This window comes from Garra rufa, chromosome 14 (genome assembly GCF_049309525.1).
Source record: "Garra rufa chromosome 14, GarRuf1.0, whole genome shotgun sequence".
Classification (NCBI taxonomy): domain Eukaryota; kingdom Metazoa; phylum Chordata; class Actinopteri; order Cypriniformes; family Cyprinidae; genus Garra; species Garra rufa.
The window spans coordinates 36,158,282-36,302,460 of record NC_133374.1 but is presented as its reverse complement, the minus strand read 5'-3'; the positions used below and the strand labels follow the sequence as shown (position 1 = coordinate 36,302,460).

At 40.6% G+C, this 144,179-nt stretch overlaps 3 protein-coding genes across 3 annotated transcripts in view; 2 read left to right on the top strand and 1 right to left on the bottom strand.

Annotated features, from left to right (window-relative positions):
* The first annotated feature begins 1,687 nt into the window (after positions 1-1,687).
* On the top strand, positions 1,688-2,641 carry LOC141284410 (olfactory receptor 11A1-like). The gene has a single exon (XM_073817395.1). The coding sequence runs from the start codon at positions 1,688-1,690 to the stop codon at positions 2,639-2,641; it is 954 nt and encodes a 317-aa protein (XP_073673496.1).
* A 29,199-nt stretch (positions 2,642-31,840) lies between these two features.
* On the top strand, positions 31,841-130,641 carry LOC141284409 (olfactory receptor 4B13-like). Its single transcript, XM_073817394.1, has 3 exons — positions 31,841-31,984; positions 32,124-32,224; positions 129,678-130,641. Exons 1-3 carry the CDS (start codon positions 31,841-31,843, stop codon positions 130,639-130,641), a joined length of 1,209 nt encoding a protein of 402 aa, XP_073673495.1.
* A 13,142-nt stretch (positions 130,642-143,783) lies between these two features.
* The window catches only part of or60a1 (odorant receptor, family 60, subfamily A, member 1), a 990-nt gene continuing 594 nt past the window's right edge, over positions 143,784-144,179 (bottom strand). Inside the window, exon 1 of the mRNA XM_073817287.1 lies at positions 143,784-144,179. This exon is cut by the window's right edge and continues 594 nt beyond it. Coding sequence (XP_073673388.1) covers positions 143,784-144,179 — 396 coding nt within the window.

The following is a 144,179-nucleotide window of genomic DNA, read 5'->3' as shown; positions in this document are numbered from 1 at the left end:
CTTGCTCAGAAGAAAGACTAGACTCAGAGTGATATTCATTCAAAATATTGTGAACTTCCCGCACAGACCATGCATCAATTGTGTTGGATCGAAAAGTGATGGCAAGCTCTTTACAAGGGCAGTGTCTGATGAACATGCTGGTTACCTCGGTTCCTGGACAGTCCAGTACTTTACCCTGTTCCTTCAAGCGCTCAGCAGCAATGTCAACTGCACGGTTTAACCTGAGCCAGTACTCTAAAGCATCCTCGTCTGGTCTGGGCAATGTGGTATAAAAATAAGCTAGTGGGAGAGGAGAGCAAGGAGCAGCTTCAAAATGTTTCCTGAGAATCCTAAAGATTGCATCGGGGTTATGCACAATGTCAATGTCACTGTTCCTTATACCAAACTTGACCACATCTCTTGCTTTGCCTCTTAGATGGACCATAATCTGCTCTGCTTGGTTTTCTTTTCTTAGATTATTACGTTTTATGTAATCTCTCATGATATCTATCCACTCATTTAAGTCAACAGTGTCAGAAACTTCCCCTCTGAAGCTAGGAGGTTCTTTCACATTTCTGGAAAACGACAACTGGCTTTGTATTAAGTCCAGCATTTGTGAAGCAGTACCATCTGTCGTCACATATTTTGAGGAATCACTCACTGACTGCGTGTCTACTGAATGTGTTTGGTTCAGTCTAGTGACTATGCTATCAGCAATCTGCTGACCGACTTGACTGATTATGTCAGACATTGCTGTGACTACATCTGGGGGTTGTGTGTTAAGAATTGGATTGAATTTGACTGCCATTCCAGTGCACTTTCACTGGTAGAAGTTCAGAAAAACATGGGTTACGGATTGCCTGGAATGCGGCATAACAACCATTTATTTGAACTCTGTTACATATATATATATATATATATATATATATATATATATATATATATATATATATATACACACACACACACACACACACACACTGTATATAGTTAAATATCATTATGTGTTCAGTATATATTGCATATTGCACCACAATTATATACAGTATCTTTAGATCCATCTTGTTTGGTTGATTATTTTAAATGTTAAAATATTCAGCACATTAGAAGGAGAAAAAAAAAGAAGGAAATATAATGTGGATGATGCAGTTAACATACAGTGACACTAATTTCTTCCAATGGTAAGTGAAGTTTGGAAACCTGAAACCAATTACGTCATTTAACATGCCATGTCAGCATTCCCTTGTGTGCTCGTCTTGTATTATAAATGCTGATGCTTCACCAGCACAACATAATAAAACTCATGAGTTTCCCTCATGATGGATTCCAAATAGTTATTTTATACCTGTTAGGTTGATAATCTTGATGGCAGGATTTTATTAGTGATTGTTTTTAAATCCACTAAATTTCTTATTATAGGTTTACATGACTGATTCAAAATAACTTTCACCTGGCAATTGACAATCCGTTCTCTTCAAGACATCTCTTTATCAGCGAAAGGTAGTTGTTTTTTGTTTTGTTTTTGTTTTTACCTATACATTGCTTTTGCAACTTACACGTATTGTTTTATTACAAATTGTACTTTTTCTTTGTTTACAGATGATAATTTGAAATGTTTCACCTTTGTGAATCAAACGGCTACAACATCTACCGTATATGCTGATTATATGATCAACTGTTTACTATTTAATGCTATTATCTGTCATTTATGGATAATTCAACACATTTTACGACCATTATATTGGCTGGATACATTGATATTGGGAATATTAAGTATTTATGTTTTATTGTTTTGATCCTGTTGTTTGTTGCAGTCATTATTGCAAATCAGGTAATTATTGGAATAATATGGAAGGAGAAGTCCTTGCATGAACCTATGTATGTTTTGTTATGCAGTTTGTGTGTAAATGAATTATATGGCAGCATTTCTTTATTTCCATCCCTTTTAAATAATATGTTACTGTCAAAGATTCCAGAAGTTTCACTAACCCTTTGTCATGCTCAAATATTTGTTTTGTATACGTATGCATCATTAGAATTCTGTAATTTAGCAGTCATGTCTTATGACAGATATGTGGCTATCTGTTACCCTTTGGAATATCATAGAATCATGTCTCCTGCAAAGACAGTTACACTGATTGCTCTGGGGTGGTCAGCATCACTGCTCAAATTCTCTATTAATTTTTCTTTGAGTGTACGGCTAAAGTTGTGTGGAAATGTAATTGACAAAGTATGGTGCGACAACTACATGCTCGTGAAACTGGCGTGCTCAGAAACCACAGCAAACAACATCTCTGGCTTAATCGGTATTATTGTGACCATTGTTGCTCCTCTAGCATTAATTTTGTTCTCATATGCAAAAATTTTAAGAGTTTGCCTAAAGTCAAGAGAAACAACCAAAAAGGCTTCAAGCACATGTACTTCACACATTTTCTCACTTTTGAATTTTTCTGTTGGTTGTTTATTTGAAATGATCGAAAGCAGATTTAATAAGGTGTCTATGCCCCCTGTACTACGTGTGATTCTCTCACTTTATTTTCCAATATGTACACCGCTTATCAATCCTATCATGTATGGTATGAGACTTTCTAAGATAAAAAGTGCACTCAAAAAATGTATTTACCCCTGGAACCATATAAAACCATATGACAATAGTCTGTAAGTCCATTATTCATTTACATTTACATTTATTCATTTAGCAGACGCTTTTATCCAAACCGACTAACAAGTGGGAATACAACAAGTGATTCATCCTAAGGAGGCAGATCAACATAGGAAGTGCTCAAAAATACCATATATCAGGCGTTGTTAGAAGAGTGCAGGCTAGAAGGGGAAGATCAAGAAAGAGAGGAGATTTTTTTTTATTTTTTTTTTTTATATAGAGTCACATAGTGTCGAAAAAGATGGGTTTTCAGCAGTCACTTGAAAGCTGTTAAGGAGACTGAATTCCGGATAGGGGTGGGAAGATCATTCCACCAGGCAGGAACGTTGAATGAGAATGTTCTGGAAAGTGATTTCATAACTCTCTGTAGTGGTACAATGAGGCGTCTTTCACTAGAGGATCTCAGACAACTGGAGGGAGTGTAGATTCATATTAGTGAATGGAGGTAAGCAGGTGATGAGCCGGTGACTGTCCTATATGCCAGCATCAGTGCCTTGAATTTGATGTGTGCTGTATCATTGTTCATTGTAACCTATAGGCTAGGAGAATATACTTACAATTAATATGCTTTTTCAGTGAATCTAACAAACGTATTATTAGGAATATGTGATAATGACTGATGATTACACAATGTAGAAATATTGTAATGTTTAATGTCTCTTAAAGGTCATTTTATTGTATTTTTTATTATTAGTATAATAGTGCTTTTGCATTATCTTCCTGTACTCGTCTTTAATAAAAATAAAAAGGGTACTACAAAATGTTCTTTTTAGTTTGAAATGTTTTAATAACATTTCTTATTTTGTTAGCCCTCTGGTTGTGTTTGAGTCAAATTGACCTGGAGAAGAATTTATTTTTTCCCTAAAACGCTAGTAAACATTATTGCATTGGACTCAAACTTACTGACTTTATTCACACAGGGTATAAATGCTTCTCAGAATTTTATTTAATCTTTTTTTTTTTTTTTTATCTAGTCTTTATTTCATCTAGGGCAGGAGTTCTCAACTCTGGCCCTTGAGGTCCATTTTCCTGCGTCCTGAGTTTAGCTCCAACCCTAATCAAACACACCTGAACAAGCTAATCAAGCTCTTCATCATTACTAGAAAGTTACAGGCAGGTGAGTTTGATCAAGGTTTGAGGTAAACTCTGCAGGAAAGTGGACCTCGAGGGCCAGAGTTGAGAACCTCTGATCTAGGGTTTTATTTCATCTAGTCACACTTGTGGTGTTCCCGGTCAAAAATGACTGGACTCCAAACAATTGCTTATTATTGTTATTATCTCTCATTATGATATATTATCACCAAATATTGGATTTGTTCTTGTTTTCTTTTATTTAGAACTGGTTTTGTGTTTCTATTTGCATCTGATTAATCGTAGGCCTCATTTATCGGAGAGTAGATGCCTCTGTAACAGTGGAGGACTGGGGGTCAAGGGGTCACATGACAGAAACAACCAATGGGGAACGGACACATGGATCAGGGGAACCAATGAAAACATGACACAGACAAGGGTGAAGCATGGTGGATTGAGACAACACATAGCATAAAGGGGCAACACTCCAGCTGGTGATTGTGACATTAAGGAGTGGCTTCCAGACACTCCAAAACGACAACGCGCAGACAGTCCTGGAGGGCGGTGGGGGGGAGCAGAGGAACGACGGAGGGCCAGGTTCATGAGGCAGTGGAGGAGCAGGCGCCCACCAGGGTGGCGCAGACGGAGCGGGAGCCCAACCGGGGCGGAGCTGACGGAGCGGGAGCCCACCAGGGCGGAGCAGACGGAGCGGGAGCCCACCAGGGCGGCGCAGATGGAGCGGGAGCCCACCAGGACGGAGCAGACGGAGCGGGAGCCCACTAGGGCGGCACAGACGGAGCAGGAGCCCACCAGGGCGGCGCAGACGGTTTACATACGGCCTCCATGGCCGTAACAAGGCAGACAGGAACTTCAGGAACGGCCTCCATAGCCGTGACAGGGCAGACAGGGACTTCAGGAACGGCCTCCCCCATACGGTAAAAAAATATATTTTGAAATATATTTTGAAATACATTTCAAAATATACAAAAATTGGCCAACAAATATATTTACAAAAATATATTTCAAAATATATTTACATAAATATATTTTCTACAAATACATTTTTTGGCCATTTTTTTGTATAGGTGGGTAGTCCAGGGGTCAGAAAGTAAAAGTCCGGGCCATATGTTTGTTCCCCCCATTAACTCAGTCAGCTGATCTCACCAGAGGTGGAACCAAGTCCTTCCTTTCATGTCACAAGGGGGTCTACAGTCAGATCCCAAGTCCTCAAAAAATTAAAGTTAATAAGATAATTAAGTGACTAATTAAATGATGATTGTGCATTAGTGATAAACACCTGCTGTTATTGAGAATTACAGAGGATCAGATGTTGATGTTTTATTGGTTAAAATGATGCTACCATCATGGAGATCAGTGTTTGCTTTAGTTGGACTCTAGACCCTTGACAAATTATGTAAGATCTCTCTATAATACTGAAATCAAAGGTATGTGATGTGATTATATGGAAAGTACCATTATTTGTGTTCAAATTAAAGTTTTGAAAATCAAACCCTGTGAAACTTGGCATAGAAATGCAGTTTTATTGTGATAATTCAAAATTAGAGTTGTTTTATATGGGGGGCATGTAAATATTTAAGCTTTTGTGCTGTTTAGACCCACACAGACATCAAGAACCAGCATTTGAATCTCAACAATGGTGACAATCACCTAAATTCTTCATGCTGCAATGCATGCTGGGTAACACCATAGTAAAAACTCCCATCATGCACTACAGCATGAATAACTATTGTCACCACTGTTGAGGATCGTATGATAAACGTTCAGGTCTAAAAGCTTGAGCTGCAACAATTTTTCCCCCAATATTTAAGCTTTATAATAGCATTTCCTAATTGGACTCATTATCTAGCTGTTTCATAATTTCTGTCAATCTACAAACCAAAGAATAACCATTACATTATGCTCACACAAATTCTTTAAAAGCTAAATATGTTATTTAACATGCTATTTCACAGACCTCAAGCTTCTGTTTCAATAATGTGCAAACACTTACTGTACCCACCTCTGCTTCCCTACCTCTTAAAGGTCCATTTTAGTACTTTGAAAGTACATATTGGTACTTTTCCACTTTTGTACCTTTTTTTCTAACAGTGCATCAGTCAAGCAAGGAACATACTTTATATTCATATATTTATATATTAACAGCTTTTTTCCCTTTCTAGCAGTCTCAGTTCCCCCAGCTTAGAATGCACTGCAATCCCCAAAGTTTTTGATGTTCTACATAAGATGCATGTCTGTTACTGCCATTTTTGTTATTATTATTTTAATTACATTTAATACATTTTAATTAATGGATTTGATCTCCATCCACATTTCTGTAAGGTTGGAAATGTATTTCTGAAATCTAAAATGAAATATATTTTCTACTTCAAAAATATATTTTATTGAGCATCACAGATACAACATATATTTAAAATATATTTTGGCTAGGAAAAATATATTTTTTTACCGTATGGGCCATAGCCATGACAGGGCAGACAGGGACTTCAGGAACGGCCCTCATAGCCGTGACAGGGCAGACAGGGACTTCAGGAACGGCCTTCATTGCCGTGACAAGGCAGACAGGAACTTCAGGAATGGCCTTCATAGCCGTGACAGGGTAGACAGGAACTTCAGGAACGGCCTTCATAGCCGTGACAGGGCAGACAAAGAGCCTAAGCGGTGCTGGCAGAGCAGGGAGCCTTGGTGGCACTGGCAGAGCAGGGAGTCTTGCGGTGCTGGCAGAGCAGATGGCCTTGGAAGTGCAGGCAGAGCAAGGAATTCCGCCATGAACGCCACCTCCAAAAGAGGTATAGGCGCAGCGGACACGTGGACAGATGATGCCTCTGAAGCAGACTCGTGAACAGACTCAGGGACAGACGAGGCCTCTGGAACGCAGTGTGCAGCCCACACACTCAAAATGGCAATTGCCATCACAGGTAATGCAGTGGTTAGTGGGAGGCCTATCGGGTTTGTGGGCATGTGGCTTGGGAGCATTGGCTCTGCGTGGCTTGGGAGCGTTGGCTCTGCGTGGCTTGGGAGCGTGGCTTGGGAGCGAAGGCTCTGCGTGGCTTGGGAGCGAGACGTGACTTGGCAGTGAAGGAGCAACTGTGACCTGACTCGACATGACAGGAACAGCTGTGACTTGACCTGGCTCTGAGGAAACAGCTGTGACTTGACTTGGCGTGACAGGAACAGCTGTGACTTGACTTGGCGTGGCTGGAACGGCTGTGACTTGGCTTGGCTCTGAGGGATTAGCTGTTTGACTTGAACTCAGGGAGTGCTGCTTGACTTAACTCGGGGAGTGCTGCTTGACTTGACTCAGGAGGAACAGCAGCTGTGATGTGACTTGACTTGACAGGAACAGCTGCAATGATATGATTTGACTTTGTAGAAACAGCAGCTGTGACATGACTTGACCTTGCAGGAACAGCAGCTGTAACTTGACTTGACTTAGCAGGAACAGCAGCTGTGACGTGACTTGACTTGACAGGAACAGCAGCTATAACTTGACTTGACGGGAGCAGTGACTGTGACGTGACTTGACTTGACAGGAACAGCAGCTGGAACTTGACTTGACAGGAGCAGTGACTGTGACGTGACTTGACAGGAACAGCGGCTGGAACTTGACTTGACAGGAACAGTAGCTGGAACGTGACTTGACTGTACAGGAGCAGCAGACATGACATGAACAGGCTGTGGCTTGGCTGATGTGACACTGGTGAACGCTGGCTTGGCAGACATGACGTTAGTAGTCACTGGCTTGGCTGACATGGTGTTAGCAGATGCTGGCTTGGCTGACGTAGCGTTAGCAGGTGCTGGCTTGGCTGACGCGGCTTTAGCAGATGCTGGCTTGGCTGACGTGGAGTTAGCAGACGCTGGCTTGGCTGATGTAGCATTAGCAGGCGCTGGCTTGGCTGATGCTGTGATGTATGGTGGCCGTGGCCACATAGCGTAATCTGGTTCTGGAGCAGCAGACTCGGTGTAGGCTGGTGCTGGCATCAGGATTATGGCTTGGCGTGGGTCCGGCATGGCGGCCATCTTTGCGACAGGCTCTGGTGTGGCGGCCATCTTGGCGACAGGCTCTGGCGTGGCGGCCATCTTGTGCAGTAGCTCTGGCGTGGCGGCCATCTTGGCCAGGAACTCAGGAACGGAGGCCATCTTGTGAACAGGCTTTGGGACGGTGGCCATCTTGTGAACAGACTCGGGAAGGGAGGCCCTCTTGTGAACAGGCTCTAGAAGGGCGGCCATCTTGTGAACAGACTCGGGAAGGGTGGCCATCTTGTGAACAGGCTCTGGAAGGGCGGCCATCTTGTTCAGTGGCTCTGGGCTGGCGGCCATCTTGTGAGCAGACTCGGGAAGGACGGCCATCTTGGCCGGGGATGCAGGAACGGCAGCCATCTTGTGAACTGTCTCTGGAAGGGCGGCCATTTTGTGAACAGGCTCTAGAACGGCAGCCATCTTGTGAACAGACTCAGGAAGGGTGGCCATCTTGGGAACTGTCTCTGGAAGGGCGGCCATCTTGTGAACAGGCTCTGGAAGGGTGGCGATCTTGTGAACGGGCTTTGGGATGGTAGCCATCTTGTGAGGGGGCTCTGGGCTGGCAGACATCTTGTGCTGTGGCTCAGGGCTAGCAGACATCTTGTGCTGTGGCTCTAGGCTGGCAGACATCTTGTGCTGTGGCTTTAGGCTGGCAGACATCTTGTGCTGAGGCTCTAAGCTAGCAGACATCTTGCACTGTGTCTCCTCTACAACACCCACAGTTAACGGTGAGCCACATAGCAACAACGCATACTGCATACAGTCCTGTAGCGAGCAGTTAAATTCCCCTTCCAGGCAGCATTGATTTGGCAGGTTCATTAAGTCCATAACGAAATAGGTCCTTAAGCCACGCTTCATCGTAAAATGGTAGTTGGTATGAAAACTTACGGAACTGGTGAACATATTCCTCAATGGGGAGATTTTTCTGTCGTAGGAGCAGAAGCTGGTCGATTGGGTCCATGTTGTGATGCTGGTGAATAAAGCTGCTGGATCCGGGTGTGACTGATCGTTCTGTAACAGTGGAGGACTGGAGACTGACGTGTGGATCCATATGCATAAGCTTTATTAACAGACGTAGTCAAAACAGGCAGGGGGTCGAACACCAGCAAACAAGAACAACAAGGGAAATCCGAAAGAGTAATCCAGTAAACAAGCGTGAAGGTCAGGGCGGGCGACGAGATTCAAAACCAGAAAACAGTCCAGGGTCCAAAAACACAAAAACACAGGAACAAGGAACTCGGAACTAGGAAGGATAAACACTAAACAACGATCAGTACAAACAGAGGGGGAAGGGAAGGCTTTATACCAAACACAAGGGGTCACATGACAGAAACAACCAATGGGGAACAGACACATGGATCAAGGGAACCAATGAAAACATGACACAGACCAGGGTGAAGCATGGTGGGTTGAGACAACACATAACATAAAGGGTAAACACTGGAGTGCCCTCTAGTGGGGTTGCCGGGCACTCCAGCTGGTGATTGTGACAGCCTCATTTTATGAATGAAAAAAGCATTTTTTATTAAATAATTATCACACTATTAAACAAAAAAAATATGAAATTTTGCACTGTTTATCACACTAGTATGATTTAATGTTTAATCAGGAAGTTTGCTTTTTAATGCATTTATTACAGTAAAAAATTGCACAAAGTCACACTTGTCAAAAATGGCCTCTCCATTTGCAACAGACTATGGATGTTTTCACATGTTTTAGGGCACAAAACATGCATCTCTGATTTATCTCTTAAAACCTATTGTCATAATGTTTTTAGTGCTGTTTCTCTTACTTTCATTTTTCCCAATTCACTTTCAATGTCTGGCCATTTTTGACAAGTGTGACTTGCCAATTTTGTACAAAATTAAAGCAATTAAAGGTCCCATATTGTCAAAATCGAAATTTCCTGTTTTTTTTTTTTGTTTTTTTTTTTCATGATAACTGAGATAGGCTATGTAACTACCATCTAAGTTTCAAAACAGTCTATCCACAGTAAACTGCACACAGCCTGCTTAAAGTTCCTTTTCACGAGCCGCTGTGACTTCCGTAAAAATGTGACGTCCGATCTACTCAGTCACCGCCTTTAGTCACCAACCCCAGCACCAACCACCGTTCCACCCTCCTTTTGTGAAACCCCAACAACATCATGTCCATTCCATTGCTAAGCAACAACAACACGGAAACAAGTCGAGAAAACCCTGTTTAGTCGAAACTACATCTTTGCACAGGCTTCCGAACAACGTTAATATAAGACAGTGGTTCCCAAACTGGGGGGCGCGGAGTTATGATAAGGGGGGCGCGGCAAGGCTAGTGTACAGTCAGACAATTTTTATAGATATTCGGCAGTATTCAGTGCGCACTGTTCAATGTGTAACACTCTGATCAGTATTCCGCTCTATGAATGTGCGTTCCGTTGAGTTGCTCACTGCCCATATGAATGTTCCACTTGCTTATGCTCAACGGAAAAGCAAAGTCCGCTCAAATAACACGCAGACAAAAAATATCTATGTATACTTGTTCTTGTTTGCAATAGCGTCACATACTGTGCTGTAACCATAGGCGGATTAACCATATGGGCAATTGGGCAAGTGCCCAGGAGCACCACGCAAATAAATTTTCTCTGGTAAAACGTCTGTTTAGCCATGACCTATATATACCCTTCATCAGAATGTACTAAGTCAGTGGATGCGCGATCTATCGCCAGATTCACACAAACTATGTGAACCCGTGCGCGATTTTGACGCCTATCCTGTTCTCATCATTTTGCGTATAAATACCACGACTTTGCAATAGCGTGCAATACATATGCCAAAGTCCAATTTTGCGTGCATATTATACGCCAATATATATATATATATATATATATATATATATATATATATATATATATATATATATATATACACACCAAAGTCCAATATTTATATATTGGTTGGCTGGTTTTAGCTGGTCAACCAGCCTGGTTTTAGCTGGTCATAGCTGGAAGGCAGGCTGGTTTTAGAGGGGTTTTGGCCACTTTTCCAGCCTGGCCAGGCTGGTCAGGCTGGTCTTAGCTGGTCAGGCTGGGAAACCACCAGCTAAAACCAGCCTGACAAGCCTGGCCAGGCTGGGAGACCAGCTAAAACCAGCTACTTCCAGCTTAAACCAGCTAAGACCAGCCTAGGCTGGTATTAGCTGGTCTTTTCAGCAGGGTATATATATATATATATATATGACCCTGGACCACAAAACCAGTCATAAGGTTAAATTTTACAAAACCGAGATGTATACATCACATGAAAGTTCAATAAATAAGCTTTCTATTGGTATATGGTTTGTTAGGATAGGACAATATTTGGCCGAGATACATCTATTTGAAAATCTGGAATCTGAGGGTGCAAAAAAATCAAAATACTGAGAAAATTACCTTTAAAGTTGTCCAAATTAAGTTCTTAACAATGCATATTACTAATCAAAAATGACATTTTGATATATTTATAGTAGGTATTTTACAAAAAATCTTTCTGGAACATGATCTTTACTGAATTCCCTAATGATTTTTGACATAAAAGAAAAATCAATCATTTTGACCCATACAATGTATTTTTGGCTATTGCTACAAATATACCCCAGCGACTTAAGACTGGTTTTGTGGTCCAGGGTCACATATATATATATATATATACACACACCAAAGTCCATTATTTATATATATATATATAGAAAAACGCGAACACATCTAATTTTTGAACATAAAAACAAGTCATTCTGTATGTATTTGTTCTATTTTATCCGGAAGAAATAGATCAGAGACAGAGAAACAGTTTATTGTGTTACTGTATGATTTATTGTGGCTGCCAGCTTGGAATGAATGAAATCGTTACTCGAGTTGTTGTGTAAAGAATTTAAACTGCAGTAAAGATTTAGAAATTGTCCCGCGGAGACAAAGAAAAGAAGAAAAGCGAGCGTGTTCCTTGTTTTTCCTCTCTGTTAATAGGCCTCTGCAGCTAGTGTTTTACCCTGCGTGTTCCAGAGTAAAAATCAACTAAGCTAATGGTCTTTTACCAAGTATTCACATAAAGATAGTGAATTTAGGATGCAGAGAATTGTGAAATCTTGATCAAGTAAAATTGTGTGGCTGAGTCAACATGTGCGGTAGTGTTGTTTAAACAGACTAGCACAGAATTAAGGTCCGTCCGTGTGAAATATGTTGTATTAATCGCAGTAAAGCTGTGGATAAATGTCCCTCACTCTAACGAGTTGAGACGGTTCTATAAGATAAGAATCTAAATAGTGCTTATTTGCTGTGCAATTCCGAAATGTGCTGTCATTTCATGCATTGTATTTAAAACTGCTGAACCACACGCTGGTGGTTGCCATAGAAACCCTGTGACCCGGAAATCCTAACATACCTTTTCCGGGGTAGAGTTTCGTTGCGCAGGCGCAGTCCGCCTGCTCATATTGTAAACAACAAGTGGTATAGCTAACCTAGCTAAAGCTAACGCGTGTGCATTGAAACCTATGTAAAACCATTAGCCTTGAAAAACAGCAGTTAGCACGCAGCGGTTAGGGTGATCCTTTGTGTTTGAACTCAGTGGGTGTAACGTGTTTGGGTGCAAAATCACAAGCTTTTGAACTTTAACGCTCATTCTGCAAACTTATTTACTTCATATCACTGTACACTATTTCTTTTATTTCTTCCCTCCTCCCATGTCACAGGAATATTGACAATTTGAAACTTAAGTGTCTTTTTGATGCGAGTGTAATCAACCATTAAAGCCCTATTATAAATATCAAAATTAATTTTTGTTTTGTTGTTTGTCTATTTCCATGTATTTAATTTAAAGCTCCCTTCTCCGCTTCTCGGCTGTTTGCGTGCTTGTCAAACGACTCCAAGCGGCGAGCTTTACAATCAAGTACTATTTTCAGGCTGATTAATTTTATTACTTTGATCAATCTTAAAGGTCCCATATTGTCAAAATCGAAATTTCCTGACTTTTTTCATGATAACTGAGGTCTAGGGGCTATGTAACTACCATTTGTGACCCTGGACCACAAAACCAGTCATAAGGTTAAATTTTACAAAACTGAGATATACACATCATAGTATTATAGTCCCTCACGTGTATTATAGTCCCTCACGTCCGCTGCGTTCTCAAAAATCTGGCAATTTGATAATACCTAGAATATCAAAATCAACTGCCGGCGGCAGATCATTTTCTTATCTAGCGCCTAAACTCTGGAACAATCTACCTAACACTGTTCGGGAGGCAGACACCATCTGTCAGTTTAAATCTAGATTAAAGACACATCTCTTTAACCTGGCTTACACATAAAATCATTAACACATTCCTATAATTCAAATCCGTTAAAGGATTGTTAGGCTGCATTAATCAGGTCAACCGGAAACGAAAACACCTCCCATAACACCTGATGCACTCGTTGCATCGTAAAAAGAATGGCATCTACACTAATATTAGTCTGTTTCATTCTTATTCCGAGGTCACCGTAGCCACCAGACCCAGCCTGTATCCAGATCAGATGGTCACTCCAGTCCCCCGGATCCAGTCCGTACCCAGCTTAGATCATGGATCACCACCTGGAGATGACTTCAATAGCCGTGGATGTCAACCAGATGAGCTCCAAAGGCGGATCATCAATAAAGACCTCGCCAACCTTGACGGCCATCGGTGCTACACCATGGGATCCTGATGAGTTCTCTACAATCGGACATTGGTACAAACTGTTGTTTGGTCTGGCCAGAGGAGAACTGGTCCCCCGACTGAGCCTGGTTTCTCCCAAGGTTTTTTTCTCCATCTCTGTCACCTGTGGAGTTTTGGTTCCTTGCCGCTGTCGCCTCTGGCTTGCTTAGTTGGGGACACTTTCCTGCGATATCGTATACTATTTGAACTGAACTGAATGATGATATCACTGAATTCATTGATGAACTGCCTTTAACTGAAAATTGATTGTTACAATAATGTGTTACTTACACACTATGGTGCTGTTTAAAAATTGTGCAGTTGCTTTGACACAATCTGTATTGTAAAAGGCGCTATATAAATAAAGGTGACTTGACTTGACTTGACATCATATGAAAGCTCAATACATAAGCTTTCTATTGATGTATAGTTTCTTAGGATAGGACAATATTTGGCCGAGATACAACTATTTGAAAATCTGGAATCTAAGGGTGCAAAAAAATCTAAATACTGAGAAATCACTTTTAAAGTTGTCCAAATTAAGTTCTTAACAATGCATATTACTAATCAAAAATTACATTTTGATAGGTTTACAGTAGGAATTTTACAAAAAATCTTAATGTAACATGATCTTTACTTAATTTCCTAATGATTTTTGACATAAAAGAAAAATCAATAATTTTGACCCATACAGTGTATTTTTGGCTATTGCTACAAATATACCCCAGCGACTTAAGACTGGTTTTGTGGTCCAGGGTCACATATGAGTTTCAAAACAGTCAATCCACAGTAAACTGCACACAGCCTGCTTAAAGTAGCTGTTCATTTTCACGAGCCACTGTGACTTCCGCAAAGATGTGACGTCCGATCTACTCAGTCACCGCCCCGAGCACCAATCACGTCCCACCCTCCCAGAAAATATTGTGTCCATAACATTGCTAAGCAACAACAACACAAAAACAAATCGAGAAAAAACCCTGTTCAGTCGATAGATGTCGAAACTACATCATTGCACAGGCTTCAGAACAACGTGAATATAAGAGACCACTGGCACGTCAACTTCAGCCTCTTTCACACAGTGATTCCGGTAAATACACGGATAATGTGTCCCATGATTTGTTCCGGAGTTGTTTGATTTGAATCATTCACAGTTGTTTTCCGGAATCTGTGCGTGGTTTACACACAACCCATAAAGACGTGACGTTTGGATGTGAGATGTAATGTGACCTGTACGTTTCACTAAACTGAAACTAACCTGAACAAACTGTGCTTCAGCGCTGATAGTGAGGAGCTGGCTCTGCCTGATCGCCGCTTCATTCCACTTTGCACGTATTTTTTCGTTGTGAAGAGTCGCATGATAACGTGCATCATCACTACAACACTGCCTTTATGGTTCTGGCTTTTGTTCACACAGCGCTCGTTCCCGTAATTTTCCAGAATCAGCGCGCATTGTGAAAGGGGCTTTACTAAAGCAACAGTTATGTAGCTTACTGCATTCGGTGTTTGAAAAAGAAAAAAAACATTAATGATCATTCTGAAATATCCTGTTGAGTATCAGCAGGCTAGGCTCTCTCTATGGCTCTGGGCTCGGCTAAAGCATACATGACCGTAGTTAACTGTGGTTGGCCTGGCTGTGCGTCACTCAGAAAACAACAGGCCAATCAGAAGAGAGGCTCATGAATATTAGTTAGATGGGCCAAAATCGACCTGTTTTTGACAGAGCTCCTAAAAAAGTAGTTGTAAAAATATATACTGAGATGGATTTTGGCACTTATACCGCAAATATATATTCTTAAGGACATCAACAACTAAAATAAACCTCCAGAAATGTGTACAATATGGGACCTTTAAAAAAATAATCACATCTCCTCGCCACACTGCAATCACAGTGATTGATTTAATATTGATTGTTTGTAATCAACTTTAATGAGATTTCATTAAAATTTGGTCACCAACTTTCATTGCCAAGTTGATTTTTTTTTTTTTTTGTTGAAATTCTAATTTTTAATCTCTAATTTAAATTTTTGATTTAAATTTTTAATTTAGTCATAATCACATTTCCCCTTTTCATACGGCAATGATACACGTTGAATAGAGAAATGATCATTTCCTTGAGCAATTTTGAATGAAATCTCCTAAATTATAACCAGGTAAATCCATTTTTGATTTGAAATAGCAATCCCTTTTTACAGTCTTTAGTTGTTCCTCCTCCCACACCTCAATGGTTTGTGCTGATTAATTTGATTACAACTGCTGACTAAAACTTTAACAAGGCGTTACGATTTTAGTTAGGCAACTATCATTACTGAATCGAAACATCAATTTTATTTGGTGTAACAAGGCTTTAATTGTCCGGTCAGGTCTTGTCATATTCCCTGACTTAGGAGCGAAACCTCATTTCCTTTTGGCTGTCTCTCTCCTCACTCTCTCTTTCCCCTAGCTGTTGTTTCCTCGATTGTGCCTGTGAGAATCATAAAAGCTGAGAATTTTGGTTGTTTAAAAGACATTTAATCAATGTTCATACAACTTGAAAACGTCAGTTAAACTTGTGCCTAACTCTCACTTCCCCCTCTCATCGTGGAATCTTACAGCCAAGGTCCCAATGAGTCCAGCAAGGACTGATAGGTGCCAGTCGTGAACCCGTTTCCAGAAACGCTCTGATTGGTGTATGGTGTCAATCCTACCAGCCGCAAAGCCAATACCTTCATTGTTATTGTATGTTCCCTCATCCCGGAGGAGATTATAATAACAATCATAGTCCTGGTGTTGAAATTCCCATTTCTGAGCACCGTATCGAGAGGCATACATCAAGTTGAAAAAAAAAAAAAAAGAGAAACGACTGTACTCATTCTGCGGCCAGAAAGGTGTATTTCTTTTCTTTTCTCCCTCTCTCTCAATCTCTCTCTCCTTCTACTATCCTCCCCCAAAGTGTTCCTTTTTGTTGTTGTCTCCCTTCTCTCTTCCCTTGTAGGAAAAGGGGGAAGCAGCCGACGACTACGCCATTCTTTGCTGTGTGTTCTGTTTTTTTTTTCTTTTCCTCTCTCCACTCTAGCTACACCGCCCGTGGTTACCCCTTAACCTCCTCCACAGCGACGCTAGCTGGAGGCGTGTGCACCAGAGCACCACAATCGGGGAGAACCACACTCACCTCACCACTACACACCCAAAATCACTTACACCTGACATCACCACACTGACACCCCTGTTTTGGCCTTATTTTGTTTGTTTGTTGTTCCCTTTTCCAGGTCTGTGTCAGTCACTGGTCTGTTCTCCCCTCACTGTGTCAAAACATGTCTCGCACAACAGACCCCGTTGGCCACTGGGAGGACTTGGAAATCTGGCTAAGCGCCGTGACGGACAGCCTCTTACCCAAAGCCGCCGAAGCTGTCAAACACCAGACACAAGACCAACTGGACAACAACATCACAAGCATCATGGAAAACGATCCGGGCCAGAGCTACGGACACAAAGAGCTAGCAAAGATCACTGGCTCCCTGAGTCACACCCTCATCGCCTCCCTCAAACTGAGCGACAGGCAAGCCGCCTATCTCCAGCAGGAGCTGAAACGCGCACAGCGACGCATCGAGCAGTTAGAGCTGGAGGCTCAAGATCGACGGGAAGGGTCCAACGAGACGGATCCCAGAGCAACTGAGGAGATCGCTAAACTACAAGAAACTCTAGCAAACAACACACGAGAAATGGAGCAAGCAAAGTCAGCCCACGCCGAACTCCGCGACGAGCTACAGTACGCCGAGCAGCTACTGGAAAAGGCAAGGCTGGACTTCAGAGACAAAAACAGCAGAATTAAAGCCCTCGAAATGCATCTGAATGAGGCAAGAACTGAGATAAGTTACCTCACGCGTCAACTAGACGACATAAAAGAGGAATCTGACAGTGTCAAAAATGAACTCAGACATGCTTATGAACTGCGCCCTGAGCCAACCAGGACGCGACGGGCCCTGGCCTCACCCCTGCTAAGCAGACCCGGGTCCCCTGTTCCTGGAACGTCACGTGAGCAAAAGGGGGAGGGAGCAACTTTGAAACCCTCACCAGCTCCCTCTGAAGAAACCTACCTCACACCCAAGCTACGAGAACTCCCCAAGGCCAGCCATAATCCATCACATGGCATGGTCCTCAAGGACCTTGACAAGCTGGCCCGAAACATCAGCAAATTCACCCCGAGTTTGCCAGATGGTCAAGACGTCCACTCTTACTTGAATGATGTCGATTTTCACTTAGAAATGAGACCTAACGTTACTGACAAAGACAGACTTTACCTGCTGCGAACAACATCCAGCCCTGAGGTGCGGCAAGAAATGACCCTAGAGGGCGCCCAATACCAAGAAAGCTTCAAGCCACCACCTAGAGAATGGAGACCATCCTCGTTCAACAGAGAGTGTGACTTTCACTTTGGCGCCCGACCTAAACAAAGAAACAACCGCTGGGATGGACCATGCGAATGGCAACACTCACCTGAACGCTACTGGGAAAAATCCTGGTACCATCCAAGCCCTCGTGAGAATCGATGGGAGAGATCATGGAGCCAGCCAACCTCATCAGGAAGCTCAGGAAACAGCTCGTGGGAATCTAATTCAACCAGTCCGATAAATCGACAAAGGAACTTACAAAGATTCCACACTGACCGAGCTCAAGCTGAATCTACACACAAACAAAAGACATTGCCGTGTTTTGATTCACAGGAACTGATGAAAATGATGATGCAAGAGTTCTTCAAATGCAAAGAGGAGGATCGGAAGTGGGAAAAGAAAGAAAAACCCACTGCGGCCTGACTAGCAGCCAGACAAGAAGGCAGCGACCACCTGGTCCAACAAACCACACAGAACAGCACCTCTTTTCCTTACCCCAAGAACACTGTAACTGCCATAACTTCAGATGGACAAGAAAGCTTCTTTAAACATCCAATGCAAGAGACAGAAACTGACTCAACACATGACACGTCAGATCACAGCAGCTTCCAACACCTGCTGAAAAACCACTCAATTACCTGAAAGTGCTGTCCTGGTCGTCTGCCACTCCCCCGAAGAACACCGAATCAGTCCTGAAATCCTACCTATCTCATCTCAAACTCCAGTCCCTCAACTCCTGGGCGATCTCACCGAGAAAGGTACAGCGAGTGTTTTACCTCCCTATCACCATCGAACATCATGTCAAAGTGGAAGCGCTTCTAGACACAGGAGCCGACATCACTCTAATGTCAACTGAACTCCTTGAGAAAATTCAAGAAAGAAGAACGAGAACTGATGGAACTTTCAAACTCCAAAGGTGCGAACTGAACCTGCAAGCATACTCCCACATGGGCCTACAGCTGAAACATGTGGCCCCAATTCACCTAACAGTGGGACCGATGAATCTCATCCACCCAGTCTACATCTCACCCCTAAACAACTATCCGCTCCTCATAGGAAAAGATCTGCTTAATCGCCTCAAACCCTTGATAGACTTTAAGCACCTGAAATTGTGGACGCAAGTCCGTGAGCCACTGCCCTCCCAGTCAGTAGTCCCCAATGAGTCGCAGTGTCAAGCCACAGACGTTGCCTTCAATTTGCTTAGTGACGATGCGGTGTCAAAGTCAAGGCCAAGCTCAAGTTCAACGCCAAGCAGCAAAGAACAAGGCCCTTTCCTCTGCTCACTGCAAGCGTGGGACTCAGACTCAGGTCCCCCTCAACTCAGAACTGCCATAAATGTCCAAGACACTTTAGGGTCTGATGCAGTGCTAGCCCCTGGGCAGGAAAACTCAGCCGGCAGCCTGAATCTTTTCAAAGCATCGAAGCACAAACACCAAAGCCTACCAAAGGACACCAGACTCAAGAAAGCAGATCGCCAAAGACTTAAAGAAATTCTACATGAGTACAGGGACTCTTTTGCAAAGGACGTCCCAGACTGTGACCAATGAAACTGATGCCCACAGTGTATGTCGATGGCGGCCCACACAATCACCAGGGCAATCTGAAAGCTGGCGTGGTCCAGCTCAACAGCGACCCTCGCCCATCACAACCATTCAGCACATTTCATGCCCTCCCACCCATCCCAATGGCTACAGCTTTTACCCACCGCCAACACGCCGTTGGCATGCAAAACCCCTCCTCCTCCCACATCGAACTGTCCCTCCAAGCCACATCAGCAGACCTGCCTATTTCTGCTCACATCTTCGATCATTCCTCTCCTCCGAGTTCTACACTTGACTAATCCACGTCTTCAGACCTCCGCACCCTCCAGTCCATCAAGCACATGCTGCATCTGCAAAATGGTGCCCTCACATATGTCTCTGAGCCCCTAACTGCGCCAAAGCTTGTAGTCCCTCAGAGCCAAAGGGGGACGATGCTTAGGCACGCACATGATGCACCATGCATAGTGCACTATGGTGCCAAAACCACCTACAACACATTCAAACGGGTGGCACAGTGGCCTGGCATGCAACAAGACATGGCAGATTACATGAAAGGATGCCTGTTTTGTTGCCAGTTTCAACCAAGAAACCCAAACCACCGAGCACAACTGAAATGGAAAGAAATTATGCAGAAAGTATGGAGATATTTGGGTGTAAAGCCCCATACTAGCCATCTCCTTCGCACAACCACCACTCCAGAGATGCGCAGAAGGCCTCAAAGCCTACTACGGCCAGAAGGCCCCCCACAAGGAACTCAATGTCGGAAACAAAGTGTGGTATTACGGTTTCGCCAACCTTGGCAGAACCCTCCCTATCGCCTGTCAGAGAAAGTCCTTACCCCACTGAAAGGAATCCCACAAGCTCTCGCCTCTTGCCCACCAAACCAAAATCGGGCAAGGGCGCAGTGAGTCAGTTCCTTGATAGGTTCGCCAAAAGCCGATAAAGAAACATTGGGACTCCAACCGACAGCAAAAGGGGGAAGACCAATCCCACTGACACAGACCGACAATTCCTGACTATGTCTCACACTAACATGATTTCTATCCTTCTAGGTAAACACACAGCTAACCTCCCAAACACAACACAAATCACATTCTCCTCCGCCACACTGCTAGGACCAACCTCCGCCCAGCAGAGAGGAGCTGTCCCACACATGTGACACTTATCCTTACTGTCTAACCTCAGTCAGTGTCATTGTGTCTCTTTGTGTTTTCCTTTCTCTCCCTTTCTCTGTGTCCCTTCCTTCTAGTCCTCATCAGAAACTTACCTAACTTTTCTTTTAAGTCTAGGCCCATGAAGATGGGATTGACTCAGTACACCAAATTATTTGCAAATCATTGCCAGAAACGTTAACGATATAGGCGACCCCGCCAAACCATGATCTTCGTGGCTAACTGTCCTGTTGTTGTTTCCTACCGCCAGGTAGATGGTAAGATTCACCGCCCTGTTTCTCTGCGTAATCAGGATTATCGATAACTAACCGCAAAATCTACCTCTAAAGTTGTATGGCCTATTTGACCCTATGATGTTTTCCAGAACACACTACACCCTATCAGCCCCCAGAAATCTTGGGCCGACACCCGTCAGACGCGGGAAGTCCTTGCCCACGCGCAGGCAGATGTGAACCACATGCTGCGCTAATTACAGAAAATGATCACAACCCAGGCTGAATTAAGCGGGTACAACTGGCGTCCCAAATGACTATTGGGCACCTGGCTGGGGCTGCTGCGGCTGTAGGCACTCTGTTTAACATTCTAAACCTAGTCATCTTAAAACGACATGTAAGCAAAATCCAGGCTGAATCATGATCCAGCACCATCACAGAGCTTGATAATCACCTCACCCTTTCAAACTAAATTATCAAGTTCATGAACAAATTGTTCGCGGTCGTACCAAAATGGTTACTCCCATGACCCATGCGCTACGAGAAAGAGGCTCCTCATGGATAGCCCTCCTTGAATACGATCCCATGCCCTGTCTGACGTAACACCTGATCAAGCACACATCTACACCGCCTCGTTGAACCCCCGATACGTCCGGCCAATCAAAACCGCCCAATTCACAATAATTCTCACCGATGCGGCCCTACGTCATTTCAAGTTCCTCTAACCCTACCAGGCCATATAACTAAATCCCTGCACCAGAATTCAGCTAGTGATGGAGATGTTGTTTGTGTCTTGTGTGTGCCTTGTTCTCTCTCTCTGCCTCTTGTTCCAGTGCCTGCCGATGTTCGCACCAGGAACATCACCAGCCAAACGGGGGAGATGTAGGATCTCAGTCGAACAGAGCACCACACAAACTGCAGAAATTACCACATTCCAGAGAATCAAGAAGATTCTCTTTCCCAGCCATAAAATTGATCAATGACCATCACATGATGATCACCAGACGCCAATTTGTCTGGACCGCTTCTGTCGAGATCTGCGCCTTATGCCTCAGGGGAATCAAACTGCAAAACTTAACGCAATTACCAGGAGAGAAGAAACTCCCCTTTCATAAAAAAAAAACAGATGTCCAGTTTTCTCCTGACATAAATTTCAATCATATAAACAGAAAAGGCAGATTTACACGAGCCTGTAGGTCACAGGATCCGTCCAGCGTGACTCTCTCTCGTGACCCCCTTTGGGACATCCTGTTCCCCCTTTCCTCTGACATTCCGAATGCACCGCGTGTCTCAATTGAGAGCACACTGCAGAGACAATCTTTAAGAAATGATCAGCTTATTATTATTGCTATTAGAGCAACAGTATCATATGTTTTCATGTTTTCTTTTATATACTTGATGTGTTTTATGTGATCATTGGAGTTTAATCTATGCATTATATGCCTGTAGGAAAGGAAGTGACAAACGTATATTCTATATGTAACATGTACCATGTTTAATGACGGATGAATGATCTTGACGAATGCAGTTCGTCTGAATGAATGAGAAATTGATATTGTGTATACTTTATGCATTGCAATATTTTATTGAAGTTAATAACAAAACTTGCAGAGATAGTGTCATCTTGAGTTATACCTCAGAAGTAACAGCCCAGTAGTTTGGCTCTGCCTGCAGCGATATTTGATTGGATCCCAGCATCATGGGGCGTGCCTAGGGGCCCGTTTAAAACTTCATGTTCATAACAGAACGATGCCTTTCGCCTTTCGCCTCGCTCAACGCCTTTTGTCCCTTGTGGTTTGAGTGTTTTTCATCTACACTCACCCGCTGGACCAAGCCTGCGATTGTGCCAGCAAACTCTTACAGAACCAGAAAGCTTGAATTGCCTTCTTGAACTGCCTGCTCGAGTTGCCGACTCGAACTGTTTGAACTGAGCGAGAAGAGCCCGAACATCCTGAAAAGACTTTAAGCTCTCCTCCGCAGAAGATCGCCTGCTCATTCCAACTACAAGGCATTCTTGCCCTCCAGAACCCTTCAGAAAACTGCAAAGACTTCGCAACCTGGTTTGAACCTGCAGACTCTGACTCTGAGCACAAAGACCCACGTAACCAGGCAACCGCGGTCTGGACACCGGTACAGCAACTCCCGTTGCCCCACCTCCGGAGGATTCCCAAAGACGTCATCCAATGACCGACCAGCCGAGACGAGCCCACAGAGGGAAACCCCCATTCCGGCACGAGCGCAAGTAAACAAGGTCTCACATCCTTACTGAATCTGGTGCGATATCATTTAAGTTAACTCTCTGCTTTTGTGGTTGCCTAAGGTTGCGATTTGAGAGCTAGTAGCAATACTAGGACGACGTTGGGGTTCTTAAAATCCATAACTTCCCATCTCTGAAACTGTAGGAGTATGCGTGTGAATGTGTGTGTGTGTGTGTGTGTGTGTTGTGAGCGGGCGAAGAAGCACGCGACAAGGAGGATTGCAGTGAGTACCCCGGAGGGTGGATTTTATTGAGAAATTACGGTGAGTGAAGAAGTGAAAGTGAAACTGGCGTGCGGTGCTCGAGGGAATGGTGCGATCTCCGAGTGCTGGCGGGTCCGTGCTTGCCGTGCAGCTGATCGGTCACACGCTGCTCTCTGGAGAAGAAACGGAGAACAAACATTAGCTTGTGATCCGCGGAGAGGTCTCACCAGTTGTGCGGCGCACACGGCTTATCTGGCCGCGGCCTGAGTGAAGACAGCTGTGGCTGATCAGCCGGCGATGAGGCACAGCTGATCCGTGTGTGTTTCCAGGGCGACGCTGATTGAGGTTCGGGACGCTCGTCACACTCCCCCCCCCCAAGCGTTGTCCTGGACCTGCGGGAGACATAAGAGGATAACAAGGGGGACATAGGGGGTGGGTGGGGAGTGACCCCTGCCAGACCTGCGAAAGCTGACCACGCTCTGGAGAGGCCGTCTGCGTTGGCGTTGGCTGCCCCGGCCCGGTGTTGCACAGTGAAGTGGAAATCCTGGAGTGCGAGGAACCAACGGGTCACCCTGGCGTTGGTCTCCTTTGCTTTTGCCATCCATTGGAGAGGTGCATGATCCGTCAGGAGGGTAGTAGCGCAACTCCAGGATTGCCCACTTCACGGCCAGAGCCTCCTTTTCGACGGCTGCATATTTCTTCTCGGAAGGGGTCAGCTTTCGACTAATGTACAAGACCGGATGCTCTTCACCCTCCTGGATCTGGGACAGGACGGCCCCGAGTCCTGTATCGGAGGCATCCGTCTGTAGCAGGAAGGGACAGCCAAAGTCGGGGGCGCGTAATACTGGCTCTGACGTCAGGGCGCGCTTGATCTCCGCAAACGCTGAATCTGCCTCCGGGCTCCAGGTCACCCGTTCTGGCTGTCCCTTCCTAGTCAGGTCTGACAGGGGGCAGCGAGGGAGGAGAAGTTGGGGATGAAGCAGCGGTAATATCCTGCCAACCCCAAAAATGCCCGTATCTGGGCTTTTGTAGTAGGCCGTGGTGCCGCCCGGACGGCCTGTACCTTCCTCTCCTGTGGTTTGATTAGCCCTCGTCCTACTTGGAACCCGAGGTATTTGGCTTCCAAGAGGGCTAGATGACACTTACGGGGGTTGGCAGTGAGTCCAGCCATTCGTAGCTCTGTCAGCACCCTCCGCAGACGGTCTAGATGGTCTTCCCAACGCTCAGAATGGATGACCACGTCGTCAAGGTAGGCAGCGGCGTAGGCATGATGGGGCCGAAGGAGGACGTCCATCATTCGTTGGAAAGTGGCTGGGGCCCCATGTAAACCGAAGGGGAGGGTCCGGTATTGCCAGTGACCAGTGGGGGTTGAGAAGGCGGTTTTGGGTTTGGCGTCTTCGGTGAGCGGTACTTGCCAGTAACCTTTGGTAAGGTCAAGGGTGGAGATGAACCGGGCCCTCCCCAGGCGGTCGAGTAGTTCATCCACCCTGGGCATCGGGTAGCCGTCAAATTCCGAGATGTCATTGAGCTTCCTGAAGTCATTGCAGAAGCGGAGGGTGCCGTCAGGCTTCGGGACCATGACGATAGGGCTGGACCATGGGCTGCGCGATGGTTCTATCACCCCCAACTTGAGCATCTGTTGGACTTCCTCCTCAACCGCTTGCCGACGAGCCTCAGGGATCCGGTAGGGGCGTTGCCGGACGATGACTCCAGGTGGTGTTCGAATGTCGTGGTGTATCACTTTAGTTTGTCCCGGGAGCGTAGAGAACACATCAGAGAACTGACTGACCAGGTGTTGGAGTTCGGTTTTCTGAGTAGGAGTCAGCAGGGGGTTCATATCAACAACCACGGGAGGGGAGGTGGTGAGGGCGGCCAGCTGGTCCCGATTTCCCTTCCACTTTTTCAGTAGATTTATGTGGTAGAGTTGTTCTTCTCTTCGTTTTCCTGGTTGACGAATCCGGTAAGTGACGGGGCCAATTTTTTCCAGGACCGTGTAAGGGCCTTGCCACGTAGCCAGGAACTTACATGCAGCGTTGGGGACCAGGACCAAGACGTGGTCGCCCGGTTGAAACTCCCGTGGTTGCACCTTCCGGTTGTATTGTCGCTGTTGCGCTTGTTGGGCTTTGGTAAGGTGTTCCCGGACTAATGGCATGACCTGTTCGATTCTCTCTCTCATGCCCCTGACGTGCTCGACCACGGAGCGTAGGGGTGCCGGTTGCCGCTCCCAGGCCTCCCTAGCAATGTCGAGGAGTCCCCGTGGTTGCCGGCCGAACAGTAGCTCAAACGGAGTAAAGCCGGTGGAAGCCTGAGGAACCTCCCGAATCCCAAACAGGACATACGGCAACATCAGGTCCCAGTCACGACGGTCCTCGGCTGCCACTCGTCTCAGCATCTGTTTCAGAGTCTGATTAAATCGTTCGACGAGGCCGTCGGTCTGCGGATGGTAGATGGAGGTCCTCAGTTGCTTTACCCGGAGCAGGCGGCACAGGTCAGCCATCAGCCGGGACATGAACGGGGTCCCCTGGTCAGTCAGGATCTCCGCTGGGATGCCGACTCGGCTGCACAGTGTGAACAACTCCTGAGCGATGGCCTTGGAGGTGGCTTTCCGTAGGGGTACTGCCTCTGGATACCGGGTGGCATAGTCGACAATCACCAGTATGTGTTCATGCCCCCGGGCAGACTTCGGCAACGGGCCTACCAGATCCATCCCGATGCGCTCGAAGGGCACCTCGATGATGGGTAGTGGAATTAGCGGACTGGGGGGAGGCATTTTGGGTGACGTCTTCTGGCAGGTGGGGCAGGCCTGGCAGAACTGCTTCACCTCCGCCTCGAGGCCAGGCCAGTGGAATCGATCCCGAATGCGTTGGACTGTATTGGCGACTCCGAGATGGCCTGCCATGGGGTGTGCGTGTGCCAGTTCCAGGACGGTGTCTGTTTTGGTGTGGGGAACTACTAACAACTGTTTTACCTCCCCCCTTCGCTGGGCGACGCAATAGAGCAGGCCATTTTGAACTATGAAGTGCGGGAGAGGGTGAGGGCCAGGTTGTACATCCTCGCCTTCGACTATTCGCACTTGACTCCAGCAGTATTTTAACCGATCATCCTCATGTTGCTCCTTAGCGAAGGCGCCCCCTCTCGTTACCTGCTGAAACACATCATAAAAGAGGTTAGAGTTTTGAGAGGGGGACTCACCGTCTCTCCCGCTGTCCGTGGCCACCAGGACGGGGCGTCTTGACGTCCTGTTGGCTGGCCTCCGTCGGGGGCGGCTCCTCTTTGGGCTGGCGGGCTGTGTGGCGGCGGCAAGGAGGCGGTCAAACCCCGGCCAGTCGCGACCAAGTAATACTGGGACTGGTAAATCCTTGAGGACTCCAACTTCCACCGGCCAAGTGCCGGTGCTGGCCGCGATGTTGACTCTTCGGGCAGGCACCTGGCGTGTGTCGCCGTGCACGCAGGTGATGGGGATGTAACTCTTTGTTTCTGAACGCGGGGCGAGGAGGCCGGACTGGACGAGGCTGACCGCGCTGCCGGAATCCAGCAAAGCTTGACATGGCCGGCCATTAATCTTTATCTCCGCCTGAGGGGCTCCTAAAGGTATGTCATGGTGGACGATCCAGCCCGCCAGCCAGGTCCGCGTGGGTGTTGCAGGGGACTCCGTTGGCATGGGCTCGTCCCGCGGACCTGGAGCCGCCGGCCTGCTCATTGCTCGCGGGGTGCCCTCCGGCGCGCGCCGCTCCTGGACCACCCTCCGGGGAAATGGCGGCGCTCGCTCCCCGAGATCGCGCAGATGGGTTGCATCCGCCAGCTCAATCGCCTCTACCAGCTCGGCTGTGCTGGTGGGGTTCCGCATTCCCACTGCCTGGCGGTGAGAACGTGGTAGGGCCCGGAGGAAGCGATCAACCACCACTCGTTCGGCGACCTGGGCGGCGGTGGGATCCCCGTCTAGCAGCCAGTGATGGGCGAGGCGGGTTAACTCAGCCGCTTGGGCGCGGGCCGGTTGGCGAGGTTTATACTCCCATTCTTGAAACATTTGCGCCGCTGTAATGGGAGACAATCCGACCCTGCCGAGAATTTCCTTCTTCAGTTCCTCGTATTGATCGACGTGGGCGGCCGGCAGGGAGAAATAGGCGCGTTGTGCCTCGCCAGTGAGGAGGGGTGCCAACAGCCGCGCCCAATCTTCACGGTCCCATCCCTCTCGCACAGCGGTGGTTTCGAACATCTGCAGATATGTTTCGACGTCATCGTGAGCGGTCATTTTTGGTAGCAGCTGAGTCACCTGAAGACGGGGATCCGGCAGTGGGATGCGGTGGGCGGCGGCGAGACGGACAGCCGCGATGTCTTGCTCGGCTTGCCCCTGCCGAGTGGCGAGATGTTCGATGATCTGTTGCTGGCGGATGCTCACTTCTGTGAGCCGCTGCAGAATCTCGTCCATCGTTATTAAGCCGGGATGGGGAGGAGCGCACGCCTGTAACAGAAAGAAAAAAAGTCTGTGAGCAGTGTTTCCTTGGCGGTGATTCTTCTTTCGATCTGCCCGCATTCTCCACCAGTGTGAGCGGGCGAAGAAGCACGCGACAAGGAGGATTGCAGTGAGTACCCCGGAGGGTGGATTTTATTGAGAAATTATGGTGAGTGAAGAAGTGAAAGTGAAACTGGCGTGCGGTGCTCGAGGGAATGGTGCGATCTCCGAGTGCTGGCGGGTCCGTGCTTGCCGTGCAGCTGATCGGTCACACGCTGCTCTCTGGAGAAGAAACGGAGAACAAACATTAGCTTGTGATCCGCGGAGAGGTCTCACCAGTTGTGCGGCGCACACGGCTTATCTGGCCGCGGCCTGAGTGAAGACAGCTGTGGCTGATCAGCCGGCGATGAGGCACAGCTGATCCGTGTGTGTTTCCAGGGCGACGCTGATTGAGGTTCGGGACGCTCGTCACACTGTGTGTTTGTGTCTTAGTAGATTAGTTTTGTGTCTTAGAGTAGTTCAATAAATCATTGTTTTATAAAAGGAAGTATCTTGAATTTTATGTTCACAAAGTTCTATCTGTGTTTAGATCAAGCTACCTCAGCTTTAAAATTTCCTAACGTAATATTTTGGTTTATTTGTGATCTTGGCCAGGAGCATAATATAAACCTAGAATTGATAAAGTATACTGAATTAACCACTTCGCTGGACGAATGGTTAAAAAGCTTAATCTATTAATTTTGAATCAATTTAATCAAGTTCCGAATCTTTCAATTCGATTTATTATTTGAATCATTATAAATTTGAGCTAAAATCCTACATTACGCATCCGGGCCAAGAAAACAAAAGGATTGTGATCTGTATACATGACAATTGGAAAGGAACTTCCACCTAAATACACCTCGAAATGTTAGAAAGTAAAGCAAGGGCCTTCTTTTCAATTGTACTATATCTGCGCTGACACGGTGTAAACTTCTTTGAAAAACAACAAACTGGGTGTTCAATTCCCAGCTCACTTTCTTGAATGAGAATGACACCGGCCCCAGTAGCAGAAGCATCCACTTCCAACTTAAAGGGACATCCAAAATCCGGCGCTAAAAGGATAGGGGCAATCCACAATAAATCCTTAGCTGCTCGGAAAGCATGCTCACAAGCTGAAGACCACACAAAAACCCTAACTTTGCTGAGAAGATCGGTTTGTGGTGACACAACACTGGCAAAGTTACGACAGAATCCTCTATAGTATCCTGTCATACCTAAAAATCTACGTAGTTCCCTTTTATTTTTCGGTACCAGAAATTCTAAAATAGCTTCAATCTTTGCGTCACCTGGGCATACATGACCCTGACCTACCTTCTTCCCCAAGTACACCACTGTGGCACTGTGGCCAAATTTAAAGTCAGAGAAGCATTAACAAGATGTGCAAACACCTCACGTAAAGAACACACATGTTCTTCCCAGCTAGAAGAATATATTACAATATCGTCCAAATAGGCCTCACATTTCTCAACTCCACTTAGTACAATACGCATTAATCTCTGGAATGTTGAGGGCGCATTACGCATTCCAAAGGGCATAACGGAGTACTGCATAAAATCATCAGGGGTTACAAAAGCAGAAATCTCTGAGGCCCGAGGTGTAAGGGGTACTTGCCAGTACCCCTTTAGAAGATCTAATTTCGTTACAAACTTTGCAGGACCAACGCGGTCAATGCAGTCTTCTATACGAGGGAGTGGAAAGGAATCAGGTTTAGTTACTGCATTGACTTTACGATAGTCAGTGCAAAAGCGAACCGATGAATCAGCATTGGGAACTAGTAAACACGGTGAACTCCACGCACTCTGACTGGGACTTGCAAAATTATTTTGATGCAAATAATCGACCTCTGCTTTCATCAACTCACGTTTCCTGGGATTAAGCCAGTATGGATGCTGTTTTAATGGGTTTGCATAACCTACATCGATATCATGTTGCAGTACCGTAGTCTGTGATGGAATGTCACAAAAGAGCGAAGGAGAACTTTCAATCAACTCAACGATATCTTTCTTCTGAGGTGGAGTTAAATGATGTAAGTGAAGGTCTAAATCGTTCAGTATTAGGGATTTCGATAAATGCCCTGCAGGTACAGAAAACTCCTGTTCAACAACATCATCAGTTGTAGACAATGATGTAACAACAACACTTGGCTTGACGGTAAGCGCACTTGGTGTCGAATCCTTCTTCACATAAGGCTTCAACATGTTAACATGAACCATTCTAGACTTCCTCCGGCGATCAGGCATACAAATCAAATAGTTTGAATCAGACAACTTCTTGGTCACAGTATAAGGACCTGACCATTTTTGTTGCAATGTAGAACCTGTCATAACCAGTAACACCAAAACTGAATCACCCGGCTGAAACGAATGAGTGACACTTTTACGGTCATAATACTCCTTCATCTCAGCCTGTGAATCAGCTAATTTTTTTTTCTCGCTCTCTCACATACCTTGTGAAGACGTTCATGAATGGAAGAAACATAATCTGCCACCAGTACAAGCGACATGTTATCAGCAACCAATTGTTCGCTTAATAACTTTAAAGGGCCACGAACCAAAGACAAGCTCTGCTGGACTGTAACCCAAGAACTCTTGAACGGTTTCTCTTATCGCAAACAAAAGCAAAGGAAGATCATCAGCCCAGTCTTTACCAGATTCCACACAGTGAGCATGCATCATTGATTTGAGAGTCTAGTGGAACCTCTCTAGTGCCCCCTGTGATTGTGGATGGTATGCACTTGACGCAGCATGACTCACAGAAATTACATTCAACACTTTGAATTTGTTCCTTGATCCGTCTGAATCACACGGGGTAAACCGAACGTTGAACAAAATTTAATCAAATCTTTCACAATGGTTTTTGCTTTAAGATTACGTAACGGTATTGCCTGAGGGAAACGCGTTGCTGCACACATCAGCGTCAAAATATACTGGTAACCCGCTTTCGACTTTGGCAATGGGCCAACACAGTCTAAAATGAGTCGCTCAAATGGCTCTTCCATCACTGGAATAGGCTGCAAAGGAGCCGGCCAAATGATTTGATTAGGTTTACCAGCAAGTTGACAAGTGTGACACGAATGACAATGCTTTGATACAGCAGATCTTAAACCAGGCCAATATACTTGGCAACTCGCATGAACGTTTTAGTACTACCTAAATGACCAGATAATGGATGATCATGAGCAAGTTTAAGAACTGCTGCTCGATAACCAAAAGGTAACACAATCTGATACTCTGGACTTAAACCAGCTTCTTTAGCCTTCTGAGACAGCCACTTACGCATCAGTACGCCTTTGTCCCAAAAGTATTGTAAATGCTGAAAATATCAAAGGGAATTGACTGTCAAGCTTCGGATCACAAACAGGACTCTCTGCTACAATTCGGTGAGGAAATACCTTGCCACCGGCCAGGTCATTTCCCAAAATTAAACTTACACCCTCTACAGGCAGTCTTGAATGTACTCCCACTTTCACAGGACCTGAAACTAAATCAGATTTTAGAAACACAGTGTGAAGAGGAACTCTTACGCAGCTCAACTCAATCCCACGAACCAAAACTTCGGTTCCGGTATAAGTCTCCTTAGCACATTTCCAAGGATAAACGATTGTGCCGAACCTGTGTCTCTCAAGATGGAAATAGATTTAACTGTAGAATCAGGAGAAATTGATACACCACCTTTGAAAACAAAAGGTGTAAAGTCAGAGACATCTGAACAACATTGGTTCTTAATAAGATCCACTGGTTCACAAACAACATTGCCCACACTTTTCGGTTTTAATATAGTGTTTTTTTTTTTCTTCCAAGCTTTACAGTCAGCAATTAGATGACCAGGATCTAAGCAATAAAAGCAAACCCTTTTGTTGTCAGAACTCTTTTTCTGCTCCTTACGCTGCTCTACAAAGCGTGCCATTGGATTCATTGAACGAGAAATCGAGGAAGGTTTTTCAGTATTAAAAAACACTGATGCACCATAATTTGGAACAGCAGCAGAAGAAAATGAAGTCTTATGAGTAAGCATATATTCATCTGCTAACACTGCAGCCGCTAAAATTGAATTCACCATTTGTTCATTAAGGTCATTAAGGTAAGTCGATGATCATCTCCACTGTTTTAAGAGTGTTTAGCTCCTTAACAACCTGGAGCTAAACACTCTTAAAACAGTGAAGATGAACATCGACTTCAGGAGGAACCCCCCTGCTCTCCCCCCACTCACCATCATGGACAGCACTGTGGCTACAGTAGAGTCATTCAGATTCCTGGGTACCAACATCTCTCAGGACCTGAAGTGGGACAATCACATTGACTCTATTGTGAAAAAGGCCCAGCAGAGGCTGTATTTCCTCCGCCAGCTGAGGAAGTTCAACCTGCCACAAGAGCTGCTAAAACAGTTCTACTCTGCTGTCATTGAGTCTGTCCTGTGTTCCTCTATAACTGTTTGGTTTGGTTCAGCTACCAAAACAGACATCAGAAGACTACAGCGGACAGTCAGGGCTGCTGAGAGGATTATTGGTATCCCTCTACCTAACCTCCACGATCTTTACACCTCCAGAGTCAGGAAAAGGGCTAAGAAAATCACTTTAGACCCCTCACACCCAGCCCACTCTGTATTTGAACTGTTGCCCTCCGGCCGACGTTACAGAGCGCTGTGCACCAAAACAGCCAGACACAAGAACAGTTTTTTCCCCCAAGCCATATCCCACCTGAACCACACTTAACACACCTCAGTACTGGTCATGTGTATCAACTCACAAACCTTTTGTATATATAGCACATATGCACATTCTAGTTCTGTCTATGGACATATTTTTCTGTATTTTTATTACCATTGTTATTTATAATTTATTGTATATTCTTTTTTAATATTATTGTTTTACTACCTTAACTTTATGTATGTCTGCTATGTTTGTACTTTCTATACTGGAAGCTCCTAACACCAAAACAAATTCCTTGTGTGTGTGAAGACACTTGGCAATAAGGCTCTTTCTGATTCTGATTCTGATTCTAAACCACTAAACTTTCTGGTAAGCAGTTCTTGAAGTCCTTTAACAAAATCAGCTCTTGTAACTGATCAAACGTAGTGGTTTTAGATGCAGCACACCACTTTTCCAACAAAACTTTTTTTGTCACGTGCAAATCCCACAAATGTTTATATTTAGTGTAACTACGAAACTTCTGTCTATATGCTTCAGGAACAAGTTCATATACCACAACACCGCAGCTTTTACCAAATCATAATTGAGAGACTCTTCGATGGGTAGCGCAGAACACACCTCCTGTGCTTTGCCTACCAAACTGCACTGTAGCATTAATGCCCACATATCCCTCGGCCAATTCAATTTGGCCACAATATGCTCAAACGCAATAAAATATGCGTCAACCTGTGATTCACGAAACGGAGGCACAAGCTTAATATGCTTACTAGGATCAAATGGAACAACAGCAGCAGGCATACTCATAACATTTTCTGCAGATTGATCAGTTGGAGGCACATTTACATGCACAGGAGTTACAACAGATGGAATTACAGTTCGCACATGCGCTCTCTCCCTCTCTTTTTCTTTATGAACATCTCAAGTTCGCGTAAATGTAACATACGATTATCATGCTCTTGTCGCCTGATTTGTAATTCTATCTCCTTCAACTTAAAAGTAAAGGGTCTGATTTAGATGATGGTAATTCAGCTATTTCAGCTGTCTCTAAACCCTCACTTTTTTCCATTTCACTATCTATATCACTTTCTACCGGCAACAAACCTTGCTCAACAAGTTTAGCGTACACTTCAGCTTTAATTACTTTTTTAGCTGCAGAAGTTAATATGGAAACATTCAAAATTTTAGCAATTTGCAAAAGATCCTTTTTATGAAATGTATTAAATTGTTGTATACTAGGTTTAGAAATAAACACTCCGATATCTACCTCCATAATTGAGTGCTTTACACGAATAGATTAATACAAATAAACTGTTGCTTACAAAAAAGCAAACAATGGTATCCTTTTGACATTTGTTAATAAAACTCTTTCAAAAATAAACAAGAAAACAGCGAGACAGGTGGACAACCTCCCACCAAAACAAAACAAACGGAAAAAGAAAAAACGAAAAAAAAAAAAAAAAAAAGTGGACGAGCCCCCATTTGTTACGAATAAAATTAAACCCCTAGTTTTAGTTTTTTTAGTTTTTTTTTTTTAGTTTTTATTTAAAGAATCCCCATTAGCTATAGCCGTGCTGCAGCTATTCTTCCTGGGGTCCTGAAAAAGTCATTAAAAATACAACAAGTAATTGGAAAAGGTAAATACACATACACATATACACCTACATATACACATGTAGGCCTATATACACAAATCAACGTACTTATGTATCCTCATACGGGCATGAAATATACACATATAAAAACACATTCATACACATACACCCATAAATATACCTACACATGTGCATGTACACACATATTCACACACATATATAAATAAATATAAACAGTCAGATGTATTATTTTGATAGATGCTGTTTTACATATAATTTAAATTTATTTACATTGTTAGTAAGTATGATATGCTTTGGCAATTTATTCCATTCCTTCATACCCCCACTGAAAAAAATGATTTTTTGGTGTGGTAAAATATATTAAATTAACCATCGTGATTTTTACATTGTAAAAGTACGTTTCGACTACAACTAGAATTTTCTAAGTAAAAGTTAAAATATGTACACATTTAATTCATGTAATTAATTAACTCAGTGGAAACAGTTAAATATTATTATGTATTTACTTGTAATATTTAAATGGTTTAGAGTCACTGCACATAAACCTAGTAATATTAAGTAAATTGTACTTTGAAAGTTCAAACTCAAAGTTCAAATTTCAAATAACGCGTTTGAAACCGCGCATGCGTGATTGAAGACTCGTTACCCGGGCTGTGGATCAATACGTTGGGGATCATCACAGGAGGTACTACGTGGTTTGGGCTGGAGTTTGTAAATGTTCCAGGTAAGTTTATCTTTCTGTTCGGATGTGATAAAACATGGATTCGTGTGAAAGTTTGATTGTCTGTTTCTCATTTTCCAGACTCCTGATTAATGTTCATCTTAATCGCTAAGCATAGCATCTTACATGCAATTAGCAATAGCCTATTTCAGTGTTGTTTCATAATTAGGGCCCGAGCACTACAGTGCGAGGACCCTATTGGAATTGCTCCGTTTATTAGGGCCCGAGCCCAAAAGGGCGAAGGCCCTATTGTTCTTCTAAGGATTCTTATTTGTTTTTTTTTTTTTATTTTTAGGGCCCGAGCACTACAGTGCGAGGACCCTATTGGAATTGCTCCGTTTATTATTAGGGCCCGAGCCCAGAATGGGCGAAGGCCCTCTTGTTTTCCTAAGGATTCTTATTTTTTTTTTTTTTATTTTTTGTTAACCTTCCGGGCACTTAAGGGGGTCTTAACATGCTCAAAAACTCTTGAAAATTTGCACACATGTCGGAATCTGCGGCCATCAGGACGTCACAGAGGCTGGTACCGGGGCGTGGCAAGGGGACTCTACAGCGCCCCCTGGAATTTTTAGGGCCATATAGCACACATACTTGAACGTACACATATGAAACTCGGTACACATATAGAACTCATTGAGCTGAACAACTTTTGTACTCTATGTCATTTTCTTAACGCAACAGGAAGTGAGATATTTAGGGCTGTTTAAAAAGCGCATGCTCTGGAATTTAACGTACTCCTCCCAGGATTTCCATACGATTGTCACCAAACTCGGTCAGCATGATCTCAAGACATTGGGGATGCTAAATTGCGAGGGGATTTTTGATATCTCGAACGGTTTGGCCGTGGCAAGGCGACAAAGTTATGGCGAGAAATGAGAAACAGGAAGTGTCTAATAACTGTTGCACACATTGCCTGATTCTGATGAAACTTCACCAGATTGTTCGTTGTATGATGCCGATTCCATAAATGTGACTATTATGAGTCAAAGTTATAGCGCCACCAACTGGTAGTAGGAAGCGTGTCATTTTCAAAATGCGTTGAAATCAGCCTCTTAATTTTACTTGATTTTCTTCAAACTTCATCAAAATAATGTCAAAACACGGCCGATAAGAATATGTAAAGGGTACGATGATAAATCAAATGCTGTTGCCATGGCAACGTGTTAAACTTTAAAATTAGATTCCTGTCTTTTCGAAGCAGATAACATGTTTAGAATTTCATGAAACTCAACACACACATCAATATTAATGATAGTTAGACACTGGCAAAAGGTCATAAATGGGCGTGGAGCAGGCACTCTATAGCGCCATCTTTTGACAAAAGTTGGGGGGTTAGTTTTTCCTACAGTCACCAAACTCTGTACATATATTGTTCTCATCAATCTGGACAACTTTCTAAATCAAACTCATTAGCTAAGACCAACAGGAAGCCGGCTATTTTGGTTTGAATGTGGATTTTTGGAAAAATCAGGCTGTAAACAAATTCACACTCCTTCTAAGAATAACAAGGTATTCACACCAAACTTTTTTAACATGAAGAGAAGATTCTGAAGATGTTAAATTGCGAGCGGATTTGGGATATCTTGAATGGTGTTGACGTGGTGATTTTTTAAAAAACATAACCCTAATTTTTTATATCTTTAAAGTGCAGCATCCAAACTCTTTAAAACTTTTTTCACACAGAGATCTAATCATTATGAGCAAGTGCTGGTAATATCATAGTTATTCAAGCTTCTATGAATTAAAGAAAATTAAAAAAAGAAATCAGTAAACTGTTGTCACTGGGCTGACAGTCTGTGTTGACACTAAGAGTGACTGAAGGGGGGAGGGGTGAAAGGGAGAGAGACCAGTGGAACATGCTGTTTTGCTTAAGACCATCTTTGAGGAAGATGCAATTTGCACATTGCACATTGCTGTAGTTTAATCTGCATAAATAAGTCTGAACTTTGAGAGTCTGATCTTTGAGAAAATATAAAGGGTCACGAACTCTTTCATTCTTTGTATATTGCAGTTGTTGTTTTTTATTTATTTTTTACTGAACTGTACCATGAACTTGTCCTATTCAGTCACATAGCAAAAGATTAAGAAAAATACAGCTTTTTAGCATGAGCGATTTATCTTCATTGATAGACATTTATTTTCATAATTAAAATTTTTGATTCAATAAAAAAAAAACACTAACAATTTCAAGACAAACTTTGACAACAAAACAAACTTTGCTGTTATCTGTTCAAAACATCTGAAAATTGTACCATTTTAAGATGAGTTATATTTATATATCGCCCCATTACAATACCCAACTTGATTTTTAAAGATATTTTGAAAGAATGAAGCGTTTATTGAGCACTTTATTGTTTATTGTTGTATACCCACATGAACTGTGTTCATGTTCATGTTAATTCACAGTACATACACTATGTTAAAAGATACTAATTTACCTTTAAACAATATATGAGCACTTTTTTAGGTTAATATTAATTAACATTAATAAATGCTATTTATTATTGTTCATGTTAACAATGTTAACAAATGAAACTGGATGGTAAAGTTGTATATTTAGTGTGTATTTGTCTGTGTGTTGATTTAAAAATGTAACCCTTTCATTTCTGTAAACTTTAAATCCAAACTGGCAGAGGGTTACTATGAATGCATGTGCCAACTGGGCACCGTTTTCCTAATTGATTCTTAGTTATGTAGTGCTTAAGAGTGATGTCTTATAACAGGAGTCACCTGCAAAGCAATGTCCACACACAAATGGAACAGATAGGTAACGATGACATTTAAACAGAAGTGGTGGACGTAAAGCAAGCAATAATAACATTTTGTTATCATCATGAATTACATGTTCTTATCATCATCCTCAGAATATAGGGAAAATGTTCCCTATATTGTGAACGGCTTTGGGATATCTTGAACGGTGTTGATGTGGTGATTTATGAAAGTAACAATAAAAAAGATGAAGAGTTATTTTCATATATCTTTAAATTGCATTATTCTTACTCATCAAAACTTTTTACATATAAAGAACAAGAAATTCTTAGGAAATACGTGTAGTTTCAAAATGTTATCATGCTCAGAGGCCCCAAAAACATTAAAAGTGTCACATAAATTCGTCAGATTAAAGCTCTAATACCAGGGATGAACACTAGAGGTCCTCATAAGATAAGGAATCGTTTGACCTCTAATGCTATTTAGCTCATTGTCAGTGTATAAGAATGACAATAATCCATAGAATCAGTTGATATGTACTGTACTGTCAGTGTAATTTTACATAATTATTTTGTATAGGTGCTTAAAGAGCATTAAAATATTTTTTTTTATCTTTTAAGGAAAAATTATGTGATTTAAATACATATATACACTCTCACTGATAGAACAAAGTATCTTATAAGTATGACACTATACTGCTCAGTTCACTTAATTAGAATGAGAAACAAATACAAAAAGGCCAAAAAGTCAACTAAGTTAATATGTATTTATTTTCAATATATTTGTTTATAATTATTTCACAGATGCTTATAGACTATTAAAATAATATTTAAAAATGCTTGTAGACCATAAAACATGGTAACTATTTAAAATAGGGTCCAATACCTACAAAAAAGCCTCTTGGAGCAAAATTTGACACCCAACAGGAAGTCGGTTATTTTTAATTTTCTCAGCAAATTTTGTCATTTTTGCCATTTTCAGGCCTCGTACTTGAACGAACTCCTCCTAGAGATTTATCCGGATTAACGCCAAATTTGCTGAGTGTAATCTAAAGCACTTTGTGACGTTAAATTGCAAAGATCTAGAGTTTTCATTGGAGGGCGTGTCCATAGCGGTCTCGCAAATTTCGATGTTTCGCCATGAAAAAGGAAGTTTCTATAACTCAGGCATACAATGTCCGATCTGTCCCAAACTTCACATGTGTGATAACACTCCTGACCTGAAGACATCTACATTCCCATATTCAGTTATAGTCATAGCGCCACCTGCTGGCAACAGGAAGTGTCATGCTGTACTCTACAACAAACTCCTCCAAGAGATTAATACAGATCAACACTAAAATCGGTCAGTCTAATAAAAAGGCTTTAGTGATGTTAAATTGCGAAGATCTTGAGTTTTCGTTGAAGGGCATGTCCGTGGTGGCCTGACAAAGTTTGATGTTTGGTCATGGACATAGAAGTTGTTATAACTCAGCCATAAAATGTCCAATCTGCCTCAAACTTCACATGTTTGATAAGAGTCCTGGCCTGAAGACATCTTAAGGCCAATATTCAGATATTATCATAGCGCCACCTATTGACAGCAGGATATATCATATCTTGCACTAACTTAAACATACCAAGGTCAATCTGCACCAGACTTCATATGTTTGATGAAAGTGCTGGCCTGAACACATCTACATGTCAATAATCAGTTACAGGCATAGCGCCACCAGCTGGCAGCAGGAGGTTTGGCACATTTAAGTGACTTTGATCTATTTTTCCTACATTTACTGTTTTAAAAGCATAATGCCCACCGTTTGCTGTTTTCCTAAAGCCACCGGTCGGCGGTGAGCCCGGGTGCGAGGGCCCGTTCATCGCTGCTTGCAGCTTTAATTATTAGGGCCCGAGCCCAAAGGGGCGAAGGCCCTATTGTTCTTCTAAGGGTTCTTATTTTTTTTTTTTTTTTTTTCTTTTTTTTCAACCGTTGGGGCACTTTTGGGGGCCTTAACATACTCAAAAACTCTTGAAAATTTGCACACATGTCGGAAGCTGCCGTCGTCCGGACGCCACAGAGGCTGGGACCCGGGCGTGGTTCAGGGCCTCTACAGCGCCCCCTGGAACACAGTTTGAAAACTTGATGTACTGTGCACACATACTTGCACGTATTGATATGAAACTCGGTACACATATAGAACTCATCGAGCTGAACAACTTTTGTACTCTATGTCATGGGCTCCACGCAACAGGAAGTGAGATATTTAGGGCTGTGTAAAAAGCACATGCTCTGGAATTTAACGTACTCCTCCCAGGAATTCCATGGGATTGTCACCAAACTCGGTCAGCATGATCTCAAGACATTGGGGACGCTAAATTGCGAGGAGATTTTTGATATCTCGAACGGTTTGGCCGTGGCAAGGCGACAAAGTTATGGCGAGAAATGAGAAACAGGAAGTGTCTAATAACTGTTGCACACATTACCTGATTCTGATGAAACTTCACCAGTTTGTTCCTTGTATGATGCCGATTCCATAAATGTGACTATTATGAGTCAAAGTTATAGCGCCACCAACTGGCAGCAGGAAACGTGTCATTTTCAAAATGCTTTGAAATCAGCCTCTTAATTTTACTCGATTTTCTTTAAACTTCATCAAAATCATGTCAAAACACGGCCGATAAGAATATGTAAAGGGGTCGATGATAAATCAAATGCTGTTGCCATGGCAACGTGTCAAACTTTAAAATTACATTCCTGTCTTTTCGAGGCAGATAACATGCTTAGAATTTCATGAAACTCAACACACACATCAATATTAATGATAGTTAGACACTGGCAAAAGGTCATAAATGGGCGTGGAGCAGGCACTCTATAGCGCCATCTTTTGACAAAAGTTGGGGGGTTAGTTTTTCCTACAGTCACCAAACTCTGTACATATATTGTTCTCATCAATCTGGACAACTTTCTAAATCAAACTCATTAGCTAAGACCAACAGAAAGCCGGCTATTTTGATTTGAAGGTGGATTTTTTGAAAAATCAGGTAGTAAACAAATTCACACTACTCCTAAGAACAACCAGCTGTTCACACCAAACTTTTTTAACATGAAGAGAAGACTCTGAAGATGTTAAATTGCGAGCGGATTTTGGATATCTCGAACGGTGTGGACGTGGTGATTTTTTAAAGATGTAGTAAAAAACATAACCCTAATTTTTTATATCTTTAAAGTGCAGCATCCAAACTCTTTAAAACCTTTTTCACACAGAGATCTAATCATTCTGAGCAAGTGCTGGAAATATAAATTTTATACAAGCTTCAATGAATTAAAGAAAATTAAAAAAATAACTCAGAAACCTGCTGTCACTCTGGGTGAATGTCTCTACAGTATGTGTGTGCGTTCAGTCAGGCACAGAGAAGCTCATTATTGCAGGGGGGAGGGGTGAGAGGCAGAGAGGGTGACAGAGTAGAGAGCCATCCTACAGACCATCTTTGAACAAAAAATGCACATATGTATTGTAATTACATAAATATGTCTGATCTTTGAGAGTCTGATATTTTGAGAAAATATAAAGGGTCACTTAGTCTTTCATTGTTCGTATTTTGCAGTTTTTGTTTTTTATTTATTTTTTACTTAACTGTACCATGAACTTGTCCTATTCAGTCACATAGCAAAAGATTTAAAAAAATACAACTTTTTAGCATGATCAATTTATCTTCATTGATAGACAATATTTACATAGTGTTATTTATTGAATATAAAATAATAATAATAAAAAATTAAGACAAACTTTGACAACAAAACAAACGTTACTGTTATCTCTTCAAAACATCTGAAAACCATAATTTTAAGATCAGTTATAAATATATATATCACCCTGTTAAAATACTCAACTTGATTTTTAAAGATATTTTGAAAGAATGAAGAGTTTATAGAGCACTTTATTGTGTATTGCTGTACACCCACATGAACTGTGTTCATGTTCATGTTAATTCACAGTACATAAACTATATATGAATACTTTTTTTAGCTTAATATTAATTAACATTAATAAATGCTATTTATTTATTGGTCATGTTAACTAATATAGTTAATGCTAACAAATAAAACTGAATGGCAACATTTTATATTTTGTGTGTATGTGTCTGTGTGTTGATTTTAAAGTCTAACCCTTTCAATTCTGTAAACTTTAAATCCAAACTAGCAGAGGGTTACTGTGAATGCATGTGCCAACTGGGCACCGTCTTCATTATTGATTCTTAGTAATGTAGCGCTTAAGAGTGATGTCTTATAACAGGAGTCACCAGCAAAGCAATATCCACACACAAATTGTACAGATAGGTAACTATGACATTTCAGCAGAAGTGGTGGACGTAAAGCAAGCAATAATAACATTTTGTTATCATCATGAATCTTGTTCTTATCATCATCATCAGAGTATAGGGAAAATTTAGCATATTGGTTCACAGTTGGCATTATCTGAAGTCCTTGCATTGATTGCATTTAATTAAATCAACATTATATTTGGTCAGTCTGATCTTGAGGCCTTAGAGATGTTAAATTGTGAAGATCTTGAGTTTTCATTGAGTTGTTATAACTTAGCCATAAAATGTCCGATCTGCCTCAAACTTCACAGGTTTTGTAAGAGTCCTGGCCTGAAGACACCTAAAGACCAATATTCAGATATTATCTTAGCGCCACTTGTTAGCAGCAGGATATATCATATCTTTCACTAACTCAAACATACCAAGGTCAATCTGCACCAAACTTCATATGTTTGATAATAGTGCTGGCCTGAACACATCTACATGCCAATAATTAGTTACAGGCATAGCGCCACCATCTGGCAGCGGCAAGTTTGGCACATTTAAATGACTTATGACTTTTTTCTATATTTACTGTATTAAAAGCATACTGCCCACCGTTTGCTGATTTCCTGAAGCCACCGGTCGGCGGTGAGCCCAGGTGCGAGGGCCCGTTCATCGCTGCTCGCAGCTTTAATTCTTCTTCTTCTCCAAAATGAAAAGTCTTTTTGAGGGCCTAAACATGCCCGAAAACTCACGAAACTTTGCACACTCATCAGACCTGGCGAAAATTTACATCTGATATGGTTTTCAAAAGTGGGTGTGGCAAAATGGCTCGATAGCGCCACCTATAAAATTTCAACGGAGTGCGCCTCGAGCTACGTTTCACGTACATGTACGAAACTCGGTACACATATGTAACACACCAATACCTACAAAAAAGTCTCCTGGTGCAACATCCGAAACCCAACAGGAAGTCCGTTATATTGAATTTCCTGTACGATTTTTGTGCAGTTTTTGCCATTTTCAGGCCTCGTACTTTAACGAACTCCTCCTACAGTTTTTATCCGATCATCTTCAAATTTGCTGAGTGTCATTATAAGGCCTTTGCGATGTTAAATTGCAAAGCTTTAGAGTTTTCGTCGATGGGCGTGTCCGTGGCGGCCTGACAAACTTTGATGTTTCGCCATGAAAAAGGAAGTTGCTATAACTCAGGCATACGATGTCCGATCTGCCTCAAACTTCACATGTTTGATGACAGTCCCGTCCTGAACACATGTCAGTGCCCAAATTCAGTTATAGTCATAGCGCCACCTGCTGACAACAGGAAATGACATGTTTAACACTGTTACGGACTCTTAGCAACATATTGAAAAGCGTTAACAAGTCGTAAATAGGCTAGCAACATGCTACAAACATGCTAAAACATGCTAGCAACACTTAGCTAAGACTAAAGCATGCTATTAATAAAAATACAAAAGGAAATTGCTGTAACTCATGTATATACTGTTGAATCTGACCCAAACTTAATATTCAACATGCTACAAAAATAATAAAGCATGCTAGCAACACTTAGCTAATATGCTAAAGCATGCTAATAATACAATAAAACAGGAAGTTACTCTAACTCAGGCATACCATGTCCAATCAGCCCCAAACTTAACATGTTTGATAAGAATCCTGGCCTAAACACACGCCCATGCCTGTATTCAGTTATAGTCATAGCGCCACCAGCTGGTAACAGGAAGCCATATGTTTAATACTGTTGTGGATGACTAGCAACATTTAAAAAAAAATCAACAACTGTTAAAAAGGGTAGAAACATGCTAGAAACATGCTATAACATGTTAGCAACATTTAGCTAAGTGCTAAAGCATGCTCTTAATGCAATGAAACAGGAAGTTACTGTAACTCAGGCATGCAATGTCCAATCAGCCCCAAACTTCACATGTTTGATAACAGTCGTGACCTGAAGATGTCTACATGCCAATATTCAGTTATAGTTATAGCGCCACCTACTGTCAACAGGAAGTGACATGTTTAACACTGTGACACACTATTAGCAACACACTAAAAAGCCATTGAGTGCTAAACTAGTTTAAAACGTACTCAAACATGCTAGCAACACTTACTTAGTGCTAAAGAATGTTGTTAAAGACATAAAACAGGAAGTTACTGTAACTCAGGCATGCAATGTCCAATCAGCCCCAAACTTCACATGTTTGATAAGACTCTTGGCCTGAAGATATATACATGCTCATATTCAGTTATAGTCACAGCGCCACCTGCTGACAACAGGAAGTGATGTTTAATGGTGTTACGGACTCCTAGCAACATATTAAAAAGCTTTAGCGAGTTTTAAATAGGCTAGCATCATGCTAGAATCATGTTAAAACATGCTAGCAACACTTAGCTAAGAGCTAAAGCATGATAATAATACAAAGAAAAATAAGTGTAACTCATGCATACAATGTCCAATCTGACCCAAGCTTAATATGTTTGATAAGAGTGCTGGTCTGAACACAAGCCAATGCCCATATTCAGTTATAGTCATAGTGCCACCTGCTGGCAACAGGAAGTCACATGTTTAATACTGTTGTGGATGCCAAGCAACATTTTAAAAATATCAACAAGTGTTAAATAGGGTAGCAACATGCTAGAAACATGTTAGCAACATTTAGCTAAGTGCTAAAGCATACTCTTAATGCAATGAAACAGGAAGTTACTGTAACTCAGGCATGCAATGTCCAATCAGCCCCAAACTTAATATGTTTGATAAGAGTCCTGGCCTGAATACATTTACATGCCAATATTTAGTTATAGGCATAGCGCCACCAGCTGGCAACAGCAAATTACTTGTTTTACACTAACATAAGCATGCAATGTACAATTTGCACCAAACTTGACATGTTTGCCAATAGTCCTGGCCTGAAGACATCTAAAAGCCAATATTTCGTAATAGCGCCACCTGTTGGCAGCAGGATATGTCATGACTTACACTCAAGCATGCCATGTTCAAGCTTCACCAAACTTCATATGTTTCATGAAAGCACTGGCCTGAACACATCTGCATGCCAATATTCAGTTATAGGCATAGCGCCACCAGCTGGCAGCAGGAAGATTGGCACATATCAATGACTTTGACATATTCCTCCTACATGTACTGTGTTAATAGCATAGTGCCCACCATTCGCCACCGATTGGCGGTGAGCCCGAGTGCGAGGGCCCTACCATCGCTGCTTGCAGCTTTAATTATTTTTGTTTTTTTTCAACCGTTGGGGCACTTTTGGGGGCCTTAACATACTCAAAAACTCTTGAAAATTTGCACACACGTTGGAATCTGCCGTCGTCCGGACGCCACAGAGGCTGGGACCCGGGCGTGGTTCAGGGCCTCTACAGCGCCCCCTGGAACACAGTTTGAAAACTTGATGTACTGCGCACACATACTTGCACTTATTGATATGAAACTCGGTACACATATAGAACTCATCGAGCTGAACAACTTTTGTACTCTATGTCATAGGCTCCACGCAACAGGAAGTGAGATATTTATGGCTGTTTAAAAAGCGCATGCTCTGGAATTTAACGTACTCCTCCCAGGATTTCTATAGGATTGTCACCAAACTTGGTCAGCATGATCTCAAGACATTGAGGACGCTAAATTGCGAGGGGATTTTTGATATCTCGAACGGTTTGGCCATGGCAAGGCGACAAATTTTTGGCGAGAAATGAGAAACAGGAAGTGTCTAATAACTGTTGCACACATTGCCTGATTCTAATGAAACTTCACCAGTTTGTTCGTTGTATGATGCCGATTCCATAAATGTGACTATTATGAGTCAAAGTTATAGCGCCACCAACTGGCAGCAGGAAACGTGTCATTTTCAAAATGCTTTGAAATCAGCCTCTTAATTTTACTCGATTTTCTTTAAACTTCATCAAAATCATGTCAAAACACGGCCGATAAAGAATATGTAAAGGGGTCGATGATAAATCAAATGCTGTTGCCATGGCAACGTGTCAAACTTTAAAATTAGATTCCTGTCTTTTCAAGGCAGATAACATGCTTAGAATTTCATGAAACTCAACACACACATCAATATTAATGATAGTTAGACACTGGCAAAAGGTCATAAATGGGCGTGGAGCAGGCACTCTATAGCGCCATCTTTTGACAAAAGTTGGGGGGTTAGTTTTTCCTACAGTCACCAAACTCTGTACTTATATTGTTCTCATCAATCTGGACAACTTTCTAAATCAAACTCATTAGCTAAGACCAACAGAAAGCCGGCTATTTTGATTTGAATGTGGATTTTTTGAAAAACCAGGTAGTAAACAAATTCACACTACTCCTAAGAACAACCAGCTGTTCACACCAAACTTTTTTAACATGAAGAGAAGATTCTGAAGATGTTAAATTGCGAGCGGATTTTGGATATCTTGAACGGTGTTGACGTGGTGATTTTTTAAAGATATAGTAAAAAAGATGAGCGTAGTTTTTTTACATCTTTAAAGTGCAGCATCCAAACTCTTTAAAACTTTTTTCACACAGAGATCTTATCATTCTGAGCAAGTTCTGTTAATATAAATTTTATACAAGCTTCTATGAATTAAAGACAATTAAAAAAAGAAATCAAAAACCTGCTTTCACTCTGCCTGAGTGTCTGTCTTAAGTGTGTGTGTGTTCAGTCACCACAGAATGACAGTCAGAGTGAGAGAGTGCAGGGGGGAGGGGTGAAAGGGAGAGAGGGAGAGAGAGTAAAACTGTTTTGCAATAGACCATCTTTGAGGAGGAAATACACATATGTAGTTTAATCGACATAAATATGTCTGATCTTTGAGAGTCGGATATTTTGAGAAAATATAAAGGGTCACTAAGTCTTTCATTGTTTGTATTTTGCAGTTGTTGCAGTTTTTTTACTGAACTGTACCATGAACTTGTCCTATTCAGTCACTTAGCAAAAGATTAAGAAACATACCACTTTTTAGCATGAGCAATTTATCTTTATTGATAGACATTTATTTTCATAGTTTTATTTATTGAATATAAAATTTAAATGAACAATTTCAAGACAAACTTTGACAACAAAACAAAGTTTGCTGTTATCTGTTCAAAACATCTGAAAATTGTACCATTTTAAGATGAGTTATATATATATAGAGCACTTTATTGTGTATTGCTGTACACCCACATGAACTGTGTTCATGTTCATGTTAATTCACAGTACATAAACTACTGTTGAAAGATACTAATTTACCTTTAAACAATATATGAATACTTGTTTTAGGTTAATATTAATTAACATTAATAAATGCTATTTAATTATTGTTCATGCCAATATAGTTAATATTAACAAATTAAACTGGATGGCAAAATTGTATATATTGTGTGTATGTGTCTGTGTGTTGATTTTAAAGTTTAACCCTTTCAATTCTGTAAAGTTTAAATCCAAACTGGCAGAGGGTTACTGTAAATGCATGTGCCAACTGGGCACCGTTTTCCTAATTGATTCTTAGTTATGTAGCGCTTAAGAGTGATGTCTTATAACAGGAGTCACCAGCAAAGCAATATCCCCACACAAATTGTACAAATAGGTACCGATGACATTTAAGCAGAAGTGGTGGACATAATGCAAGCAATAATAACATTTTGTTATCATCATGAATTACATGTTCTTATCATCATCATCAGAATATAGGGAAAATGTCGCATATTGGTTCACAGTTGGCATTTATCTGAAGTCTTTGCAGGGGGTTAGGTTTATAGCAAACTTCTAGAGATTTAATGATATCAACATTATATTTGGTCAGTCTAATCTACAGTCTAATGTTAAATTGTGAAGATCTTGAGTTTTCATTAAAGGGCGTGTCCGTGGCGGCCTGACAAAGTTTGTTGTTTCGCCATGGACATAGGTGTTGTAACTCAGCCATAAAATGTCTGATCTGCCTCAAAATTCACAGATTTGGTAAGAGCCCTGGCCTGAAGACACGTAAAGGCCAATATTCAGATATTATCATAGCGCCACCTGTTAGCAGCAGGATATATCATATCTTTCACTAACTCAAACATACCAAGGTCAATCTGCACCAAACTTCATATGTTTGATAAAAGTGCCGGCCTGAACATATTTACATGCCAATAATCAGTTATAGGCATAGCGCCACCAGCTGGCAGTGGCAAGTTTGGCACATTTAAATGACTTATGACATATTTCTCCTACATTTACTGTACTTAAAGCATACTGCCCACCGTTTGCTGTTTCGTAAAGCCACCAGTCGGCGGTGAGCCCGGGTGCGAGGGCCCGATCATCGCTGCTCGCAGCTTTAATTCTTCTTCTTCTTCTTCTTCTTCTTCTTCTCCAAAGTGAAAAGTCTTTTTGAGGGCCTAAACATGCCCGAAAACTCACGAAACTTTGCACACGCATCAGACCTGGCGAAAATTTACATCTGATATGGTTTTCAAAAGTGGGTGTGGCAAAATGGCTCGATAGCGCCACCTATAAAATTTCAACGGAGTGCCCCTCGAGCTACGTTTCATGTACATGTACGAAACTCGGTACACATATGTAACACACCAATACCTACAAAAAAGTCTCCTGGTGCAACATCCGAAACCCAACAGGAAGTCCGTTATATTGAATTTCCTGTACGATTTTTGTGCAGTTTTTGCCATTTTCAGGCCTCATACTTTAACGAACTCCTCCTACAGTTTTTATCCGATCATCTTCAAATTTGCTGAGTGTCATCATAAGGCCTTTGCGATGTTAAATTGCGAAGCTTTAGAGTTTTCGTCGAAGGGCGTGTCCGTGGCGGCCGGACAAACTTTGATGTTTCGCCATGAAAAAGGAAGTTGCTATAACTCAGGCACACGATGTCCGATCTGCCTCAAACTTCACATGTTTGATGACAGTCCGGTCCTGAACACACGTCAGTGCCCATATTCAGTTATAGTCATAGCGCCACCTGCTGACAACAGGAAATGACATGTTTAACATTGTTACGGACTCCTAGAAACATATTGAAAAGCGTTAACAAGTCTTAAATAGGCTAGCAACATGCTACAAACATGCTAAAACATGCTAGCAACACTTAGCTAAGAGCTAAAGCATGCTATTAATACAAATACAAAAGGAAATTGCTGTAACTCATGTATATAATGTTGAATCTGACCCAAACTTAATATTCAACATGCTACAAAAATAATAAAGCATGCTAGCAACACTTAGCTAATATGCTAAAGCATGCTAATAATACAATGAAACAGGAAGTTACTCTAACTCAGGCATACAATGTCCAATCAGCCCCAAACTTAACATGTTTGATAAGAATCCTGGCCTAAACACACGCCAATGCCCGTATTCAGTTATAGTCATAGCGCCACCAGCTGGTAACAGGAAGCCACATGTTTAATACTGTTGTGGATGCCTAGCAACATTTTTAAAAAATTCAACAACTGTTAAACAGGGTAGCAACATGCTAGAAACATGCTATAACATGTTAGCAACATTTAGCTAAGTGCTAAAGCATACTCTTAATGCAATGAAACAGGAAGTTACTCTAACTCAGGCATGCAATGTCCAATCAGCCCCAAACTTCACATGTTTGATAACAGTCCTGGCCTGAAGATATCTACATGCCAATATTCAGTTATAGTTATAGCGCCACCTACTGTCAACAGGAAGTGACATGTTTAACACTGTGACACACTATTAGCAACACACTAAAAAAGCCATTGAGTGCTAAACTAGTTTAAAACGTACTCAAACATGCTAGCAACACTTACTTAGTGCTAAAGCATGTTGTTAAAGACATAAAACAGGAAGTTACTGTAACTCAGACATGCAATGTCCAATCAGCCCCAAACTTCACGTTTGATAAGAGTCCTGGCCTGAAGATATATACATGCCCATATTCAGTTATAGTCACAGCGCCACCTGCTGACAACAGGAAGTGACGTTTAATGGTATTACGGACTCCTAGCAACATAATAAAAAGCGTCAGCAAGTTTTAAATAGGCTAGCATCATGCTAGAATCATGTTAAAACATGCTAGCAACACTTAGCTGAGAGCTAAAGCATGATACTAATACAAAGAAAAATAAGTGTAACTCATGCATACAATGTCCAATCTGACCCAAGCTTAATATGTTTGATAAGAGTCCTGGTCTGAACACAAGCCCATGCCCATATTCAGTTATAGTCATAGTGCCACCTGCTGGCAACAGGAAGTCACATGTTTAATACTGTTGTGGATGCCCAGCAACATTTTAAAAATATCAACAAGTGTTAAATAGGGTAGCAACATGCTAGAAACATGTTAGCAACATTTAGCTAAGTGCTAAAGCATACTCTTAATGCAATGAAACAGGAAGTTACTGTAACTCAGGCATGCAATGTCCAATCAGCCCCAAACTTAATATGTTTGATAAGAGTCTTGGCCTGAATACATTTACATGCCAATATTTAGTTATAGTCATAGCGCCACCAGCTGGCAACAGCAAATTACTTGTTTTACACTAACTTAAGCATGCAATGTACAATTTGCACCAAACTTGACATGTTTGCCAATAGTCCTGGCCTGAAGACATCTAAAAGCCAATATTTTGTAATAGCGCCACCTGTTGGCAGCAGGATATGTCATGACTTACACTCAAGCATGCCATGTTCAAGCTTCACCAAACTTCATATGTTTGATAAAAGCACTGGCCTGAACACATCTGCATGCCAATATTCAGTTATAGGCATAGCGCCACCAGCTGGCAGAAGGAAGATTGGCACATATCAATGACTTTGACATATTCCTCCTACATTTTCTGTGTTAATAGCATAGTGCCCACCATTCGCCACCGATCGGCGGTGAGCCCGAGTGCGAGGGCCCTACCATCGCTGCTTGCAGCTTTAATTCATTTCATGTTTGTATCGTTAATAGTGTAACTTAGAGATCCACAAAGCACCATTCATCGTGTAAAAAAAATGTTCCTTGTATGGAGAAAGGCAATCGCTTATCAAAATAAGTTGCATGTTCTAGACGCCATTTCGGGTATTTCCATTAGAATAATTAGGGCCCGAGCACTACAGTGCGAGGACCCTATTGGAATTGCTCCGTTTATTATTAGGGCCCGAGCACCGATGGTGTGAGGACCCTATTGAATCTGCTCCGTTTATTATTATTATTATTAGGGCCCGAGCACCGATGGTGTGAGGACCCTATTGGATCTGCTCCGTTTATTATTATTATTAGGGCCCGAGCCCAAAAGGGCGAAGGCCCTATTGTTCTTCTAAGGGTTCTTATTTTTTTTTTTTTTTTTATTTTTTCAACCGTTGGGGCACTTTTGGGGGCCTTAACATACTCAAAAACTCTTGAAAATTTGCACACACGTCGGAATCTATGGCCATCAGGACGCCACAGAGGCTGGGACCCGGGCGTGGTTCAGGGCCTCTACAGCGCCCCCTGGAACACAGTTTGAAAACTTGATGTACTGCGCACACATACTTGCACGTACTGATATGAAACTCGGTACACATATAGATCTCACTGAGCCAAACAACTTTTGTACTCTATGTCATAGGCTCCACGCAACAGGAAGTGAGATATTTAGGGCTGTTTAAAAAGCGCATGCTCTGGAATTTAACGTACTCCTCCCAGGGTTTCCATAGGATTGTCACCAAACTCGGTCAGCATGATCTCAAGACATTGGGGACGCTAAATTGCGAGGGGATTTTTGATATCTCGAACGGTTTGGCCGTGGCAAGGCGACAAAGTTATGGCGAGAAATGAGAAACAGGAAGTGTCTAATTACTGTTGCACACATTGCCTGATTCTGATGAAACTTCACCAGTTTGTTCGTTGTATGATGCCGATTCCATAAATGTGACTATTATGAGTCAAAGTTATAGCGCCACCAACTGGCAGCAGGAAGCGTGTCATTTTCAAAATCCTTTGAAATCAGCCTCTTAATTTTACTTGATTATCTTCAAACTTCATCAAAATAATGTCAAAACACGGCCGATAAGAATATGTAAAGGGTTCGATGATAAATCAAATGCTGTTGCCATGGCAACGTGTCAAACTTTAAAATTAGATTCCTGTCTTTTCGAGGCAGATAACATGCTAAGAATTTCATGAAACTCAACACACACATCAATATTAATGATAGTTAGACACTGGCAAAAGGTCATAAATGGGCGTGGAGCAGGCACTCTATAGCGCCATCTTTTGACAAAAGTTGGGGGGTTAGTTTTTCCTACAGTCACCAAACTCTGTACATATATTCTTTTCATCAATCTGGACAGCTTTCTAAATCAAACTCATTAGCTAAGACCAACAGGAAGCAGGCTATTTTGATTTGAATGTGGATTTTTGGAAAAATCAGGCTGTAAACAAATTCACACTCCTTTTAAGAACAACAAGGTATTCACACCAAACTTTTTTAACATGAAGAGAAGATTCTGAAGATGTTAAATTGCGAGCGGATTTGGGATATCTTGAACGGTGTTGACGTGGTAATTTTTTAAAGATTGTAGTAAAAAACATAACCGTAATTTTTTAATATCTTTAAAGTGCAGCATCCAAACTCTTTAAAACTTTTTTCACACAGAGATCTTATCATTCTGAGCAAGTGGTGTAAATATCAATTTTATACAAGCTTCTATGAATTAAAGAAAATTAAAAAAAGAAATTAGAAACCTGCTGTCACTCTGCCTGTGCCTGTCTGTGTTCAGTCACCATTGAGTCACTGAAGAGAGACTGAAGGGGGGAGGGGTGTAAGGGAGAGAGACCAGTGGAACATGCTGTTTTGCTTAAGACCATCTTTGAGGAAGATGCACATTGCTGTAGCGTAATCGACATAAATATGTCTGATATTTTGAGAAAATATAAAGGGTCATTAAATCTTTCATTGTTTGTATTTTGCAGTTGTTGTTTTTTATTTATTTTTACTGAACTGTACCATGAACTTGTCCTATTCAGTCACATAGCAAAAGATTAAGAAAAATACAACTTTTAAGCATGAGTGATTTATCTTCATTGTAGACAATATTTTCATAGTGTTATTTATTGAATATAAAATAATAATTAAAAATTTCAAGAAAAACTTTGACAACAAAACAAACTTTGCTGTTATCTGTTCAAAACATCCGAAAACCATCATTTGAAGATCAGTTATATATATATCGCCCCATTAAAACACTCAACTTGATTTTTAAAGATATTTTGAAAGAATTAAGCGTTTATAGAGCACTTTATTGTGTATTGCTGTACACCCACATGAACTGTGTTCATGTTCATGTTAATTCACAGTACATAAACTAAAAGATACTAATTTACCTTTAAACATTATATGAATACTTTTTTTTTAGCTTAATATTAATTAACATTAATAAATGCTATTTAATTATTGTTCATGTTAACTAATATAGTTAATGTTAACAAATGAAACTGGATGGCAACATTTTATATATTGTGTGTATGTGTCTCTGTGTTGATTTTAAAGTGTAACCCTTTCAATTCAGTAAACTTAAAATCCAAACTAGCAGAGGGTTACTGTGAATGCATTTGCCAACTGTGCACCGTTTTCCTAATTGATTCTTAGTTATGTAGCGCTTAAGAGTGATGTCTTATAACAGGAGTCACCAGCAAAGCAATATCCACATACAAATTGTACAGATAGGTAACGATTTAAGCAGAAGTGGTGAATGTAATGCAAGCAATAATAACATTTTGTTATCATCATGAATTACATGTTCTTATCATCATCATCAGAATATAGGGAAAATGTTCACATTTGGTTCACAGTTGGCATTATCTGAAGTCCTTGCAGGGGATTAGGTTTATAGCAAACTCCTCCTAGACATTTAATGAAATCAACATTATATTTGGTCAGTCTGATCTAGAGGCCTTAGAGATGTTAAATTGTGAAGATCTTGAGTTTCAGTAAAGGGCGTGTCCGTGGCGGCCTGACAAAGTTTGATGTTTCGTCATGGACATAGGTGTAATAACTCAGCCATAAAATGTCTGATCTGCCTCAAACTTCAGAGGTTTGGTAAGAGTCCTGGCCTGAAGACACCTAAAGGCCAATATTCAGATATTATCATAGCGCCACCTGTTGACACCAGGATATATCATATCTTTCACTAACTCAAACATACCAAGGTCAATCTGCACCAAACTTCATATGTTTGATAATAGTGCTGGCCTGAACACATCTACATGCCATTTATAGGCATAGCGCCACCAGCTGCCAATGGGAAGTTTGGCACATTTTGGACTTATGACATATTTCTCATATATTTACTGTATTAAAAGCATACTGCCCACCGTTTGCTGTTTTCCTAAAGCCACTGGTCGGCGGTGAGCCCGGGTGCGAGGGCCCGTTCATCGCTGCTTGCAGCTTTAATTATTAGGGCCCGAGCACCGATGGTGTGAGGACCCTATTGGATCTGCTTCGTTTATTATTATTATTAGGGCCCGAGCACCGATGGTGTGAGGACCCTATTGAATCTGCTCCGTTTATTATTATTATTATTATTATTATTATTCTTCTCCAAAATGAATCGCATTTTTGAGGGCTTAGACATACCCGAAAACTCATGAAACTTTGCACACACATCAAACCTGGCGAAAATTTACGTCTGATATGGGTTTCAGAAGTGGGTGTGGCAAAATGGCTCGACAGCGCCACCTTTAGACGTTCAGCGGTGTGCGCTTTCAGCTGTGATTCACGTACATGCACGGAAATCGGTACACACATGTAACACACCAATACCTACAAAAAAGCCTCTTGGAGCAAAATCCGGAACCCAACAGGAAGTCGGTTAATATTAATATTCTCAACAAAATTTGTGTCATTTTTGCCATTTTCAGGCGTCGTACTTGAACGAACTCCTCCTAGAGATTTATTCGGATCAACGCCAAATTTGCAGAGTCTAGTTTAAAGCCCTTTGTGACGTTAAATTGTGAAGATCTAGAGTTTTCATCGGAGGGCGTGTCCGTGGCGGCCTCGCAAATTTCGATGTTTCGCCATGAAAAAGGAAGTTGCTATAACTCAGGCATACAATGTCCGATCTGTCCCAAACTTCTCATGTGTGATAACACTCCTGACCTGATCACATCTACATGCCCATATTCAGTTTTACTCATAGCGCCACCTGCTGGCAACAGGAAGTGTCATGCTGTACTCTGCAACAAACTCCTCCAAGAGATTTAATCAGATCAACACCAAAATCGGTCAGTCTAATAAAAAGGCTTTAGTGATGTTAAATTGCGAAGATCTTGAGTTTTTGTTGAAGGGCGTGTCCGTGGCGGCCTGACAAATTTCGAGGTCTCGCCATGGATATAAAACTTGTTATAACTCAGCCATAAAATGTCCGATTTGCCTCAAACTTCACATGTTCGATAAGAGTCCTGGCCTGAAAACATCTGAAGGCCAATATTCTATTATAATTGCAGCGCCACCTGTTGGCAACAGGAAATGACTTGTAGCAAACTCCTCCTAGAGATTTAATGATATCAACATTATATTTGGTCAGTCTGATCTAGAGGCCTTAGAGATGTTAAATTGCGAAGATCTTGAGTTTTCGTTATAGGGCGTGTCTGTGGCGGCGTGACAAAGTTTGATGTTTCGCCATGGACATAGAAGTTGTTATAACTCAGCCATAAAATGTCCGATCTGCCTCAAACTTCACAGGTTTGGTGAGAGTCCTGGCCTGAAGATACCTAAAGGCCAATATTCAGATATTATCATAGCGCCACCTGTTGGCAGCAGGATATATCATATCTTTCACTAACTCAAACATACCAAAGCCAATCTGCACCAAACTTCATATGTTTGATAAAAGTGCTGGCCTGAACACATCTACATGCCAATGATCAGTTATAGGCATAGCGCCACCAGCTGGCAGCAGGAAATTTGGCACTTTTAAGTGACTTTCATATATTTGTCCTATTTTTACTGTATTAAAAGCATACTGCCCACCATTAGCTGTGTTCCTAAAGCCACCGGTCGGCGGTGTGCCCGTGTGCGAGGGCCCGTTCATCGCTGCTTGCAGCTTTAATTAGGGCCCGAGCACTACAGTGCGAGGACCCTATTGGAATTGCTCCGTTTATTATTATTCTTCTTCTTCTTCTTCTTCTTCTTCTCCAAAATGAAAAGTCTTTTTGAGGGCCTAAACATGCCCGAAAACTCACGAAACTTTGCACACGCATCAGACCTGGCGAAAATTTACATCTGATATGGTTTTCAAAAGTGGGTGTGGCAAAATGGCTCGATAGCGCCACCTATAAAATTTCAACGGAGTGCACCTCGAGCTACGTTTCACGTACATGTACGAAACTCGGTACACATATGTAACACACCAATACCTACAAAAAAGTCTCCTGGTGCAACATCCGAAACCCAACAGGAAGTCCGTTATATTGAATTTCCTGTACGATTTTTGTGCAGTTTTTGCCATTTTCAGGCCTCGTACTTTAACGAACTCCTCCTACAGTTTTTATCCGATCATCTTCAAATTTGCTGAGTGTCATCATAAGGCCTTTGCGATGTTAAATTGCGAAGCTTTAGAGTTTTCGTCGATGGGCGTGTCCGTGGCGGCCTGACAAACTTTGATGTTTCGCCATGAAAAAGGAAGTTGCTATAACTCAGGCATACGATGTCCGATCTGCCTCAAACTTCACATGTTTGATGACAGTCCGGTCCTGAACACATGTCAGTGCCCAAATTCAGTTATAATCATAGCGCCACCTGCTGACAACAGGAAATGACATGTTTAACACTGTTACGGACTCTTAGCAACATATTGAAAAGCGTTAACAAGTCGTAAATAGGCTAGCAACATGCTACAAACATGCTAAAACATGCTAGCAACACTTAGCTAAGAGCTAAAGCATGCTATTAATACAAATACAAAAGGAAATTGCTGTAACTCATGTATATACTGTTGAATCTGACCCAAACTTAATATTCAACATGCTACAAAAATAATAAAGCATGCTAGCAACACTTAGCTAATATGCTAAAGCATGCTAATAATACAATAAAACAGGAAGTTACTCTAACTCAGGCATACCATGTCCAATCAGCCCCAAACTTAACATGTTTGATAAGAATCCTGGCCTAAACACACGCCCATGCCTGTATTCAGTTATAGTCATAGCGCCACCAGCTGGTAACAGGAAGCCATATGTTTAATACTGTTGTGGATGACTAGCAACATTTAAAAAAAAATCAACAACTGTTAAAAAGGGTAGAAACATGCTAGAAACATGCTATAACATGTTAGCAACATTTAGCTAAGTGCTAAAGCATACTCTTAATGCAATGAAACAGGAAGTTACTGTAACTCAGGCATGCAATGTCCAATCAGCCCCAAACTTCACATGTTTGATAACAGTCATGACCTGAAGATGTCTACATGCCAATATTCAGTTATAGTTATAGCGCCACCTACTGTCAACAGGAAGTGACATGTTTAACACTGTGACACACTATTAGCAACACACTAAAAAAGCCATTGAGTGCTAAACTAGTTTAAAACGTACTCAAACATGCTAGCAACACTTACTTAGTGCTAAAGCATGTTGTTAAAGACATAAAACAGGAAGTTACTGTAACTCAGGCATGCAATGTCCAATCAGCCCCAAACTTCACATGTTTGATAAGACTCTTGGCCTGAAGATATATACATGCCCATATTCAGTTATAGTCACAGCGCCACCTGCTGACAACAGGAAGTGATGTTTAATGGTGTTACGGACTCCTAGCAACATATTAAAAAGCTTTAGCGAGTTTTAAATAGGCTAGCATCATGCTAGAATCATGTTAAAACATGCTAGCAACACTTAGCTAAGAGCTAAAGCATGATATTAATACAAAGAAAAATAAGTGTAACTCATGCATACAATGTCCAATCTGACCCAAGCTTAATATGTTTGATAAGAGTGCTGGTCTGAACACAAGCCAATGCCCATATTCAGTTATAGTCATAGTGCCACCTGCTGGCAACAGGAAGTCACATGTTTAATACTGTTGTGGATGCCAAGCAACATTTTAAAAATATCAACAAGTGTTAAATAGGGTAGCAACATGCTAGAAACATGTTAGCAACATTTAGCTGAGTGCTAAAGCATACTCTTAATGCAATGAAACAGGAAGTTACTGTAACTCAGGCATGCAATGTCCAATCAGCCCCAAACTTAATATGTTTGATAAGAGTCCTGGCCTGAATACATTTACATGCCAGTATTTAGTTATAGTCATAGCGCCACCAGCTGGCAACAGCAAATTACTTGTTTTACACTAACATAAGCATGCAATGTACAATTTGCACCAAACTTGACATGTTTGCCAATAGTCCTGGCCTGAAGACATCTAAAAGCCAATATTTCGTAATAGCGCCACCTGTTGGCAGCAGGATATGTCATGACTTACACTCAAGCATGCCATGTTCAAGCTTCACCAAACTTCATATGTTTCATGAAAGCACTGGCCTGAACACATCTGCATGCCAATATTCAGTTATAGGCATAGCGCCACCAGCTGGCAGCAGGAAGATTGGCACATATCAATGACTTTGACATATTCCTCCTACATTTACTGTGTTAATAGCATAGTGCCCACCATTCGCCACCGATTGGCGGTGAGCCCGAGTGCGAGGGCCCTACCATCGCTGCTTGCAGCTTTAATTAGGGCCCGAGCACCGATGGTGTGAGGACCCTATTGGATCTGCTCCGTTTCTTATTATTATTATTCTTCTTCTCCGGAATGAATCGCATTTTTGAGGGCCTAAACATACCCGAAAACTCATGAAACTTTGCACACACATCAAACCTGGCGAAAATGGACGTCTGATATGGGTTTCAGAGATGGGTGTGGCAAAATGGCTCGATAGCGCCACCTTTACACGTTCTGCGGTGTGCGCTTTCAGCTGTGATTCACGTACATGCACGGAAATCGGTACACACATGTAACTTACCAATACCTACAAAAAAGCCTCTTGGGATAAAATCCGAAACCCAACAGGAAGTCGGTTATTATTAATTTTCTCAGCAAAATTTGTGTCATTTTTGCCCTTTTCAGGCGTTATACTTGAACGAACTCCTCCTAGAGATTTATATGGATCAACGCCAAATTTGGTGAGTCTAATCTAAAGCCCTTTGTGACGTTAAATTGCGAAGATCTAGAGTTTTCATCGGAGGGCGTGTCCGTGGCGGCCTGGCAAATTTCGATGTTTCGCCATGAAAAAGGAAGTTGCTATAACTCAGGCATAAAATGTCCGAACTGCCCCAAACTTCACATGTGTGATAACACTCCTGACCTGATTACATCTACATGTCCATATTCAGTTATAGTCATAGCGCCACCTGCTGGCAACAGGAAGTGTCATGCTGTACTCTGCAACAAACTCCTCCTAGAGATTTATACAGATCAACACCAAAATCGGTCAGTCTAATATAAAGGCTTTAGTGATGTTAAATTGTGAAGATCTTGAGTTTTCGTTGAAGGGCGTGTCCGTGGCGGCCTGACAAATTTCGAGGTCTCGCCATGGATATAAAACTTGTTATAACTCAGCCATAAAATGTCCGATTTGCCTCAAACTTCACATGTATGATTAAAGTCCTGGCCTGAAAACATCTGAAAGCCAATATTCTGTTATAATCACAGCGCCACCTGTTGGTAACAGGAAATGACTTGTAGCAAACTCCTCCTACAGATTTAATGATATCAACATTAAATTTGGTCAGTCTGATCTAGAGGCCTTAGAGATGTTAAATTGTGAAGATCTTGAGTTTTCGTTAAAGGGCGTGTCTGTGGCGGCCTGACAAAGTTTGATGTTTCGCCATGGATATAAAAGTTGTCATAACTCAGCCATAAAATGTCCGATCTGCCTCAAACTTCACAGGTTTGGTAAGAGTCCTGGCCTGAAGACACCTAAAGGCCAATATTCAGATATTATCATAGCGCCACCTGTTGGCAGAGGGATATATCATATCTTTCACTAACTCAAACATAACAAGGTCAATCTGCACCAAACTTCATATGTTTGATGCAAGTGCTGGCCTGAACACATCTACATGCCAATAATCAGTTATAGGCATAGCGCCACCAGCTGGCAGCAGGAAATTTGGCACATTTAAGTGACTTTGACATATTTCTCCTATTTTTACTGTATTAAAAGTATACTACCCACCATTTGCTGTGTTCCTAAAGCCACCGGTCGGCTGTGAGCCCGTGTGCGAGGGCCCGTTCATCGCTGCTTGCAGCTTTAATTATTATTATTATTCTTCTCCAAAATGAATCGCATTTTTGAGGGCTTAGACATACCCGAAAACTCATGAAACTTCGCACACACATCAGACCTGGCGAAAATTTACGTCTGATATGGGTTGCAGAAGTGGGTGTGGCAAAATGGCTCGATAGCGCCACCTTTACACGTTCCGCGGTGTGCGCTTTCAGTTGTGATTCACGTACATGCACGAAAATCGGTACACACATCTAGCTCACCAATACCTACAAAAAAGCCTCTTGGAGCAAAATTTGACACCCAACAGGAAGTCGGTTATTTTTAATTTTCTTAGCAAAATTTGTGTAATTTTTGCCATTTTCAGGCGTAATACTTGAACGAACTCCTCCTAGAGATTTATTCGGATCAACGGCAAATTTGGTGAGTCTAATCTAAAGCCCTTTGTGACGTTAAATTGCGAAGATCTAGAGTTTTCATCGGAGGGCGTGTCCGTGGCGGCCTGGCAAATTTCGATGCTTCGCCATGAAAAAGGAAGTTGCTATAACTCAGGCATAAAATGCCCGATCTGCCCCAAACTTCACATGTGTGATAACACTCCTGACCTGATGACATCTACATGTCCATATTCAGTTTTACTCATAGCGCCACCTGCTGGCACCAGGAAGTGTCATGCTGTACTCTACAACAAACTCCTCCAAAAGATTTAATCAGATCAACACCAAAATCGGTCAGTCTAATATAAAGGCCTTAATGATGTTAAATTGCGAAGATCTTGAGTTTTCGTTGAAGGGTGTGTCCGTGGCGACCTGGCAAATTTCGTGGTCTCGCCATGGATATAAAACTTGTTATAACTCAGCCATAAAATGTCCGATTTGCCTCAAACTTCACATGTTTGGTAAAAGTCCTGGCCTGAAGACATCTAAAGGCCTATATTCTATTATAATCACAGCGCCACCTGTTGGCAATAGGAAATGACTTGTACCAAACTCCTCCTAGAGATTTAATGATATCAACATTATATTTGGTCAGTCTGATCTCGAGGCCTTAGAGATGTTAAATTGTGAAGATCTTGAGTTTTCGTTAAAGGGCGTGTCCATGGCGGCCTGACAAAGTTTGATGTTTCGCCATGGACATAAAAGTTGTTATAACTCAGCCATAAAATGTCCGATCTGCCTCAAACTTCACATGTTTGGTAAAAGTCCTGGCCTGAAGACATCTAAAGGCCAATATACAGATATTATTATAGCGCCACCTATTGGCAGCAGGATATATCATATCTTGCACTAACTCACACATACCAAGGTCAATCTGCACCAAACTTCATATGTTTGATCAAAGTGCTGGCCTGAACACATCTACATGCCAATAATCAGTTATAGGCATAGAGCCACCAGCTGGCAGCAGGACGTTTGGCACATTTAAGTGACTTTGATCTATTTTTCCTACATTTACTGTATTAAAAGCATACTGCCCACCGTTTGCTGTGTTCCTAAAGCCACCGGTCAGCGGTGAGCCCGTGTGCGAGGGCCCGTTCATCGCTGCTTGCAGCTTTAATTAGGGCCCGAGCACTGCAGTGCGAGGACCCTATTGGAATTGCTCCGTTTATTATTATTCTTCTTCTTCTCCAAAATGAAAAGTCTTTTTGAGGGCCTAAACATTCATGAAAACTCACGAAACTTTGCACACACTATCAGACCTGGCGAAAATTTACATCTGATACGGTTTTCAGAAGTGGGTGTGCCAAAATGGCTCCATAGCGCCACCTATAAAATTTCAATGGAGTGCGCCTCGAGCTGCGTTTCACATACATGTACGAAACTCGGTACACACATGTAACACACCAATACCTACAAAAAAGTCTCCTGGTGCAACATCCGAAACCCAACAGGAAGTCCGTTATATTGAATTTCCTGTATGATTTTTGTGCAGTTTTTGCCATTTTCAGGCCTCGTACTTTAACGAACTCCTCCTACATTTTTTATCCGATCATCTTCAAATTTGCTGAGTGTCATCATAAGGCCTTTGCGATGTTAAATTGCGAAGCTTTAGAGTTTTCGTCGAAGGGCGTGTCCGTGGAGGCCGGACAAACTTTGATGTTTCGCCATGAAAAAGGAAGTTGCTATAACTCAGGCATACGATGACCGATCTGCCTCAAACTTCACATGTTTGATAACAGTCCGGTCCTGAACACACGTCACTGCCAATATTCAGTTACAGTCATAGCGCCACCTGCTGACAACAGGAAGTGACATGTTTAACACTGTTACGGACTCCTAGCAACATATTAAAAAGCGTTAACAAGTCTTAAATAGGCTAGCAACATGCTAGACACATGCTAAAACATGCTAGCAACACTTAGCTAAGAGCTAAAGCATGCTATTTATACAAATACAAAAGTAATTTTCTGTAACTCTTGCATATAATGTCAAATCTGACCCAAACTTAATATTCAACATGCTACAAACATAGTAAAGCATGCTAGCAACACTTAGCTAATATGCTAATAATACAATAAAACAGGAAGTTACTCTAACTCAGGCATACAATGTCCAATCAGCCCCAAACTTAACATGTTTGATAAGAGTCCTGGTCTGAACCCAAGCCCATGCCCATATTCAGTTATAGTCATAGCGCCACCAGCTGGTAACAGGAAGCCACATGTTTAATACTGTTGTGGATGCCCAGCAACATTTTAAAAATATCAACAAGTGTTAAATAGGGTAGCAACATGCTATAAACATGTTAGCAACATTTAGCTAAGTGGTAAAGCATACTCTTAATGCAATGAAACAGGAAGTTACTGTAACTCAGGCATGCAATGTCCAATCAGCCCCAAACTTAATATGTTTGATAAGAGTCCTGGCCTGAATACATTTACATGCCAATATTCAGTTATAGTCATAGCGCCACCAGCTGGCAACAGCAAATTACTTGTTTCACAATAACTTAAACATGCAATGTACAATTTGCACCAAACTTGACATGTTTGGCAATAGTCCTGGCCTGAACACATCTAAAAGCCAATATTTCGTAATAGCGCCACCTGTTGGCAGCAGGATATGTCATGTATTACACTCAAGCATGCCATGTTCAATCTGGACCAAACTTCATATGTTTGATAAAATCGCTGGCCTGAAGACATCTGCATGCCAATATTCAGTTATACACATAGCGCCACCAGGTGGCAGCAAGAAATCTGGCACATCTAAATGACTTTGACATATTCCTCCTAAATTTACTATGTTTAAAGCATAGTGCCCACCATTCGCCACAGGTCAGCGGTGAGCCCGGTGCGAGGGCCCTCCCATCGCTGCTTGCAGCTTTAATTATTATTATTATTCTCCAAAATGAATCGCATTTTTGAGGGCTTAGACATACCCGAAAACTCATGAAACTTTGCACACACATCAAACCTGGCGAAAATTTACGTCTGATATGGGTTTCAGAAGTGGGTGTGGCAAAATGGCTCGACAGCACCACCTTTAGACGTTCAGCGGTGTGCGCTTTCAGCTGTGATTCACGTACATGCACGGAAATCGGTACACACATGTAACACACCAATACCTACAAAAAAGCCTCTTGGAGCAAAATCCGGAACCCAACAGGAAGTCGGTTAATATTAATATTCTCAACAAAATTTGTGTCATTTTTGCCATTTTCAGGCGTCGTACTTGAACGAACTCCTCCTAGAGATTTATTCGGATCAACGCCAAATTTGCAGAGTCTAGTTTAAAGCCCTTTGTGACGTTAAATTGTGAAGATCTAGAGTTTTCATCGGAGGGCGTGTCCGTGGCGGCCTCGCAAATTTCGATGTTTCGCCATGAAAAAGGAAGTTGCTATAACTCAGGCATACAATGTCCGATCTGTCCCAAACTTCTCATGTGTGATAACACTCCTGACCTGATGACATCTACATGCCCATATTCAGTTTTACTCATAGCGCCACCTGCTGGCAACAGGAAGTGTCATGCTGTACTCTGCAACAAACTCCTCCAAGAGATTTAATCAGATCAACACCAAAATCGGTCAGTCTAATAAAAAGGCTTTAGTGATGTTAAATTGCGAAGATCTTGAGTTTTTGTTGAAGGGCGTGTCCGTGGCGGCCTGACAAATTTCGAGGTCTCGCCATGGATATAAAACTTGTTATAACTCAGCCATAAACTGTCCGATTTGCCTCAAACTTCACATGTTCGATAAGAGTCCTGGCCTGAAAACATCTGAAGGCCAATATTCTATTATAATTACAGCGCCACCTGTTGGCAACAGGAAATGACTTGTAGCAAACTCCTCCTAGAGATTTAATGATATCAACATTATATTTGGTCAGTCTGATCTAGAGGCCTTAGAGATGTTAAATTGCGAAGATCTTGAGTTTTCGTTAAAGGGCGTGTCTGTGGCGGCGTGACAAAGTTTGATGTTTCGCCATGGACATAGAAGTTGTTATAACTCAGCCATAAAATGTCTGATCTGCCTCAAACTTCACAGGTTTGGTAAGAGTCCTGGCCTGAAGACACCTAAAGGCCAATATTCAGATATTATCATAGCGCCACCTGTTGGCAGCAGGATATATCATATCTTTCACTAACTCAAACATACCAAAGCCAATCTGCACCAAACTTCATATGTTTGATAAAAGTGCTGGCCTGAACACATCTACATGCCAATGATCAGTTATAGGCATAGCGCCACCAGCTGGCAGCAGGAAATTTGGCACTTTTAAGTGACTTTCATATATTTGTCCTATTTTTACTGTATTAAAAGCATACTGCCCACCATTAGCTGTGTTCCTAAAGCCACCGGTCGGCGGTGAGCCCGTGTGCGAGGGCCCGTTCATCGCTGCTTGCAGCTTTAATTATTATTATTCTTCTTACCCGGAATGAATCGCTTTTTTGAGGGCCTAAACATACCCGAAAACTAACGAAACTTTGCACACACATCAGACCTGGCGAAAATGGACGTCTGATATGGGTTGCAGAAGTGGGTGTGGCAAAATGGCTCGACAGCGCCACCTTTAGACGTTCAGCGGTGTGCGCTTTCAGCTGTGATTCACGTACATGCACCGAAATCGGTACACACATGTAACTCACCAATACCTACAAAAAAGCCTCTTGGAACAAAATCCGGAACCCAACAGGAAGTCAGTTAATATTAATATTCTCAGCAAAATTTGTGTCATTTTTGCCTTTTTCAGGCGTCGTACTTGAACGAACTCCTCCTACAGATTTATTCGGATCAACGCCAAATTTGCAGAGTCTAGTCTAAAGCCCTTTGTGACGTTAAATTGTGAAGATCTAGAGTTTTCATCGGAGGGCGTGTCCGTGGCGGCCTCGCAAATTTCGATGTTTCGCCATGAAAAAGGAAGTTGCTATAACTCAGGCATACAATGTCCGATCTGTCCCAAACTTCACATGTGTGATAACACTCCTGACCTGAAGATATCTAGATGCCCATATTCAGTTATAGTCATAGCGCCACCTGCAGGCAACAGGAAGTGTCATGCTGTACTCTACAACCAACTCCTCCTAGAGATTTATTCAGATCAACACCAACATCGGTCAGTCTAATATAAAGGCCGTAGCGATGTTAAATTGTGAAGATCTTGAGTTTTCGGTAAAGGGCGTGTCCGTGGCGGCCTGACAAATTTCGAGGTCTCGCCATGGATATAAAACTTGTTATAACTCAGCCATAAAATGTCCGATTTGCCTCAAACTTCACATATTCGATAAGAGTCCTGGCCTGAACACATCTGAAGGCCAATATTCTATTATAATCACAGCGCCACCTGTTGGCAACAGGAAATGACTTGTATCAAACTCCTCCTAGAGATTTAATGAAGTCAACATTATATTTGGCCATTCTGATCTAGAGGCCTTAGAGATGTTAAATTGTGAAGATCTTGAGTTTTCGTTAAAGGGCGTGTCTGTGGCGGCATGACAAAGTTTGATGTTTCGTCATAAACATATAAGTAGTTATAACTCAGCTATAAAATGTCCGATCTGCCTCAAACTTCACAGGTTTGGTAAGAGTCCTGGCCTGAAGACACCTAAAGGCCAATATTCAGATATTATCATAGTGCCACCTGTTGGCAGCAGGATATATCGTGTCTTTCACTAACTCAAACATACGAAGGTCAATCTGCACCAAACTTCATATGATTGATGAAAGTGGTGGCCTGAACACATCTACATGCCAATAATCAGTTATATGCATAGCGCCACCAGCTGGCAGCAGGTAATTTGGCACATTTAAGTGACTTTGATCTATTTTTCCTACATTTACTGTATTAAAAGCATACTGCCCACCGTTTGCTGTGTTCCTAAAGCCACTGGTCGGCGGTGAGCCCGTGTGCGAGGGCCCGTTCATCGCTGCTTGCAGCTTTAATTATTATTATTATTCTTCTCCAAAATGAATCGCATTTTTGAGGACTTAGACATACCCGAAAACTCATGAAACTTCGCACACACATCAGACCTGGCGAAAATTTACGTCTGATATGGGTTGTAGAAGTGGGTGTGGCAAAATGGCTCGACAGCGCCACCTTTACACGTTCCGCGGTGTGCGCATTCAGCTGTGATTCACGTACATGCACAAAAATCGGTACACACATGTAACACACCAATACCTACAAAAAAGCCTCTTGGAGCTAAATTTGACACCCAACAGGAAGTCATTTATTATTAATTTTCTCAGCAAAATTTGTGTCATTTTTGCCATTTTCAGGTGTCATACTTGAACGAACTCCTCCTAGAGATTTATTCGGATCAACACCAAATTTGGTGAGTCTAATCTAAAGCCCTTTGTGACGTTAAATTGCGAAGATCTAGAGTTTTCATCAGAGGGCGTGTCCGTGGCGGCCTCGCAAATTTCGATGTTTCGCCATGAAAAAGGAAGTTGCTATAACTCAGGCATAAAATGCCCGATCTGCCCCAAACTTCACATGTGTGATAACACTCCTGACCTGAAGACATCTACATGCCCATATTCAGTTTTACTCATAGCGCCACCTGCAGGCACCAGGAAGTGTCATGCTGTACTCTGCAACAAATTCCTCCTGGAGATTTAATCAGATCAACACCAAAATCGGTCAGTCTAATAAAAAGGCTTTAGCGATGTTAAATTGTGAAGATCTTGAGTTTTCGTTGAAGGGCGTGTCCGTGGCGGCCTGGCAAATTTCGTGGTCTCGCCATGGATATAAAACTTGTTATAACTCAGCCATAAAATGTCCGATTTGCCTCAAACTTCACATGTTCGATAAGAGTCCTGGCCTGAACCAATCTGAAGGCCTATATTCTATTATAATCACAGCGCCACCTGTTGGCAACAGGAAATGACTAGTACCAAACTCCTCCTAGAGATTTAATGATATCAACATTATATTTGGTCAGTCTGATCTCGAGGCCTTAGAGATGTTAAATTGTGAAGATCTTGAGTTTTCGTTAAAGGCCGTGTCCATGGCGGCCTGACAAAGTTTGATGTTTCGCCATGGACATAAAAGTTGTTATAACTCAGCCATAAAATGTCCGATCTGCCTCAAACTTCACATGTTTGGTAAGAGTCCTGGCCTGAAGACATCTAAAGGCCAATATACAGATATTATTATAGCGCCACCTATTGGCAGCAGGATATATCATATCTTGCACTAACTCACACATACCAAGGTCAATCTGCACCAAACTTCATATGTTTGATGAAAGTGCTGGCCTGAACACATCTACATGCCAATAATCAGTTATAGGCATAGCGCCACCAGCTGGCAGCAGGAAGTTTGGCACATTTAAGTGACTTTGATCTATTTTTCCTACATTTACTGTATTAAAAGCATACTGCCCACCGTTTGCTGTGTTCCTAAAGCCACCGGTCGGCGGTGAGCCCGTGTGCGAGGGCCCGTTCATCGCTGCTTGCAGCTTTAATTATTATTATTAGGGCCCGAGCACTACAGTGCGAGGACCCTATTGGAATTGCTCCGTTTATTATTCTTCTTCTTCTTCTTCTTCTTCTCCAAAATGAAAAGTCTTTTTGAGGGCCTAAACATGCCCGAAAACTCACGAAACTTTGCACACGCATCAGACCTGGCGAAAATTTACATCTGATATGGTTTTCAAAAGTGAGTGTGGGAAAATGGCTCGATAGCGCCACCTATAAAATTTCAACGGAGTGCGCCTCGAGCTGCGTTTCACGTACATGTACGAAACTCGGTACACATATGTAACACACCAATACCTACAAAAAAGTCTCCTGGTGCAACATCCAAAACCCAACAGGAAGTCCGTTATATTGAATTTCCTGTACGATTTTTGTGCAGTTTTTGCCATTTTCAGGCCTCGTACTTTAACCCCCTGGGGTCCAAACACGCGTATACGCGTTTTGTGGCAGTTTCCCAAAAGGAACTTCAATTACTCGGTCATTTCTGATTGTACAGATAAAAGCAGTACATCAATCGAATCTGTAAAGGGTCTACTTTTATTTGTATATACTCACAAAACCAAAAAAATATTGTGATTTTACAAAATAAAGAAAACAAAAAGGGTGTGCTGTCTGCCGCGTTGATCTCCGTGATCTTCATTCAGAAACGCGTCATTAAAATAGACTATAACTCAGCCAATACACAACACAGAGACATGAGCAATATGTCTAGAGAAAGCTTGATATCTATACTTTCAAATAAAGTCATGTTTATTGAAATCAAATATTCTGTGATAAAGTAATCCGTATGAAACCAACACGATGTCCAGTCTCTCTTGTCTGCTTCATTAGTTTTAATTAGATCACGCCCAGGAGCGATTCCAGTCTTTCATATTCAAATCGTCCACGTGAGGGCGCCGCGCCAAAAGTAGACGCCCACATCACAGTAAACAAAGGAGAAAGCAGTTTCTTTTCTTTCAAGTTAGTCCTTTCTGGAAGAAGACGGGCTGTCAGGAATAAAACTTACTTCAGAAGATGAACATTAAATGAGACATGGCGTGAACCAGCAGATGAGATATTTACACAAGTAAGTTTTTTTCTTTTATATTTGTAAGTTGTTACTGTGACAGAATGTGCACACATTTTACCAGTTAAGACTTTTTGCCAACTGTATTTCCTGACTACAGCAAGTGAAACATTATAAAGTATGTTTCATTTCACTGCATCTAAATGTCTCATGATGACAGGATGTTTCAACTTTGGTCGAAAAACGCGCTGGCGCATTTGAGGCATGCTTTTGTAATAACTCCGAAAAGAATGTAAAATTCTCCGTCAGTTTTGATCGTACAAATACAACCAATACATCATTCGAAACTGTAGAGGGTATATTTTTATTTGTATACACTGTGCTTTTATGAAAATAAGAAAACAGTCAGGGCACGCGCTCTGCCTTCACTGTCTGTTATATCTTTTCACAGACACATAAATGAAACTAACGTGCATGAAACCTAAATCTAAGTGATTACGTGCCTCACAGACATAATGCATTTACTTGTAGAAAGCTTGAAATGTTTACTTTTACATAAACCAATTCAAATAAAAAACTACTATTCTCTTTTTAAGTAATCTGTATGAAAGGTAGAAGATGTATGGTTTCTCCTGTATCACTTCATTACAAACCTTACACCTGTATTTATCTCACACTGTTTTATTTGCACCTAACTGTTATACGCCTATGCTATACACTACCAGTCAAAGGTACTTTTTTAAAGAAAAATAATTATCTAATTTTGTGAAATAGGTTTACTATGTAAAAAAAACTGCTCACTTAAAAAAAAAAAAAAAACTTTTAATAATAAAAAGTTTGGCTGGTAGTGTATGTGTTTTCTCCATGTTAGCTCTGTCTTTGTCAGATCATTGTGTTGCTCACATCTACTTGTTTTCTTTGCAGTTTCTGCTGTTCCCCGTTTTCCTGTGTTCAAGTTTCCTGCAAGTGATTTGGATATTGCACCCTCGACATCTTGACTTCTGTGTTTATTACTTTTGTTCCTAATAAAAAGTTTAACTGCACTCACAAGTGAAAGACAAGTTATTTTGTGTGATAGTTAAATATATTCAAAATACGCTTCAAACTAAATATATATGTATTTTGTCCTTTCATTTTTCCTTTATTCTTTCTGTTGTTTCCTCTCAGTCAACATCCGACTGAATGGCTCATTATGCGGCTCATTATGCAGGTCTTTGTCTTCTCAGGTGTAAATCACAGCATTATTCATGATGATTCACGCCTTCTCGCATACAGCCACTCTAAACAAAAAGTGTCTTCAAAAATTTAAATCTATATACTGTTTTGTGAAAACAAGTGAACTAGATGATTTTCACATCATTTGGTAGAAAAAAACCAAGCCTACCACATCCAATTCTCGAAAGTCCCGAGAATAAATATTCTGTATGTGTTAGATGACCTTATTTCAGTGACTTCAAAAATTTAGTTTTTCAAAATGCACGCATAAACATTGTTTTCTCAAAAACTTAAAAGTGTACATTCATGTTGCTTACATATTTTTGTAGTCCAATTTGTGCTAAATACAATGTATTTAGATTTAGGATATTAATATGTTTTTAACATACTGAAAAAAGCACAAATGTCAAGGCATGTCAAAACTTCTTCAGGGCCCCAAAACACCCCCGGGCCCCAGAGGGTTAACGAACTCCTCCTACAGTTTTTATCCGATCATCTTCAAATTTGCTGAGTGTTATCATAAGGCCTTTGCGATGTTAAATTGCGAAGCTTTAGAGTTTTCGTCGAAGGGCGTGTCCGTGGCGGCCTGACAAACTTTGATGTTTCGCCATGAAAAAGGAAGTTGCTATAACTCAGGCATACGATGTCCGATCTGCCTCAAACTTCACATGTTTGATGACAGTCCGGTCCTGAACACACGTCAGTGCCCAAATTCAGTTATAGTCATAGCGCCACCTGCTGACAACAGGAAATTACATGTTTAACACTGTTACGGACTCTTAGCAACATATTGAAAAGCGTTAACAATTCTTAAATAGGCTAGCAACATGCTACAAACATGCTAAAACATGCTAGCAACACTTAGCTAAGAGCTAAAGCATGCTATTAATACAAATACAAAAGGAAATTGCTGTAACTCATGTATATACTGTTGAATCTGACCCAAACTTAATATTCAACATGCTACAAAAATAATAAAGCATGCTAGCAACACTTAGCTAATATGCTAAAGCATGCTAATTATACAATAAAACAGGAAGTTACTCTAACTCAGGCATACCATGTCCAATCAGCACCAAACTTAACATGTTTGATAAGAATCCTGGCCTAAACACACGCCCATGCCTGTATTCAGTTATAGTCATAGCGCCACCAGCTGGTAACAGGAAGCCACATGTTTAATACTGTTGTGTATGATTAGCAACATTTAAAAAAATTCAACAACTGTTAAAAAGGGTAGCAACATGCTAGAAACATGCTATAACATGTTAGCAACATTTAGCTAAGTGCTAAAGCATGCTCTTAATGCAATGAAACAGGAAGTTACTGTAACTCAGGCATGCAATGTCCAATCAGCCCCAAACTTCACATGTTTGATAACTGTCCTGGCCTGAAGATGTCTACATGCCAATATTCAGTTATAGTTATAGCGCCACCTACTGTCAACAGGAAGTGACATGTTTAACACTGTGACACACTATTAGCAACACACTAAAAAAGCCATTGAGTGCTAAACTAGTTTTAAAAACGTACTCAAACATGCTAGCATCACTTACTTAGTGCTAAAGCATGTTGTTAAAGACATAAAACAGGAAGTTATTGTAACTCAGGCATGCAATGTCCAATCAGCCCCAAACTTCACATGTTTGATAAGACTCCTGGCCTGAAGATATAAACATGCCCATATTCAGTTATAGTCACAGCGCCACCTGCTAACAACAGGAAGTGTCGTTTAATGGTGTTACGGACTCCTAGCAACATATTAAAAAGCGTTAGCAAGTTTTAAATAGGCTAGCATCATGCTAGAATCATGTTAAAACATGCTAGCAACACTTAGCTAAGAGCTAAAGCATGATATTAATACAAAAAAATAAGTGTAACTCATGCATACAATGTCCAATCTGACCCAAGCTTAATATGTTTGATAAGAGTCCTGTTCTGAACACAAGCCCATGCCCATATTCAGTTATAGTCATAGTGCCACCTACTGGCAACAGGAAGTCACATGTTTAATACTGTTGTGGATGCCAAGCAACATCTTAAAAATATCAACAAGTGTTAAATAGGGTAGCAACATGCTAGAAACATGTTAGCAACATTTAGCTAAGTGCTAAAGCATACTCTTAATGCAAAGAAACAGGAAGTTACTGTAACTCAGGCATGCAATGTCCAATCAGCCCCAAACTTCACATGTTTGATAAGACTCCTGGCCTGAAGATATAAACATGCCCATATTCAGTTATAGTCACAGCACCACCTGCTGACAACAGGAAGTGTCGTTTAATGGTGTTACGGACTCCTAGCAACATTAAAAAGCGTTAGCAAGTTTTAAATAGGCTAGCATCATGCTAGAATCATGTTAAAACATGCTAGCAACACTTAGCTAAGAGCTAAAGCATGATATTAATACAAAGAAAAATAAGTGTAACTCATGCATACAATGTCCAATCTGACCCAAGCTTAATATGTTTGATAAGAGTCCTGGTCTGAACACAAGCCCATGCCCATATTCAGTTATAGTCATAGTGCCACCTACTGGCAACAGGAAGTCACATGTTTAATACTGTTGTGGATGTCAAGCAACATCTTAAAAATATCAACAAGTGTTAAATAGGGTAGCAACATGCTAGAAACATGTTAGCAACATTTAGCTAAGTGCTAAAGCATACTCTTAATGCAATGAAACAGGAAGTTACTGTAACTCAGGCATGCAATGTCCAATAAGCCCCAAACTTAATATGTTTGATAAGAGTCCTGGCCTGAATACATTTACATGCCAGTATTTAGTTATAGTCATAGCGCCACCAGCTGGCAACAGCAAATTACTTGTTTTACACTAACTTAAGCATGCAATGTACAATTTGCACCAAACTTGACATGTTTGCCAATAGTCCTGGCCTGAAGACATCTAAAAGCCAATATTTCGTAATAGCGCCACCTGTTGGCAGCAGGATATGTCATGATTTACACTCAAGCATGCCATGTTCAAGCTTCACCAAACTTCATATGTTTGATAAAAGCACTGGCCTGAACACATCTGCATGCCAATATTCAGTTATAGGCATAGCGCCACCAGCTGGTAGCAGGAAGATTGGCACATATCAATGACTTTGACATATTCCTCCTACATTTACTGTGTTAATAGCATAGTGCCCACCATTCGCCACCGATCGGCGGTGAGCCCGAGTGCGAGGGCCCTACCATCGCTGCTTGCAGCTTTAATTAGGGCCCGAGCACCGATGGTGTGAGGACCCTATTGGATCTGCTTCGTTTATTATTATTATTATTATTCTTCTTCTCCGGAATGAATCGCATTTTTGAGGGCCTAAACATACCCGAAAACTCATGAAACTTTGCACACACATCAAACCTGGCGAAAATGGATGTCTGATATGGGTTTCAGAGATGGGTGTGGCAAAACGGCTCGATAGCGCCACCTTTACACGTTCCGCGGTGTGCGCTTTCAGCTATGATTCACGTACATGCATGAAAATCGGTACACACATGTAGCTCACCAATACCTACAAAAAAGCCTCCTGGGACAAAATCCGAAACCCAACAGGAAGTCGGTTATTATTAATTTTCTTAGCAAAATTTGTGTCATTTTTGCCATTTTCAGGCGTGGTACTTGAACGAACTCCTCCTAGAGATTTACTCCGATCAACAGCAAATTTGGTGAGTCTAATCTAAAGCCCTTTGTGACGTTAAATTGTGAAGATCTAGAGTTTTCATCGAAGGGCGTGTCCGTGGCGGCCTCGCAAATTTCGATGTTTCGCCATGAAAAAGGAAGTTGCTATAACTTAGGCATAAAATGTCCGATCTGTCCCAAACTTCACATGTGTGATAACACTCCTGACCTGATGACATCTACATATCCATATTCAGTTATAGTCATAGCGCCACCTGCTGGCAACAGGAAGTGTCATGCTGTACTCTACAACCAACTCCTCCTAGAGATTTATACAGATCAACACCAAAATCGGTCAGTCTAATATAAAGGCCTTAGTGATGTTAAATTGTGAAGATCTTGAGTTTTCGGTAAAGAGCGTGTCCGTGGCGGCCTGACAAATTTCGAGGTCTCGCCATGGATATAAAACTTGTTATAACTCAGCCATAAAATGTCCGATTTGCCTCAAACTTCACATATTCGATAAGAGTCCTGGCCTGAACACATCTGAAGGCCAATATTCTATTATAATCACAGCGCCACCTGTTGGCAACAGGAAATGACTTGTATCAAACTCCTCCTAGAGATTTAATGATATCAACATTATATTTGGTCAGTCTGATCTAGAGGCCTTAGAGATGTTAAATTGCGAAGATCTTGAGTTTTCGTTAAAGGGCGTGTCCGTGGCGGCGTGACAAAGTTTGATGTTTCGCCATGGACATAGAAGTTGTTATAACTCAGCCATAAAATGTCCGATCTGCCTCAAACTTCACAGGTTTGGTAAGAGTCCTGGCCTGAAGACACCTAAAGGCCAATATTCAGATATTATCATAGCGCCACCTGTTGGCAGCAGGATATATCATATCTTTCACTAACTCAAACATACCAAGGTCAATCTGCACCAAACTTCATATGTTTGATGAAAGTGGTGGCCTGAACACATCTACATGCCAATAATCAGTTATAGGCATAGCGCCACCAGTTGGCAGCAGGAAATTTGGCACATTTAAGTGACTTTGACATATTTCTCCTATTTTTACTGTATTAAAAGCATACTACCCACCATTTGCTGTGTTCCTAAAGCCACCGGTCGGCGGTGAGCCCGTGTGCGAGGGCCCGTTCATCGCTGCTTGCAGCTTTAATTATTATTATTATTCTTCTCCAAAATGAATCGCATTTTTGAGGGCTTAGACATACCCGAAAACTCATGAAACTTTGCACACACATCAAACCTGGCGAAAATTTACGTCTGATATGGGTTTCAGAAGTGGGTGTGGCAAAATGGCTCGACAGCGCCACCTTTAGACGTTCAGCGGTGTGCGCTTTCAGCTGTGATTTACGTACATGCACGAAAATCAGTACACACATGTAACACAACAATACCTACAAAAAAGCCTCTTGGAGCAAAATCCGGAACCCAACAGGAAGTCGGTTAATATTAATATTCTCAACAAAATTTGTGTCATTTTTGCCATTTTCAGGCGTCGTACTTGAACGAACTCCGCCTACACATTTATTCGGATCAACGCCAAATTCACAGAGTCTAGTCTAAAGCCCTTTGTGACGTTAAATTGTGAAGATCTAGAGTTTTCATCGGAGGGCGTGTCCATGGCGGCCTCGCAAATTTCGATGTTTCGCCATGAAAAAGGAAGTTGCTATAACTCCGGCATACAATGTCCGATCTGTCCCAAACTTCACATGTGTGATAACACTCCTGACCTGATGATATCTACATGCCCATATTCAGTTTTACTCATAGCGCCACCTGCTGGCAACAGGAAGTGTCATGCTGTACTCTCCAACAAACTCCTCCAAGAGATTTGATCAGATCAACTCCAAAATCGGTCAGTCTAATAAAAAGGCTTTAGTGATGTTAAATTGCGAAGATCTTGAGTTTTCGTTGAAGGGCGTGTCCGTGGTGGCCTGACAAATTTCGAGGTCTCGCCATGGATATAAAACTTGTTATAACTCAGCCATAAAATGTCTGATTTGCCTCAAACTTCACATGTTCGATAAGAGTCCTGGCCTGAACACATCTGAAGGCCAATATTCTAATATAATCACAGCGCCACCTGTTGGCATCAGGAAATGACTTGTACCAAACTCCTCCTAGAGATTTAATGATATCAACATTATATTTGGTCAGTCTGATCTAGAGGCCTTAGAGATGTTAAATTGCGAAGATCTTGAGTTTTCGTTAAAGGGTGTGTCTGTGGCGGCGTGACAAAATTTGATGTTTCGCCATGGACATAGAAGTTGTTATAACTCAGCCATAAAATGTCCGATCTGCCTCAAACTTCACAGGTTTGGTAAGAGTCTTAGCCTGAAGACACCTAAAGGCCAATATTCAGATATTATCATAGCGCCACCTGTTGGCAGCAGGATATATCATATCTTTCACTAACTCAAACATACCAAGGTCAATCTGCACCAAACTTCATCTGTTTGATGAAAGTGGTGGCCTGAACACATCTACATGCCAATAATCAGTTATTGGCATAGCGCCACCAGCTGGCAGCAGGAAATTTGGCACATTTAAGTGACTTTGACATATTTCTCCTATTTTTACTGTATTAAAAGCATACTACCCACCATTTGCTGTGTTCCTAAAGCCACCGGTCAGTGGCGAGCCCGTGTGCGAGGGCCCGTTCATCGCTGCTTGCAGCTTTAATTCTTCTTCTTCTTCTTCTTCTTCTTCTCCAAAGTGAAAAGTCTTTTTGAGGGCCTAAACATGCCCGAAAACTCACGAAACTTTGCACACGCATCAGACCTGGCGAAAATTTACATCTGATATGGTTTTCAAAAGTGGGTGTGGCAAAATGGCTCGATAGCGCCACCTATAAAATTTCAACGGAGTGCCCCTCGAGCTACGTTTCATGTACATGTACGAAACTCGGTACACATATGTAACACACCAATACCTACAAAAAAGTCTCCTGGTGCAACATCCGAAACCCAACAGGAAGTCCGTTATATTGAATTTCCTGTATGATTTTTGTGCAGTTTTTGCCATTTTCAGGCCTCATACTTTAACGAACTCCTCCTACAGTTTTTATCCGATCATCTTCAAATTTGCTGAGTGTCATCATAAGGCCTTTGCGATGTTAAATTGCGAAGCTTTAGAGTTTTCGTCGAAGGGCGTGTCCGTGGCGGCCGGACAAACTTTGATGTTTCGCCATGAAAAAGGAAGTTGCTATAACTCAGGCATACGATGTCCGATCTGCCTCAAACTTCACATGTTTGATGACAATCCGGTCCTGAACACACATCAGTGCCCATATTCAGTTATAGTCATAGCGCCACCTGCTGACAACAGGAAATGACATGTTTAACACTGTTACGGACTCCTAGAAACATATTGAAAAGCGTTAACAAGTCTTAAATAGGCTAGCAACATGCTACAAACATGCTAAAACATGCTAGCAACACTTAGCTAAGAGCTAAAGCATGCTATTAATACAAATACAAAAGGAAATTGCTGTAACTCATGTATATAATGTTGAATCTGACCCAAACTTAATATTCAACATGCTACAAAAATAATAAAGCATGCTAGCAACACTTAGATAATATGTTAAAGCATGCTAATAATACAATGAAACAGGAAGTTACTCTAACTCAGGCATACAATGTCCAATCAGCCCCAAACTTAACATGTTTGATAAGAATCCTGGCCTAAACACACGCCAATGCCCGTATTCAGTTATAGTCATAGCGCCATCAGCTGGTAACAGGAAGCCACATGTTTAATACTGTTGTGGATGCCTAGCAACATTTTAAAAAAATTCAACAACTGTTAAACAGGGTAGCAACATGCTAGAAACATGCTATAACATGTTAGCAACATTTAGCTAAGTGCTAAAGCATACTCTTAATGCAATGAAACAGGAAGTTACTCTAACTCAGGCATGCAATGTCCAATCAGCCCCAAACTTCACATGTTTGATAACAGTCCTGACCTGAAGATATCTACATGCCAATATTCAGTTATAGTCATAGCGCCACCTACTGTCAACAGGAAGTGACATGTTTAACACTGTGACACATTATTAGCAACACACTAAAAAAGCCATTGAGTGCTAAACTAGTTTAAAACGTACCCAAACATGCTAGCAGCACTTACTTAGTGCTAAAGCATGTTGTTAAAGACATAAAACAGGAAGTTACTGTAACTCAGGCATGCAATGTCCAATCAGCCCCAAACTTCACATGTTTGATAAGACTTCTGGCCTGAAGATATATACATGCCCATATTCAGTTATAATCACAGCGCCACCTGCTGACAACAGGAAGTGACATTTAATGGTATTACGGACTCCTAACAACATATTAAAAAGCGTTAGCAAGTTTTAAATAGGCTAGCATCATGCTAGAATCATGTTAAAACATGCTAGCAACACTTAGCTAAGAGCTAAAGCATGATATTAATACAAAGAAAAATAAGTGTAACTCATGCATACAATGTCCAATCTGACCCAAGCTTAATATGTTTGATAAGAGTCCTGGTCTGAACACAAGCCCATGCCTATATTCAGTTATAGTCATAGTGCCACCTGCTGGCAACAGAAAGTCACATGTTTAATACCGATGTGGATGCCCAGCAACATTTTAAAAATATCAACAAGTGTTAAATAGGGTAGCAACATGCTAGAAACATGTTAGCAACATTTAGCTAAGTGCTAAAGCATACTCTTAATGCAATGAAACAGGAAGTTACTGTAACTCAGGCATGCAATGTCCAATCAGCCCCAAACTTAATATGTTTGATAAGAGTCCTGGCCTGAATACATTTACATGCCAATATTTAGTTATAGTCATAGCGCCACCAGCTGGCAACAGCAAATTACTTGTTTTACACTAACTTAAGAATGCAATGTACAATTTGCACCAAACTTGACATGATTGCCAACAGTCCTGGCCTGAAGACATCTAAAAGCCAATATTTCGTAATAGCGCCACCTGTTGGTAGCAGGATATGTCATGACTTACACTCAAGCATGCCATGTTCAATCTTCACCAAACTTCATATGTTTGATAAAAGCGCCGGCCTGAACACATCTGCATGCCAATATTCAGTTATAGGCATAGCGCCACCAGCTGGCAGAAGGAAGATTGGCACATATCAATGACTTTGACATATTCCTCCTACATTTTCTGTGTTAATAGCATAGTGCCCACCATTCGCCACTGATCGGCGGTGAGCCCGAGTGCGAGGGCCCTACCATCGCTGCTTGCAGCTTTAATTTGTATTTGAAATGCTACAAAGTGTTAATCGATGTAATGTCTTTAAACTTTTAACGTTAAATTTTATGTAACTTATACCCTATATGTCGTTCTGTATCGAGCCGCACGGGATCATATACGTTATTATTACGCTAGACTTACATTTTAGAGTGAGCATAGCAATATTTTTTGATTACGGACCAAAAGTAACGTTAACCTTAATAATCTAAATAGTTGTTTACATTAGATGCTATGCTAAGCTAACTTAAATGTACCTGTTGTCATGATTAAATGTATCAGAATGCTTTTTTTTGTCCTAAGAAGAGTATTCATTTGAGGCTAAATTAAATAGAAGTTAATAATTGTAAAACCTAACTGAACATTTAAATTTGTAAATTGCTTATTACTTATCACTTATTCATTTATCTTTAATCACTTATTCTTTAACCCCTTCCCCAATGTTAATTTATATTTTTCTAACAATACAAGAAACTGTTTTAGTAGCACCTCTTGGCATGCTTGATGTCTTCCTCTTTTAAAGTTGCTTTGGAGAAAGGCACATTTTCAAAAGAGAAAAAATTTACTAAATGTGGTTGTATGAATAAAAATTATGTAAATACGTTATATTTTCACAGAATCAAAGCATTGAAGGGAGACGTGAATCTGCCATCCGCAGCCTCATTATCTACCTTGGTGAGAAAGAAGAGGATCTCTTCGATGATTGCTTGGTAAAGTATGATTTATTTCTAAATGATACAGTTTAAAATATTAAAAATGTAATACAAGTTAACCCTTAACAAAATTGGGAAGGTAGATAAAGGGGTGGACATGTTATACTCAGTGATGGCGAAAATAATACAGAGTAAATGTCTAAAGTTGTTATAGAGTAATAAACTAGATATCTATCTTATTCTAATTAAAGAATCAATTCACACAAAAATGAAAATTGCCATTAACTGATCACACTGTTCCAAACCTCTAAGACAATTATTCATTTTCTGAACAAAAATGATGATTTGAGCTTTTGGGGGTTAAAGATTCATATTTTGCAAATCTTTTTTTTTTTTTTTTATATATAAATAATTGTCTAATAATAATTACGTTTCTTTTACATTGTATGCAGGAGGAGAGACGAAGTGATGCCAGTTTGCCCATTCTTAAAATCCTCGTCCATGCTGTTGATGAGGAAGAACCAGTTGATGTGTCCATTCTTCTGGAAGGACAGAAAGTCTTGCAAGGATGCGGCCAAAAAAATGTGGACTGCTCATGGGGCTACTTTATGCCCTTAACCTTACATACCCCGAGCTCTGCGGTACACATTTGAGATATTAGTCCTTAGAACTTGATGGAATCAAGCTATCCTCAAAAGTGCAAGCTTTAAAGATGAAGTTATTATCTTAATGCTATTGATATGCCTTGACTACAACTCCTTACATGTTCAGCTGTTGATTATAGTGTTTTACTACATTAAGGTTTTATGAGCATACTTTTAAGTGCACTTGTTCAGAGTGCTGATTTGAATGTTGTACATTTACTGTGTCAGAGGGCTATTAGGTTTAAATAATATGGTCTAAAAAAGACTAATCTACAATTTTTTGTAGTTTTGTCAATAACCTGGTTTTGAGAAGTTTTATGTATCATTTGGCATATTTTATATCTAACATGCTGTATTTTATTGTATTTTTTTGCAACAAATTATTTAGACATGCAGTTGTTCCAATTGATGCGAAATTTAACAATGCATTTTATTGAAAAATCTGTATTGTGAATGTCTTTTTTTGTATTTGGAAATGTTGGATAAATAAATTGTTAAATTATAATTTAGTTGTGTGATTTGTGAAATATATAGATCAAGTGATTAATTTATTTACATAAATTAGCAATGTGCATTTTATTATGAGTAATATACATTGATAAAAATAAGTAAAATAAAAAAAAATTAATTAGTAAGATTTACTTAATAATTTCATAAAAACAAGGTTCCTGCTTATACAACAATAAATTAACTTTAATTGATTACTTTAAATAAATCTAAATTGTGAATTAAAGATAATTACGTAACTTTTACTTTATTTCTTTATAAGCGTTACTTTAATTATTAATTTAATTTGATTTTAATTTAATTGATAATGACAGGTGAGTTGTACTTAATATTAGAGCAGTAAAATTTACTTAAAATCTACTAGTGCAAATTGTTACGAGGATTTTATCAAGTAAATGTTACAAGTTATTTTTTTCAGTGCCTGAACATAACAGTGTTTTTTATGGCATTTGTTCTTGCTATGGGTAAGGTGAAGTTGCCTTTAGTTGCATGTCTGGTACTGTACTGATGATTGTCTATACTAAAAGAAAGATGCTTAAACAAAACAGAAGGCAATTTTGACATGGAAATGTTTCTTATGAGAATTAACATTGAATACAACAGTCTGTCTTCGACCAACAACCAGTTAAGATCTTTGTGCATTAATATAATATTTCTCCTATAGCTGCACCTAAGTGCTACACGAGCAGCTCTATTCTGTATAAGTTGTAATTTATTCATATATTCACCAGTGGCATTTGACCAAACTGCTGGGCAATAGTCGAGGTATGTCAATATTAGTGCTTTCATCGCATAATTCATAATATTTGAAGTTAAAAAATTTGCATGTCTTTTCATAATAGATATACCTCTTCCCATTTTTGCAATAATATTATTAATATGTGTTTTCCATGATAATCTAGAGTCAACTGTTACACCCAGCAGTTTGGTCTCATGCACCTGTTTAATATTTACGTTATTAATTTGAATATTAATTACAGGATTTTGATTAATGTTATAATTTGAACCTAAAATCATGCAGTTAGTTTTTACTGTGTTTAGTGCCAGTTTATTTAATTTGATCCAATCTACTACATATTGTAATTCTATATTTAAAACAGTTTCTAGTTCCATTTGTGTACTTGCTGATGTAAATATAGTTGAATCGTCAGCATACATGACAATGTTAGCCTTATGTAAAGTGTACGGTAAATCATTAGTAAAGCTGCCATTAAAAAACACTGTCTGTGTTCTGTTTGACAGATAACTGTACATCCATGTAATTGCTGACTGCTCAAAACCATAACAAGATAATTTTGCTAATAACAGTTTGTGATCTATGATGTCAAAGGCAGCAGAAAAATCTAAAAATACAGCACCAATAATATTTTTCTTTTCAGTCTCTCTAAGCCAATCATCAGACATATGAGTCAGTGCAGTGGCAGTGGAGTGACATTTTTTTTGTATGCATGCTGAAAATATGTTAATAAATCGTTTGTATAAAAATAGTTATTAATTTGATCATATAATATAGATTCCATTATTTTAGATAATACAGGTAATATACTTATCGGGCGACTGTTGGGACCAGAAAAAGGCAGTTTTTTATCTTTGGGCAGAGGAACTATTTTAGCCTGCTTCCATGCATGTGGGCAGGTACAGCAGCTAAAACTAAGGTTAATGATGTGGGTTAGAACAGGGGCAATAGAGTCAGCAGCTAGTTTAAGAAGCCTGCTGTCAAGACCGTCGACACCCGGTGGTTTGTTCTTACAGGATTTTAAAAGATTCTTTACTTGATCTGTATTTACACTTTCTAATTTAAACCTTGAGTTCTTATTTTTCATCAGTTCGTTTCTTATTAATAGGTGAGATATATCATTACTTAGATTAGGCATATTTTCTCTTAGTTTGTCTACTTTTCTTATAAAATAATCATTAAGATAATTTGCAATATCTATTGGCTTAGTTATAAATTTATCCCCTGTTTCCAGAAAAGATGGAATTATTTTATTTTTCTTACCAGTCAGTTGATTTAAAACATTCCATAACTTCCTACTATCATTACCTATGTTTTTAACATGATTATCAAAATAGATTTTCTTCTTCTTTTTATTAAGTTTAGTAACAGAATTTCTCATTTTACGATATAGGTCCCAATCACATTTATTTCCTGTTGTAACTGCTGTTCTTTTCATTTGACCTCTTATTTTCATAGAATTTTTCAGTTCATCATCCAACCAAGGTGTGACGTTGTTCCTGACAGTAAACTTCTTTAAAGGCGCATGTTTCTCAATCAATGACAAGAATAAATTGTTAAATACAAAGAGGGCAATTTCTGGATTACTAGTTGCCAACACATCAGACCAGCATATAGCTTGAACATCTTCAATAAACTTGTCATTTTTAAACAATTTATAAGATCTTTTAAATAAGACTGCAGTTCCAGATCCACTCAGCTTGGTTGTTAACACAGAAATGATCAGATTATGATCACTGCTACCAGTAGGAATAGACAGTACCTTTTTACACAGTTCAGGACGGTTTGTGAAAATATGATCTATACAGGTAGATGTTCTGGAGCCATCGCACTTAAAACATATTCTTGTAGGCTTATTTATAAGTTGAGTAAGTCCACATGCATTTGCAGTAGTTAACAGTTTTTTTTTCAAGTGGCAGTCTTTAGAAAACCAGTCAATGTTTAAGTCACCCATAAAATAAATGTCCTGACTTACATTAGTATTTATATCCAGCATTTTACAGATAGTGTCAAGATATTCACAATTGGCACTTGGTGACCGGTAACAGCAGCACAGAAGTATCGACTTTCGGTGAGGTAGATTAATTTGCAACCATAATATTTTGATATTAAAACTCATTAAATCAGTGCTTATATTTACTGGCAAGTGATTCTGAATATAAAAAGCTACTCCCCCACCAAAACCATTTCTGTCATTTCTGTATATGTTGTAACCTTCAATAAATAGTTCTGTGTCATCAAAGGAAGAGTCCAAGTGAGTCTCCGAGATAGCAAGAATGTGTATTTTATACTCATTTAACAGTTCAGCAACATCATTGATTTTATTCCTGAGACTGTTTATATTAATATGTGCTAGTCTTAAGCCTTTTCTTGGTAATGAATACATGAGTTTTATGTGCTGTCATACCTTCAGAGTTGCGAAGAGATTACTTAGGGGTGCTAGTGCGGGAATGGATGATGAGTTTGTCGTGTCTGAGGTAGGCAATGTCTCCTCTATCACGTGCTTCTTTCAACTTTGGCATCAATTCCTATCTTTTTAACCGCACAGCATCAGTGTAATCGTCATTAATGAAAATTTTTGTGCCCTTGAGGTTCTTTGCTCTTTGCATAACAGCAGCTTTGTCCTTAAAGTTCAGAAATTTAACAACAATAGATCTGGGTCTGTTTCTAGCAGCTTCAGGTTTTCCTATTCGGTGTGCACGCTCCATCTCCATGTCTCTTTGTAGTTGTAGTTTTTGCCTAAAAATGTCCTTCACCTTTTCTTCAGAGTCTGCCCAGGATTCCCCAGTGGATTCAGGAACTCCATCAATCACAATATTATTTCTCCTTGATTGACCTTCAAGATATTCTTGTTTGTCACACATAACTTGCAGACTCTCACAGATTTTCAATATATCAGTTTCTGTGATTTTTTTCATGCTCAGACTGTTAAGCTTGAGTGACTTTAAGTTCATCTACGTCCTTCTGTGTATATTGTAAACTTGCTTTTAGCTCTTGTAATTCTTTGGAAACATTATCCATTCTGGTGTTCACTAAGTCCATTATAATTTTAACAACCCTGCTGAAAAAAACAGCTAAAACCAGCCTAGGCTGGTTGGCTGGTCTTAGCTGGTTTAAGCTGGAAATGGCTGGTTTTAGCTGGTCTCCCAGCCTGGCCAGACTGGTCAGGCTGGTTTTAGCTGGTGGTTTCCCAGCCTGACCAGCTAAGACCAGCCTGACCAGCCTGGCCAGGCTGGAAAAATGGCCAAAACCCCTCTAAAACCAGCCTGCCTCCCAGCTATGACCAGCTAAAACCAGGCTGGTTGACCAGCTAAAACCAGCCAACCAGCCTAGGCTGGTTTTAGCTGTTTTTTTCACCAGGGAAAGTCCTTGAACATTTCCTGTTGTTGCTGTAACAGAGCCATGAACATATCTCTTTGCTGTTGTAACAGTTCATTTACCTGAATGATGGTTGCATATTCCTCCTCTGTGTTCCTCAACTTTGGAGGAGCCATGTTCTGCTAACCCTGGAAGCTGGAAGCCTGGAGCCGGACTGGTGGTAGTGGCTGGAAGCCTGGAGCAGGCCTGGTGGTAGTGGCTGAAAAAAGCCTTGAGCCGGCCTGGTGGTGGTGGCTGGAAAGCCTGGAGCTGACTAGGTAGAGGAAGATGGCTCCACTACCACCTGCAGGCCCAATCTCAATCCACAAAATATCACACTTCAGATTCACAATCCACTGCTTCAAACCATCCAAATGACTACACATCAATCACAAAATCTGTTCAGAAAGTCCCTTTTTGGAGGATGATAAGCAGATCTCTGGTGATTGTTGTATGGTGTCTTTCAGAGTGTGCAGCACTGTTCCTGCTCCCACTGTTAACTCCCACAGACAATGGAAAGAGAAATACTCAAAGAGAAATAAATTGACCGTAACAAGTAAAAAGGGGTCTTCTTTAAAAGATCCCTGGGGTCCCCGCTCTCTCTCTCCCCAAAACTTCACAACCACAAAAAACACAATTAGAATGCAAGAAAAGAAATTTATTAAATTAGAATGGACAAGAACAGCATAACTTCGGGAGGGGAAACGCCAAAAGAAAATCCAATAAACAAAACTAACTACTGATCGCAAACTAACCTAGAAAAGAGATTAAAAATAAAAATACAAAATCTTCTCTCCCTACTAACAAAAACAGGAGAAAAACAAACAGGCACCCGCCTCCCAGCCGTAGTCCACTTAACAAGGATCAGGAAGTAAGGTGACAAACATAACAGCTACCAAACACAACTCAGTTAATTCACGGAATAACAACAAATGTCTTGTTTAGCGATCCTTTCGCACTCAACATAATCGAAAGAATACATTAAAGGCGAAAAGGGGAAGCCAGGAGAGCGGGGGAGCCGAAGAATCCTCCATCGCAGCGGCTTAAATACTGCGGCCATCACGCCGGTCGCCAAACGAATCCATCCTCGTGAGCCACTCCACCTGAAAACAATTAGAGGTAGAGAAGGAAACACTACACACAAGCTACACCGTATCCAAGCAACAACCTATGACCACTCGTAACAGTATAGTTTGCTATTTTTTTTTTTTTTTCATTTTAGACATGTCATGTCTTGTTTTATTCATGCAATAAATGCATGTCCACTGCTGAGCTGTGGGTTATGACTAATTTCATGGGCAATGCCGACAAAATTACAATTTAAAATCAGCCAAAGCTACTGTCAGTATTTTGTCCTGTCTTGTTCTGTTTTCCTAGTGATTTTTCCCCCTCTGTTTCCAGTACTTATGGTTTAGTCATTGTCTCCCCCTTTTGGTTTGTTCTTAGTTGGTTCAGTCTATGCCCATATTTGTATTTCCCCCTCGTCATCTTGTTATCTTGTTTGTTACCACGCCCTATATTTATGTAGTGAATTTTACAGGAGACTCATCTCATTTTAACTTGGCCCACCTAGGGATGCCAATTTTGTAGTGAGTTCTGCTTTCGCCCACTAGAAAAGCAAAATAGAGTAGTGATGGGTACTCGCGTCACAGATGACGTAATGATTCTTGGATCACATGTCACTTAATGTGTGGTAATGAGTACATCACATAAGAAAGATTGGTGGGATATCTAACTTGTAGAACCTCTCACTGTATTATCAACACAAGGAAGACACAAGTGTAATAAAATATATTTTATTAACAAAAGATAGACAAGAGTAATCAACAACTACTAAATGAATACAATAAATGCAAAGAGAATAAAGTGCATAAGATGCATAAAATGTGATTTAGTTGGGTGTTGCTGTGTCAGAGCTATGTTATCTTATGGAAAGATAAACTGTTGCTACTCTGAAACAAATAAGGTAAAGAACCTTATTATGCATCAAACAAATAAATGAGCTATTATTTGTTATCAACTGCAATCAGCTATACAATATCTAATGTAAATTAGAAAAATCATATATTGATAGTACACAACAATGCCAAGGTCTCTGGAAGAGGATTGGAAGTGATATTTACGTTCTCTGTGGTTGATTGAGCAGTCCGGTGGCGGTGAATTCTTCCGGTGAAGTCAGTGGGAAAAGAGCAGGAATCCGTTTCGACAGCCTTGAGCATGAAACGCTGTAGGATGCTGATCTCCTGGAGCACCAAAGGGTCCTAAGATCTGGAACACGCAGATGTGGCCCTGGTGTAGGTACTGAAGGTCCTTAGCTTGGAACACGCAAACAAAGGTACCTGAAGTGAAGGTTTGCTCGCTGGAGCTTAACCTTGTTGCAAATGTCTGTTGGTCTTCTGCCTCTCTGGGCTAGAGACTCAGAACTTGGTCAATCCGCTTTGTCTCTCTCGGATGGAGACTTAGGACGTGCTGCATCTGTTGTTGCCTCGCTGGACGAAGACTCTGAATGTGGAAAATATCTCTTTCCTTACAGACAGAACGTGGTCGTATCTGCTGCTGCCTCAAAGCTGGAGACTCGAAGCGTGGAGCGTCTGTTTCTGCCTCTCTGGACAGTAGGCTCAGAAAGTTGTAGTATCTGCTATTGTCTCACCCTCGCAGGTCAGACTCAGTACTTTGTTGCTCTGTTAGTGTCTTACCCTGCCGGGCCACAGAATCAGAACTTTGTTATCTGTTGCTGCCTTCCCTGTAACGGGCCGCAGACTCAGAATGGAGGTGTAGCTGTTATTGTCTCACCCTTGCAGGTCAGACTCAGTACTTTGTTAGTGCTCTGTTAGTGTCTCACTCTGCCGGGCCTCAGACTCAGAATATGGTGTAACTGTTATGTCTTTCCCCGACGGGACTCAGACTCAGTACTTTGTTAGTGCTCTGTTAGTGTCTCACCCTGCCGGGCCTCAGACTCAGAACAAGGAGTGTCTTTTGGAGAGGTACCTTTATAACTTTCCGAGGAGGAGGAGATTGCAATTTGGTGCTTCTCCATTTCCATGCTGTGATTGGCTGGTTCCATCAGAGCGGGGGACATGGGGTAGCCCACCCTTCTTTCCTCTTGTGGAAGTCATTTGCATAGTCCAAACACAAAGTTAAAAAAGGTGTCAATAATGTTTTACTGGTGCATTTCTCATTTTCCAAAACACAATCAGAAAACATTTGGTCATGTAATGAACACATTAAGTCCAAACATGATGGGAAAAGATTGAACTGTCATGCATGCATTCATTTGTCCATTAACAGCTGAGTTTGTGTAAGATGTTGCACTACACATCGCTGTCAGTGAGAATACTTATTTCTCTGAATAAGTATAAGATGTGTGTGTTATGGTTCGCATCAGTTCAAGGTTTGAAAACATAGTTATGAATGGATTTGGATGGATCTTTGTGATCTCTCTTTGTTTCACCCATTGCTGCTGCGTCTGGAGATCCTTAGGAATTTTTATGGCTGTCACAGGACCAAACCTTAGGAAGCAGTTTCAAGGTGGGTGAAGGGCAGAAACTGCGTCTTGACCAATAGGAAGTTCTGTCCTTCCCAGGTTTTTGTCCCAAAGGTCTCTTCTTGCCCTCAAAGAGGTGTCTGGCAGTTGTCCTGGCATCCTTATCTGATGGCGTTGGACAGTTTGCTTATGTTAGTCCACCAAGATCCAATCAAAATGTAGCAAACCTTTGTCCACTATTGTGGCCAGGGAGGGGCCCTTGCCATAAACTGGGCCCTGGAATGCGTGGTCCACTACAGTTTTGTGTATTTAAGTCTGTGTCTGATCACTCCCAGCGGTCTGTCGTTAACGTTGCATGTTCTCATTTCTTGCTCCTGGTTTTGATTTGTTTGCTTGGTTGTTTGTAATTTCAGTATTTTTGTTTAATAAACTTTATATTTCATTTAATCCGGTTCTCCTCCTCCATCTCCACTCCTCACCCAGCCAGACTGTGACAGAACGACGGACCAAAACCGAAGATGAATCGGGCTGAGGCAGACCTGGTGAGACTGCGGCAGGGTGGTCGGAGTTTGGAACGGTATGTGGCGGATTTTGTCGAGCTCTCACATCAGGTGGGTTGGCCCGATGCCTCTCTCGGTGCCGTGTTTCTGATGGGGCTGAATGATGAGACGATTCGTTGTGATTCTCCTGCCTGTAATTTCTCCATGATCGAACTGATCAATCTCATTCTTTATTTAAATTGCTCTGATTTTGAACTTGAAGAAGTAAAGAGTGTCCGGTCTCATCGTTCAGTCCCCTCTGAAACATGTCACGTCGGGTCAGCCTATCCCAAGCCGAGAATCCCCACATACCGTGCCAACGGATCGGACCACCAGCCCAGTCTCCAATCTCCAGTCATCCACCAAAGCTCCGCTGCTGTCCTCAGCCCGATGCGGCCGGCCTCCTCCCCGCACTCTAGTCTGCCGGCCGCCGCCCAGTGCTCAAGCCCGCCGGCTTCCTCTCCGCGCTCAAGCCCATCAGCCGCCAAGCCAGCGTCAGCTCACAAGATGGCCGCCACGCCAGCTCACACGATGGTCGCCACGCCAGCGCACAAGATGGCCGCCACGCCAGCGCACAAGATGGCCGCCACGCCCGAGTTTGCAAGCAAGATGGCCGCCACGCCAGAGTCTGCAAGCAAGATGGCTGCCACGCCAGAGTCTGCAAGCAAGATGGCTGCCACGCCAGGTTCTGCAAGCAAGATGGCTGCCACGCCAGAGTCTGCAAGCAAGATGGCCGCTGTTCCTGAGTCCCCGGCCAAGATGGCCACCAAGCCTGAGTCCCCGGCCAAGATGGCCGCCAAGCCTGAATCCCTGGCCAAGATGGCCGTTGTTCCTGAGTCCCTGGCCAAGATGGCCGCCAAGCCTGAGTCCCCGGCCAAGATGGCCGCCAAGCCTGAGTATGCACCTAAGATGGCTACCGTCAAATCAGAGTCTCCGCTGGTTCCGCCCAGCCTCCCTGAGTCTCCGCTGTTTCCGCCCAGCCCTCCAGTGACTGCGCCACCAGAGCGCCCTCCAGTGACTGCGCCGCCAGAGCGCCCTCCAGTGACTGCGCCGCCAGAGCGCCCTCCAGTGACTGCGCCGCCAGAGCACCCTCCAGTGACCGCGCCGCCAGAGCGCCCTCCAGTGACCGCGCCGCCAGAGCGCCCTCCAGTGACCGCTTGCCCAGAGCTTGCTCCTTCAGTGTCTCCGCTGGAGACGCCCAGCCCTCCTGAATCTCCGCTGGGGTCGTCCAGCCGTCCAGAGCCCGCTCCTCAAGAGCGCCATCCAGAGCCCGCTCCTCAAGAGCCAGCGCGCCCTCCAGAGCCGGAGCTCTCTCCTGCGTGCCCTTCCATGCTCTCCTGGGTGGACTATGCCCTAGGTTCCCCCAAGAAAATTTTGGGGGGCGGGCTACTCCCCTGATCAGCCATTGCCACCTGGACTGTTTACTCGGCCATGGCCACCTGGACTGTTTACCCGGCCATGGCCTCCTGAACTATTGACCCGGCCATGGCTTCCTGAGCCCTCAGATCCGCAATGGCCTCCTGGACTGTTTACCCGGCCATGGCTTCCTGAGCCCCCAGATCTGCCATGGCCTCCCGGACTGTTTACCCGGCCATGGTCCCCTGAGCTCCCAGATCCGCCATGACCTCCTGGACTGTTTACCCGGCCATGGCTTCCTGAGCCCCCAGATCTGCCATGGCCTCCCGGACTGTTTACCTGGCCATGGCCCCCTGAGCTCCCAGACCCACCATGGCCTCCTGGACTGGTTACCCGGCCATGGCCTCCTGAGCTCCCAGACCCACCATGGCCTCCTGGACTGGTTACCCGGCCATGGCCTCCGGAGCTCCCTGATCCGCCCTGGAGACCACCCTTGTATCCTGTGGTTCCTGTATCCCTGTTTAGTGGTCTCCAGGGTGCCCACCCCCCCTCCCATATGGATGTTAGATGGCGCGAGACGCGCCTTTTGGGGAGGGGGGTCTAATGTCAGTATTTTGTCCTGTCTTGTTCTGTTTTCCTAGTGTTTTTTCCCCATCTGTTTCCAGTACTTATGGTTTAGTCATTGTCTCCCCCTTTTGGTTTGTTCTTAGTTGGTTCAGTCTATGCCCATATTTGTATTTCCCCCACGTCATCTCGTTATCTTGTTTGTTACCACGCCCTATGTTTTGTGTATTTAAGTCTGTGTCTGATCACTCCCAGCGGTCCGTCGTTAACGTTACATGTTCTCATTTCTTGCTCCTGGTTTTGATTTGTTTGTTTGTTTGTTTGTTTGTTTGTTTGTAATTTCAGTATTTTTGTTTAATAAACTTTATATTTAATTTAATCCGGTTCTCCTCCATCTCCACTCCTCACCCAGCCAGACTGTGACAGCTACAAAAAAAATATATATATATTTTTTTTTTTACAAATGAAGCTTAATATTGTGAGAGGGTAACTTTCTACGAACTTTTCAGCCTGCACACAACCGACTTTCAACGTTGAAATTTGGTTGAAATAAGGTCAGTTGTTGTTTCAACAGTGAAACAACGTTGATGTAACGTTGAATGCTAAATGGTTGAAGATCAGTCAACACATGACCGAAATTCAACGTTGAAATTTGTTTGAAATTAGGTCAGTTGTTGTTTCAACGGTAAAACAACTTTAATAAAACTCTGAATTTAAAAAAAATCGACCGTTACCGCATTTTCTTGTGAGCTGCATAGACTGAGAGCTGTATGAGAGCTGCTAGTCACCGAAAGTGTTCAGTTGCTCCCGAATTATTTTATATTTTTCTGTTATATTTTTATTTTGAGCGAATTTGAATTGTGAGATCCCAACGGAGAGCAAAAACCGGAACACAGAGGAAATAGACGTGATCTAGGAGTCCCTGAAAACATACAGCACTGGCTAAATCAGATAAGACGATACGTATTTATTATTACCTTTCAAAAATAGTACAAGAGTTTACAAATTGGTAAAGGACATGTAAACTGCAGAAGTTTAATACTTGAGTGTGTGTTACAGACGGCAAAAGTTAGATGCTGATAGCATTTAGCGCGCTAGCAATATTAGCTCATCTGGTCGTATATACCATAGATATATATATACGGTATATACAGTATATCTGGTGTTGTGTGTTGCTAGTACTTGTTAATGTCTGTCTTTTAGAGATTCACATTTTTCGATATAAATGCCATGCATTACTGCAGGTGTGTTTACATTTTAATCCTATAATAACAGTCCTAAAGATTACATACTTTATCTTTCTTTTCTGAATATCATATAATGGCAAATGTCTTTAATTTAAATTAATTAAGATTGTTTAAAGGAATGGTATAAAACGAAAAACAGCTTTTAAAGAAAATTTCAGTAAACCATTTATTCTTTCCCCTTGTAGAGTCATTAAGGATCCATCTTACTGGCAGTTTGGTAAGGAATTGTTCATCTGCTACTTTGCACTGCCAGTTCTGGTAGAGATTTATTGATCTTTTGTTATAAGTTTATTTAATGTAATACAAATGCACTCAATATGATTTTACTTGTTTCACTAAGTATACTGTTTAGTTAGAATTGTGATTAAAACCATGTTGTTTTAAATTTTAATCTGAATACATTAAAAAAATGTGTTTAATGAAGTGTTGTGCACTTTGTTTCCAACTCCACTGTTATTGGACTGTAAAGTAAAAATATTGTACAAGATTTGTTTTGTATTGAGTGTTTTCAGTTAAAGATATTCAACGGTATCAAGGTTGGTATTTTATGAAATTTTATTTTTGGTGTTTTTGTTTATGCAGGACAGTACAGAAAGCACACAAGTGGGAGAGAAAGGACAGCATCAGAAAGGACCCAGAGCTGGGACTCTTTCAAGGATCACCCGAAGCACAACCATGCTGTTAGAACCTCTATTCTGGGTCACTGCAGTTTCTCAGGCCTGTCGAGTGGATCAGCAACAAGCGCGCTTGGGATAGACAACAACACACCAAAATCTAATACAAGTTGGTTTATTGTTATCTACTAAAGAAGATGGGGCAGTCCCATCTTTTATACAGCACCCTTACAAGCCTTCTCAACTGGTTTCCTGCCGACAGATAACCCTGAAACAGACCGACAAAACATTCCCAGACAGAACTGTATCATCACACTCTTAAATGAAGCAAACTGTGAAAGACAAGAAAACTACAAAATATTAACTCAAGGAAACTTCACTGCAAAACACATTAATTCTTATACATGCTATATGCACAAGGCTGTTGCTTTTATCAGAATTTGAAGAAACATTTTGGCTTAAAATAATAAATACATTTCATTTAAGAGTTGATTTTTACCCCTTCACCGCCGACATGGCGACAAAGTCTTTTACCCATTTCCACTGCACAAATGTACACATCTCTTATAATGAGACACATTTGTAAACCTGTTTTCAAAGAACTATAGTTAATAGGGCTGTGAATCTTTGGGTAGACAGCGAATCGATTCGATTCACGATTCAGAGGTTTTTGATTCGATTCAAAAATGATTTTTGCAAATCAGAACGATTCAATTCGATTCGATTAACAATGAAATTTGATTCGATTCGATTATTAACGATTCTACTCTGTAAATTTTAGTATACATCTGTATCTGAGCAAATAAAAATCATTTTTTGGGAAATTCATGACCATTCAATAGATTTAATAACTTGATTCAGGACTTCAGTTCAATAGCTTAACTTCTTAGGACTCAAAATACATTAAGGCAAGTAAACCCAGAAAAATAATACTACTTCTACATATTCAATGCACCATGAGTGCTTTTATTGTAAACATTGCACACATTTCCTGAACATTTAGGAAATACAGCAAAGTGTGTACATACAGCAAAGAAAGTGTATAAATCAGCAAAGAAAGTGTGTAAATACAGCAAAGACACTGTATTTGTACACTTCTCACGTCTGACCCTGAAATACTAGCTGCTTTAGGTGCAGGTATGTCTATATTAATGGCATGACGTCTGCGGAGATGGTTGCTAAGGTTCGTTGTATTTCCAAAGTATTTTAACTCAGATTTACAATGTCTGCAAACTGCAACGGACTTGTCAATCTTTCCATTTACTTTGTGAAAACCGAAGTAATCCCAAACCTTTGATCTCATGTTGGCTGGTGCCTTGCAAATTTCTCCTTCTTCGTTGCCCTCCATTGTGCACTGCTGCGTTTATTCAGATGACAACAAACAGGCGCAAATTGAAGATTAGTGACGTAATCCACTGCGCCACTGCAGTGAGGGCGAACTTTACGTCGCAGACGCAACTAATTTAAGATTTATTTTTATTTTTTTAAATTATCCATCGTATATTCGTTATATAATCGCGATTCATTCGATTTTAAAATATTAAATCGATTATTGACTGAAACAAACGATTCACGATTCAAAAATCCATATTTCAAGATCGATGCATATGCATCGGCAGGATTTGTAATAGAAGCATCGAGAAAATGAATGAATCGTTACACCCCTAATAGTTAACCACCAAAATAAGAGATCAAGTGGTTTTAGTCAAAAAAGGTTTCTCTTGTGCAGCGCAAAATATGCATGTTATTGTACTAAAACTTTGAGTCTTTAACCTTCTGGGGTCTAGGGATTTGGAGAAGTTTAAACCCTGACATCAGTGTGTTTTTCTTTTTCTTTCTTTTTTTCAGTATCTGAAAAAAAATACACTACGAGTTTATTTTAAATATTTTAAAGTGTAATTTATTCCTGTGATCAAAGATAAATTCTCAGCATCATTCCAGTGATCAGTGTCACATGATCTTTTAGAAATCATCCTAATATGCTGTTCAAGAAACGTTTATTATCAATATTTAAGCAGTAGACTTTTTTCAGGATTCTTTAATGAGTAGTAAAATCCAAAGATTAGCATTTACTTGAAATAAAAAGCATTTGTAAAATTATATGCCATACTATTCAAAACTTTTATTTACAGTAGCAAGGATGCTTTACATTGATCAAAAGTGATAAAGACATTTATAATATTACAATAGATTTCTATTGGCCTATCAGATAAATTGCTTTATTTTCAGTTCATCAAAGCAAACTGAAAGAATTCTACTGAGCTGTCTACAACATAATTTTTTTGAGCAGCAAATCAGAATATTAGAATGATTTCTGAAGGTTAATGTGACTTGATCATGAGTAATGATGATAAAACAATTCTGTTTTGACATCACAGGATTAAATTACATTTTCAAATACCTTCAAATGAAAAAACATTTTAAATAGTACATATATTTTATTCACTTTTCTGTACTTGGATTGGTGAGCAGAAGAGACTTTAAAAAAACTGTTAAAATTTTACTGTGAGAAAACTTCTGACTGGTAATGTATAATGTCTAAAGTCTGATTACTTTGTATTCATCACAAACTGGGCTACAATAACATGTAAGCAGAATTGATGTATTTGTATTGTTTTTGGAAAATGTTTTCCACAGGTTTTTATTTTGATTTATACAGTGTATGTTTCCAAAATAAAACTTGTTTTATAATATTTATCATGTGTCAGTTTATTGAAGTTGACAGTAAACCTGTTGTTGCTAGTCATTTGATTGTGAACTAATATGTACGTACTAGGGGTGGACAGAAACAAGAAAAACTTTCTATAAAAAATATGCGTTTCCTCATGAGACTGCAGTGCATGCCCGGCCCGCATGAGTGAGTGACATTCAGGAGTCGGGGGGGTGGGGGGGTAAAAGAGGTGACTGACACAGGCTGCTCCACACAGCAACAGAGAAGACTCGGCTGAGCGAAAAAAGACTTCACTGCATCACTATTTTTGTTGAATAGATTTTTGTACCTTAACTGGGATCCAGAGGCAGTTTATAACTTTCGGGAAGCGGAGTTTGATCGGGAGATTATTCCATTAGGGGCCGTTCACATGTAGCGTCTTTTGTGTGCTCAAGTTCGTTATTTCAAATGTAGACGCGCGGTATGCGTGCTCATAATGGAAGCGACGCGGTCGCGACGCGCTCGTTTTTTCCAGACGCGACAGCGCCGCATCCAGATAAAAACAAGTCAACTTTTCAGTATGCCGCGCTTAGCAACGGCAGACGCCATGAGAGTGCAAGCTGCAGAGCGCTTTGGAAAGATGGAGAAAGCGGCGCGCCTAGCGTTTTCCACGTGTTTGGCGGCGCAGTCACTGGAGGGCGCTCTGGCGGCGCAGTCACTGGAGGGCGCTCTGGCGGCGCAGTCACTGGAGGGCGCTCTGGAAGGCTGGATGAGACTGGCGGAGATTCAGGACGGCTGGGCGGAACCAGCGGGGATTCAGGACGGCTGGGCGGAACCAGCGGGGATTCAGGACGGCTGGGCGGAACCAGCGGGGATTCAGGACGGCTGGGCGGAACCAGCGGGGACTCAGGACGGCTGGGCGGAACCAGCGGGGATTCAGGAGGGTAGGACATTATTTCTCCAAACCAGTCAATTAAATCTGCTTCAAATAACTCCAGTAATTCCTCATAATATCCTCCACAGCGCAGTCTCAGCTCACCCTCAGGGTTAGGAGTGTGGGCGGGGCTTTCCTCCAAGCCCTCGATCTCCACGAGTATCCCCACGGTGACGCTAGCCGGCTCACACACCTGGTCAGTCGCGACGTCCTCTGTCGCTTTAAATGCGATGGATCCTGGCGCTGCGGCTGCGGCGGGCTCTGGCTGGCGCTCCGTGCTGAAGGTAGATAGCTGTTGACTGGGCTCTGGATCGTGGTTGCACATGCTGCTGACTGTTATAGGTCCGGGCTTCTGTTATGAAGCAGACGGGACAACAAGGTAAGTATAATACAGGTGATGTTTTATTAATTCAAGCAGCAGTGCTGGAGGTGAATAGAGAGTTCGTGATGGTGAGTATGACTAGTACTGATGAATTCGGAGCCGGGTGAAGACGTGGAGTGAATGACAGGTCCTTTTCTTTGCAGGTGGCGAGACAGGAGGATTCCAAGAACGACTGACGGAGGGATACTGAGAGTCCGTGAATCCGCCAGGTGACGGTGATCTGTGAAGATGAGTTGAGTGAGGAACGACTGATACGTGACACCTATTAAGTTGATTTAATATTCTTGATAATTTTTAGAAGAAGTTAAAAGTTAAGAAAAAAAGGAATTAGCTTGTAGTCTATATATATTTAGGGCTATAGGCTAATATTTTTCTTAACTTTTATTACACTGTAGATCGAAATAAAATAATTATTGATCATATTTAACATCAGAGAATCACTGACATAATTTAGGCCTACTTCGAAAATGAAACTATTTGAATCTGTATAAAGGAAAGATAAAATAAATCACAACAAGAACAATCTGTATTCTTCTTGTAATCAAGAACATTTCTTTTGACAAAACTACCTAATTAAAGGATAACTATTGCCAAAATGCAACCTGGGCTGTTTTTTTATTTTATTTTTTTTACTGTAAACGAGACAAACATATATCTAAAAGCATAATTACGACAAACGAGCCGTTTTTGAGATTGACCGTGATTTCATTTTGTTTTCAATGGCCGATGAATGGGAATACTAGGGGCATAAATTTGAGCGCATCAAAATCTATATTTTTATAACACTAAGAAGGCTCGACACACCATGAAACTTTGCTCGAAGTATCGCCTGGGTCTCTACACATGAACTCGAGCATTGAGAACATTGTTTGTGTACACAGAGTTTACTAAAAAGAAAGGTTTTGAACAACTCACTTTCACTGTTTGGGTTTCCGCACGCAGCCGTCTTGCCAGTCAAGAAGTGTCGATCTCCAAATCCGAATGAATGGACTCCATAGGACGAAATATTAGGCTTATATGAGGCTCTTTTTACAACTAGAAGGTTAATATTGTTTTTCACTTGCGACAAAACAACGAATTAGCCGTGCATTTATATGGAAATATGCTTTAGGAGCTATCCATCCTCGCATTCGAAGATGGACACCTCTTGACTGGCAAGACGGCCGCGAGCGGAAACTCAAACAGTGAAAGTGAGTTGTTCAAAAACTTTCTTTTTAGTAAACTCTGTGTACACAAACAATGTTCTCAATGCTCGAGTTCATGTGTAGAGACCCAGGCGATACTTCGAGCAAAGTTTCATGGTGTGCCAAGCCTTCTTAGTGTTGTAAAAATATCAATTTTGATGCGCTCAAATTTATACCCCTAGTATTCCCATTCATCGGCCATTGAAAACAAAACTAAATCACGGTCAATCTCAAAAACGGCTTGTTTGTCGTAATTATGCTTTTAGATATATGTTTGTCTTGTTTACAGTAAAAAAAAAATAGCCCAGGTTGCATTTTGGCAATAGTTATCCTTTAATGCCGAATGATGTTTGACAGTGAACGCATCTCCACCGCATAGCCGCATGTAATCGCTGGTGTCAGCCGCAAATATTAAACATGCAGGTCAGGAAGCGGCTCGGGTACAATGTTTTCTTTTTTTTTCTTTTTTTTTTTGTGGTCCGAGTTGCGGGCGGGTTAGTTGAAAATGTTGGTTGGGTTCGGGTTGTTTTTACCTGCGCATCACTGATTTACATTAGTTAACAACATTTATTGTGATCTTTAAAATTATATTCAAAGGAAAATAAAATATCACTCCACAGGGGCCCTCCCCCCACTTGGGGCCCTGGTAATTTAGTCCCCCTTTTCACCCAACTACGACGCCCCTGATTGTGACCTGCCAATGATGGATGCATGTCTTCTGTCTTCACTTTCACATATTTCCCAGTCTAGACCTCATATGCTCTGTTGAGGTAAGTGCTGCTGTGCTCATTATTGAAAGAAAGCATCACACTTTGTATTAAAGCCCAGCTGGTGAATATTTATTTGTGTTTTTTTTTACAAATGCAATGTAAATTGCATAAGCCAAAATGTGATTGGACTTACTGAGTGATCGATGGAGAGCATTTCACAAATAGGAAGATGGGATGCATCTTGATTGTTTCAATCAGTTGTTCTAATACTAACTAACTGACCAAGAGGAGAAGATAAACCGTAAATAATTTTATACATCAAGCATACATTTGCATACTTAATAATGTTTTCCCAACTTAACAAATTATATTTTCTCAGTATTGAACAATGATGATAATGTACCAAGTTCTACTTTAAGACTTTAAGTGTACGTTTGTATAAGGACTCTAATGGTTTAAAGTTACTGAACTTGCCTGAGACCAGGTGGTTACGCAGTAAGTCATCATTACAGTGATCCTTACGTATTGGGTGTTTACATAAATCTTTCATTTCTAAAATTTTTTTTAAAAAGGTGTGATTTGTGGTTAAGTATAGTGACCCATTCTTGGTATTTGTGCTCTGCTTTGAACCCATCCAAGTAGACATGGACAACGGTAACACTACAAAACCAATGTAACAGAAACTTCAGTAAATTCTGAAACTGTTCAGTGGATTTATAGTTCCCAGCATGCTTTGCATAGGGCTAGATCAGGAACCTAAATGTGGAAATTAAGTGCTGTTTAATGGTTTTGGTTTGTTTGAGGGGTATGGGTGGATAAGCAAAAAATTAAAATTTGTTGTTCTGTTATATTTGACATTTAAAATTGTTTTTGTTTGTCAATTGTTAAGGTTACCATTATGGTGAAGTGTAATGCTTGTGGTTAGGCTATGGGTACATATGTTAGAAACAGGCAGAAGTGCCCTAATTTTCTATGTGACTCTACTGAAAACATCTGTTTCTGTATTTGTTAAGTGTATGCTTATAAGATGCACTGGCCTTGTTATGTTATACTCAAGAAAATAAATGAAAAAATCAGTTTGGGAAAGAGCGAAACATAGCTGTGGTTAGCATTAAGTTGATTACAATCACGGTACGTTTTGACGTGTATAACAGCTATAGACAATCTAAACAAAAACTCTACTGTTCACCACAATGACAAAAAAATAAAATAAAAAATAAAAACTTGTATAAATAGTATTAAATGTTCAAAATAACCATACATTAAACTCATATAAATTCAGAAAACTTTGAAATGTTTTTTCTTCAAAAGTTTGTGTTGTATAACTCCAGTGTGTTGGATTAACATCAGTGTTGCCAACTCTTTTAAACTCTTTTAAAAAAAAATTAACTCTTTTGCCGTGGGTGGTTTTTCATGTCAGCGGGTTGAAACGACCCCAATATTTTTTAACTCTTTTGCCGCGGGTGGTTTTTCATGTCAGCGGGTTGAAACGACCCCAATAACATTATCTTATCTTTATCCCCTGGAATCCGACCCCCCTCCCCCAAAGCGTGATTTTTACTGAGGGACACCCCTCAAAATGCCGTTGGGCTAGTTTTGAGTAGCAGTTGGGCAGGATTTATTGTGAAAACCTGGCGACCCTGACTAACGTGTTCACATCTTGGCCCAGTGCAGCTGGATTATTTTGGATTGTGAGAGTATTTGGATGGGCAAAAGGGGAATTGCACACTGCTATATATATATATTAGGGTTGGGCATCTAAGGTATAATGCCGATCCGATACGCATCTCGATACAAAGTATCCGATCCAATATATTAACGATACATTTGTGACATATTGCGATGCAATACGATACGATTCACACCCATATCACGATACGATGCGATAATTCAGCACTAACTAATTAGATCAAGTTTATGTGATGATGTGAAAGAGGATGCGGTGCCAGTGAATGAGTTTGATTATTTATTAACCAAGTAAAACCAAGACTTTTTGATTATGTATATATAAATATATTAGACAGATTTAAAGCTCCTGAATTCTTTAATTCAGACATTCTAAACAAATACAGAGTACTTTTTCTAAAGTAAGTGAACCTGCCAAACAGAACAACAGGGAGATGCCAAAATACCACTCACTAAACCTGTCCATTTGAACTGGACTGACCGAATATCTACTGTTTGTATCCATCATAAAATGAACATACAAATGAAAAATACAGCAAATACATACTATATCTGTTGATGCTGGTGCTCATATGTGCATAAACACCACTGACCCTTACAAGATCCACCTCTATGGGTGAGCATCCATTATAAAACACTCACAAGACATTCATTTTGACAACTATGCAAATATTTTGAAATTTCACACAAAAATACTATGGATCAGAGCCCCGAAAGCATGACTAGTTCATGAATCAACAGCGGACTTATGCGTGCCTAGACTCAGATATGCGAGTGTCATTGTTACTATTACTCTGATCGTCTTTACTTTTACATTAGTGCGAGGGTTTGTTTCATGCAGTCCAGAGATGAAGTAGAGACCCGTTTTTCCGCGGGGGTATAGGTTACTTTTATGTGGGCTTTTGCTGGTGGGAGTGGGACAAAATAACATACATTTCTGCAGGAGCGGGACAAAAAAATCAGTCCCTTGCAGGTCTCTGATGATGTTTGCGTGCCGCGGTTGAAAGTTTTGAGCCGCCGTTCAGTCTGTATGCGATGAGGCTTGCTGCGCCGAGTCCAAAGCAATCAATCACAGAACACGAAAGAGGCCGTGCTTTGACCATTTTAGGATAAAATTTAAGTTAATTTTAAGCCATCTCGCGGGCCATCGGTTGAGAATCCCTGCTCTATGTGACTTTCTGGAGACGCCCCGGTCATTCACGCAGCAGTGAAGGGAGACGTGCTTGCGAAACAGTTCAGAGGGGAGAAAACAATCTAACAATATTTTCCACTTTCTAAATAATAAAAGTATTGTATGTCTACTAATAATTATAAAGAAATAAATCGGGATTTACCGATGCAGATATGTTAGAAACGATGCATCGCGATACAAATGCCAATTTGTATCCGATGCGCACTTTTTAAACCGATGCACCGGGTGAATCGGGGAATCTTCCCATCCCTAATATATATATAATATATATATATATATATATATATATATATATATATATATATATATATATATATGACTTTATATATGACTATACAGTATATGACTTTTCTATTAGCATTTCTTTCTGGCTACTTTATAGGTTTCTATGCAAGTACTGGTACTTCAGAATTACATTACATTTATTTATTTGTTCATAAATTGCATGTAATGTGTCTCTTATTCTTTAAACAACTTATTTTCTAAGAAACAGGAAAATGTCTATATTTGGTCATTTGCTCATGCACTCTCAGAAAAAAAGGTACAAAATTGTACCTCTGCGGTACCTTTTTTTCTGACAGTGTATGTACCCAAAACATGTTTTAAATTTTCAGTTAGAGGTACAAAATTGTACCCTTCAGAGTACCACCCCAGTGACATTACTTGTACCCTAAAAGATAGTGTGGCATGGACAGTCAATAATCTGACACAACCTCTGATTGAGATAACCTTAAATATTAAATATGCATTAGCATTTAGCTGTTCTTAATATCACTTTCTACAAAATAATTACTGACATGTTGTGAAGAGAGGCTGATAAGATTTAGATTTAGTTTCCCTTCCATTTAATATGTTTGTTATCTTCTAGGTAAGGAAATAACATCTGCAAAGTAAAATTTTTATGCTGACGATACAATTATTTACTCAACTGCATCTTCATTATCTCAAGCTATTACAATCCTTCAAGAGTCTTTTTATACTTTACATCTTACTTTATTAGATCTGAGATTAGTTTTAAATACAAATAAAACTAAATACATTATTTTTACACGTAGTTGTTCTATGACCACTGCTCTATTTATTCGTTCAGTTGATGGCTTACACATTGAAAGAGTAACTGCTTATAAATATCTAGGAATATGGCTTGACGAGAAGTTGGCATTTGATGTTCATATTAATTCTCAGATTAATACTCCATTACAAGCAATTCCTTCTTTGAATATTTAAACACATTCTGTTGACAATAACTAAAATGTTGAACCTACATATCCACTAACTCTCACTAGAGTGTTAGTAGAGTACTAGTAGAGCGGTAGGGTTAGGCTTAGCTTAAGTTGACATGTACTTGTAAAGTTACTAATAGTCAGTCGAATATCTGTTGGGAGACCATCACAATAAAGAGTTAGCAGACAGTCAACTAACACTCTAATGAGAGTATTACCGAACCTTGTTGCTGTTTTAATTAAATGGATGATGTGAATACTGTTTTGGTCATATATAATTTTGTTATGTGTGTTGTATCTGTTACTTAAAATTATGTGAAACTTTTTTATGGTCATCTTGGCCAGGACCCCCTGGAAGAAGAGATTTTTTTTTTTTTATCTCAATGGGACCTTCCTAGAAAAATAAAGAATAAATAAATAAAATAAATCTTAAACAAATAATGCCAAATATTTCAATAAATAACTACTAAGCACAACGTGAATACATTTTATATCTTCATGACTTCTGACTTTTATATCTTTATGACTTTCTTCTGTCTGTTTGATGGTATCCTGATCCCACTCCTGTTTCTGAAAAAAAAAAATACTTTGAAAATTACACTGAATGAATTCCAACATGCATGCAGCCTCAGCTTGGTACTCAGCAACAGCAGCAACCCCAGACAGAAAACTTGGCTGGACGCCCTCACAGATTGCTGGAAGCAATCCAAAATACAGCCTACATTAAAGAAACAAAACTGCAACACTAAGAAAAACTCCCCTCAGAATACGGTTATGTACAAATCAGAACAATGTTATCGAAATAATCTTTTGTCTATATTGAAGGTATATAGACAATAAATGATAAGGTAGCAAGCTAAAATTAGCAGACGAGATTATTATAATATCCGCATGCAGATATTAATCTGACTTTGTTGCTACAGTGTTTAAAAGCTTACTTACATTGCAGAAGAGTTTATAGTATATAATCTTTGATAGAACTCACCTTATAATCGTGGAATATCTGAATCAGAAATCCAGCTCCACTCTAACTTGGCACATTGACCAGTTTATCACTGAAATGGACAGATAAAACAGTTACAATATCACCGTGCACTCATCGGTTAAGTCTGAAGACGAATGAACATCCACATGTGCTCACTGCAATTTTCTGTTTCAAAAATACTGTTAAGTACTGTTTTCTTTCCTTCGTGCAATAAATAAGGTAAAATACTGTTAAATTGTGTCTATGTCATTTAACCAACCATAAAAAAACAGTAATGCACTGCTTTTGCATATAACAGGATTATACTGTTAAAATACTGCCGTAAATAAACAGCAATGTTTAAGTGTATTTGCTGACTTTGACAACCTTACAAAGACCATAGCAGGTTCTTCTCTGTTACTGAACCATCAAATTATTCTTGATTCATTCTCATTAATAATGAGCAAAAAGACGAATATTGTTTTGTGTCTGACTGTGAGAAAGTATGTGTTATCAGTGTGTGTGTAACGGAGGCCAGCTAGTAGGTGCTGTGCAGGTAAACCTCACTCCCCGATCTCAAGCGACGCACTGGCGACAGACGCTAGAGGTTGCAGCCTTTAGCCTCCTTGTTAGTGCGTCCGCCTCCCGTGCCGGAGATCCGGGTTCGAGACCCGCTCGGAGCGGGTGCGGTAGGACCCGGGTGTGAGGGGTTACATATGTATATATTAAATTAGATTAGATTCAACTTTATTGTCATTACACATGTACAAGTACAAGGCAACAAAATGTAGTTTAGGTCTAACCAGGAGTGCAATAAGCAGCAAGTGCAGGATATAGGTATATTTTATAAGTTATAAGTGCACTAATGGGAGATATGTACAGGGAGAAACTATGGAAATTATTTACAGATGAAAGTATTGTGGACATAATTTACAGGCGCTATTAACAAGTAGAATGTACAAATAGAGGAGCATAGTATGCAGGTTGTTGTTAACTATAATCAGGTATTGCAGATTGATACGAACATAATATACAGGTAGCTGATTACTAAAGCAGGAATTACCAAATAATACTTTACAAATGTATAGATACATATCAAAAATTTACAAAATGTATATGTGCAATGGAAATGTGCATTTACAAATGGATATGTACCGTGTAGTGCAACAGATTAAGTAGTGCAATGGTAATGGGGAGACTATAGGGGTGTGTGGGGTGGGGGGGCAAAGGTGTCAGTGGGGGCAGAGTTCAATAAGGAGACAGCTCTGGGAAAGAAGCTGTTCCTCAGTCTGCTGGTTCTAGTCTTTGGGCATCTGAAGTGCCTGCCGGAAGGCAGGAGAGAAAACAGTTTGTGGGTGGGGTGAGAGGAATCCTTAAGAATACTGCGTGCTCGACGCAAACAGTGTTTCTTCTGAATGTCCTCAATGGATGGGAGTGGAGTCCCTATGATGCGTTGGGCAGTTTTCACCACCCGCTGCAGTGCCTTACGCTCCACAACAGAGGTTCTTCTTCAGTGTTCTCAAGAAGAAGAGGCTCTGGTGAGCCTTCTTGACCAGGCTGGAGGTGTTGGTAGTCCAGGATAGGTCCTCTGAAATGTGGGTCCCCAGGAATTTAAAGGATGAAACAGACTCAACAGTCATCCCATTGATGTGGATGGGATCATGTGAGCCTCTTCTTCCCTTCCTGAAGTCCACAATGAGCTCCTTGGTCTTGGTGGTGTTAAGGAGCAGATTATTGTCTGTGCACCACGTGGCCAGGTGCTGAATCTCCTCCCTGTAGGCAGTCTCATCGTTGTTGCTGATGAGACCGATCACCGTAGTGTCGTCTGCAAACTTGATGATGGTGTTAGATCCACAGGGAGTGATTTTGGTGGCAGTGTCTATATTGTCTCTCTCAAAGCGAGCATAAAAGTCATTAAGCTCGTTCAGGAAGAAGACATCGGTGGCTGTGGGGGTGGAGTGGCTGGATTTGTATTCACTGATGGCCTGAATGCCCTGCCACATGCGTCGAGGGTCAGAATTAGAAAAGTGCTCCTCTAGCTTAAGTGTGTAGCAGTGCTTGGCCTTTTTGATGCCCCTCTTCAGATTTGCCCTGGAAGTGCTGTAGGCCTGTGCATCACCTGATCTAAAGGCAGTGTTGCGTGCTTTCAGCAGGAGACGCACTTCCTTGTTCATCCATGGTTTCTGATTTGGGTATGTGGTAATCTGTTTCTGGGTTGTAACACTGTCTATGGTAGTATTAATGTAATCCAGAACAGAGGAAGTGTAGCTGTCAATGTCTGTGTGAGAGCCACAGGTGGCCTGAGAAGCAAACATACTCCAGTCTGTGTGTAGAAACCTGTCCTGGAGTGTGAAGTCTACCCCCGCTGGCCACACTTTGATGGTCTTCACTGATGGCTTCACACGGTTGATGAGGGGTGAGTATTTGGGGGTGAGGAACAAAGAAAGGTGGTCTGATTGTCCCAAGTGGGGGAGGGGGGTCGCAGTATAGGATTCAGCCATGTTTGTGTATACGTGGTCTAAAGTTTTATTTCCTCTGGTGTGGCAGAAAATGTTTTGATGAAATTTGGGGAGTACTGTCTTTAAGTTTGACTGATTAAAATCCCCCGCAACAATAAATGCAGCCTCCGGGTGAGCAGTTTGTTGCTTGCCAGGGTTCCTGCAGATTTGAACAAGTGAAATTTAAGACTTTTTAAGACCTTTTTAATACCACCTTATATGAAATTTAAGACCTAAACCTGTAATGGAAATAGATATTATATTACATGCATACATGTAATATTTAATGTGTTTAATGTAAAAAGTAAAGAAAATTTCATGGCTGTCATAAATTAAAGGAGAACTCCGGTGTGATATTGACCTAAAGTGTATTGAATCATGATACCGAGTGTGAACGTACCTTGCATATTTCATCTCGGTTTGTGTCCAGCTGTCCGAAATCTGGGGTCAGTTAGCCGATGCTCACAACAGGCTGTCTATGAGAGTGAACAGGGCATCGGAAAAGCCATGTAAATAAATCACTGTTTTACGCCATTTACGAGGCACAAAGTAGCTCCACACTTCATCGGTAGACTTCCTAGGGCCCTGACATTTAAAACGAGACATTGAGAACTCAGAAAAAGCACCGGTAGTTTATTTACAAGAAGATTTATACAGACAGTACCTGGGAAAGAAAATCCGGTAGCCGCCATCCTGAACTTAGTCACGACAAATCGAGTGTCGAGCACCAATGAATTTATCAGGTTATCAACGTACAAGGCTGTAGTTTCCTTCGTGCTCGACACTCGACTTATCGTGACTACATTTAAGATGGCGGCGACTGCTCTGTTCCTGGTGGAAGATGTCTGTATAAATCTACTTGTAAATAAACTACCGGTGCCTTTTCTGAGTTCTCAATGTCTCGTTTTAAATGTCAGGGCCCTCGGAAGTCTACCGATGAAGTGCGGAGCTACTTTGTGCCTCGTAAATGGCGTAAAACAGTGATTTATTTACATGGCTCCTTCGATGCCCGATTGACTTTCATTGACAACCTGTTGTGAGCATCGGCTAACTGACCCCAGATTTCGGACAGCTGGACACAAACCGAGATGAAATATGCAAGGTACGTTCACACTCTGTATCATGATTCAATACACTTTAGGTCAATATCACACCGGAGTTCTCCTTTAAATTTATTACTACGATATACAGTGAACTTTTCATATCAGCAGATACTATTCCACACAAACTATCCCCATAAAAGTACCACTAGAAATATCTGATTGAAAAAAACTTTTGCTTTCGAAATGTATGCATTACCTTTGAAATTTATTTTATGAATTTATCAATAAATTCTAAATCACTGTTAGCAGTGAGATCACATAATTTACACTGCAAAATTAAAAGTGAGATTAATGTTTTAAATACATTTATTGATTTATAAATATATAAATTAGAAATGTTGGGTGTGGAGGCATACTTTTAAACACACTAAACTACCAGCAGGTGGCGGTAAGTCACTTCATGAGCGAGTTATTTCAACTTATTCGACCAAACGCTGAATTATAGCAAAACGTTACTAGGAGAATGCTTCTGCTGCGATCCTTGTTTGGAACTATTTTCGTTGGTGAAACAGAATATTTTGTCTAATATGTAAGTAACTACTTGACTAACTACTTGTTTATTGAGCTAAAATTAATGTAACATTTGTAATTGTGAGAATTTTCAGCAAAAAGCTCACTTGGTATATTACTGAACTATATCATGTTATAAATAAACTATACATTTTAAATTTTTACCTCAGTGTGTTTCTTTAGAGTGCTGTTACATTCATTTGTTTTAAAGTATGTCACAAATAGACCAGAAATACACTATCCATTATCAATTTCTGTTTACGTTGAATGTATTAAAATATGAATCTTTCTTGCCTTTTGATGCTTCGCTCGTTGTTTTTGTCACTTCAGTTTTAATCAGGCGATTTGTTCGGTCGGGCAAGAAAAAAAAAACATTTTAAAAGTATCTCGAAGGCTGGCGGTCAGCTAGCTCGACCTATATTTATTATTATTATTATTGAGAACATTAGAAAAAGGTAGTTTGACCTGTATTCTGCTACTGCGATTCTGTCTGAAGACCCAGTAACTTCCACAGAGGGAGAAAAAAAAATCTACAGATGTTAGCAACTGGCCTTAGCCAAGCCCTATATTCAGTTAGTTTTTTCAAGCCAAGTATCGCTAAACTTGGACTTCCTCATAGCTAAAAAGTTAAATCCATTTTACTTCTGCGGTACAATCCGAGAGAGACTCGCGCCAATAACAGAAAGCTGATTGGCTATTGCATGCTGGTCTCATTTGTAGTTTAAATACAGCAAATTATATTTGGAATAGTGAAATAAAGAACTACAACACCACGGAAACAACAAAAAGAGAATTTAAATGAGCATTAGAGGTAGCGTTACATTGACATCGGAAAAATAAGACCTGTGTAAAATTATTTAAGACCTAGAACAGCGAATTTAAGACTTTTTAAGGCCTAAAACTTTGATTTTTAAATTTAAGACTTTTAAAGACTTTTTAAGACCCCGCGGGAACCCTGGCTTGCTGATGGCCGCATGAAGTTCATTCATAGCAAGCTTGGGATCAGCGTCAGGAGGAATGTAAGCAGCTGTTATTATGGTGGAGGTGTACTCCCGCGGCAGATAAAACGGTCTACACTTAACCATGAGAAACTCTAGGTTAGCTGAGCAGTGTCTCCCAATAGTAACAGAGTTCGTGCACCAAGCTTTGTTAACATAAATGCACAATCCTCCGCCTCTGGTCTTACCGGAGTCATCCGCCGTTCTGTCTGCCCGGAATGTATGAAGCTCAGTTAGAGCAATAGCACTGTCCGATACATCGCTGTTTAGCCATGTTTCAGTGAAGATCATGACATTGCAGTTCAAAAGTCTCTTGCTGTGTTTGATGCGGAGTCGAATCTCGTCCATTTTGTTCAACAGCGACCGTACATTAGCGAGGAAAATGCTGGGTAAAGAGAGCCGGTGTGGTGTTAGCTTTAGCTTAGCTCTAAGTCCTCCACGCTTCCCCCGTCTTTGTTTACGGTCGCGTCGCTGCCTTCGAGCACTTCCGCCCAGCCGGGTAGAGTGCGCAGCCGTAGGTGTTCTGGTGATCTCAGGGACGAGTCGAAGATTACTGATAAAACTGTCGGGAATGTACAAACCAATATCCAAAAGCTCCTGTCGGGTGTAAAATACTGCAAATTTGCAGAAACTGGAGAGACACTGAGCCTCGCGATATATATATACACACACACACACACACACATGGGCTGTAGGCATTAAAACAATGCACTACAGTGTTGCAGCGCATCAAAGCAGTCAATTAGAGTGCTGCATTTCAGCCTGGGTCGACGGTCCAGACTTTTTTACACCCCTAGGGCTGGACTTCAGGCATATTTTCAGGTCATAGTTTAGGCATCTGGCCTGTTTTTCAGGCTTCTCATTATTTTTATATTTTACAAATATTTTAGACATATTTGATATTTTTTTCGCTGGTGGAAACAACAATACACATTCATTGTTATTTATTTTTGCTGGTGCTTTGTGGCAAGTTTCAGCCTATTGTGTGCGCTTTACTTATTAATAAAATAGTGTAGGCCTATTGTGAGTCAATGTAGCAAAGATCCTAACTTTCCTTTTTGGACACACCTTTAGAGAGAAATTCATCTTTACAGATTACATAAAGAAAGAGTTTTTGTTTTTCGATTTGTTTTATTTCATTAAGTAATAATTTAAAGCTTTCTATAGATATATTTGTCTTGTCTGTGAGGAATGTTTTTGCTAAATTTCGTTAATTTTTGTGAAGCGCTCCTGTTCAAGAATGCGACTGTAGAAAGCCCATCATGTTTGTTTTCTTTATTGTTTGTAACGTTTTGTTGAGTGCACACAAATAACACGGATGCTTTTAAATTGCTTCCACTGAAAAAAATGCAAGTGATCGCATTGGCACCTCCAGGTCATACAAAGCGGCTTTAGCTTCCACTCTCTGCACAAATTATTATGCCCCTAATAGCACACATTTATCTAGGTTTAACGTTTAAACTAATTGTTTTGTACTTGAACTGTTTTATATCTATAGATTTTATTTTAGGCAAGTTGTGATGATTTGAGAAGGCAAAATGATCAAACAGAATATGATCAGTTTTCTGCTGAGTGCTTAAAAAAACAAACAAACTTATATTTAACAAACAAAAATGTTCCAATTTTTTTTCTAAATTGACTTAATAAAAAAACGAAACTAGATATAATCACTTTGCCATTACATACAAAACGTACTCGGTTACTTTCGTAACCTCGGTTCCCTGAGATACGGGAACGAGTATGGGAAAAGCTCCTTTTTCTCCTGAGACTGAAGCATTTCAATAACGCAGTGTAACTGCACGGCCATTGGTTTGTGCAGTGAGATAAAAACAAACCAATGGCTCGGCAGCGGAGCTGCACGAGCCTATGGCGATGATTCGCGCCCGATCGCGCCAAAAGGGGCGGAGTAAATGGCCATATAAGCGTGCATTTCGCCATAGGATCTCAGGTACTTCGACTGAAGCGACGACTGAGTCGTGCAGCTACATAGCACGGCCAGCAACGCAGTACTCGTTCCCATATCTCAGGGAACCGAGGTTACGAAAGTAACCGAGTACGTTCCCTGTCAATACTTCACTCGTACTGCGTCGTAAGACGCTTATGGGGAACCAGTACAATCCCGCCGTTGCTATGGTAGAGGAACGACTGACATGGCCCTAGCACTAAAGGGCTAATATGGGCCAACTTGTTCAATCAGGATGACCTGATAAACATCCGTTCCAGGGAATTAGTGCAGTTTGGAACTCCAACTGAGGCCAAAGCATACAACATAATATCTATTACTGGTAACAGTTATCCCATTATGCAGAAAGGACCCGAGTCTGTAAGACCGGGACGTCCAGATTATAAAATCTAGCAAATGTGGACGGCGAGGCCCAGCCGGCCGCCGCACAAATTTCTGCAATGGAAACACCACTGGACCAGGCCCAGGACGAGGTGATGCCTCTAGTCGAATGGGCTCTTACCCCCATGGGACATTGTAGGCCCACGGAAGAGTAAGCCAGCATGATGGCTTCCACTACCCATCTGGATAACCTCTGTTTCGTGACCGAAGACCCTTTGGTGCGGCCGCCGAAACACACAAACAGCTGTTCTGACTGCCTAAAGGAAGCAGAACGCTCTACATAACACCTCAATGCCCTAACGGGGCAGAGGGGATTAAAATCCTGGTCTTGCACCGAAGGAGGAAGAGCCAAGAGGGAAATAATTTGGTCTCTGAACGGCGTCGAGAGACCTTTAGGTACATAACCACGTCTTGGCTTTAGGATGACTTAGAGTCATTTGGCCCGAATTCCAAGCATACAGGGCTCACGAAGAGCGCCTGTAGTTTACCCATACGTTTGACTGATGCCAATGCTAAAGCAGGGCAGTTTTCAACGTCAGAGGGCGAAGGTCAGTGGACTGAAGCGGCTCAAAGGGAGGGCTTCTCAGAGCCCTCAGCACCGTGGGTAGGTCCCAAGAAGGAACTGTGATGGGGCGAGGAGGGTTAAGCCTTCTTGACCCCTTCAAGAAACGAACGACCAGATTGTTCTTTCCCACAGATTGACCATTTATAAGGTAATGGAATGCCGCTATGGCTGCCACATAGACCTTGAGCGTGGAGGGAGATCTTCCCTTGTCCAATAGCTCCTGAAGGAAGGACAATATCACTGATATGTTGCATAAATTCGGATCTGCACCGCGGGTGGAACACCAGGCGGAAAAGACAGACCACTTAAGATCATAGAGCCGCCTTGTAGAGGGTGCTCTGGCTTGAGAGATAGTGCTCAAAACGGCCTCAGGGAGACTTGTAGGCTCCCGTCGAGAGACCATACGTGCAGCGCCCACAATTCCGGTTGGGGGTGCCATAGCGTTCTGTTTGCCTGTGTTAAGAGATCTCGTCTCAGTGGAATGGGCCACGGCGCTGTCGAAAGCAGCCGAGGAAGATCTGGAAACCAATGCTGGTTCTGCCAGAATGGGGCCACCAACAGGACTTTGAGCTTCTGCTCCCTGACTCGCCTGATGACCTGTGGTATCAGGGCAGTCGGGGGAAACGCATACAAAAGGAAATTGGTCCACTCATGGGCCAATGCATCCTGTTCCTTTGAAAAATAGATTGGGCAGTGATAATTGTCTTCGGAGGCGAAAAGATCTATTTGCGCCTTGCCGAAGACCGCCCATATTTCCTGAACCGTTTGGGGGTGAAGCATCCGCTCGTCTGAGGAGACGTTGCTCCGAGACAGCATGTCTGCTCCCTGGTTCAGCCTGCCTGACACATGTGTTGCTCTCAACGAGCGGAAATGCAGTTGAGCCCACTTTAGGAGACGTTTCACTAATGTGAATAGACGTCTCGACGAAAGACCTCCCTGGTGATTTATGTAAGACACCACTGTCATACTGTCCGTGCGGACTAAGACGTGGTGTCCCTTTAAGACCGGCAGAAGGGTGTGGAGGCCTAAACACACTGCTAGCATTTCTAGGCAGTTGATGTGAAGGCGACTCTCTGCTTTCGACCATTGGTCAAATGCAGGCTGGCTGTCGCACAGTGCCCCCCAACCTGAGTTGGAGGCATCTGTCGAGACCACTTTCCTTCTGAATACCATGTCCAGGGGAATGCCCTGTTCCATCCATTGAGAGTTCTTCCAAGGAATCAGAGCTGTGACACAGGCCTGATCTACCTTGATACGTAGGCGTCCTAGACGCCAGGCTTGAGGAGGAACCTTTGGTTTCAGCCAGAACTGCAGAGGGCGCATTTGAAGCAGGCCCAACCGAAGTACTGGGGATGCCGAGGCCATCAGGCCGAGCACCTTCTGAAAAGTCTTGAGAGGGCGAAGGGCTCCGACTTTGAAGGAGGCCGCGAGCCTGCGAATAGCCTTGGCTCGTTGCGGCGCAACTGCTGCCTTCATTCGGGTTGAGTCGAAAACTGCTCCCAGGAACGAAATACGTTGGCTGGGAGACAGCACACTCTTGGCAAAATTGACCCTGAGTCCTAGGCACTCTAAGTGGCAGAGGATTATGGATCTGTGGTGTATTAGCTCGTCCTCCGACTGGGCCAGAAGGAGCCAGTCATCGAGGTAATTCAAGACGCGGATTCCCATCTGTCTCAGAGGGGAAAGCGCTGCGTCCATGCACTTCGTAAACGTGCGGGGAGCTAAGGACAGTCCGAACGGAAGGACTGTATATTGATAAGCCAATCCCTCGAAGGCGAATCTCAAGAATTGCCTGTGACGGGGGGCGATCTGGATATGGAAGTATGCATCTTTCAGATCCAGTGAGCAAAAGCAGTCCTCTGTGCGTATCTGCGAGAGGATCTGCTTTAGCGCAAGCATTCTGAACGGCCGTTTCATGAGGGCGCGATTCAGAAGTCTGAGGTCGAGAATGGGTCTTAGACTGCCATCCTTCTTTGGAACGAGGAAGAAACGGCTGTAGAAGCCTGACTCGCTCTTTGTTGGGGGAACCATTTCTACGGCACCTTTACCAACAAATTCCTCACCTCTGTACGCAAAACTTCTACGTCTTTGCTGTGAACTGAGGTGGAGACCACCCCGCTGAGGCGTAGTGGTCTTCAAGCGAACTGACGTGTGTAACCTCGTTCTATTATGCCCAGAACCCACTTGACACTCCGGGGATGGCTTGCCAGGCCTCGGCCCACGTGGCAAGGGGTTGCTTTGGTTCGAGCAACTGACCGTTATGACAATGGCAGGTTGTGAGGACGCTGTCAGAAAGGGCCCAGGGGTCACAACCTTTTCCACAACATATGGCCGTCGGCACCCGGAACAAAACGGGGTGTTTTGAGGCTATCAAAGTGCTGTGTGCATTCTCTCATGTCCGTTTGTAGCGGACAAGGAGAGGTGCGGGTTGTCTTCATTGAGAAAACGAGCCGCCAGCGAGACATAACACTCATCGTCTCAGGGAGCGCAGCCTCAGCGTGGGCATGGCCCAGACGCATCCAATTTGAAGCTGTCAGTAATGATCACAGTGACAGCATTCTCCTTTAATCCACCTAAAAAGATCAAACCGCTCAAAAAGAGGAGTACTGATGATCTTTGTATAAACATATAGGCAGTTTAAAACGCTGCGCACATCCTCTCAGATCTGCTCGTAGCAGACGAGGGGAGGGGCGAGGCCGTCTTCATTGAGAAAACAAGCTGTGAGCAAAGCAGATCCAGCCATAAACACTCGCAGAGAGAGCTGTCTGTCTCAGAGCACGCAGCCTCAGCGTGGGCGAGTGCATCTGATCCTCGCGAGTAACACACGCTGGCAAATCAATAAAGCTCGCACAATGTGTGTCGGCATGAGAATGCTCATGCCTGATTGCTCAGCTCACAACTCGCTGCTGCTTCCTCCGAGATTACTGGGAGGAGAGAGACATGAGAGCTGGAGCGCCTTCTGCGAGCGAACCGGGCTTTCGTAGTGAAAGCAGTCCGTCTCCCTAGCAACCCACACACACACAAATGCGGAGCTGTCAGATCAAAGCGCAACGGAAAGAGCGAACACACGGGCTCACTGCCGGCGTAAGATCGTTCAAACCCTGTTGCTTAGTTCCCTGACTCCACGGTCTCTTTCTCCGAGCCTTGCTGAGAGATGGAGAAACGGGAGAATGGGGTTAGCGAGCGAAAGAGCGAGACTCAAACTGTCAGCGACAGCATTCCGTCTCAGTGAGCGGCACTCACTGCCCTTCTACATCGTGCAGAGCCCTGCACGAGCCACTCGCATTGCGACATTTGCAACAACGTCGCTAGAAAATTTGCTCTTTTAGAACTTACTTCTTAGAAATAAGCCCTTTTATACTCACCGGATGGCGGCAGGGGATCAGCTGGGACCGCTGCTGCTGCGACACTGAAGGCGGCGGAGAAGCGGCTAATCAGACGAGCAGAGAGGGTCTCTCGTTCAGCTTGATCCGCTGCGAAGGCGTGTCAACGGCGAGCAGCATCGAGTCTCGTAGATCAGCAAAGAAGTCGTCGCTGAAGGAGAAGGATCTGAGATCCTATGGTGAAATGCACGCTTATATGGCCATTTACTCCGCCCCTTTTGGCGCGAACGGGCGTGAATCATCGCCATAGGCTCGTGCAGCTCCGCTGCCGAGCCATTGGTTTGTTTTTATCTCACTGCACAAACCAATGGCCGTGCAGTTACACTGCGTTATTGAAATGCTTCAGTCTCAGGAGAAAAAGGAGCTTTTCCCATAAGCGTCTTACGACGCAGTACGAGTGAAGTATCGACAGGGAACTGAAGTGTTGTAATAGCTGAAACATTAGCCTAGTTTTTGGGTAACGGGGGAAAAAAGACGGGCTCGGGTCGGACCCATGGTCGAGAATTTTGATGAGCTGTCGCACAAGGTCACTAATCTTAGTTCATAGAGATCTCTGTGTCTGTGATTGGCTACATTGCTGAACACTGCAAAACATGTTGGATAGTTTGCCAGATCTTCAGTTGCTTTTGCTTTCATTTGAGGGAATTTAGCACTGTCTGATACCTCGTACAACTGGGCCTGAGCTTGGCTAACCGCTCCAGTTGCAGAGGGCTGTTGGGGATTCCATGACTAATATAATATATAAAGCATAAATGTATTTTCATTATTGTTTTTGTGCATCTGCAGCTGAATAGGTTTTATAATTAACTGAGAACAAAACATAGATTTGATGTAAATATTTATTTTTAATAAACACTTAACTAGAAAAAAAATGCTGTATGAATGCAATATAAACGAATATCGCATTTGGCTCTTATGAGGTGTTTTTACTGTCGTGTTACAACAGTTATGTGTCTGACCAAGCAAATGAATAAATATCTTATTGTAACAGACAAGATCAAGATGATAAACACTCCTGACACACCACTACAGTTAGAATAATTTAAAAAATTATAATAAGAAAATTACAAAATACATTTACATTTATAATTGTTTAAAAAGGTTTTAAAGGATTTGTTTCAACTATTTAAAATGTAACTATTTAAAGTCTATGATGTCATGTTCTCTGATGACTTTAGTAGCATGGACAGTGAATCATTAGCAGGCTGTCATAATCGAAACGTAATTTGCAGATGGTCCCTCAGATAAGCGTTGACGTCACGGCACTCCATAGAGGTAAGCGTGTTTATCAGCTTCTTTAAAACGCCGAGTTCTGCAAAAAAAAAAAACGTTGTAGTTTGTGCTCATAATTGTCGGTAATGATATTTGACCAAAAATAGCCTTTTTTGATGCAGATTAACAGAGTTATTGAACGTGGAAGTCCAAATGTCCGAATATAAAACCAACTTTACCCAAGTAACCTGAAACCAATTATGTCATTTAACAGCCATGTCAACATTCCCTTGTGTGCTCGTCTTGTATTATAAATGCAGATGCTTCACCGGCACAACATAATAAAACTCTGTTTCCCTCATGATGCATTCCAAAAAGTTATTTTATACTTGTTAGGTTGATAATCTTGATGGCAGGTTTTTATTAGTGATTGTTTTCAAATCCGCTAAAATGCCTAATACAGGTTTACATGACTTATTCAAAATAACTTTCAACTGGCAATCGACAATCTGCTCTCTTCAAGACATTTATTAGTGAAAGGTAGTTGTTTTTTGTTTTGTTTTTGTTTTTACCTATACATTGCTTTTGCAACTTACACGTATTGTTTTATTACAAATTGTACTTTTTTTGTTGTTTACAGATGATAATGTGGAATCTTTCACCTTTGTGAATCAAACGGCTACAACATCTACCATATATGCTGATTATATGATCAACTGTTAACTATTTAATTCTATTATCTGTCATTTATGGATAATTCAACACATTTTACAACCATTACCCAGCCAGCAATGACTTGTGGGGCCCAGCTGGGTTAACTACGGGTTCCATGGGAACTGTGTGGGCATGGGCTTTGGCTGGGTGAAATCAGCGGGTCCCATGTAGGTTTTGTAGTATGAGTCCCACATAGGAAGCCCATATGAGCTGATTACATGGGTCACATAAGGGACAGGCATGGGCCAAGTGGGCATGGGTTTGATCTGGGAACACATATATGGGTCTTGCATGACACATTTATGGGCCAAGTGGGCATGGGTTTTATCTGGGAATGCATATATGGGTCCTGGGTCCGTGTACCTACGTATAATTGGTTTTCTCGTTTTTGTTTTCAAAACAAACAAACGAATAAATGATTGGTTTATGCAATATTTACATTTTCTCGGGAACACAAAAACGAATTTCATTCATATTTTCTATTTTGTTTTCATTACACGTCGTTCAAATGCAGATATTAAAAAGTCAACAAAACCAAATCGAAAAATTAAAGTTTTTTTGAACAAAGCGCGTTTTAGTACACCGGAAGCTCGCTGCTGCCGCTGAAGGTTTTCACTTGAGACATAAAACATAAACGTAAACATACGGAGCCCGCTGTGTCACCTGCAGGAGAAAAATAATCAATCCATGGCGACGGTTTTGCAATTCGTCCCCTGAGTTTATAAACCGTACTCACGAATTCTTAAACTGTTCCAGATTCAATAAGGCTACCTGTTTATAGGTGCTGGATGCATTGTATTGCCTTTATTAAACTTTATTTTTCATAGTAGGCTATATGAGACCATGCAACTGACAAAACAATGTTTTTAGCGTTTATTTTACATTAATAACCAATAGAATAGCTGCTAAAACACCACATCTGTGTTTTATCCTAATGATGATTAATGTAAAATAAACGCTAAAAAGAGGACTATTTTGTAAGTGCGAATCATGCTACTTTAACGCACCAAAATAAAATAATAATTGAAGAGCGGCTTCAAACGGCTTTGCCTTATTTTTCAAAATATAAAATCGCCTGAATTTTGTAAAAAAAAACGTTTGGAGAGAAGGTAAAAAGCAATACAAAACAAATAATTTACAGGTTATGTTGTCATTCCTTTGCTCTCAAACTGAATGCAATGTAATAAGAGGCCTTAATTAATAATAACATTAACAGTGAAGCATGCATCTAACTCTGGGTGAAAAGCTTATAATAAAATCGCCAAAATTCGTCTACGTGTTAAGAATGAGTATAATTTCCAAAGCTGTAAAAGGTTATTTAAAAATAAAGCATTCATTATAATAAACAGTTTACTGTCTTAATGTCTCCATTTTTTTAGTCTACAAATTAAAATAATAATTACAATTATTAGTATTATTTACGGTGAGCATTGCTGTCACAGACATAAGAACCCTGCACAGGCCTCAAATCTATAGGCCCTATAGATGCTGGCCCGAGTTTATCAGAATTCAGTAATATGGGCCCCAATCCGACCAAACCCGTCTTTTTCCCCTTTTCTCACAAAACAGCGTATACTACTGTTTCAGCTATTAAAATAGTCCAGTTTTGTATGTAACGCAAAGTGATTAGCCTATATTTTGTTTCGTTTTTATTAAGTTAATTTAGAAAAAACATTTGGAGCATTTTTTTGTTCGTTAAATATAAGTTTTTGATTTTTAAAGTAACGACCAAGCGGCAAGCGGCAGAGAATGAGTTGATCATATTGTGTTTGATCAATTTTGCCTTCTCAGATAATCACAACTTGCCTAAAATAAATATAGATCTAGGCCTAAAAGAGTTAAAATATAAAACAATGTTAATTTCAACGTTAAAATAATATAAATGTGCGGTATTAGGCACAAATGCAATCGTTTGTACTGAGAGCCGCTTTGCAGGACATAGAGGAGCCAACGCAATCACTTGCATTTTTGCAGTGGATACAATTTAAAATATTCCGTTATTTTTGCTCATAAAGGTACGAGTAATACATTATTCGGAACTGTAAATGGTCTACTTTTATTTGTGTGCACTCACAATATCAACAAAACGTTGCAAACAGTGCTTGAAACATTGAAAACAAACATGATCCCCTCATGTCATCTCAAGGAGCGCTTCTCAGCAAAACTCAGCGAATTAACTCACAGACAAGATATTTATAGAAAGCTGTAAATTATTACTTAACGAAAGAGAACAAATCAAAAACAAAAACTATTTCATTATGTAGTCTGTAAAGATTAATTTCTCTCCAAAGGCGCGTCCAAAGAGGAAATGGCGATCGGCAACTTCATCCTTGCAAGACACTGACCACTGATCTATAATAGAGAACATATATAGATCAGTCACTGACTCAGAAAACACAAGCGTTTTAGCGTTTATTTTACAATAGCCTATACTTGCCAATGGGATAAAACACAGGCGGTGAATATAAACACTTTTATATTAGTTTAATGTTGAAATTAAGATTGTTTTATACTTGAACACTTTTAGGCCTATAGATTTTATAGGCAAGTCCTGATGATTTGAGAAGGCAAAACTGATCAAACACAAGCTATGATCAACTCACTGTCTGCCGCTGGCTGCTTGGTCGTTACTTAAAAAAAAATATATATATATATATATATTGAACGAACAATAAAATGCTCTAAACTTTTTTCTAAATTAACTTAATAAAAAAACGAAATGAAGCAACCACTTTTAACTATTTTAATAGCTGAAACAGTAGCTGTTTGCGTCACCGTAAATAATACTACTAATAATAGTAATTATTATTATTATTTTAATTTATAGGCTAATAAATGAGTGCACTTAAGACAGTAAAATGTTTCTAATACAATAATTCATGAATGTTCTATTTTTAAATAACCTAGAAATGTGTTTGCAAACTATTTATTCTATGAAGACATATTTTGGTGATTTTATTATAAGCTTTTCACCCAGAGATAGATGCATGCTGTTAATGTTATTATTAAATATATATTATTACATTGCATTCAGTTTGAAAGCAAAATAATTAACATAACCGGTACAGTTTTGTATTGCTTTTTACCTTCTCCTCTCCAAACTCTATAATTTTTCAGAAACGGTTTATAAACTCAGGGGACGAAGCGCAAAACCTTCGCCACGGATTGATTATTTTTCTCCTGCAGGTGACACAGCGGGCTCCGTATGTTTACGCCCATCTCAAGTGAAAACCTTCAGCGGCAGCAGCGAGCTTCCGGTGTACTAAAACGCGCTTTGTTAAAAAAAAACTCTAATTTTTCGATTTGGTTTTGTTGACTTTTTAATATCTGCATTTGAACGACGTGTAATGAAAACAAAATTGAAAATATGAATGAAATTCGTTTTTGTGTTCCCGAGAAAATGTAAATATTGCATAAACCAATCATTTATTCGTTTGTTTGTTTTGAAAACAAAAACGAGAAAACCAATTATACGTAGGTACACGGACCGTCCTGCATGGCATATTTATGGGCCAAGTGGGCATGGGTTTGATCTGGGAATGCATATATGGGTCCTGCATGGCATATTTATGGGCCAAGTGGGCATGGGTTTGAACTGGGAATACATATATGGGTCCTGCATGGCATATTTATGGGCCAAGTGGGCATGGGTTTGAACTGGGAATGCATATATGGGTTCTGCATGGCATATTTATGGGCCAAGTGGGCATGGGTTTGAACTGGGAATACATATATGGGTCCTGCATGGCATATTTATGGGCCAAGTGGGCATGGGTTTGAACTGGGAATGCATATATGGGTCCTGCATGGCATATTTATGGGCCAAGTGGGCATGGGTTTGAACTGGAAATGCACATATGGGTCCTGCATAGAATTTTTATAGGCCAAGTGGGCATGGGTTTGAACTGGGAACACAAATATGGGTCCTGCATGACATATTTATGGGCCAAGTGGGCATGGGTTTGATCTGGGAATACATATATGGGTCCTGCATGACATATTTATGGGCCAAGTGAGCATGGGTTTGATCTGGGAACGCATATATGGGTCTTGAATGGCATATTTATGGGCCAAGTGGGCATGGGTTTGATCTGGGAATACATATATGGGTCCTGCATGACATATTTATGGGCCAAGTGGGCATGGGTTTGATCTGGGAACGCATATATGGGTCGTGAATGGCATATTTATGGGCCAAGTGGGCATGGGTTTGAACTGGGAATGCACATATGGGTCCTGCATAGAATTTTTATAGGCCAGGTGGGCATGGGTTTAAAATGGGAACACAAATATGGGTCCTGCATGACATATTTATGGGCCAAGTGGGCATGGGTTTGAACTGGGAATGCATATATGGGTCCTGCATGGCATATTTATGGGCCAAGTGGGCATGGGTTTGATCTGGGAATGCATATATGGGTCCTGCATGGCATATTTATGGGCCAAGTGGGCATGGGTTTGAACTGGGAATGCATATATGGGTCCTGCATGGCATATTTATGGGCCAAGTGGGCATGGGTTTGAACTGGGAATGCACATATGGGTCTTGCATAGAATTTTTATAGGCCAAGTGGGCATGGGTTTGAACTGGGAACACAAATATGGGTCCTGCATGACATATTTATGGGCCAAGTGGGCATGGGTTTGATCTGGGAATACATATATGGGTCCTGCATGACATATTTATGGGCCAAGTGGGCATGGGTTAGATCTGGGAACGCATATATGGGTCTTGAATGGCATATTTATGGGCCAAGTGGGCATGGGTTTGATCTGGGAATGCATATATGGGTCTTGAATGGCATTTTTATGGGCCAAGTGGGCATAGGTTTGAACTGGGAATGCACATATGGGTCCTGCATAGAATTTTTATAGGCCAAGTGGGCATGGGTTTAAAATGGGAACACAAATATGGGTCCTGCATGACATATTTATGGGCCAAGTGGGCATGGGTTTGATCTGGGAATACATATATGGGTCCTGCATGACATATTTATGGGCCAAGTGGGCATGGGTTTGATATGGGAATACATATATGGGTCCTGCATGACATATTTATGGGCCAAGTGGGCATGGGTTTTATCTGGGAACGCATATATGGGTCCTGCATGACATATTTATGGGCCAAGTGGGCATGGGTTTTATCTGGGAACGCATATATGGGTCCTGCATGACATATTTATGGGCCAAGTGGGCATGGGTTTTATCTGGGAATACATATATGGGTCCTGCATGACATATTTATGGGCCAAGTGGGCATGGGTTTTATCTGGGAACGCATATATAGGTCTTGAATGGCATATTTATGGGCCAAGTGGGCATAGGTTTGATCTGGGAACACATATATGGGTCTTGAATGGCATGTTTATAAGCTAAGTTTGGTTTGAACTGCAATTTTACTAATTTACTAATTTACTAATTTTACAGAAAATAACAAACTTTTTTACAGTAGTTTTCTGTGATTTCAAATTACATTCATAACTTAGTAATATTACTAATAGTGGTGGGCCGTTATCGGCACTAACGTGCTGCGTTAACGTGAGACTCTTATCAGGCGATAAAAAGAATATCACCTTTAATCTATTCTCAAAGTTGGGTTGGGAACTGGGTCTAAACTACGCAAGATATGATGACTTTCACCTTGATATTTTAGTGCGGATGACGTATACCTAGCCACTGTAGGAGGTGAGAACGAGTCTTCAACCTGTGTGTATGCCTACTGTGAGTGTGAAATGACCACATCAAATGAGACGTGCAAACATGGATGCACCTATGAAGCCGCCAGGTTTGCTTCAGGGCAGGTGCGTTGCTAGACCCTGCACGTGCCCCAGTAAAATCTCAAGTTTGAGTTATAATTTACTTTGATAATCCCAAAATAAAGACATTAAACTATATGCAACAACTGAATTGACGCTTCTAAAAGCAACGCAGTTTAATCGAAGACTATGCACACAGATATCCATGCCCGCACGCGTCTGTGTATTTAAGGGGAACGCGCACGTCGTGCAGCCTTTTGCGCAGAAGTACTTGGTTACACAAGTTTGTATAGTTAATTATGTTGTAAATGCAATTGTCAAGCAGTTTGTGATGCATTTTGGAAACAGGAGATGAGCGCAGGTGCTTCAGGGCAGGTGCAGGGCAGTTTGCAGGGCAGTTTGCTTCAGGGCAGGTGCGTTGCTAGACCCTGCACGTGCCCCAGTAAAATCTCAAGTTTGAGTTATAATTTACTTTGATAATCCCAAAATAAAGACATTAAACTATATGCAACAACTGAATTGACGCTTCTAAAAGCAACGCAGTTTAATCGAAGACTATGCACACAGATATCCATGCCCGCACGCGTCTGTGTATTTAAGGGGAACGCGCACGTCGTGCAGCCTTTTGCGCAGAAGTACTTGGTTACACAAGTTTGTATAGTTAATTATGTTGTAAATGCAATTGTCAAGCAGTTTGTGATGCATTTTGGAAACAGGAGATGAGCGCCTGGTCTAATGTGCCACCTGGCTTGAGAAACCCATTCTCAAAGACTACCTTTTAGTCATTATTTGGGTAGCACACATATTCGGATAGCCTTCAGCAGAATTCAAATTAGCCATTTTAATCTAGATTAAAGATTAATTTCAAAATTACAGTGAGATTAATCTAGATTAAAAAAAAAAAAAATCTATGCCCACCACTAATTACTAACAATATCTGTAAACGAACAACTTGACTGTTATTTTAGGTCCTATATCATTAAAGGCAAATTACATTTTTTTTTCTTTTTTATACAGGAAAATTACTTTTACAGTATTTTTTGTGTTATTTTAAATTGTTAAAAACTTTGTAAAATTACAAACAATATCTGTAAATTAACAACTTAACTATTATTTTAAGTATTATTCCATTAATGACAAATTACAGGAATTCTTTTTTTTTTTTTTTTTTGCAGTATTTTTTCTGTTTTCTTAAATTACTTACACATTGACATAAAATTACAAAAACAATCTGTAATTAAATAATGTAGCTCATTAAGGTTTATGTCTATACTAACAATTTAATGTTCTTTTTGTACACTGTGTTCCAAATTATTATGCAAATTGGATATAAGTGTCATAAACATAAAAAAAAATGTTTTTCAATTAAACTCATGGATGGTATTGTGTCTCATGGCTCTTTGGATCACTGAAATGAATCTCAGACACCTGTGATAAATAGTTTGCCAAATGAGCCCAATTAAAGGAAAATTACTTAAGAAGGATGTTCCACATTATTAAGCAGGCCACAGGTTTCAAGCAATATGGGAAAGAAAAAAGATCTCTCTGCTGCGAAAAGTGTCAAATAGTACAATGCCTTGGACAAGGTATGAAAACATTAGATATTTCACAAAAACTTAAGTGTGATCATTGTGCTGTGCAGATTTGTGGCTGATTCAGAGCACAGACGGGTTTGTTCAGGAAAAGGCAGAATGAGGAAGGTTTCTGCCAGACAAATTCATCAGATTAAGAGAGCAGCTGCTAAAATGACATTACAAAGTAGAAAACAGGTATTTGAAGCTGCTGGTGCCTCTGGAGTCCCGCGAACATCAAGGTGTAGGATCCTGGCTTGCAGTTGAGCATAAACCTACTATCCGGCCACTCCTAACTAATGCTCACAAGCAGAAATGGTTGCAGTGGGCCCAGACATACATGAAGACTAATTTTCAAACAGTCTTGTTTACTGATGAGTGTCGTGCATCTTTGGATGGTCCAGATGGATGGAGTAGTGGATGGAACATGTCCCAACAAGGCTGCGACGTTAACAAGGAGGTGGCGTTTTGGGCCGGAATCATAGGGAGAGAGCTGGTAGGTTCCTTTAGGGTCCCTGAAGGTGTGAAAATGACCTCGGCAAAGTATGAAAATGAGAAACTCATTGTGTGGCCACCATCCTCCCCTGACCTCAACCAGATTGAGAACCTTTGGAGCATCCTCAAGCAAAAGATCTATTAGGTTGGGAAGCAGTTCACATTGAAACAGCAGCTCTGGGAGGCTATTCTGACATCCTGCAAACATATTCAATCAGAAACTCTCCAAAAACTCACAAGTTCAATGGATGCAAGAATTGTGATAGTGATATCAAAGAAGGGGTCCTATGTTAAGATGTAACTTGCCCTGTTAGGATGTTTTTGATTGAAATAGCTTTTGATTTCAGTAAATATGACCACCTAATGCTGCAAATTCAGAAAATGCCAATTTTCAGTTCTTTACAACCTATAAAATGTTTTAACTCTGTTGTGAATAATAATTTGGAACAGTGCATTTTCAGTTTTTTATTTTTGAAATAAATACTGTTATCATTAGGAGGTTTGTTCAATAAAATTCAAATTATACCCTATGGTTGATAACTTAAAAAATTATACTGACTGTCATTTGCATTGACTAATTATGAAAATCGGAGAAAGATATCATTTGCATAATAATTTGGAACACGGTGTAATTTTTATTTAGGTGTATTTTACATTAAAACTCTGTAATTCTAAAAAAGTAGACTATGTATAAAATAGAAAATCAGTCTTAAAATCCACAAATCATGTAACCATGCAATAAAAATGTATTGCATTACATTTTTTTTATTTTTATAAAGAAAAAATTAACCAATAAAGAGTGAGTGTATAATTTATTTGCATTAGTCGTGTCAAAAAGCAATACCACAGTAGTCCAAATGACAATACGTTTGCAGTCCTCTCTGGTGGAATATACAGTAGGATGATAATTTAGTGTGGGAAGCAGTGCATAATTCAAGTAGTTAAATGCTGAAAAAGCTAATGACGCGCTTTCTTATTTAAATCACGCATTACCGGCTGAAAGTGAAACACGGCAAATTGCAATCTATGACGGTACTGGCGACAGCCAATGAGCGTTTGATTATCGCTGCCTTTGATTATTCTGGCCAATCACTAGTAGGGAGCCGTTTCCCGGTTAAATTTGAATATGCTGATCGGCTTCTGTTGCAGTCTGTTTCGGTCATTTCTCTAGCAACGGCTTTCACGTGGATTATTTTACGTCTGACTGTTTAATTCATATTTTGAGCGAGTTTTGGTTGTGGGATGAAGATTGAGAACAAACAAACGCGAATATGGACTTTTACCAGCAGCTAAAGATCATGCAAACTGCAAAAGGTAGGTACCTTTTACTATTATATAAAGTTCTATAGACTGTTACGCTAGTTACATTAAGGTACTGAAGTGATATACTAATCGCGATTACATATCTTAGTATCCTACCAGTGTGTGTTACTGTGTTTTGTTAGTATTAACTAATACTGTTAGCTGCGGCTAGGCGGTAACATATATGTCTTGCCGAATATATGTAACAGTTAGTGAAAGAAATCTGCAGCTCACTTGAATAGTCAAATACAGACAGTTTACTTAAGATGTAACTGACCTAAATACAGTCACTAATGTTTTGATTCAAGATTAACAAACCAGGTTAGGTGTCAGTAACTGGATCTGTGCATTTTCTTCTTAAAGTTACAGCAGTATAATTAAGCCTAACGTTACCAGTCGGTCTTAATTATAATCAAACAACAAAATACTAAAGAGAAAATCATTAAATGTACTTAACTTGCCTTTGTATTAGTCCTATTGTTTGTAACTACTTTGATCGTATGTTGAATGAAATACAATATTATAAATAACTATACTGTGATATATTACTATTGTGAAATAATATGGTCATATCGTGCACCCATGCTAGTTTTAAGATCAAACTCATAAAATGTGACAGAACTTCAAAATGAGTAATCTGAGAACACTGTTATGTGAACTCATCTGACAGAGAGAGGACCTAAAAGCATGATCATTGGACTCCATGGAGAAGAATACTATGTAAACCAGGATTTTGGATCAGCTGTGCAGATTTGGTATGGAGCCGGTGAGTACATTTTTGCAAGCCCATGTCTGTCAGTAAGTAGATAATGTCAAACAAATTAATTTTAATTTAATTGATTGCTTGTGTGTGTGTTTCCCCCTTATGATCCTGAAGTTTTGGGAATGAAAATCTTCTAATCTTCAGAGGAAGTAAGTATTCATTTTACATTAAGACACACTAACATAAATTTATTTTTAAAGTAAAGTTCGTAGTATTTTTCTTCAGTTTTTGTTTTAAATTTGTTTTTGTTTTGTTTTTTACCCCCAGCTGATTCAGCTGATTCCTGGCCATTTGGAGGAGGACTGCTCTTTATCTGGTGTGTCTGTCACTTCTGGTGCAGAGTCATGGACCTTTTGTTGTATGTTTTGGTTTCACTTATTCTCACACTACATTAATTATCAGAGCTACAGTGGTGCCCAAAATTATTAGAACACTAGTATTTAAACTACCTTAACTAATGGTTTAAACTTATTTCATTTGCTATAGTGTGTCAGTATGAAATATCAGTTTACATTTCCAAGCGTTCATTTTGCCATTAATTATAATAATCAGTGACACAATAGATATGAAAACAAACAGCGCTTCACACAGAGGTCTAATCTCATCATTTAAATCCAGAAGAACTGTGGCAACATCTCCAAGATGCAAAAGAAACCTACCAGCAAAGCAGTACTGTTAAAAGTTTTAAGCACTTGTGTACAAATTCTGTAAAATGAGAATGTTGATAAAAATGTCATAAATGTTTTCTTTATCAATTAACTTCTTTTAACTAAATTAAATCAACATTTGGTGTGACCATCATCTTGTGTTTAAAGCAGCTTTTGCACTTGGTGCACTTGCGGATATTTTTTCAGGTTTGCAGGTGGGTCTCTTGAAGCATCTTGGAGACGTTGCCACAGTTCTTCTAGATTTAATCTGTCTCAGTTTGTTCTGTTTCTTCATGCCATTCTGTGCGGAATGGATGATGATAAGATCAGATCTCTGGAGCACTGGCTGTTGTCAAACAAAAATCTTACTGGATTATTACATTTAATGGCAAAATTAATGTTTAGAAATATAAAATAAATTACCCATTGAAACACTACAGCAAAAGATAGACATGACTGAATTAAAATCATTTTTAGCTGGTAAAAACACTAGTGTTCTAATAATTTTGGACACCACTGTATATGGAGCCCATGGGAGTCAGTAGAATATTGTGGATTAAAATAAAATGATGTGGATGAAATAGAAATGCATTTTCAGTTAAATTTCACCTCGGAGCTCTGAATAACTGGTAATGAAAAATTCAATAATCCTAAATTTACATCTGAAACTAATAAAATTGTTAATCTTGACAATTTTGTAGATGTATTGGTTTTGTATTTATTCAGTTTTAAAGGACTAGTTCAATTCTGGCACAAATATTTCCTGCTGATAATTTACTCACCCCTGTGTCATTCAAGATGCTTGTGTCTGTCTCTTTTTCTGTCAAAAAGGTTTTTGAGGAAAACATTCCAGGATTTTTCTCCATATTTAAATGGGAGCCAAGGGGTTGAAGGTCCAAATTTAATTGTCAATGCAGCTTCAAAGGGCTCTACATCATCCCATCCAAGGAATAAGGGTCACTGGGAACTTGTAAAGCCCTTTGAAAGCTGTATTGAAATTTTGAAACCTTTATCCTTGACCTTAATCCCACTGAAGTCCACTATATGGAGAAAAATCCTGAAATCTACTCCTCAAAAACTTTACTTTCTTTTTGACTTAAAGAAAGAAAGATATGAACATCTTGGATTACATGGGGGTGAGTGAATTATCAGGAAATATTTTCTAATAGTTTTAAGGTAAACATATATTTAATTAAATGTTTTAATGAAACTGTCCCGTGTTCTTTTAATTTAATTGTGCTGTATTTCTTAAAAAAATAGCTGAAATGTAAAATGTAAATTTTATATGGCATTTGCACAGACTTTGTATTGCAGACTGTTTTTTGTCTTTTAAATAAAAATGTTAATTGTCCACCTTGAGCATGCTTTGACACTTTATTGAAGGTTTTTTATTGTAATTATTTGGGGGGGTGCTGCCGGGGCGTCCGGGTGTGTGGCTAGGGCGAGGGGGCGGATTCCGGCACATCCCGGGGGGGCGTCTGGGGCGGCCTGGACCTCCTGGGCGTTGGCTGGCCCCCATGTGGATCCCGGGTGCAAACCCACTTTAAACCCCTTTGGGCAGGTGGGGCCCAAATGGGTCTGTCATGAATTGCCCAATTAAGACCCACATAAGACCCTTACAGATCCCACTTAAAACCTACCTGGGCATCCACGGCTGGCCCCCATGTGGATCCTGGGTGCAAGCCCACTTTAAACCCCTACAGACTGGTGGGCCCCAAATGGGTCTGACATGTATTGCCCGGTTAAGACCCACATAAGACCCTTACAGATCCCACTTAAAACCCATCTGGGCATCCACGGCTGGCCCCCATGTGGATTCCGGGTGCAAGCCCACTTTAAACCCCTACAGACTGGTGGGCCCCAAATGGGTCTGACATGTATTGCCCAGTTAAGACCCACATAAGACCCTTACAGATCCCACTTAAAACCCATCTGGGCATCCACGGCTGGCCCCCATGTGGATCCCGGGTGCAAGCCCACTTTAAACCCCTACAGACTGGTGGGCCCCAAATGGGTCTGACATGTATTGCCCAGTTAAGATCCACATAAGACCCTTACAGATCCCACTTAAAACCCCCATGTGGATCCCGGGTGCAAACCCACTCTTTGGGCAGGTGGGGCCCAAATGGGTTTGGCATGAATTGCCCAATTAAGACCCATGCAGTACCCTTACAGGTCCCACTTAGTAAGTCTGGGCTTCCACGGCTGGCCCGTGCAAGCCCATAATGGGGCCCACATTTGCCGCCCATGAAGCCCTCATCTGGGCCCCACATGTCATTGCTGGCTGGGTATATTGGCTGGATACATTGATATTGGGAATATTAAGTATTTATGTTTCATTGTTTTGATCCTGTTGTTTGTTGCAATCATTATTGCAAATCAGTTAATTATTGGAATAATATGGAAGGAGAAGTCCTTGCATGAACCTATGTATGTTTTGTTATGCAGTTTGTCTGTAAATGAATTGTATGGCAGCATTGCTTTATTTCCATCCCTTTTAAGTAATATGTTACTGTCAAAGATTCCAGAAGTTTCACTGACCCTTTGTTATGCTCAAATATTTGTTTTGTATACATATGCATCAGTAGAATTCTGTAATTTAGCAGTCATGTCTTATGACAGATATGTGGCTATCTGTTACCCTTTGGAATATCATAGAATCATGTCTCCTGCAAAGACAGTTACACTGATTGCTCTGGGGTGGTCAGCATCACTGATCAAATTCTCTATTAGTTTTTCTTTCAGTGTACGTCTAAAGTTGTGTGGAAATGTAATTGACAAAGTATGGTGCGACAACTACATGCTCGTGAAACTGGTGTGCTCAGACACCACAGTAAACAACATCTCTGTCTTAATCGGTACTGTTGTGACCATTGTTGCTCCTCTAGCATTAATTTTGTTCTCATATGCAAAAATTTTAAGAGTTTGCCTAAAGTCTACAAGAGAAACAACCAAAAAGGCTTTAAGCACATGTACTTCACACATTTTCTCACTTTTGAATTTTTCTGTTGGTTGTTCATTTGAAATGATCCAAAGCAGATTTAATAAGGTGTCTATGCCCCCTGTACTACGTGTGATTGTCTCACTTTATTTTCTGATATGTACACCACTTATCAATCCTATCATGTATGGTATGAGACTTTCTAAGATAAAAAGTGCACTCAAAAAATTGATTTACCCCTGGAACCACATGAAACCATATGACAATAGTCTGTAAGTCCATTATTCATTGCCACCTATAGGCTAGGAGAATATACTTAATTAATATGCTTTTTCAGTGAATCTAACAAACTTATTATTAAGAATATGTGATAATGACTGATGATTACACAATGTAGAAATATTATAATGTTTAATGTCTCTTAAATGTCATTTTATTGTATTTTTTTATTATTAGTATAATAGTGCTTTTGCATTATCTTCCTGTACTTGTCTTTAATAAAAATAAAAAGGGTACTACAAAATGTTCTTTTTAGTTTTAAATGTTTTACTAACATTTCTTACCTTGTTAACCCTCTGGTTGTGTTTGAGTCAAATTGACCTGGAGATTATGCTATATTATCACCAAATATTGGATTTGTTCTTGTTTTCTTTTATTTAGAACTAGTTTTGTGTTTCTATTTGCATCTGATTAATCATAGGCCTCATTTATCGGAGAGTAGGTGCCTCATTTTTTGAATGAAAAAAGCATTTTTATTGAATAATTCTCACACTATTAAACAAAAAAAAAAAATGAAAATTTGCATTGTTTATCACACTAGTATGCTTTAATGTTTAATCAGGAAGTTTGCTTTTAAATGCATTTATTACAGTACAAAATTGCACAAAGTCACACTTAGAATCAAAAATGGCCCCTCCATTTGCAACAGACCATGGATGTTTTCACATGTTTTGGGGCACACAATATGCATCTCTGACTTTTCTATTAAAACCTATTGTCATAATGTTTTGAGTGTTGTTTCTCTTACTTTCATTTTTCCCAATTCACTTTCAATGTCTGGCCATTTTTGGCAAGTGTGACTTTGTGCAATTTTGTTCTAAATTAAAGCAATTAAAAGCAAACTTCCTGATTAAACATTACAGCACACTAATGTGAGAAACAGTGCAAATCTTTATAATTTTTATCTTATATTGTGAAAATTATTCATTAAAAAATGTTTTTTTCACTCAAAAAATTAGGTGCCTGCTTTTGGATAAATGAGGCTTACAGTTAATTAGGCAAATAGAAACACAAAACCAGTCCTAAACAAAAGAAAACAAACTGACAAAAACATTGAATCTAATATTTGTTGAAAATCTAGCATAATAAGAAATTATTAAGCAATTGTTTGGAGTCTGTTCATTTTTGACCGGGAGGAAACACCACAAGTGTGACAGGGATCCGGGCACAACCAGAGGATTAAATCTGAAAGCAAAAAAAAAAAAAAAAAAAAAAAAAAAAAACACACAAAACAAAATGTATTTTTTTAAAATAAATGTAAATGCTATTTGTTTTATTGGTTTGACTTTATTATGGTGAATAAGTAGTTCAAGTTCCCAGAATGTTCTGCTAAAAGGTAGGATAACATTCTCTAAAAACATTCTAAAATGTTTATTATTAACATTGTTAGAACATTATCCTCTAATATTTTAAGAAAGCTTCCCATCATACTTTTGGTTAAAATTTTGGTTGATGTCAAGCTCCAGCATCATCAAATATCTCCAAAAACAGCATTACCAGCTTCACTTATTATAAACCAAACTGACTTCATTTCTGTCATACATTTACACAAGCTTTTATTGTTGACTTTTGATTCAATATTCTTTGTTAGGGGCTATAACTACATTTGTAATGGCAATAACAACAAAAGAAAACTTGCATAGATGTTAATCGTTACTTGCTGGTGTTGATGATATCATCATGTAGTGATCTGAACAGCTGATTTAATTTAACCCTAATACCGTAAGCTGGACAAATGTGGGCAAAATAATTGTAATTATTTTTTTAAAAATACTTCCCTTGATCTGAGCGGTACAAGTTTGCCACCTGAACACGCAAAAAAAAAAAAAAAAAAAAAAGACTCGATTCTACAATGCTAAGTGGGTGAAAAAAAACAAAAAACTCCTTAATCCCGTATTCGTGGACAAAAATGGGCACCCATAGGAATGAATGGGAAAAACTGTAATTCAGAGAATTTTTTATTATTTTTGTCAAATAAAAATCAGTAGATCCAATACAATGCATATAATACATACACAAAAATGAAGGGGTGATCCTGATCCTGTACAACCTTTCCAACATGGCAACAACTCACACTCACACACACACACACACACACACACACACACACACACACACACACACACACACACACACACACACACACACACAAACAATGCATTCAATGAGCCTATAACAGAGCTGGATTTTTTTTTTTTTTTTTTTTTTTTTTAAATAAAAACTCACTCACACATACAAAAATAAAGAACTGAATGAGCCAATGTCTGACCTTTTTTTTTTTTTTTTTTTGAATAGGTCAAATTCATCATAACAGTGGTTCATAGAGTTCAACCTATATGCAGCAATTCAGTACTGCAGCCATCTAGTGGTTATTGATATTATTGTTTTTTGTTAATTTTATACTAACATAAGACACCAGATGCCACCAAAGTCACTTCATCTTTTGGTTTTAACTCTCTGAACTTACTGGAATGATTTTTTTAATTAATATCATTAAATATTAAATATAACATAAAATAAGCATAATTTACATAAAAAATATGGTACTTTTAGAAGTAAATAAATTCAAAAAAACCCCCAAAAAAAAAAAAAACACCATAAATTGATAGATTTTAGTTTATCGAAGATAGTGATATAACATTTATTGAACACAAATTTTTTTATCACACCTGAGACCTCTGTGCCCACACACACGGGATTAAGGGCTGTAATGTGAATACGGTATTAGGGTTTAAGTCTCATCTATACTATTAGTTTCACATGAGTAACCACAGTGATGCATTGCAACAACATAAGATCTAAAAGTTTACAAATTGCTTTAAACATACTGAACTTTTAGACACATACAAACATCAAGAATCAGTGTAATCTCAACAATGGTGACATGCTTCATGCCGCTATGCATTCTGGGAGCCCTGTATGAGTTTTGTATGATGCACCCAGAATACATTGCAACATTAAGTATGTCACCATTGTTGAGATTCATACACTGATTCTTGATGTTTGTGTGACAATCAAATATTATTATTATTTGTTTTTAATATCTGAAATTATCAGATTAAAAGTTTGGTAGAGCATGGTCTATACAACTGTTGCATTGCTGTAATAAATGATGTAAAGCTTTTACCACAGATTAGACTAAAAGAAATAAGAGAACAAAATTATAGTTCTCTTTATGTTGTTACCATAGCTAACTCAGTTACAGTAGCTTGAGGAAAGCATCTAAGACTCAAGCGTCTAATTGCCCACTTGCTCCATCAAACAAAGGTTGGGTTTTTACTTTTAACCATCATAATTTGACATCTGAGCAACATTGGAGTCCACATCCAATGTCCAAAGAAAAAGCTTCTTGATTAAATCTTTATTAGAATGTTAGAGGATAGTGTTCCAACAATGTTTTTAATAAACATTTGTAGAATGTTGTTGGAGAATGTTATCCTAACTTTTAAGAAAATATTCTGTGAACTAAAATAAAAAACTTTATGCTGAAAACACTACCAGAACATAGCATAATGTTCTCAGAACATTCTTAGAAAAAAAAAATGTTAGCTGGGAAGGCAGGTCTCATCCCTCAAGGCTCTGATGTTGACCACTAAGTGTGCAGAATGACATCATCCTTTGTGAGCAATGTTTATGTGGCAGCACGTCAGGCTGGCAAATGTCTGCATATGATGGGCATCTTGCAGGCATACCAGGCTGGCCTGCTTAGGGTGAGTAGAGCCCAACATTGTTTTGGGGCCACAGATTTGTCTTTTTGGGGCAAGAAGATGGCCAGTGCTATTAGTTGCTTAATGGAAGACACATCTCAGGTTGAACCTCTTGGACATTTCTAGGGTCTGAGGGAGTTTGGGTCCCTGGAGTTTTGTTTTGACATGCCCTGACATATGTGTTTTTTTACCATATAAATATCTTCATATGAATGGCTAAAGTCTGGTAACACTGTGTTCAGCACAAACTGGGCTACAATAATATGTGAAGACACATTACTGAGCACACTGATCTAAACACTGAGACTTGAACAGACTTTGTGTCATTCCTGTAAACAGATCCTTTTCAGCTGTTCAACAAGTAAACCATACCTGGTATTTCCAAATTGTTTGCTACTTCTTTTCATAGATACAAAAAAAAAAAAAAAAAAAAGCTCCATCCTCAGTAGTCATTAATCCCATTTGTATTTTATATCTGAGAAATCAATTATTGTTGTTAAGCACATTATAAACATCTATCCATGAACAGTATTAATAATAAACATTTGTCTAAACATTTTAGACTCTAAGACTCATCACATTACAGTGTAAACACTCATATTAGTTTTATATCATATTATTGTATATTATATATAGCAGATATATTACATATAGCAGCTAAGGATTATTGTTATCTGGTTATCTGTTATCTGCCTCCAATCCTGGGCCTGTATGTACTCCTCTGGTCTGGTCTGGTCTGACCGGCAGTGCCTATGCAGCTTGTGAAGAAGCTGCCTCCACCTTACATGTTATGGCATTACTGCAAGTCCATCAGACCAAGGCACTGAAGGATCTGCACAAGGGTGTCACGATCCAGAAGTTTTGAAAGAGCTCTGGACCCAATTGACCTTGCTCTCCGAGGGACGAAGGTCACTGCAAGTTTTCTGGGCCATGTGACGTCCATGCTCGTGGTCCAGTAACACCATCTCTACCTGTGTCTGGCTGACATGAGGAACGCTGACAAAGTTCGGTTTCTCAGTGCCCCTGTGTCCCAGACCAGCCTCTTTGGTGATGCAGTTGAGAACTTTGCCCATCAGTTCTCAGCTCCACAGAAGCAGATTGAGCCAATCTATCACATTTTGCCCCGGCAGGCAGGTGCTGCCTCCACCTGTTTGTTAGCCACAGTATGTCAGCCTGCTCATCGCACAGCAGTGCCATGGAGCCGGGCGTAGGCACTGGATGGCCCCCACCAAACCTGGCGTTAAGGGGAAGAGGCCCTGAGACGGGTGACCCAGAGATGGAAGGAAGTGCTCTTTGGGAGATGGTGTATAAACCACTCCCTCCCTTGGAGAACGGCTGGGTGGTGAATCTTGTGTATTGTTTTGTCCAGCCATTGGACTCACGGTCGATGGTACCCAAATCTCGATAAAGGAGTTGTTTTCTTTATCTCTGGGTCCCAAGAGGGCACAGAGCGTCTGTCACCAGCAGGCAGCTGCGGGCGGTTCGAGAGTGTCTTTAAAGACCCTACTCATGCCCAACTGTAGAACCAGGTAAGTGTTGCACTGCACACTCAGACCCCGCTTCAGTCAGTCTACGAGCCACCCGAGTCGGGTGCTTTGGTGGTTTCGCTGGTCCCGCTTGCATGGTATCTAGGAGCCTGGCTATGTGATTCTATTTGCCCGGTGCCTCACCCGCTGAGGCTCTTGTTGCCCTAAGAAAAATTTGCATCCTCAACTATCCCGACAAGTGGCTTATACTAACACAGTCTTGGGATCTGTTGTTCTTGCACAGGAACTTGGTGCTCAGGCACCTTAGCCAGTTGGTCAGACTGTACGTTTCTCCAGGAAGGAGTGCCCCTACAACAGGTCTCTAGGCATGCTGTGGTACACACTGGATGCCTCTACCACCTGATGGGGTGCCATGTACAACAGGCAAGCAGTCTCGGGGGTGTTATGCCACTGCACCCCAACTGCAGTGACATATAATTTGCCTGGAGTTGTTAGCAGTGCACCCTGCCTTAAACCACCATTATGAAGCAAGCACTTACTGGTCCGTATGGACAACACTGCGACGGTTCCCTACATCAACCATCAACATGGTCTGCGCTCCTGTCACATGTTGCAACTCGCCCGCCACCTCCTCCTCTGGAGTCAAAGGCATCTGAGGTCGCTTTGTGTCATTCATATTCGGGGCAGCTTAGATAGACCTGTTTGCCTCTCCGGAAACATCCTACTGTGCAAATATGTTTCCCCCAGTGAGCCTTCTTGTGCAGACACTGTGCAAAGTCAGGGAGGATGAGGAGCAGTTCTTGCTCATTGGGCCCTATTGGCCCAATCTGACCTGGTTCCCAGAATTGATGCTCCTCGCAACAGAGCCTCCTTGGCAGATTCCTCTGAGGAAGGATCTACTGACTCAGAGATGGGTCACTCTGTGGCGGGTCACTCTGTGGCACCCACATCCAGACCTCTGGAAACTCCATGTCTGGTCCCTGGATGGGATGCGGAGGTTCTAGGTGACCTACCCCAAGAGGTAGTGGACAACATAACTTTGGCTCGAACACAGTCTACGAGACATGCCTTTGCCGTGAAGTCAGACCTGTTCGTCGGTTGGTGTTCCTTTCATCGGGAGGACTCCCAGAGATGCTCAATCAGCACTTATTTAGTCAATTATCCCATTAAATTTAACTCTTTGATGACTTGGGATTTATGACTTGGGAGACTTGCTTGTGACTTGAAAGTCCCACCTCTGCAGAGATGCCCAATCAGAGTGGTGCTTCCTTTCTGCAGCAAGGGTTGGGGCAAAGGCTGTCTCTCTCCACCCTTAAAGTCTACGTTGCTGTTATTTCCGTGAATCACGACCCTGTAGAGGGGAAGATGGTAGGAAAGCATGACATGGTCATCAGGACCTGACTCTTTTACCCATGCAACATTTCTTTACCAAACCTCATTCAAAATGTTACCCACATCTTGAAGAGCAAAAAGAGACCAAACTGTTTTGTGAACAGTCAATGACCATCAACAAAAGAGAGGAAAGCCGCACTCGAATCTGCCCGAGTAAGTATACAGCGTGATACTAACACTCCCTCCACCTCTACTCCGTGTGCTTCTCTGCACAGGTCCGGCGCACCCAGGACGCAATCCTCCCAGATGTCCTTCACTCCGGCGCTGGGACTCCATGGACCCTGGGTGCAGCAGCAGCGGAAGACGCGAGCCAGGCCCCGGGCAAGGACCTCTCCCCCTCCGCCGCCTCCGGGCTTCGAGATCTCCACCCTGAACTGCTTCGCTCCCCTCCGCGAGACGGAATGCGACGCTGTGATCATCGGAGACTACATCATCCAGTATGTTCGTGCTAACTTAGCTAACGGTAAAGTGCACACTCACTGTTTTTGTGGTAGATATCGTACCTAAAAGCGATGATGTTACCGATCATTTCCTTGTCGTGCATGCTGAGTATTACTGATATTAAGTATATAGTTCTGCGCTATCGTCTGGGCAGAACTATTGTTCCTGTTACCAAAGATAGGTTCAAAAATAACCTGCCTGATTTATCTCAACTGCTCTGTGTACCCATAAATACACATGAACTAGACAAAATGAAATTCTTTACTGATAAAATAGACAACATCAGAAATGCAATAACAAATATAGATACTACACCAAATGATACTTCAGCATTAATCATTACACCCGAAGAAAAACTGCAGTGCTTTACAACTATAGAACAGGAAGAATTAAATAAACTTATCACCACGTCTAAACCAACATGCCTATTAGATCCTGTACCCACTAAATTACTAAAAGAGTTGTTACCTGTAGCAGAAGTACTGCTTCTTAATATTGTTAACTTATCATTATTTTTAGGTCATGTCCCAAAACCATTCAAACTGGCGGTTATTAAGCCTCATATTAAGAAACCACAGCTAGACCCTAGTGAATTGGCAAATTACAGACCCATTTCTAATCTTCCATTTATGTCTAAAATTTTGGAAAAAGTTGTGTCTGCTCAATTGTGCTCCTTCTTGCAAAAAAAAAAAAAAGATCTCTTTGAAGAATTTCAGGCCCCACCATGGCACAGAAACTGCACTTGTAAAAATCACAAATGACTTGTGTCAGATCAAGGCTGCGTCTCATTGCTAGTTTTACTTGATCTTAGTGCTGCGTTCGACACTGTAGATCATGACATACTCATAGATCGATTACAAAGCTATACAGGTATTCAAGGGAAGGCTTTAAGATGATTCAGATCATACCTGTCCAATCGCTACCACATTATTTATTTAAACGGGGAGTCATCGCAACTATCACCAGTAAAGTATGGAGTGCCACAAGGATCTGTCCTTGGTCCTCTGCTATTTTCTATTTACATGTTACCCCTTGGTAATATTTTTAGGAAATATGGGATTAGTTTCCATTGTTATGCTGATGATACTCAACTACATATTTCAACAAGACCAGATGAAACTTCTAACTTAGCAAAGTTAACAGAGTGTGTAAAAAATGTGAAAGACTGGATGACCAATAATCTTCTACTATTAAATTCAGATAAGACCAAGATATTAGTTATTGGACCAAAAAACAGGACACAGAATCTCTTAAACTGCAATTTGCAACTAGACAGATGTACTGCTATTTCCTCTACAGTCAAAAATCTGGGTGTTATATTAGACAGCAACCTGTCTTTTGAAAATCATATTTCTAATGTTACAAAAACAGCATTCTTCCATCTTAGAAATATTGCCAAGCTACAGAACATGTTACCTGTTTCTGATGCAGAAAAGTTAGTTCATGCATTCATGATGTCTAGACTGGACTATTGTAAAGCACTACTACACTCAAAAAAATAATTCGGTCTAAAAATAAACTTTATGTAATTCAATTAAATGCTAATTTTCCATGTATTTGGATTACATAGTTTTAATATAAACATATTAATAAACTTAATGTGATTCATATGCATCAGTGATACGTGAATGAAACAGGTAAGGTTTATGTAATATTTCCCAGTGTTAAACAAGCACTGCTCAGTGTTCATGTGTTTCCACACTACAGAGTGTTCAAGTAGCATTGACACAGTGTTGGAGTTAATGAGATCATTATGTGATGATTGATCATTAATGATGAACACCTGCTGAATCATCAATGGAAAGAGAAACACAAGAACTACAGCTGACTTCAACCACAGCCTTAGAGGAAATCAACTCAAATAAAACAATACATTAAACCTCTCAAGATCTGATTCAACAACTCCACAAACAGATTGACCAGCTTCACTCATTACTAACCAGATTGTCTTCTGTCAGACTTCTAGAGAAGCTCTTATTGAGAACTAACAAACGTGTAGATGTTTTGTTTCATGTGAAATCACCATCAATGAGACCAGGGTTTCCTTTGGTTGGGATCTTGACCCGTCACATGCTAGTGTCAGTGGGGGTAGCTTTAATTGTGTAAATATAAAACACATGAAGCTTAGCCATCAAAGTCAAAGAAGAAAAAAAAGTTAGTCAATCCTCCAGATTCTTTCAAAGTCCTGATTTGATGGGTGTTGTGTTATTATAGCAGTCTCTATAGCTTCACAAGTAACTGTTTTTCATAAGTCACGAAGATTAGATACTTTGTATTTCATTTTGTGCTCAAAAAGTTTTCATCTGTATCACCTTCAAATCCAAAAACATCAAGAATCTGTATATGAATCTCAACAATGGTGACGGTCAACAATATGTGTCATGTTGCAATGCATGCTGGGTACAAGTTTGGTAAAAGACCCTCCCATGTATCCCAGCATGCATTGCAACATGAATAAACAATGCAGTGGAATTGTCAGATTATTTTTATTTTATTCTTAATAATTGTTTTTATGCTTCCTTTTTTGTTGAGACTTTTTAATAGCTTGTTTTAAGATGTTCAGAGATGTATCTGAACATTTTGTTGATTATCACCATTGTTGAGATTCATATGCTGATTCATGATGTCTGTGGTCTTTAGAAAGAAACAGATGAAAACTTTTAGCACACAAAGTATGATAAAATGATTCAGCTAATATGATTTATACATCACATAAATGTAAAGCTGTAAGTAGGCCTAATATTAAAGTAACACAACATCCATCTATGCAACAAATAAAGTTCAAAAGAAATTGACACACTAACAGATCCCCTACTTTTTTTTTATACTTTGTTGGCCAAGCTCAACATGTTTGATTTAAGTACAACAAAAGCTATCAGCACAACATTAAACCTAGCATGTTACGGGTCAAGAGCCCAACCAAAGGAAACCCTGGTCTCATTGATGGTGATTTCACATGAAACAAAACATCTACACGTTTGTTAGTTCTCAATAAGAGCTTCTCTAGAAGTCTGACAGAAGTCAATCTGGTTAGTAATGAGTGAAGCTGGTCAATCTGTTTGTGGAGTTGTTGAATCAGATCTTGAGAGGTTTAATGTATTGTTTTATTTGAGTTGATTTCCTCTAAGGCTGTGGTTGAAGTCAGCTGTAGTTCTTGTGTTTCTCTTTCCATTGATGATTCAGCAGGTGTTCATCATTAATGGTCAATCATCACATAATGATCTCATTAACTCCAACACTGTGTCAATGCTACTTGAACACTCTGTAGTGTGGAAACACATGGACACTGAGCAGTGCTTGTTTAACACTGGGAATAATTACATAAACCTTACCTGTTTCATTCACGTATCACTGATGCATATGAATCACATTAAGTTTATTAATATGTTTATATTAAAACTATGTAATCCAAATACATGGAAAATTAGCATTTAATTGAATTACATAAAGTTTATTTTTAGACCGAATTATTTTTTTGAGTGTAGGTGGCTGTCCTACATCTTCAATAAACAAGCTACAGGTAGTCCAAAATGCAGCTGCTAGAGTCCTTACCAGGTCAAGAAAATATGATCATATTACTCAAATTTTACAGTCTCTGCACTGGCTACCTATTAGGTTCTGTATCACTTGCAAAATATTACTTCTTACTTATAAGGCAAGAAGGTCACAAAACTCTGGACTTTTGGTAGTAGCTAGGATAGCAAAGTCCACTAAAGGAGGGAGAGCCTTTTCACATTTGGCTCCCAAACTCTGGAATAGCCTCCCTGATAACGTTCAGGGGTTCAGACACACTCTCTTTGTTTAAATCTAGATTAAAGACTCATCTCTTTAGCCAAGCATTCACATAATGTATCTCATAACATTGTACTTCAGTTACATCTGATCACATACAGATCAACATTCTTCAGCTTGGGCTAAACACATAATTTTTGCTTGGTTGGAACAGCAGCTACGCTAATTATTTCTCTATTTGTTTCTCTGTTGTTGCCATGGTATTTCCATCCCGTGATAACTAGGAATTACACAAGATTAAGTCTGGATTCAGAATACCCGAGAAGAGATGATGTCAACCCCTCAGAGGACCGCCAATGATGCCAGCCTTGAAAAAACATACAGCACTACACAATTTTTCTACAAGTTTGATTGCAACACATAATCATTACTATTAGTGTTCATCATCTGTTTGATTACACCATTACTGATTTTAACATTTATACCATATGTACATCGACTTGACATACAGTAGTCAGCACTAATAAGCTACTAAATATATTGCAGTAGCCTACATTTTTGTACAGCTGCTTTGCAACGATTTGTATCGTGAAAAGCGTTATACAAATAAACTTGAATTGAATTGCTTATTACTCGCACTGCGATCAGCGGCAGCTGAATGCAACCATAGCATGCCAATGTGCATTGGCTCGTTTAGTTTACACTCGAAGTAGATTGGTCTCTCTAGCAAGATTCCCAATTTGTCGGTATCAGTGTGATGTCTCAGAGTCATGTGTGGGTTTATGGGCATTAGTCTGAAGCTTTTCAACATGTTGCACACTAATAACAAATAAACTTGTGGTCAAAGGTGGAAAAACTTGCTCTTGCATCTTAGATGTCCAAGCGATATTTGGACAGTTTCATAAAATAAATCAACTTGTGCTATGAAAACCATAAGAAATAAAAAATAAATAAATAAATAAAAAAAATGTGTAAGTCATTTTACTTACACAAGGCATAAATGAATTAATCTGTAAATAAACTTATAAAAAAGAAAAAAAGAGACTAAAATACAACTTTCAATGACTAAAACTAGACTAAATGTCATCAGTTTTCGACGACTAAAACTATACGAAAATGTCATCAGTTTTCGTCAACTAAAACTAGACAAAAATAGTCATGGATAATTCTGACAAAAATAAGACAAAAATGCTCAGACTTTTAGTTGACAAAAACTAGACTAAAAAGAGTATGAACGTGACTAAAACTAATAAAAACTAAAATGACAGCTTCACACAAAGAATAGACTAAAACTAAAATTAAAACCAACCGCCAAAAACAATACTAGGTAACTGTATTATAAGAAGAAAAATTGACTCTGGGCCGTTGCATTATTAGAAATACAATATATACCCGAAGCTTCATGTGATGCCTGCATTGCCACTTCGGCATTGTATTAATAATTTAATAGCCCTGAGTTGCTTATTTCTTATCTAAACAGCACATAAAAACAAAAAAGGAAACATGAAATGTGAGCAGTTCTGAGTCAGTAATAAAGAAGAAATACTGCTTAATATACACAGCACTGTTTCCTGACAATTTTCCAAAGATTTCAACAACAAAATGAAGTAGCTCTGACATGTCTTGCCATTAAAATAATTGATTCTGTTAAATTGAAAAAAGAAAAGAAATGATCATACTAGTTGCTGTACTGACATGTTCTAAGACTGTGGTGTGTTCACTAAGTGGAAATGTGTTCACAAAGTGAAACACTGTCAAAATAATGGCTGCAAAAATGTTTTCTTAGTCAAAAAGCACCATACTGATTGGATTTAATTAAACTGAAATGTTCATTTGTTTTACAATTTACAAAGGACAATTTATTATACATTTTTGTTTTATATATGGTCATGTCTTAAATTGAGGCTGAAGTTTCTGAGGTCTAGTCACTAGAAAATGGTTAATTGCATACAAATAAAATTAACAGGTTTGCAAAGCATTTCACACAATACTTTAGATAATGGAATTAGATGCTTAAAAATAATGATTATTACTTATTATAGATTACTAGCAAGAAATACTTAAATGTTTAAAAATAAATAAATACACTTTTTAACCCTGTGTAAATCTTAAGAGATTTTAAATATCTACAGTAAATATGAAGTTCCAGGTAAATAAGAACTTAGAAAAATAGTTAAGAAAATTTTCTATTCAGACTTTTTTTTTCCTTATAAATGAGAAACCTGTTTATACATATATTACATATATAATTAATTAATTAATGCATGCACAATATGTAAATATCAGATACACACATACAAATTCAGAGTCCTGTTCTAAAACTTGAAAAAACATGTACATCTGTAAAATAAGAAACATTTAAATGTGTTCAAATAGTCATTTATTTAGTAGTAATAAACAGTGCATCATTACACCTTTGTTCATTTTTCAAATTAAAACCAAGAGCAAGTATTTTTCTTTGTAATATTTTTGTAAGACTATTGCTGATCTCCTTTGTTCTAATTCCATAAATAAGTGGATGTAGGAGTGGAGGGATCAGGATAAAATGAATTGACATAAACACATTAACTTCTTTTGAAAGGCTCATATTAAATCGATTGTATATCACAGAAAATAGAGAGGCCAGTGAAAAATTAATAAAAGTAATTAAGTGTGGTGTGCATGTTTTTAGAGCCTTTTTTCGGGCACTTACTGATGCATTTAAAGAGACAAACAATATCCGCACATATGATAAGATGACAAAGATTAGAGGTAGAACAACAAAAACAAGTACCAG

Bases quoted from the DNA above. Each gene is read 5' to 3' on its own strand.
- LOC141284410 (XM_073817395.1), top strand. From the start codon at position 1,688: ATGGATAATTCAACACATTTTACGACCATTATATTGGCTGGATACATT.
- LOC141284409 (XM_073817394.1), top strand. From the start codon at position 31,841: ATGAACATCGACTTCAGGAGGAACCCCCCTGCTCTCCCCCCACTCACC. The intron at 31,985-32,123 runs GTGAAAAAGGCC...GGTTTGGTTCAG, and splicing joins ACAATCACATTGACTCTATT to CTACCAAAACAGACATCAGA. The intron at 32,225-129,677 runs GTCAGGAAAAGG...CCGCCCATGAAG, and splicing joins ACGATCTTTACACCTCCAGA to CCCTCATCTGGGCCCCACAT.